This window comes from Lampris incognitus, chromosome 5 (genome assembly GCF_029633865.1).
Source record: "Lampris incognitus isolate fLamInc1 chromosome 5, fLamInc1.hap2, whole genome shotgun sequence".
NCBI classification, from domain to species: domain Eukaryota; kingdom Metazoa; phylum Chordata; class Actinopteri; order Lampriformes; family Lampridae; genus Lampris; species Lampris incognitus.
This window is the reverse complement of record NC_079215.1, coordinates 69,128,674-69,254,430: the sequence shown is the minus strand read 5'-3', so window position 1 is coordinate 69,254,430 and position 125,757 is coordinate 69,128,674. Positions and strand designations below refer to the sequence as shown.

The 125,757-nt window shown below is 44.4% G+C and overlaps 3 protein-coding genes across 3 annotated transcripts in view; 2 read left to right on the top strand and 1 right to left on the bottom strand.

Moving 5' to 3' along the window:
* The first annotated feature begins 9,941 nt into the window (after positions 1-9,941).
* capn8 (calpain 8) lies at positions 9,942-64,736 on the top strand. Its single transcript, XM_056280997.1, has 20 exons — positions 9,942-10,181; positions 14,386-14,455; positions 14,851-14,969; positions 16,867-17,000; positions 30,337-30,505; positions 30,761-30,844; positions 31,128-31,213; positions 39,431-39,505; positions 40,123-40,283; positions 43,539-43,708; positions 45,353-45,564; positions 47,597-47,633; positions 48,846-48,911; positions 49,060-49,117; positions 49,323-49,387; positions 50,651-50,719; positions 53,780-53,858; positions 53,940-54,056; positions 58,656-58,714; positions 64,571-64,736. The coding sequence occupies exons 1-20, from the start codon at positions 9,942-9,944 to the stop codon at positions 64,592-64,594; spliced, it is 2,094 nt and encodes a 697-aa protein (XP_056136972.1). The 3' UTR covers positions 64,595-64,736.
* Positions 64,737-83,060: 18,324 nt separating this feature from the next.
* On the top strand, positions 83,061-119,099 carry capn2l (calpain 2, (m/II) large subunit, like). Its single transcript, XM_056280797.1, has 21 exons — positions 83,061-83,347; positions 88,588-88,657; positions 96,384-96,505; positions 97,106-97,239; positions 104,252-104,420; positions 104,638-104,721; positions 104,820-104,905; positions 105,308-105,382; positions 105,465-105,625; positions 105,873-106,042; positions 106,521-106,532; positions 106,750-106,961; positions 108,161-108,197; positions 109,718-109,783; positions 112,029-112,086; positions 112,357-112,421; positions 112,539-112,607; positions 117,387-117,465; positions 118,464-118,580; positions 118,668-118,726; positions 118,810-119,099. Exons 1-21 carry the CDS (start codon positions 83,111-83,113, stop codon positions 118,831-118,833), a joined length of 2,106 nt encoding a protein of 701 aa, XP_056136772.1. The 5' UTR covers positions 83,061-83,110; the 3' UTR covers positions 118,834-119,099.
* Positions 119,100-119,122: 23 nt separating this feature from the next.
* Positions 119,123-125,757, bottom strand: part of aars2 (alanyl-tRNA synthetase 2, mitochondrial (putative)) — a 63,037-nt gene continuing 56,402 nt past the window's right edge. The window contains exons 19-22 of the mRNA XM_056280796.1: positions 124,607-124,717; positions 124,075-124,158; positions 122,747-122,860; positions 119,123-120,752 (exon numbers count right to left, since the gene is read on the bottom strand). Of these exons, the coding sequence (XP_056136771.1) occupies positions 120,585-120,752; positions 122,747-122,860; positions 124,075-124,158; positions 124,607-124,717 (477 nt within the window). The 3' untranslated portion in view covers positions 119,123-120,584. The remainder of the gene's footprint in view (positions 120,753-122,746; positions 122,861-124,074; positions 124,159-124,606; positions 124,718-125,757) is intronic.

Genomic DNA, 125,757 nt, shown 5'->3' with positions numbered 1-125,757 from the left:
TCTTCAGTGTCTCAGGACCACACGTCTTCAGTGTCTCAGGACCATATGTCTTCAGTGTGTCAGGACCACACGTCTTCAGTGTGTCAGGACCACACGTCTTCAGTGTCTCAGGACCACACGTCTTCAGCGTCTCAGGACCACACGTCTTCAGTGTCTCAGGACCACACGTCTTCAGTGTCTCAGGACCACACGTCTTCAGTGTCTCAGGACCACGTGTCTTCAGCGTCTCAGGACCACATGTCTTCAGCGTCTCAGGACCATGTGTCTTCAGTGTCTCAGGACCACATGTCTTCAGCGTCTCAGGACCACGTGTCTTCAGTGTCTCAGGACCACATGTCTTCAGCGTCTCAGGACCACACGTCTTCAGTGTCTCAGGACCACGTGTCTTCAGTGTCTCAGGACCACACGTCTTCAGTGTCTCAGGACCACACATCTTCAGTGTCTGAGGACCACACGTCTTCAGCGTCTCAGGACCACGTGTCTTCAGTGTCTCAGGACCACGTGTCTTCAGCGTCTCAGGACCACGTGTCTTCAGTGTCTCAGGACCACGTGTCTTCAGCGTCTCAGGACCACGTCTTCAGTGTCTCAGGACCACATGTCTTCAGTGTCTCAGGACCACATGTCTTCAGTGTCTCAGGACCACATGTCTTCAGCGTCTCAGGACCACACGTCTTCAGTGTCTCAGGACCACATGTCTTCAGTGTCTCAGGACCACATGTCTTCAGCGTCTCAGGACCACACGTCTTCAGTGTCTCAGGACCACGTGTCTTCAGCGTCTCAGGACCACGTGTCTTCAGTGTCTCAGGACCACATGTCTTCAGTGTCTCAGGACCACACGTCTTCAGTGTCTGAGGACCACACGTCTTCAGTGTCTCAGGACCACATGTCTTCAGCGTCTCAGGACCACGTGTCTTTAGTGTCTCAGGACCACACGTCTTCAGCGTCTCAGGACCACGTGTCTTCAGCGTCTCAGGACCACGTGTCTTCAGCGTCTCAGGACCACGTGTCTTCAGTGTCTCAGGACCACATGTCTTCAGTGTCTCAGGACCACATGTCTTCAGTGTCTCAGGACCACACGTCTTCAGTGTCTCAGGACCACACGTCTTCAGTGTCTCAGGACCACATGTCTTCAGCGTCTCAGGACCACGTGTCTTCAGTGTCTCAGGACCACGTGTCTTCAGTGTCTCAGGACCACACATCTTCAGTGTCTGAGGACCACACGTCTTCAGTGTCTCAGGACCACATGTCTTCAGTGTCTCAGGACCACGTGTCTTCAGTGTCTCAGGACCACATGTCTTCAGCGTCTCAGGACCACGTGTCTTCAGTGTCTCAGGACCACATGTCTTCAGTGTCTCAGGACCACACGTCTTCAGTGTCTCAGGACCACATGTCTTCAGTGTCTCAGGACCACATGTCTTCAGCGTCTCAGGACCACGTGTCTTCAGCGTCTCAAGATGAGATGTCTTCAGTGTCTCAGGACCACTTCAGTGTCAGTGGGATAGACTGACATATACTGGGATAGGAAGTAATATACTGGGATAGACTGCAATATACAATATACATTACTATACAGTAATGTAATGGGATATACTGTCATATATACTGTAATATAATGATATACTACCATATATACAGTAGTGTCATATACTGTCATATATACAGTAATGATATAGTGCCATATATACAGTAGTGTAATGGGATATACTGTCATATATACTGTAATATAATGATATACTACCATATATACAGTAATGTAATATACTGTCATATATACAGTAATGATATACTGCCATATATACAGTAATGTAATGGAGTACATACTGCAATATATACAGTAATGTAATGATATACTGTCATATACACAGTAATGTAATGATATACTGCCATATATACAGTAATGATATACTGCCATATATACAGTAATGTAATGGAGTACATACTGCCATATACAAAGTAATGTAATGATATACTACCATATATACAGTAATGTAATGGGATATACTGTCATATATACAGTAATGTAATGATATACTGCCATATATACAGTAATGTAATGGGATATACTGTCATATATACTGTAATATAATGATATACTACCATATATACAGTAATGTAATATACTGTCATATATACAGTAATGTAATGATATACTGCCATATACACAGTAATGTAATGGGATATACTGTCATATATCCAGTAATGTAATGATATACTGCCATATACACAGTAATGTAATGGGATATACTGTCATATATCCAGTAATGTAATGATATACTGTCATATATACAGTAATGTAATGACATTGTCATATATACAATAATGTAATGGGATATACTGTCATATATACAGTAATGTAAGGGGATATACTGTCATATATACAGTAATGTAATGGGATATACTGCCATATATACCTTAATGTAATAGGATATACTGTCATATATACAGTAATGTAATGGGATATACTGCCATATATACAGTAATGTAACGGGATATACTGTCATATATACAGTAATGTAATGGGATATACTACCATATATATACAGTAATGTACTGGGATATACTGTCATATATACAGTAATGTAATGATATACTGCCATATATACAGTAATGTAATGGGATATACTGTCATATATACAGTAATGTAATGGGATATACTGCCATATATACAGTAATGTAATGGGATATACTGTCATATATACAGTAATGTAATGATATACTGCCATATATACAGTAATGTAATGGGATATACTGCCATATATACAGTAATGTAATGGGATATACTCTCATATATACAGTAGTGTAATGGGATATACTGTCATATATACAGTAATGTAATGGGATATACTGTCATATATACAGTAAGGTAAGGGGATATACTGTCATATATACAGTAATGTAATAGGATATACTGCCATGTATACAGTAATGTAAGGGGATATACTGCCATATATACAGTAATGTAGGATATACTGCCATGTATACAGTAATTCAATGGGATATACTGCCATGTATACAGTAATGTAATGATATACTACCATATATACAGTAATGTAATGGGATATACTGCCATATATACAGTAATGTAATGGGATATACTGCCATGTATACAGTAATGTAATGGGATATACTGCCATGTATACAGTAATTCAATGGGATATACTGCCATGTATACAGTAATGTAATGATATACTACCATATATACAGTAATGTAATGGGATATACTGCCATATATACAGTAATGTAATGGGATATACTGCCATATATACAGTAATGATATACTGCCATATATACAGTAATGTAATGGAGTACATACTGCCATATACAAAGTAATGTAATGATATACTACCATATATACAGTAATGTAATGGGATATACTGTCATATATACAGTAATGTAATGATATACTGCCATATATACAGTAATGTAATGGGATATACTGTCATATATACTGTAATATAATGATATACTACCATATATACAGTAATGTAATATACTGTCATATATCCAGTAATGTAATGATATACTGCCATATACACAGTAATGTAATGGGATATACTGTCATATATCCAGTAATGTAATGATATACTGTCATATATACAGTAATGTAATGACATTGTCATATATACAATAATGTAATGGGATATACTGTCATATATACAGTAATGTAAGGGGATATACTGTCATATATACAGTAATGTAATGGGATATACTGCCATATATACCTTAATGTAATAGGATATACTGTCATATATACAGTAATGTAATGGGATATACTGCCATATATACAGTAATGTAACGGGATATACTGTCATATATACAGTAATGTAATGGGATATACTACCATATATATACAGTAATGTAATGGGATATACTGTCATATATACAGTAATGTAATGATATACTGCCATATATACAGTAATGTAATGGGATATACTGTCATATATACAGTAATGTAATGGGATATACTGCCATATATACAGTAATGTAATGGGATATACTGTCATATATACAGTAATGTAATGATATACTGCCATATATACAGTAATGTAATGGGATATACTGCCATATATACAGTAATGTAATGGGATATACTCTCATATATACAGTAATGTAATGGGATATACTGTCATATATACAGTAATGTAATGGGATATACTGTCATATATACAGTAAGGTAAGGGGATATACTGTCATATATACAGTAATGTAATAGGATATACTGCCATGTATACAGTAATGTAAGGGGATATACTGCCATGTATACAGTAATGTAATGGGATATACTGCCATGTATACAGTAATTCAATGGGATATACTGCCATGTATACAGTAATGTAATGATATACTACCATATATACAGTAATGTAATGGGATATACTGCCATATATACAGTAATGTAATGGGATATACTGCCATGTATACAGTAATGTAATGGGATATACTGCCATATATACAGTAATGTAATGGGATATACTACCATATATACAGTAATGTAATGGGATATACTACCATATATACAGTAATGTAAGGGGATATACTGCCATATGTGCAGTAATGTAATGGGATATACTGCCATGTATACAGTAATGTAAGGGGATATACTGCCATGTATACAGTAATGTAATGGGATATACTGCCATGTATACAGTAATTCAAGGCGATATACTACCATATATACAGTAATGTAATGGGATATACTGCCATATGTACAGTAATGTAATGGGATATACTGCCATATATACAGTAATGTAATGGGATATACTGTCATATATACAGTAATGTAATGGGATATACTACCATATATATACAGTAATGTAATGGGATACACTGTCATATATACAGTAATGTAATGATATACTGCCATATATACAGTAATGTAATGGGATATACTGTCATATATACAGTAATGTAATGGGATATACTGCCATATATACAGTAATGTAATGGGATATACTGTCATATATACAGTAATGTAATGATATACTGCCATATATACAGTAATGTAATGGGATATACTGCCATATATACAGTAATGTAATGGGATATACTCTCATATATACAGTAATGTAATGGGATATACTGTCATATATACAGTAATGTAATGGGATATACTGTCATATATACAGTAAGGTAAGGGGATATACTGTCATATATACAGTAATGTAATAGGATATACTGCCATGTATACAGTAATGTAAGGGGATATATTGCCATATATACAGTAATGTAATGGGATATACTGCCATGTATACAGTAATGTAATGGGATATACTGCCATATGTACAGTAATGTAATGGGATATACTGCCATGTATACAGTAATGTAAGGGGATATACTGCCATGTATACAGTAATTCAATGGGATATACTGCCATGTATACAGTAATGTAATGATATACTACCATATATACAGTAATGTAATGGGATATACTGCCATATATACAGTAATGTAATGGGATATACTGCCATGTATACAGTAATGTAATGGGATATACTGCCATATATACAGTAATGTAATGGGATATACTACCATATATACAGTAATGTAATGGGATATACTACCATATATACAGTAATGTAAGGGGATATACTGCCATATGTGCAGTAATGTAATGGGATATACTGCCATGTATACAGTAATGTAAGGGGATATACTGCCATGTATACAGTAATGTAATGGGATATACTGCCATGTATACAGTAATTCAATGGGATATACTACCATATATACAGTAATGTAATGGGATATACTGCCATATGTACAGTAATGTAATGGGATATACTGCCATATATACAGTAATGTAATGGGATATACTGCCATATATACAGTAATGTAATGGGATATACTGTCATATATACAGTAATGTAATGGGATATGCTACCATATATATACAGTAATGTAATGGGATATACTGTCATATATACAGTAATGTAATGATATACTGCCATATATACTGTAATGTAATAGGATATACTGTCATATATACAGTAATGTAATGGGATATACTGCCATATATACAGTAATGTAATGGGATATACTGTCATATATACAGTAATGTAATGATATACTGCCATATATACAGTAATGTAATGGGATATACTGCCATATATACAGTAATGTAATGGGATATACTCCCATATATACAGTAATGTAAGGGGATATACTGTCATATATACAGTAATGTAATGGGATATACTGTCATATATACAGTAAGGTAAGGGGATATACTGTCATATATACAGTAATGTAATAGGATATACTGCCATGTATACAGTAATGTAAGGGGATATACTGCCATATATACAGTAATGTAATTGGATATACTGCCATGTTTACAGTAATGTAATGGGATATACTGCCATATGTACAGTAATGTAATGGGATATACTGCCATGTATACAGTAATGTAAGGGGATATACTGTCATATATACAGTAATGTAATGGGATATACTGTCATATATACAGTAATGTAATGGGATATACTGCCATGTATACAGTAATGTAATGGGATATACTGCCATGTATACAGTAATTCAATGGGATATACTGCCATGTATACAGTAATGTAATGATATACTACCATATATACAGTAATGTAATGGGATATACTGCCATATATACAGTAATGTAATGGGATATACTGCCATGTATACAGTAATGTAATGGGATATACTGCCATATATACAGTAATGTAATGGGATATACTACCATATATACAGTAATGTAATGGGATATACTACCATATATACAGTAATGTAAGGGGATATACTGCCATATGTGCAGTAATGTAATGGGATATCCTGCCATGTATACAGTAATGTAAGGGGATATACTGCCATGTATACAGTAATGTAATGGGATATACTGCCATGTATACAGTAATTCAATGGGATATACTACCATATATACAGTAATGTAATGGGATATACTGCCATATGTACAGTAATGTAATGGGATATACTGCCATATATACAGTAATGTAATGGGATATACTGCCATGTATACAGTAATGTAAGGGGATATACTGCCATGTATACAGTAATGTAATGGGATATACTGCCATGTATACAGTAATTCAATGGGATATACTGCCATGTATACAGTAATGTAATGATATACTACCATATATACAGTAATGTAAGGGGATATACTGCCATATGTGCAGTAATGTAATGGGATATACTGCCATGTATACAGTAATGTAAGGGGATATACTGCCATGTATACAGTAATGTAATGGGATATACTGCCATGTATACAGTAATTCAATGGGATATACTACCATATATACAGTAATGTAATGGGATATACTGCCATATGTACAGTAATGTAATGGGATATACTGCCATATATACAGTAATGTAATGGGATATACTGCCATATATACAGTAATGTAATGGGATATACTGTCATATATACAGTAATGTAATGGGATATGCTACCATATATATACAGTAATGTAATGGGATATACTGTCATATATACAGTAATGTAATGATATACTGCCATATATACTGTAATGTAATAGGATATACTGTCATATATACAGTAATGTAATGGGATATACTGCCATATATACAGTAATGTAATGGGATATACTGTCATATATACAGTAATGTAATGATATACTGCCATATATACAGTAATGTAATGGGATATACTGCCATATATACAGTAATGTAATGGGATATACTCCCATATATACAGTAATGTAAGGGGATATACTGTCATATATACAGTAATGTAATGGGATATACTGTCATATATACAGTAAGGTAAGGGGATATACTGTCATATATACAGTAATGTAATAGGATATACTGCCATGTATACAGTAATGTAAGGGGATATACTGCCATATATACAGTAATGTAATTGGATATACTGCCATGTTTACAGTAATGTAATGGGATATACTGCCATATGTACAGTAATGTAATGGGATATACTGCCATGTATACAGTAATGTAAGGGGATATACTGTCATATATACAGTAATGTAATGGGATATACTGTCATATATACAGTAATGTAATGGGATATACTGCCATGTATACAGTAATGTAATGGGATATACTGCCATGTATACAGTAATTCAATGGGATATACTGCCATGTATACAGTAATGTAATGATATACTACCATATATACAGTAATGTAATGGGATATACTGCCATATATACAGTAATGTAATGGGATATACTGCCATGTATACAGTAATGTAATGGGATATACTGCCATATATACAGTAATGTAATGGGATATACTACCATATATACAGTAATGTAATGGGATATACTACCATATATACAGTAATGTAAGGGGATATACTGCCATATGTGCAGTAATGTAATGGGATATCCTGCCATGTATACAGTAATGTAAGGGGATATACTGCCATGTATACAGTAATGTAATGGGATATACTGCCATGTATACAGTAATTCAATGGGATATACTACCATATATACAGTAATGTAATGGGATATACTGCCATATGTACAGTAATGTAATGGGATATACTGCCATATATACAGTAATGTAATGGGATATACTGCCATGTATACAGTAATGTAAGGGGATATACTGCCATGTATACAGTAATGTAATGGGATATACTGCCATGTATACAGTAATTCAATGGGATATACTGCCATGTATACAGTAATGTAATGATATACTACCATATATACAGTAATGTAATGGGATATACTGCCATATATACAGTAATGTAATGGGATATACTGCCATGTATACAGTAATGTAATGGGATATACTGCCATATATACAGTAATGTAATGGGATATACTACCATATATACAGTAATGTAATGGGATATACTACCATATATACAGTAATGTAAGGGGATATACTGCCATATGTGCAGTAATGTAATGGGATATACTGCCATGTATACAGTAATGTAAGGGGATATACTGCCATGTATACAGTAATGTAATGGGATATACTGCCATGTATACAGTAATTCAATGGGATATACTACCATATATACAGTAATGTAATGGGATATACTGCCATATGTACAGTAATGTAATGGGATATACTGCCATATATACAGTAATGTAATGGGATATACTACCATATATACAGTAATGTAATGGGATATACTGCCATATATACAGTAATGTAATGGGATATACTGCCATATATACAGTAATGTAATGGGATATACTACCATATATACAGTAATGTAATGGGATATACTACCATATATACAGTAATGTAAGGGGATATACTGCCATATGTACAGTAATGTAATGGGATATACTGCCATGTATACAGTAATGTAAGGGGATATACTGCCATGTATACAGTAATGTAATGGGATATACTGCCATGTATACAGTAATTCAATGGGATATACTACCATATATACAGTAATGTAATGGGATATACTGCCATATGTACAGTAATGTAATGGGATATACTGCCATATAGTGTATATAAGCAAGACTTGATTGTAGTTTGGGACATGTTACTGAAATGTTTACCCTCAACTCTAAATACTGAGTTTCATCCATGCTCCTATCCCGTGGTGCTGGAGGCAGTGAACCGATGATCTGCAGTTTTGTCAGGATACCAAAAGTGTTTTCCATCTGTGACCCACAGCGCTGTATGTAGAATGACAGCGCCCCCTGCTGTCATGACAGCATCACAATACGATGAGGCTGAGGAGACTGTGCTTGTGAGGAAAAACATGAAACGAGAAGCTTACAAACACACACACACACACACACACACACACACACACACACACACACACACACACACACCTCACAGCCCGGAGAGTTCCCTGCATAACACCCCCACGCATACACCTGTGCTGCTCAGTCTGAAAGCTCCACCCACCTCTCTGCCTCCCTACATCCTGCACACCTGCCCACCTCACACTGCACCACTCATACCCTGCTCAGGCAGCATGTCGAGCGTGGCGGAGCAGCTGGCCCAGAGGAACGCCCGGCTGGACGAGGGCGTTGGCACCGCAGCCAATGCCAGTCCCTTCTTGCAGCAGGACTTCCAGCGACTGAGGACGGCGGGTCTGGACAGTGGGACCTTGTTCTGCGATGCCTCCTTCCCCGCAGACTGGAACTCACTGGGATACAACCAGCTGGGACGCTACTCCTCCAAAACCCGCGGCGTGGAGTGGAAAAGACCTGCTGTGAGTCCCTCCATCACCTGTCCTCTGTTCACCTGAGACAGACAGATAACATAGACAGTCAGTCAGACAGACAGTCAGACACCAGAATGGACTAAACCAGTCTAAGGAAACTCTTCAGGTTTACAGTGACTACATGAACAGAATAAAGTGCAGCATCTCCAGATAGAACCCTTCAGAAGAGCACAGTAAACCATGTGTTCTGGATCTGACTGTTCAGAAGAACACACTAAACCATGTGTTCTGGATCTGACTGTTCAGAAGAACACACTAAACCATGTGTTCTGGATCTGACTGTTCAGAAGAGCACAGTAAACCATGTGTTATGGATCTGATAGTTCAGCAAAACACACTAAACCATTTGTTCTGGATCTGACTGTTCAGCAGAACACACTAAACCATTTGTTCTGGATCTGACTGTTCAGAAGAGCACAGTAAACCATGCGTTCTGGATCTGATGGTTCAGCAGAACACAATAAACCATGTGCTATGGATCTGACTGTTCAGAAGAACATAGTAAACCATGTGTTCTGGATCTGACTGTTCAGAAGAACACACTAAACCATGTGTTCTGGATCTGACTGTTCAGAAGAACACACTAAACCATGTGTTCTGGATCTGACAGTTCAGCAGAACACAGTAAACCATGTGTTCTGGATCTGACTGTTCAGCAGAACACACTAAACCATTTGTTCTGGATCTGACTGTTCAGAAGAGCACAGTAAACCATGCGTTCTGGATCTGATGGTTCAGCAGAACACAATAAACCATGTGCTATGGATCTGACTGTTCAGAAGAACATAGTAAACCATGTGTTCTGGATCTGACTGTTCAGCAGAACACACTAAACCATGTGTTCTGGATCTGACTGTTCAGAAGAGCACAGTAAACCATGTGTTCTGGATCTGACGGTTCAGCAGAACACAATAAACCATGTGCTATGGATCTGACTGTTCAGAAGAGCACAGTAAACCATGTGTTCTGGATCTGACTGTTCAGCAGAACACACTAAACCATGTGTTCTGGATCTGACTGTTCAGAAGAGCACAGTAAACCATGTGTTCTGGATCTGATGGTTCAGCAGAACACAATAAACCATGTGCTATGGATCTGACTGTTCAGAAGAGCACAGTAAACCATGTGTTCTGGATCTGACTGTTCAGCAGAACACACTAAACCATGTGTTCTGGATCTGACTGTTCAGAAGAACATAGTAAACCATGTGTTCTGGATCTGACTGTTCAGCAGAACACACTAAACCATGTGTTCTGGATCTGATAGTTCAGCAGAACACAGTAAACCATGTATTGTGGATCTGACTGTTCAGAAGAACATAGTAAACCATGTGATCTGGATCTGATAGTTCAGCAGAACACACTAAACCATGTGTTCTGGATCTGACTGTTCAGAAGAGCACAGTAAACCATGCGTTCTGGATCTGATGTTTCAGCAGAACAAAGTAAACCATGTGTTCTGGATCTGATGGTTCAGCAGAACACAGTAAACCATGTGTTCTGGATCTGATGGTTCTCAAGATGTGAAACTAAATGAAAACTGAACTGAAACAGATTATAATGAATGAGATGGTTTAGTTTGGGTGACAGTATACACACTCGACTGACACCCCTAAACACACAAGTCCAGCATTCTGGAACCAGTCATATATATATATATATATATATATATATATATATATATATATATATATATAAACACACACACACACACAGGAACAGCACTTGTTTACTTATATATATATATATATATATATATATATATATATATATATATATATATATATATATATATATATATATATATATGACGTTTAGCATGACTTGTCTTACATGTCGTTGTGTGTTAAGTGTCCCAACGAGCGAAGCACCAAGTCTCAGTTCTGGTTTCTCCACATGTCCCTGGTAAAGAAACCGGATCAGGTTCTGATGAAGTTAAATGAGCCTGATCACAGCAGCTGTTCTGGGGTCTTCTAATAAACCATAATTCATGGTTTCGTGCGCGGCAGATAAAACAGAGTGTGCAGGTTCGAACTCCGGCTGGCGGACGAAAGGCCCCGAATGACGTGATCAGACAGCTGCTGGTTTTATGCCGCCTCATCTGTGCGCGTGCGCGTGCGGGGTGGGACGAGTCACAAATCTCACGGCTGGATACGTCTCCTGGTCTGGATTCGGTACGGCACGGTAGAGGCCTTGGTGAGCAGGGTTGTGTAGGTGTCCGCTTGTGTTAAGAATCAGGCACAACGTTGTGGTACAGTCGCAGGAACGGGTCCACACGCAGTGCGGGGGAAAACCCTCTAACAACATGTTGTGCCCCCGTTTCTTGTGGCGTAACACACCTGCTTTACTTCCACACTCCACGCTACCACAACGACCAAGACCGGGGTGTCATAACCGGGGTGTCATAACCGTGGTGTCATAACCGGGGTGTCCTAACCCGGGTGTCCTAACCGTGGTGTCATAACCGGGGTGTCCTAACCGGGGCGTCCTAACCGGGGTGTCCTAACCGTGGTGTCATAACCGTGGTGGAGAAGACGAGGCGCGTAGTTTGTGCGTCATCGTGCGCGCCCCGCCCCTATTTATGACGTCTGTGGGCGCGTCGTTTCCTTCACAACGGTCAGTTTTGGGGTTTTTTGTTTTACATTGTGAGTTTTCCAGCCTTGCTACGTTTGTTAGATCAGCGGCGAGCGCCTTCCGTTGGGATTTTCAGGTGTTTTGTCCAACACGTGTGGCCACAGACGCCGCTACAGGCGCTGCGTGGCTACCGCCGAGGCGCTGCGTGGCTACCGCCGAGGCGCTGCGTGGCTACCGCCGAGGCGCTGCGTGGCTACCGCCGAGGCGCTGCGTGGCTACCGCCGAGGCGCTGCGTGGCTACCGCCGAGGCGCTGCGTGGCTACCGCCGAGGCGCTGCGTGGCTACCGCCGAGGCGCTGTGCTATTCACAGGCGTTGGACAGCGGCCATTTTAAATGGTTTAAAAACGGTATTAAAGTAGTTAAAATCTTAGTTTTGGTGTCAGTTATCTTCATAACAGACACACTAACATATATAACGCATTAATATCTCAACTGGTGTTTCTCCTGACACCATATGGAGTTTCAAACCGGCCGTCATTTTGACCGCCTATGGTCGTTTTAGGTAGGAGTGAGATCCCAGTGCGTTAGGAAGGACAGTATGTTAGAGGGACCGCTCGGGTTGGACGGCTCGGAGACAAAGCAAGAGAGACAAGACGGAGATGGTGCGGACACGTGTGTGGAGGAGAGACGCTGGGGGCGTCGGGAGGAGGAGAAGAGGAGCATATGCAGGGCCACAGGTCAGCGGTTGGGTCGACAAGGGCCTCCGACGTAAAACCTTGCCGAGTCATGTGGACTGACAACACCATACCGGATCCGTCGGGGCTCCATACGGGACTGGCTGAGGCCCGGCTTAGCAACAGCTGCCACTGGTGCTGTGCCCTCACAGGGTACTGCTGAAAACTGTACAATCCGCTGTGGCGCCCCCTGGGGAACAGGCAACAAGCTGGGAGAAGACGAGGAAGAAGAAAATAAGAAGGGGAGAGGAGAAGAGGAAGGCCAAAGAGGAGGTTTATGGAGGTGGTGAGGGAGGACATGCAGGTGGCTGGTGTGACAGAGGAACACGCAGAGGACAGGAAGAGATGGAAACGATGATCCGCTGTGGCGCCCCCTAACGGGAGCAGCCGGAAGTAGTAGTGGTAGTAGTAGTAGTGGTAGTAGTAGTAGTAGTTGTAGTGGTGGTAGTAGTGGTAGTGGTAGTAGTGGTAGTAGTAGTAGTAGTACTAGTGGTAGTAGTAGTAGTGGTAGTGGTTGTAGTAGTGGTAGTAGTAGTTGTAGTGGTAGTAGTAGTAGTAGTAGTGGTAGTGGTGGTAGTAGTAGTGGTAGTAGTAGTAGTAGTTGTAGTGGTAGTAGTAGTAGTAGTAGTGGTAGTAGTAGTAGTGGTAGTAGTAGTGGTAGTAGTGGTAGTAGTAGTGGTAGTAGTGGTAGTAGTAGTGGTAGTAGTGGTAGTGGTAGTAGTGGTAGTAGTCTGTCGTTTAAATGACAAGAGTATCTACATGTGGAAGTAAAGATGGAGATTTGACTCCAAATTAAGGAAACGAGCACCACAAACTGACTCCAGTTTTGTCGAAATGAGCTGAACTGATTTCCATCCGGGTTCTCATTCTCTTTCCTCCAATCAGGAGCTCTGTTCCAACCCTCAGTTCATTGTGGGCGGAGCCAAGAGGACCGACATCTGCCAGGGTGCACTGGGTCAGTTAACACTAACATGCACACACACACACACGTATGCGTATATATATATAAACGCACACATTACTGTTACATTCTGGGGTGTTAATGCCCTGCTCAGGGGCAGCTGGGCAGCTAATGAGTTGCCTGAGTCCCACTGACATGAACACACTAAAGACACAACCATGTGCTCACAGTCACACATTTAAAACCCAATCAAATGAAAAAGCATCAATAAATAACGAATAACTATTTAAGTAAATACATGTTAGTTTTACCCTGCTGACAACGCCCTCAGTCAGTCCAGTCACAGTCCAACAAAACCCAGCAAAACAACTTTTAAATGTCTGCTGAGGGGATGTTGTATGTGGAAGCTGACTGGCTGGTATCCATGGTAACCCGAGCCTCATCTCCAGGAGACTGCTGGCTGTTGGCGGCCATCGCTTCACTGACGCTGGACAAAGACCTCCTGAACCGCGTTGTTCCTCCTGGTCAGAGCTTTCAGGACGGATACGCCGGAATATTCCACTTCCAGGCCTGTACACACACACACACACACTCGTTTCACTATCCATATGAGGACCCCTCATTGACTACATTCATTTCCTAGCCCTTAACCCTAACTTTAACCACACAAACTACATGCCTAACCCTAACCCTAACCTTACCCTAACCTTAACCCTAACCCTTACCCTAACCTTAACCCTAACCCTAACCTTAACCTTAACCCTTACCCTAACCCAGGGGTCAGGAACCTTTTTGACTGGGAGAGCCATAAAAGCCAAATATTTCTAAATATATTTCATTGAGAGCCATATAGTATTTTTAACGTATAATAAATGAAATATGTCTTACTTTTAATGCGACTTCTGGTGCTGCATGGCGTATCGAAGTGCCGCTTTATATGTGACCGTTTCATCGATGCAATGTTATCATTGTATATGAGACATACGGCAGATCCTGCTCTCTCCACAAATGCAGATTCCTCTGCGCACGCAGCCTGGAATGCACGGTAACCACCGTCTGTTTTTCTTTTCGCCCTCTTTTCCCTTACAAGGGTTGAAGCGGATAAACTAGTTGGCTATCTGATCAAATTGATTTCTTCACCTTTACAATGACCCGGACATGCTCGCGAGCCATTGGTTCCCGACCCGACCCACGGGTGACCCGTGACCCGTGAAATTTATCTTCAAAACTAATTTCTGTTTACTTTAAAATGACACAGTATTATTAAGAAATATCACAAGTATTTTAAAATCAGTTCCAAACTGATTTTTTTTTCAACTCAAAATTGTCTGGGAGCCATATGCCGTCACCGGAAGAGCCATATATGGCTCGCGAGCCATAGGTTCCCGACCGCTGCCCTAACCCTTACCCTAACCCTTACCCTAATTCTAACCTTACCCTAACCCTAACCCTTACCCTAACCCTACCCTAACCCTTACCCTAACCTTAACCCTTACCCTAATTCTAACCTTAACCCTTACCCTAACCCTACCCTAACCCTTACCCTAACCTTAACCCTTACCCTAATTCTAACCTTAACCCTAAAACCAAGTCCTAACCCTAACCCTAACTTAACCCTTACCCTAACCTTAACCCTTACCCTAACCTTACCCTAATTCTAACCCTAACCTAACCCTAACCTTACCCTAACCTTAACCCTTACCCTAACCTTAACCCTTACCCTAACCCTAACCTTACCCTAACCCTAATTCTAACCTTAACCCTAAAACCAAGTCCTAACCCTAAAATAGACCCTTTTACTTGTGAGGACCTCTAAAATGTCCACACAAGGTAGGTGGTTTCTGGTTTTTCTATCCTAATTAGGACATTTGGTCCACATTAGGATAGTTAAATATGTACGTACACACACGCACACACACGCACACACACACACACACACCCCTAGATGAAATGACATAATTACACAGAAATGTAGAGCATGTCAACAGTTCTGTGTGAATCTGGTAACATCTGCATCTTCTGTAATAAATCTCCAACACAGCACCCCCTGCTGGTTAAACTGTGCCACAAGCATTTATTTGTGAATGCTGATGAGTTGATGTAGCCCACAGATACGTCACATCACTGAGCCAGCCAACACCTCGTACTTCCTGTCTTCTATAGTGACACAACCCCACCCCGAAAACATCCTTCTCTCTCATCACGTCTCGAAAATGACAAGAGACCGAGTGTAGCACATACTGGGGGTGATGGTGGTCTCCAAAGCACAAATACACAACTTGTCTCCATTAATAAGGTGTTACTTCATCCATTTGAAAGGCTAAGATGGTAGCTTTATTATCCAGACTACTTCTAATCCAGCAGCACAGGCCAGACCACTTTTCCATTGTTACTGATGAGGTCAGCTAGGAACAGAGTCCTTGCTCAGACAGGAAGCGGACTGTGACAGCTTCCTGTCTGTGTAGCTTTGGCAGTATGGCGAGTGGGTGGACGTGGTGGTTGACGACCGGCTGCCGACCAGGGATGGGAAGCTGCTGTTCGTCCACTCGGCAGAGAGCAGCGAGTTCTGGAGCGCCCTCTTGGAGAAAGCCTACGCCAAGTAAGTCAACGGGGGGGGGGGGGGGGGGGGATGACGTGTTCTTTACTTCCGGTGGACAGAAGATCATTTAAGCACTTTTTTTTAATCAACACTTCAGATATACAAACAAATCAAACAAAGCCAGTATACTCTAACACAACAGAGTAGCTAAGAGCAGAACATCACACGTGTCAAAGACAACGAGAACAAAACAAGGAAACAGAAAAGGAAAATTAAAAAGAGATAAAATAAAATAAAATAACATAAAATAGGACAACACAATATTCCAGGGGTTAAATTACATTAAATTGTTCAAATGCAAAGAATAATTTTTGGGCATTTCTGTTTTTCATACATTTTAGAGATTTGGACAAAGTTACTAATTGGGTTGGAAAGGCTGCTAAACAGGGGTGCGTTTTGCAATATTTACATTCGTGTATGAAATATTTTGCCAAAATAATCACATTATTCAACAAGAATTCTGTATTTCTATCCTCCATAAACACTCCACATTTGACACTTACAAGTAGAAATGGCGGTAGCGCACTAATGCTCGACTTCATCCATACACACAAATTATACCACAACTTATAGTAAGTCCTGTTACAGTGGGAAAATACATGATCCGTTGATTCTATGTCTGTCTTGCAAAATCGGCAGAAATTACAGTCTACGCTAAATTTTAATCTTATAAATTCACTGGAGGGGTAAATATCATTAATTATCTTGAAGTGGACCTCTATGGCTTTGGGGGGGGGGTAGGGAATGAAATGTACTTTTTCTAATTTTATAGGCCTTCAAATGTGGGTACATGTCTAAAATATGATTCCTTCTTAAAGGGTGAGGATAGCATATCTTCAACAGAGAGTTTCTGATGAAGACATTACTGCAGGTTCTGTCGACACATGATAAGTTGTCAGTCATGAAGGGGCGAAGTGTGGGGCTGACAGAGGAGTAGATAAGACACTGTGAGACCATCATCTTGAGCTGTATAGGGATCACACCTGCTACCATGTCATAGACCTTTACAGAGCAGGATAAACTATATTCCAAACACAACTCAGTACAATTCAATAAACTGCCTCTGTCATCCATGATGTGTGTAATGCACCAAATACCCTTCTCCCACCACTCTTCCAAAAACACAGAATTCCCCTTAAACAGGACACACCTATTATTCCAAACTGGGACCTCATGGGGGGTAAAGTTGTGTTTAAACACCAGTTTCCAATATTGCAAAACTAGTTTATGAGAGGCGGATAAACGTAGCGGTATCTTGACAGTACAAAATCACAGTTCAACAGAAAAGCAATCCCTCCCAACTTGTTAAAGACTGCATTAGGAATGGCATGCCAAAACACAGCCTCTTCTATGACAAAGGCGTTCAGCCACTTCAGTTTGATCATACCATTCATCATGTCAAAACCAATGAATTATACCATTCATCATGTCAAAACCAATGAATCATACCATTCATCATGTCAAAACCAATGAATCATACCATTCATCATGTCAAAACCAATGGATCATACCATTCATCATGTCAAAACCAATGGATCATACCATTCATCATGTCAAAACCAATGACTCATACCATTCATCACGTCAAAACCAATGAATCATACCATTCATCACGTCAAAACCAATGGATCATACCATTCATCATGTCAAAACCAATGGATCATACCATTCATCATGTCAAAACCAATGGATCATACCATTCATCATGTCAAAACCAATGGATCATACCATTCATCATGTCAAAACCAATGAATCATACCATTCATCATGTCAAAACCAATGGATCATACCATTCATCATGTCAAAACCAATGACTCATACCATTCATCATGTCAAAACCAATGAATCATACCATCCATCATGTCAAAACCAATGGATCATACCATTCATCATGTCAAAACCAATGGATCATACCATTCATCATGTCAAAACCAATGAATCATACCATTCATCATGTCAAAACCAATGGATCATACCATTCATCATGTCAAAACCAATGGATCATACCATTCATCATGTCAAAACCAATGGATTATACCATTCATCATGTCAAAACCAATGGATTATACCATTCATCATGTCAAAACCAATGGATCATACCATTCATCATGTCAAAACCAATGGATCATACAATTCATCATGTCAAAACCAATGAATCATACCATTCATCACGTCAAAACCAATGGATTATACCATTCATCACGTCAAAACCAATGGATCATACCATTCATCACGTCAAAACCAATGGATCATACCATTCATCATGTCAAAACCAATGAATCATACCATTCATCATGTCAAAACCAATGAATCATACCATTCATCATGTCAAAACCAATGGATCATACCATTCATCATGTCAAAATCAATGGCATTCAACCCCCTATTTTCATACCTTTTCAACAGGTCACTTTACGTGATATAATGCCACATGTTTTTCCAAATAAAATTGAAATTAGTTTGGTTTATGGATTTAATCATCCTTGAGGAAATAGCCAATGAGTAAGCAGGATGAATAAATCTAGAGAGACTCTCCATCTTGGTGAGTAGAGTCCTCCCTAACAGAGTAATGTCCCTCTGTAACCAGCTGCTTAATATAGCTTTACACTTTGTGATATTATTCTGAACATTCATCTCTTCTCTCGATTCAAGCTTTTTACTCAAGTTAATTCCTAAATATTTAACCTCGGTTTTAACAGGGACACCAAATAAAGAGCTAGAATGATGCTCATGTATCGCCACAAGTTCACATTTGCTTATATTCAGAGTTCAACCTGATGCTTTGGTAAATTTAAGCACTTAAAGGAACAAAAAAGAGAAGGAAAAAAGACTTCTGCCTCTGCTTTTCCGTATTATCATGATGGAGCATTATCGCCACCGACTGTTACATTAACGAGTCCTTAATTTATATCCTTCCCATCAGGCCAGTATGCCTGAGAAAGGTGAAGGTATGTTTAAGCACATCATTCCCAGTGTTCCTTACCATGCGGAAATTGGTTTTATGTCCATGTGTATAATTCCTTTTTGTTCCAATGTAGTTTTCAGTATGAATAACCGACAAAGAGACAGGCAACCAGGCGAATAGAACTGCCGGGAGCCAATCAGGGAATGGGCAACAGGCAGGGGCAGGGAGAGAGACCGCAAGACCGGTGAGCCTTCAAACTAAAACAGGAAACACAGATTACTTAGCTATGACAAAATTCACAATCCTCTGTGTCCAAAAAAACAACAAACCCCCCCCCCAAAAAAACCACACACACACACACACACACACACACACACACAACTCCACAGTTCAGACACAGCTACCATGATGCTACAGCAGTCCATCACACCAAAATTACAGTGAACATTTTAAAATGTACATTGATTTTATTGTTAAATTCTTAGTGTTTGCTTTGTTGTGCGGTGGCTGTTATGTTTTCTACTTGTACTTATTCTGTATTACTGTCACTCGTCCGTGTCTTGAAAAGGAACACACAGACACTGGTAATGTGTCATTGCGTGCCTTTACTCCACCTACTTCCTCAGTTCGTACAGCGTGATGACGTAAGCATAACAGTCACATAGCGCATCAATATTCTCAGAATACTGTAGTGGTAGAGCGCCTCCTGCTGGTATTTGCTTGTAGGCTGTGTTGGAGGCAGTGGCGTAGCCAGATTATTTTTATAGGGGTGGCCAGGATGAGACCATTACTCACATTGGGGTGGCACAGAAACTGATGTCTTGTTAATGTTTTTTCCGGCGAGGATTGCCTCTAATTTATGCATGAGTACAAGCGAGCGACGTGTAAGATGGCAGACTACAGGAACCACCTGAGATTCAGCCTCAGATGCAGACGGAGCAGGATTACACCTAAAAGCCTGCAAATTAAATCCTCGTTCAAGGGCCACCGAGCTACTCCTCTTCTCTCTCATGCTGTACTTCCTGTCGGCAGAACCGTTAGCGGCACTACTGAGGGGCAATGACAGGATTAGAGGTATAGACTAGTTACCAGGAGGGCAAGAGAGTTCAGTGGCTCAGTATGCAGATGTCCCAACAGTTACAGCACGGGACAGGGAAAGTGAAGCTGAGGTGTTAGATAGTGTAGAGCTGTACGGTAGGGCATCGGGGGCTAAAGTAAACATAGATAAGTCAGAAATATAGGGGCAGGTAGAGAAGATTTAGCAATAGGATTAAAAGAGAAGAAGGATTATTTCAGGGTGTTAGGTGTGAATTTAGGGACTGAGGATGAGGAAGGGAGAGATATACAGTATGATGAGATATTGAATAAGAGTAGGAAGACTTTGGGGTTTTGGAAACTTAGGGGGTTGAATCTGCAAGGGAAGGTGGTGGTTGTGAGTGGATTAGTTATGAGTACGGTTGTGTATATAATGAATGTGTTGGATGTGCCTGAGAGAGTGATGAAGGAGGTGGAAAGAATGGTGAGTGAGTTTCTGTGGGATGGGAAGGGAGTTAGGATAGCAAGGGAGGTGATGGAAAATGAGTATGAAGATGGTGGGTTGAAGTTAATCAGTTTAGGGGTGAAAAGAAACACTTAGGGGGAAATGATGATTAGATGTTTAAGAAACAAGAGAGATGACAGATGGAAGGTGTTTTTAAGCGAGGCAGTTTATAAATGTGGAGGGTGTGGGGGGTGGCGTGTATATGCAGCTGAAGAAAGGTATGCTGAGTGGAGTGTCTGAGTTTTACAAGGAGGTGCTGGGAGCGCGGGGAGAGTTCGTGAGATGTGTGCAGTACGAATGTAAGCATGTGAAGCAGATGTGGGAACAACCAGTGTTTTCAAATCCAAACATCACATTTGAGGGGAACACAATCTACAACAGGGTGATTGGAGGGCAGGGGTTAGGACGATAAGGGATCTAGTGTACGACTATGTACCAGGGGTTAGGACGATAAGGGATCTAGTGTACGACTATGTACCAGGGGTTAGGACGATAAGGGATCTAGTGTACGACTATGTACCAGGGGTTAGGACGATAAGGGATCTAGTGTACGACTATGTACCAGGGGTTAGGACGATAAGGGATCTAGTGTACGACTATGTACCAGGGGTTAGGACGATAAGGGATCTAGTGTACGACTATGCACCAGGGGTTAGGACGATAAGGGATCTAGTGTACGACTATGTACCAGGGTTTAGGAAGATAAGGGATCTAGTGTACGACTATGCACCAGGGTTTAGGAAGATAAGGGATCTAGTGTACGACTATGTACCAGGGGTTAGGACGATAAGGGATCTAGTGTACGACTATGTACCAGGGGTTAGGACGATAAGGGATCTAGTGTACGACTATGTACCAGGGTTTAGGAAGATAAGGGATCGAGTGTACGACTATGTACCAGGGGTTAGGACGATAAGGGATCTAGTGTACGACTATGTACCAGGGTTTAGGAAGATAAGGGATCTAGTGTACGACTATGTACCAGGGGTTAGGACGATAAGGGATCTAGTGTACGACTATGTACCAGGGGTTAGGACGATAAGGGATCTAGTGTACGACTATGTACCAGGGGTTAGGACGATAAGGGATCTAGTGTACGACTATGCACCAGGGGTTAGGACGATAAGGGATCTAGTGTACGACTATGTACCAGGGTTTATGAGGGCACAGGTACTGGTAGATGAAGGGCGGGGAAGGGGTGATGGAATGTGGTTGGGGACGGCGGAGAGGATATTTCGATCAAGGGGGGGATGCTGAGAGAATGGGTGAGTATGATTGAGAAAGAGGCTGTGTTGGATGAGGAAGGGGAGATAGAAATGTATGTGGGAGAAGGAGAGAGGAGGGTGAGTGTGATGAGTGTGGCAACGAGAGTGATGTATAGATGTTTAAGAGGGGAAGAAGTGAGAAGAGCAGCTGTGGAGAAAGTGTGGGGCAGGGTTATGAATGAGATGATGTAGGGAGGGTATGGAGGAATCAGAGTGAAGTGAAACAGTGTTGAATGTGAGAATTCTGCCTTCTTATTAAGACACAACAGGGTGATCAATATGTAATAATTAGCAAGTTGATGTGGATGTGAAGACAGAATGTGATGTGTGTGGTGTGGGAGAGGAAACATGTATGCATGAGTGTGTTGAATGTTGTGAGCTGGAGGATACATGATGAAGATGAAGGAATCAATAAGTAGATGTTGGATGGGGAGTCGGCTTGTTGACAGAATGAAATGGAGAGAATTGTGGTTGTTTGGGGTGACTGGCAAAGTGAAAGGATGTAATGTTAATTTATTAAATTATGTTTTAAGCCATGCAAAGTTTGCTGTCAAGCTAAGGCGGAATATTGCCCATTATGAGAAGAGGAAAGCTGAGGTGTGGAATATTTTTAAGAGTAGAATGGAAAGAGATGTTAATATGTTGTATAGTTATGTTAGAGAAGAAGAGTTTATTAGTTATCATCCTTTTCCTGATCTATGGAAATAAGACCAGTTTCAACTCCAAATGAGCTAGAGATGTCCAAAACATCCCTAATTAAAGTAGTGTTGTCAGTGATCAGCCTACCGGGCACACAGTAAGTCTGGCCAACATGGATGACCTCCTTCATCACCTTTCTCAGTCTGTTTGCTAACACCTTAGAAAAGATCTTGTAATCAGTGCAGAGCAGGGACACTGGCCGCCAGTTCTTAATGTCCTGCAGATCCCCTTTCTTCAGCGAGAGTAATGACGGCCCTTCTGCAACTCTGAGGCAACCGCCCCTCAGTTGCACTTTTCCTCAGGACAGTCAACAAATCCCCCCCAAGCACCGGCCATAAAGACTTATAGAAGTCAACAGGTAACCCATCTATACCAGGTGCCTTGCCACCTGGTATAGATGGGTTACCTTCCAGACTTGGCAGGGCGTCGTGAAGTTCTTCAGGGGACAGTTGTGCCTCGAGCTCTGTATTGAGTGCTTCCTCAACCTTTTTTAGCCCATCATAGAATGATTCAGCCCCCAGCACATCCTGCCTGAATTCACTCTTATAGAGGTCACTGTAAAAATCTGATAACTGCACACCAGTGTTAGTACGCAGAGAGTGGATGGTTTTTCTCTGCCCATTCTTGCGCTCTAGACTAAAGAAAAAGTGAGAAGGAGCATCCATATGTGTTATGTTCAGAAAGCGTGAGTGGACCAGTGCCCCCTGTACTGTAATACCCAGCAGGCTAGCCAAAGCAGACTTTTTGGATTTGAGAGCCTCTATATGACCTCTGTCTCCTGTGGAATCTGCCAAACTCTGTAGTTCCACCATTTCATCCTCTAGATCGCTCATAGATCTGGCTATGTCTTGTTGTGGATTTTCCTTTATCCTTTTAATGGGCTCTTGCCCCAGCAACCTCTGGGGAGAATAATCATCGGACAAATATTGGAGCAAACAGAGAATCTTTAATGCATCTGCAGATGGAGAGACATAAGGCCACACAGAGGTTCGTCTGTGAGGATATGCTCTGCCTCTGAGCTGGAGATAGTGGTTTTTTATAGAACAGTCCGTCGCGTCATACCCTATGTTTCCTGCGTCAACTAAGGTGTAATCTTACAAAGGAATGAAGGAAACATCTACGTTAATCACGTTCTGTGCCTCGTGAGTGTCTGTATGTCTGTTGCACTTGTCTTTTGCTGTACCTGGCCGGTCCTGGGATGCGGCAACGGGGAGGCAAGCATGATAACAGTTGCTATGTGGCCCCATGGAAGGTACGCATGAAAACAATGGTTATGTGTGTCTGCAGTGAGTGAGAAGTTTCATACACACAGACAAGTGGAAAACTACAGAGTACATACGGAGTGCATATGGAGAACATTTTGTACTCCACAGTCTCTGGTGACATTGCGAGTGTACTGCTGCCAAAACTGCTTTATCTGCCACTTGCCAATGTCCCACCATTGCTGTAGAGAACTAAATTCAGACCGTCGGCTTCTATATCGGCCCCAGAAAAACTTAAAAGCATCTCTAAAGTTGTTATCATTTAGGAGGCCTGTGTTAAAATGCCAGAAAACACTGTGTGTTTTAACACTCCGTATGAAAACCCAGCACTGTACAAGAGAGTGGTCAGAGAAACAAACTGGAAGTACTATGTTACATTGTTTAAACACATTAAAATGATGTTTAAAACAATAAAACCGATCAAGCCATGCCATAGATAGTGCATTATCTTTTGAATGTGTCCATGTACACTACCGTTCAAAAGTTTGGGATCACCCAAACAATTTCGTGTTTTCCATGAAAAGTCACACTTATTCACCACCATATGTTGTGAAATGAATAGAAAATAGAGTCAAGACATTGACAAGGTTAGAAATAATGATTTGTATTTGAAATAAGATTTTTTTTACATCAAACTTTGCTTTCGTCAAAGAATCCTCCATTTGCAGCAATTACAGCATTGCAGACCTTTGGCATTCTAGCTGTTAATTTGTTGAGGTAATCTGGAGAAATTGCACCCCACGCTTCCAGAAGCAGCTCCCACAAGTTGGATTGGTTGGATGGGCACTTCTTTGAGCAGATTGAGTTTCTGGAGCATCACATTTGTGGGGTCAATTAAACGCTCAAAATGGCCAGAAAAAGAGAACTTTCATCTGAAACTCGACAGTCTATTCTTGTTCTTAGAAATGAAGGCTATTCCATGCGAGAAATTGCTAAGAAATTGAAGATTTCCTACACCGGTGTGTACTACTCCCTTCAGAGGACAGCACAAACAGGCTCTAACAGGTACTATTTAATGAAGATGCCAGTTGGGGACCTGTGAGGCGTCTGTTTCTCAAACTAGAGACTCTAATGTACTTATCTTCTTGCTCAGTTGTGCAACGCGGCCTCCCACTTCTTTTTCTACTCTGGTTAGAGCCTGTTTGTGCTGTCCTCTGAAGGGAGTAGTACACACCGGTGTAGGAAATCTTCAATTTCTTAGCAATTTCTCGCATGGAATAGCCTTCATTTCTAAGAACAAGAATAGACTGTCGAGTTTCAGATGAAAGTTCTCTTTTTCTGGCCATTTTGAGCGTTTAATTGACCCCACAAATGTGATGCTCCAGAAACTCAATCTGCTCAAAGAAGTGCCCATCCAACCAATCCAACTTGTGGGAGCTGCTTCTGGAAGCGTGGGGTGCAATTTCTCCAGATTACCTCAACAAATTAACAGCTAGAATGCCAATGGTCTGCAATGCTGTAATTGCTGCAAATGGAGGATTCTTTGACGAAAGCAAAGTTTGATGTAAAAAAAATCTTATTTCAAATACAAATCATTATTTCTAACCTTGTCAATGTCTTGACTCTATTTTCTATTCATTTCACAACATATGGTGGTGAATAAGTGTGACTTTTCATGGAAAACACAAAATTGTTTGGGTGATCCCAAACTTTTGAACGGTAGTGTATACTGCCTTTGGGTCCCATAAAAGCCCTCCAAATGTCTTTTAGTTCACACCAATTAACCAAGCGTGTGAGCCGATTAAGAGGTGCAGGATGTGGTTCCTGATGGTTCCTGTCCAGCTTGCAATTCTCTGTACAGTTAAAGTCCTCTCTCAGAAATAAATACTCCTCACTGTCACATTTACTAATAACATCAGATAACACATCCAAAAACCCCAATCTTTCAGGGCCAAGGGTTGGACCATAAACATTTATAAAAACTAGTTTTATGTTTTCAAAATGCGCTCTTACTTTCAGCAGCCGGCCTTTGACTACTTCCTCTACCTCAAGGGAGCATGGCCAAAAATCTCTTGAGAAAAGAATCCCGACCCCACCACTAATATTGGATTTATGACTGAGAATCAGTTTTCCAGTCCAATCCCTCTTCCATTCAGTTTCATTATCTGCTGTGCTATGTGTTTCTTGCACAAGCAAAACATCTGTTTTCTTCAGCTCAGCCAGTTTAAACACAGCAGCTCTTTTCATGTCATCTCTTGCCTAATTTTATATTACACATGAGGAGGGTGGGGCTGAACTGTGCCAGAAACAAGCTTACACTGACCAAAAGGATACAAATACCCAAACTTGTCTTAAACATCATCAAGAAGATGCAGTTTTACTTTCCGTACAAGTTTTTCTCAGTCTGAAGACTTCCTGCTCAGTAAATGTGTTCACCTCCAAATCTCCTGTGTTTTTCATAACACGTCTGACTGAGTCAACAACAAGCTGCAAGTCTGGAAAGTAGTTTTCCACCTTGACCCCCCTCAGACCCTTGGTGACCTGTAAAAACTTCCTGATTTTCAGGAAAGCATAGCTCCCTTCAGTGTCCACATGGGTACGAGGAGAGGAACCTAACTCATGGTCACTTTCTCCTGTGTCCTCCTCAGATGAAGAGGAGGGTGGCTTCTTACCTTTTGAAACCCTCTTTGCTTTTAACTTTTCCTGTCTACCCTCTGCAGGCTTCCTTTTAATAGACTTTTTTGATTTTATTTCACCATCCGACAGCATCTCGTCCTCTTCCTCAAGTACAGACTCTGCCACTTTAACAGCAGTCTGCTGTATTTGCTTCTTCCAAACACAATTCATATCTCGCTCTGCCATTTGCTATTTGCTCCCTGTCCTCCCTGTTTTCATTTTCTTGTTTATTCTGTTCATCCTCCCCTACCTGCTCATCCTAGCTTCCACCTGCTCAAGTCCTGTCACCTTCTCATCGTGAGCACCTTTTTTAACCTGCTCCACCTGCCCACCTCCCTCTCCTGCCTGCTCAGTCCATCTGTTTTCCTTGTGTTCTCCAGCCTCGGTCTCTTCCTGTTCCACCACCTGGCCTGTTTCTCCTGCCCCTCGCTCCCCGGCCTGTTTCTCCTGCCCCTCGCTCCCCGGCCTGTTTCTCCTGCCCCTCGCTCCCCGGCCTGTTTCTCCTGCCCCTCGCTCCCCGGCCTGTTTCTCCTGCCCCTCGCTCCCCGGCCTGTTTCTCCTGCCCCTCGCTCCCCAGCCTGTTTCTCCTGCCCCTCGCTCCCCGGCCTGTTTCTCCTGTCCCTCGCTCCCCGGCCTGTTTCTCCTGTCTCTCGCTCCCCGGCCTGTTTCTCCTGTCTCTCACTCCCCGGCCTGTTTCTCTTGCCCCTCGCTCCCCGGCCTGTTTCTCCTGCCCCTCGCTCCCCGGCCTGTTTCTCCTGCCCCTCGCTCCCCGGCCTGTTTCTCCTGCCCCTCGCTCCCCGGCCTGTTTCTCCTGCCGCTCCCCGGCCCGTTTCTCCTGCCCCTCGCTCCCCGGCCCGTTTCTCCTGCCCCTCGCTCCCCGGCCTGTTTCTCCTGCCCCTCGCTCCCCGGCCCGTTTCTCCTGCCCCTCGCTCCCCGGCCCGTTTCTCCTGTCCCTCGCTCCCCGGCCCGTTTCTCCTGTCCCTCGCTCCCCGGCCCGTTTCTCCTGCCCCTCGCTCCCCGGCCCGTTTCTCCTGTCCCTCGCTCCCCGGGCCGTTTCTCCTGTCCCTCGCTCCCCGGCCCGTTTCTCCTGCCCCTCGCTCCCCGGCCCGTTTCTCCTGCCCCTCGCTCCCCGGCCCGTTTCTCCTGCCCCTCGCTCCCCGGCCCGTTTCTCCTGCCCCTCGCTCCCCGGCCCGTTTCTCCTGCCCCTCGCTCCCCGGCCCGTTTCTCCTGCCCCTCGCTCCCCGGCCCGTTTCTCCTGCCCCTCGCTCCCCGGCCCGTTTCTCCTGTCCCTCGCTCCCCAGCCTGTTTCTCCTGCCCCTCGCTCCCCGGCCTCCTGTCTGCCCTGTGCTTAATGTACCGCACTGTGATTACGTGCTGGCTAGAATGGTGGGTAATGTTTGCGTGAAAGGTGGTGCCGAGGAAAACGAAGGTTTGAAGTTAAGCTGCTGAGTAAACAGAGACTCCCGGACAAACCTGAAAAGTAAATACAACCACTGATGGGAGTCACTCTGACCGGCTTAATCATCACATCCTGGTTTAGACTCTGATTAGATCTTATCAGAACAGAATCATGTTTACCTTTGCACATACCTGGAATGTGACTCTGGTTTGTGGCTATAGAACAACAACACTACAACACAACTATCTTAACATATACACACAAGGACTGACTTATACAGGTGACATAAGAGGGGATAAGGCGCAGCGGTGCAGAGAATATATCAGAGATGCTGAAATACATGTTGGCAGCTTACTGACATACACGCCTGAGGTAGATGTACAGGACAGAGTGTACCACTATATGTACCATGTACAGTACCGTATATACAACATGTACAGTACTGTATATACAACTTGTACAGTACTGTATATACAACATGTACGGTACAGTATATACAACATGTACAGAACAGTACACACGACATGTACAGTACATACAACATGTACAGTACAGTATATACAACATGTACAGTACAGTACATACGACATGTACAGTACATACATGTACAGTACAGTATATACAACATGTACAGAACAGTACATCCGACATGTACAGTACAGTACATACGACATGTACAGTACATACGACATGTACAGTACAGTACAGTACATACAACATGTACAGTACAGTATTTACAACATGTACAGAACAGTACATATGACATGTACAGTACACTGTATACAACATGTACAGTACAGTAAATAAAACGTACAGTACGGTACAACATGTACAGTACAGTATATACAACATGTACAGTACAGTACATATGACATGTACAGTACATGCAACATGTACAGTACAGTACACACAACATGTACAGTATATACATGTACAGTACAGTATTTACAACATGTACAGTACAGTATATACAACATGTACAGTACAGTAGATAAAACGTACAGTACAGTACAACATGTACAGTACAGTACATACAACATGTACAGTACATACAACATGTACAGTACAGTACAGTACAGTACATACAACATGTACAGTACAGTATATACAACATGTACAGTACAGTAAATAAAACGTACAGTACAGTACAACATGTACAGTACAGTACATACAACACGTACAGTACAGTACATACAACATGTACAGTACAGTATTTACAACATGTACAGAACAGTACATATGACATGTAAAGTACAGTATATACAACATGTACAGTACAGTAAATAAAACGTACAGTACAGTACAACATGTACAGTACAGTACATACAACACATACAGTACAGTATAAACAATATGTATCCCTGATATTTGATTTGGCAAAGCTTTTACACCGGATGGCATTCCTGACGATACCCTCCCCATTTATCCGGGCTTGGGACAGACACTAAGAATGCACTGGCTTGTGCATCCTCAGTGGCTGGGTTGATAATGAATGTTATGGTCTTGTTGTTTATTTATAGCCAAAATCGACATCATACTAAACACTAAAACCTCAGGTCTTGGTAAAGTCTTGAGTTTGGAAATAAAAGTGGAAAAGGAACGTTGTAATTTGGGAAATAGATTGACCTTCTGATGACGTTTTCCTCGCAGGGTCAATAGCTCGTATGAGGCACTGTCTGGGGGCTCCGCCATTGAGGGCTTTGAGGACTTCACTGGGGGAATCGCTGAAAGCTACAACCTGAACACAGCTCCTCCACATCTGTTTAAGATCATGAAGAAAGCTCTGAGACTTGGCTCTCTGCTGGGCTGCTCCATCGATGTGAGGACTCTTTAACCCTTCACCTCCTCACATCTTCACAGCCGGTCATGAGATTAATACAAAATGCATCCAGGGAAGGTTGACTGAACACATCCACTCACACACATCCGCTCCTGTAGTCAACCACAATCAATCTCCTACTGTTAGATAGAAGGAGAAACGTGTTGCTTCACAGCTGATTTTACTGATGATGTCATATCCTCTTGTGTCTGTATGACTGTGATAACGGCAGTGTGTGGTTTCTGTTTGGACCAGATAACCAGCACCTATGAGACCGAGGCCATAACCAATCAGAAGCTGGTGAAAGGCCACGCCTACTCCATTACCGCCACAGAGGAGGTGAAGATGAGACAGACCTCAACATGAACGCATCTGTCTAGCATGCAGCATCATTCTATCTAAAACCAGAGGACTTATTTTGTTCTGAGAATTAAGATTTTTACCATCATGTCATAGTCCTACATAAGTGAAGCAACCATCATAAACTCAAAATGAAATAATAACGGTTGTGTTGAATGCCATTTTATGCAGTTAACCAACCAGAATCAAGTAATTCCAACTTGTTTGACTTACCAGTCCGGTCCGGTCTGGTCTGATCTGGTCCGGTCCATTGTCCCTGTAGGTACATCTGTTCGGTTCTCCGGTACAGCTGCTGCGGATCCGGAACCCGTGGGGTCAGGTGGAATGGACTGGGCCATGGAGCGATGAGTAAGTCCTGAGTAGAGACTAGATAATTTCTTCAAAACGGCATGTCACATCACAGCCACCATTGCATACATTACACACATTCATTACATACATACATTAGATTACATACATTACACACACACACACACACACACACACACACACATTAAATACATACATTACACACACACACACACACACACACACACACACACACACACACGACATTACATACATGACATTATACACATTCATGACATTACATACATTACATACAGTATGTAACGATCACGGATGAGTAGACTCGCTAGCCCTTAGCTAATGGGTCGGACCCCTTAGTGACAAAAGGGTGCGACCGGACTGGACTCTGGTGAGTGAGTTTGAGTTTCCGCCACAGTCTGTCTAATGTATTTGTATGGAATAAGAATATGATCTGATACATTTCCATCAAGCTTTTTAAAAAGACTAAATTCACATTTAGATAGCAACACGGTTCCTTTGTGGTTCCAGCAGGTATAGATTCAGCCACCCAGGCATGGTAATGCCTTGCTCTATGGAGCTACACATGGAATCAAACCCTCCATCCTCCCCTCTGTAGAACACCCTGAGTCTCTTACGTGATGTACAAAGCTGAGGCAGAGCCACGTGGCAGTCAAGCTGAGTCTCACATGGCTGTCCTGACTGTTACTGCTACTATTACTACTGTTCTCACACACACACACACACACACACACACACACACTGCTTTTTAATGGACTGTTGATTTAACAACAACAGCAATAATATAACAATAATAATGATAATAATAATAATAACAATAATAACGATAACAAATTGAAACAACAACTACAAGCAAAAGCCCAAAAAGTGAAAAGGTTCGATAAGAGACAAAAGTTCTTTCACCAGAACAAAACTTAGAAAGAAAACGCAAAGAAATTCTATAGAGAACTAGGGAAAAGGTCCGTTGAAGTCAAAGAATCCCCTAAAATTGATGAAGTAGAGAACTTCTGGAAACAGAGAACATCCAAACCAACCAACAAGAATGGCCACAAATAACCCTAGAAGAAACAAAAACAGCAATACAGAAGTCCAGTACCTGGAAAGCCCCTGGTAATGACGGGATAGCGAACTTCTGGATCAGGAACTTACCATCTTTACACCAAGATCTGACAAACGCCTACAATGGATGCATCAGCAACCCAGAAACCTGCCCTGAATGGCTCACAACTGGTACCACCTACCTACTTTCCAAAACAGAAGACACCCTAAAAACTATCGTCCCATCACATGTCTCCCTACAACCTACAAGATCTTAACATCCATCATCACCGGGAGAGTTTACAAACACCTGGAAGAAAACAACCTACTTCCCATAGAACAACAAGGGTGTCGAAAAGGGAGCTATGGCTGCAAAGACCAGCTTTTAATAAACAACGCCATCACTAAGGAAGTAAAAACGAGGAAGAAAAATCTGACAACAGCCTGGATAGACTATAAGAAGGCGTTCGACTCTGTACCCCATGACTGGATACTAAAATGTCTTGACATCTCCAAAATATCACCAATCCTTATCCAGTTCCTAACAGCAAGTATGGACCAGTGGAAAACAACCCTTGTTCTAAAATACACAGACGGGACGCTACATTCAAGGCAGATCAACACCAATGGCGGCATATTTCAAGGCGACTCTCTTTCTCCTCTCCTCTTCTGCATAGCTCTTATTCCACTGTCCTCCCTCCTGAACAATACCAGCTATGGTTATACTACAGGTTCATGCACTATTATCCATCTAGTCTACACGGATGACCTGAAAACCTTTACCAAGAATGACCAAGACCAAACTGGTCTTTTGACCATCGTAAAAGGCTTCAGTGACGACATCCAAATGGAGTTCGGACTAGACAAATGTGCCAAAGCTGCATTCAAAAAAGGAAACCTTACCACCGCCGAAAACATTCAAATTGACCTAGACACCACCATCCAAGAGCTAGAAGAAGAAGGCACATACAAGTACCTGGGAGTGAACGAAGGGGACGGGATACAACATGCCAAAATGAAAGAAAAGATCAGAAAGGAGTACTACTGAAGAATATGAATGGTAACAAAATCCAACTCAATGCATCCAACCGAATGGAAGCCATCACCACCCTGACTACACCCCAGGTGGTGGAACAGGAAGAGACCGAGGCTGGAGAACACAAGGAAAACAGATGGACTGAGCAGGCAGGAGAGGGAGGTGGGCAGGTGGAGCAGGTTAAAAAAGGTGCTACACCCAACATCGTCGACTGGAAACTAGAAGAGATCAGGAAACTGGATAGAAAAACAAGAAACATACTCACCTTAGAGAGGATGCACCACCCAAAATCAGATGTGGATAGATTGTACCTCCCCAGAAACGAGGGTGGCAGGGGTCTAATCCAACTGGAAACTGCCTACAAAACAACAACAATAGGCCTAGATACTTATCCTTAACACCAAAAATGACCCCCTTCTCATGACTGTTAGAGAGCATGAAAAACAAAACAAAAAGAACTCCGTAGCTAACCAAGCCACAATGTTCAGAAGAGCGCTCGACCTCCCTGAAACACCACAACCTGAAAATGAAGCTCCACCCATCCACGCCCGAAAAGCTGAACCAAAAGCAAAGCGTCACGCCCAAGAACAAATGAAACAAAAATGGGAAGGGAAACAAATGCATGGGCAATACCCAAAAAGAGTAGGTGAGAAAGATGTAGACCAACATATGACCAACCAATGGCTCAAAACAGCTGGGCTGAAATCCCAAACAGAGGGCTTTATCATTGCTGCCCAAGACCAGGCCATCAAGACCAGTTACCACCGGAGCAAAATCCTCCACGATGGCACAGACCCAGCGTGCAGGATATGTGGTCAATTCCAGGAAACCATTGACCATATGGTGGCAGAGTGCCCTGAGCTGGCCAAAACTGAATACCTACAAAGACACAACAAGGCCGCCACATACCTGCACTGGGACATCTGCAAAGAATTCAACACCAACACAAAAGACAAACGGTACGAGCACGAGCCCCAAACAGCAACAGAAAAAGACGACATCACAATCTTATGGGACATGCCAGTACAGACAGATCGTGAGATAAAGGCCAACAGACCAGACATCACCATCAAGAACAAAAAAGAAAAAAGCTGCCTACTCATCGACATGTCCATCCCGACTGAAAGGAGCACCTCAGTAAAAGTACCTGAAAAAATGTCCAAATATAAAGACCTTGAAATCCAGACTGAACGAATGTGGGTAATGCAAACCACAACAATACCAGTAGTGATGGGAGCCCTGGGACTTGTAAAAACCACAGCAATACCAGTAGTGATGGGAGCCCTGGGACTTGTAAAAACCACAACAATACCAGTAGTGACAGGAGCCCTGGGACTTGTAAAAACCACAACAGTACCAGTAGTGATAGGAGCCCTGGGACTTGTAAAAACCACAACAAGACCAGTAGTGATGGGAGCCCTGGGACTTGTAAAAACCACAAAATACCAGTAGTGATAGGAGCCCTGGGACTTGTAAACAAAGGGATGGAGAAATACACCCGACGGATCCCGGGTAACATCAGAATACAAGAACTCCAGAAGATGGCACTACTTGGAACATCTCATATCCTAAGAAAGGCACTATCCATCAAATAGACTTCTACCTCATTCTAACCCTAGACCCAAGGAATGGACCCGCCCGCTTATTATGGTGTATTATGGCATGATGTTAAAGGACGTTTATATAATAATAATATTGTGGCAGGATGAGGAAAAACACAGGAGACGAAGGCGAGTTTGAACTTTATTCCTCAGCTCCAAAACCAAACTGAAACAGGAACAACCTTACACCGGAGAGCCCGGGAACGTAAACCACGCCCCCTGCTCACAGCCCTGCTGGGTGAGAGGCATAGCCCCTAGTGTCCGCCACACAGCGCCCCCCCCCCCAAACACTCAGAAGGGACTCCTGGAAAGAAAATCAGTTTCTCACTGGAGGCTTAAGCAGCCTGCCATAACGGCTGTGCCATCCCTCAGCCAAAACAGTAGGTGAAACACAGTCCAATGCCGGCTGAGAAGCAGAATGCTGAACCTGTGAAGACACTGCCGGGGTCCTGGAAGGAGGGCGACCCCGATGGGGAACTGGGCCGGAAACACAACTTCGTCTGCCATCCTGTGCGCCGGTTTAAGCCTATCAAGCATGACACGCTCCCTACGCCCACCCATATCCAGCACAAAACCCTTAGGACCCGTCTCAAGAACTCGAAATGGGCCATTGTATGGGGGTTGGAGTGGTGAGCGGTCAGCATCATGCCGTACAAAAACAAAACGAGCCGACATGAGCTCCGCAGGCACAAACGACCGCGGAAAACAGTGGTGAACGAGGCCTGGAACCCGAGTGCTGTCGGACAAAAAAGGATAAACGGCCGGACGGGGTCGAGGAGCGGAACTCCCAGGCAAAAATTCCCCAGGGACACGGAGCGGCTGACCAAGCACCAGCTCAGCGGGCAAAGCGTCGAGGTCCTCCTTAGGAGCCGAACACAGCCCGAGCATAACCCAAGGTAAACGATCCACCCAGTTACCATCCGAGAGCGCAGCTCAGCGCTGCCTTGAGCGACCGGTGAAAACGTTCACACAAGCCGTAAGCCTGAGGGTGGTACGCGGTAGTGCAGTGTACCTGCACACCCAAGGACCGCGCAAGTGCCGACCAGAGCTCTGACACGAACTGGGGGCCCCTGTCTGAGGTGATATCTGACGGAGTGCCGAAACGGGCGACCCAGGAGGACAGAAACGCGCGTGCAACGTCCGAGGATGTTGTGGAGGACAGAGGGACAGCCTCTGGCCACCTGGTGGTCCGATCCACCATTGTGAGCAGGTGCGCAAAACCCTGTGAAGAAGGTAGAGGGCCCACCAGGTCCACATGCACGTGGTCGAAACGTCTGGCCGGGATCGGAAACGGTTCGAGGGGCTACTTAGTGTGCTGGTGGACCTTAGCGCGCTGGCACGCCACACATGCAGCCGCCCACCCCTTGACGTCCTTGCGGAGGCCAGGCCAGACGAACTTGGAACCGACCAACTTCACCGACGCCCGAACTCCAGGGTGCGAGAGGGAGTGAATCGAATCGAAAACTCGACGGCGCCAGGCCACTGGAACAACAGGGCGGGGACGGCCGGTGGAGACATCGCAGAGGAGGGCAGGACTGCCTTCCTGCATCACAGCATACTCTAGCTTGAGGCCGGTACGCGTTGACCTAAGGGCAAGGACGTCCGGGTCGCTGGGCTGGTCGGCAGCCATAGCGGAGAAATCCACACCGATATGCACAGGACACACAAGCACACGAGACAGACAATCAGCAGCAGGGTTGGAATTCCCGGCCACATGCTGAATGTCCGTTGTGAACTCAGAGATGGCCGCCAGGTGGCGCTGCTGACGAGCAGACCACGGCTCAGTCACCTTGGACATGGCGAAAGTCAGCGGTTTATGATCCACATAAGCCGCGAAGGAGCGACCCTCCAGCAGGAAGCGGAAATGCCGGGTTGCAAGGTGCAGTGCCAGCAACTCCCGGTCAAAAACGCTGTACTTGCGCTCGCTATCTCGCAGTTTGTGGCTAAAAAATGCGAGGGGCTGCCACGGATTCGCCACGCACTGTTCAACCACAGCCCCCACGGCTATGTCAGACGCGTCAGTTGTTAAAGCTATGGACGCCGTGGGTGTGGGATGGGCGAGGAGGGCAGCGTTAGCCAGGGCGCACTTAGCTCGGTCAAAGGCCTGGACTCGTTCGGGAGTCCAGTCGACAGGGTCGTTAGCCTTCTTAAGCCGCAGGGCTTCGTAAAGTGGCTGAAGGAGGTGGGCAGCGCGAGGGAGGAGACGGTTATAGAAATTCACCATGCCCAAGAATTCCTGCAATGCCTTAACAGAGACCGGGCGGGGAAATTCCGCCACCGCTTGCACCTTAAAAGGCAACGGGACCGCGCCTTGCGGCGAAATGCGGTGACCCAAGAAGTCAATCACCGGCAGTCCAAACTGACACTTGGCCGGGTTGACTATCAGGCCGTGTTCGTCCAGACGACGGAAAACCTGTTTCAGATGCGCAAGGTGCTCTTCAGCTGACGGACTGGCCACTAATATGTCGTCGAGATAAACGAACACGAAAGCAAGGTCACACAACACCGAGTCCATCAGCCTCCGAAAGGTTTGCGCTGCCCCCTTCACGCCAAAAGGCATGCGCATGAACTCAAAAAGCCCAAACGGGGTGATCACTGCGGTCTTGGGCACGTCCTCTGCGCGCACGGGAACCTGATGATAGCCGCGCACCAGGTCCACCTTAGAGAAGATAGTGGTACCTGCCAGGCGTATGGAAAAGTCCTGTATGTGTGGGATGGGATAGCGGTCATTGGCGGTGACGTTGTTCAAGCGGCGAAAGTCGCCGCAAGGCCGCCACGACCCATCCGCCTTGGGCACCATGTGAAGCGGCGAGGCCCACGGGCTGTTGGAACGCCTCACTATACCCAGACGCTCCATGATGGCGAACTCCTCCTTAGCTGTAGCCAATTTTACTGCGTCGAGGCGCCGCGCGCGCGCCAAAACTGGCGGTCCCAGAGTGGGAATGAAATGTTCTACCCCGTGTTTAGTAACCGCGGTGGAAAAGGCAGGTGGAGTCACCGATGGAGAATCCGCCAGCAAACGCTGAAAAACATCCCCTGATGCTAAAAAGTTAGCGTGTGTTAACGGCCCGGCTCCCCGTCTCGCACGGAACAGTGGCGAAAGACACAGCATCAATTAAACGGCGGTTTGCAACATCAACCAGCAGACCATTAGCACACAGAACATCCGCGCCGATAATAGGAACAGTAATGGCGGCCACTACAAAGTCCCGCTCAAAATGGCACCCGTGGAAGCAAACAGTCACCAACCTTGTGCCAAACGTCGCAATGGACGAACCGTTAGCTGCACTCAACTGTGGGCCGCTGCCTTCGGCCGACCTGTCTGTCTTAGCAGGAGGGAGTAGGCTCTTTTGCGAGCCGGAGTCCACCAGAAACCGTCTTCCTGACATCGTTTCCTTAATGAAGAGCAGCTCACTACGTCCGCCAGCGCCCACAGCTGCTACTGAGCGCTGCCCTGGAGTTTCCCGCCGCCTCCAACGTGCACGGAGGGATGCAGCGCCTCGCTTTACCGCCCAACCGCCGGTGGAAGAAACAGAGGCCGCTCCCGCGCCGTCTCCGGGCAGTTACTCCAGCCACCACTGCCGGGTCCGCGTCCTCCGACGTCGGCTGCAGAGGCTCCGATGCCACACTCTGCACAGAGAACCGTCTGGTAGCCAGCAGGACCCGATCGGCCTCCTCAGCCAAACCTCGGCAGTCACCAGCGGCCAGACACGGGGAGTTAGCCAAAGCCGCGTGCACAGGAGACGGGAGCTGGCGCAGGAAAACGTGCGGGAAAAGGAACCCGCCTTCGTCTGAGCCTAGCAGCGACAGCATATTGTCCATGAGATCCACAGCCGTCCCGTCGCCCAAACCGGATAGGGAAAGGATTCTATCTGCCCTCTCTGCGGCAGATAGGCTGTACTTCCGGAGCAGAAAATGTTTGAGGGCGACGTATTTACAGTGTTGCGGGGGGGGGGGGCAACAGCTGCATGGCCCGGCGTGTGGACTGCTGGTCCAGTGCAGCGACGACCAAATAGTATCTGGAGTCGTCCGCGGAGATTCCACGCAGGTGGAACAGCGCCTCGACATGCTGGAACCACGAGGCCGGGTCGCTCTGCCAGAACTCTGGGAGCTTCACAGCCGCGGCGAGAACGGTCGGCTGTGAGAGTTGGGGCGGCGTGGCCGAAGTGGATTCACACTCCTCTTCTGCTCCAAACATGTTCAGTTCGGGGTCACCAATGTGGCAGGATGAGGAAAAACACAGGAGACCAAGGCGAGTCTGATGTTTATTCCTCAACTCCAAAAACCAACTGCAGCAGGAACAACCCTGCACCAGAAAGCCCGGGAACGTAAACCACGCCCCCAGCTCACAGTCCTGCTGGGTGAGAGGCATAGCCCCTAGTGGCCGCCACAATATAACAATAACAATAACATAATAGTAATAATGATGATACTATTATTATAAATATAATAATAATAACAATAATAATGATAATAATGATGATAATACTATTATTAAAATAATAGTTGAATGGAAAGGTCGGGATAAACATGTCGGTCATTCCTCTGTGTCTGTCCTCTCAGCTCAAAGGAATGGGAGAAAGTTCAGCCAGATGAGAAGATGAAACTGGACCACTCAGCTGAGGACGGAGAGTTCTGGTTGGTAGATGATGATGATGATGATGATGGGTTTGTGTGTGTGTGTGTGTGTGTGTGTGTGTGTGGAGTCTAAAAATGCTGTTTTTAATTCTAAACTAAAGAGATCAAAGGTCAGACTGCTGTTTGTTCTGTTTAAATGAGACACAATAATAATTATCATTATTAATGTTATTATTAATATTAATATTGTAACGATCACGGATGAATAGACACGTTAGCCCTTGGCTAACAGGTCGGACCCTTTAGTCGACCGGTTAATGTTGTGGCCCGCGGTGCGGGAGCCACGGGTTTGCGTCCCGGCTGTGACGGTCCGGCTGGGCTGCCCCCCGAATTCACTACAATCTTCTAACCACACTTCCACAAAACAGACATGGACATTTTCAGGACTGCAGCTCTATTGACACTTTTGTATATCAAACATAACTGGTATTAATCCTATTATGTATAATTTTACACAGCTTGTATTGACACGTGTAATGTAAGGATCATGATGATGTGGTGCAAGCTAACAGGAAGCGGTGTGGATTGTGTGTCTTGTTCAGAGGTGTAGTGTGTGATGTCAGGTGTAGGAATCAGAAGTGTGACTTATCTTTACGGATGACACGGTGCTCTCGCAGGATGTCCTACTCAGACTTTCTGGGCCACTTCTCTCGCCTGGAGATCTGCAACCTCACACCAGACACGCTCACCAGCAACACGGTGGGGAAATGGAGCTACTCCCAGTTTGAGGGTGCCTGGAGGGTGGGCTCCACCGCTGGGGGCTGCAGAAACCACCCAGGTACTGCTCTATACTGATCTGTACTGGTCTTTACTGGTCTATACTCGGCTATACTGGTCTGTCCTGATCTATGCTGGTCTTTACTGGTGTATACTGCTCTGTACTCATCTATACTTGTCTATACTGGTCTTTCCTCATCTATACTGGTCTATACTGATCTATAGTGGTCTGTGTGCTGGTCTTTACTGGTCTATACTGGTCTGTGTGCTGGTCTTTACTCATCTTGCCTGTGCGGTTCTTCACTGGCCCATACTGGTCTGTACTGTCTTTACTCATCTATACTGGTCAGTACTGGTCTATACTGGTCTGTGTGCTGGTCTTTACTCATCTATACTTGTCTGTGCTGTTCTTCACTGGTCTATACTGGTCTGTACTGGTCTTTACTAATCTATACTGGTCTTTACTGGTCTATACTGATCTGTACTGGTCTATACTGGTCTCTGCTGGTGGACTGATGTAACTTGGATAGAGAATTATTTTGACTTCTCTGAATTCTGGATTTAAAAGTAAAGCTGAATTGAGATTTGCTCTAGAACAAACTGCCTGAACAGCCAGTCAGCAAATTGGGTTACAATGCTATAAAGTCATGTAGCAGACACTTTTATCCAAACCAACATACGTCTGAGAGTTAACACAACACAAGCAAGGATCTAGTCAGGAGGCGACAATGCAAGTAAGTGCCAAAAAAACTAGGTTCAAGTCTGATAGGACATAGGTGTCAACAGGCAGTGCACAAAGGCAATACATAGGGTGCATAGAAGTGATTTTTTATATTAATACCATCAGGTGTGGAGGTGTTGGAGAAAGAGCTGGGTCTTTAGCTTTTTCTTAAAGATGAGAGGAACTCAGCGGATCAAATGGAGTTTGGTAACTCGTCCCACCACTGGGGAACCACAGAAGAATCTGGCTAGTGACTTAGGGCCCCATTGTGATGGAAGTGCCGGGCGCCTTTCATTGGCAGAGCGTAGTGAGTGGGACTGAGTGCAGACCTGAATGCGGGAGTTCAGGTATGTGGGAGCCGTTTTAGTTGCTGTTTTGTAGGCGAGCATCAAGGTTCTGAATTTGATGCGGGCAGCAACTGAGAGCCAGTGGAGGGATATGAACAGTGGAGTCAAATGTGCTGTTTTGGGTTGGTTGAGGACCAGATGCGTCGCTGCATTCTAGATCATTTGCAGAGGTTTGAAAGTGCATGCAGGGAGACCTGCCAGTAAGGAGTTGCCGGAGTCAATGCCTGATATAACAAGAGCCTGTACCAGGAGCTGTGCTGCATGCTCAGACAGGTAGGGTCTAGTTTTCCTGATGTTGTACAGGTCAAGTCGGCACGATCGAGCAATCGAGGTCATGTAGGGTGACCAGATCCCAACAAACCAAATGTGGGACAAAGAGTATGTTTGTGTGGGACATGTTACCAGTGCTCAGAGGTGTCTAAAATTTTGATATAATGTCTATCTAAATTCAAGAATAAACATTTCTATTCTGCCTCTTAGCTCGTAAATCAACTCAATGCTTTGCCTTCTGGTTGACTCAGTAGCACACAACAGACTATGCAGGCTACAGGTTAGGGCTTCAGCATGTGAAGGACTTGAGTCTATTTTTCATATCCAGTTGCAGGTCATTTTCTATGAACTTGTTTGTATCTGACAGGGTATGTTTGCAGATGATGCATCACTATCCTCATAAACGTCAAGGATCTTGCTTTTCAAACCAACTCTGGTTTTCAGTATCTGACAGTGGGAAAAGTTTTGTAATGCCACGATTAGAAGCATTTGAAGCCACTGAAAAAAAATGACGTGTGTTTTTGGACTCTGGAGTTGAACCATTGGTGTTTTTAATTCTCTCAAACACGTCTCCACAGAGGCAGGGGCAAGCACATCTGTAACTAAGGACGCTGCTTCTGTACGACCACATGACTTTTTTTTTGCAATGTGGAAGTCTGGAAGAATGAGCGGTGCCAGCATACTACCACAGTCTGCTGAGCTGTATGGCTGGGAGTGCTGTACAGCGTGGTACACGCTCATTATTTCAGCTGCTGTTTCGTCATCTGTCTGGCAACCATCTCTGGGTTTCAGTAGGAATGAGTCCATAGATCAGCACATCTCTTTTGGAGCCACATGTTTCTTGTGAGACTCACATGTCCCATGTCGCTTCACATCGTAGTCCCCTCCATGTGAAACTGAAAAATAACTCTGGCAAATTTCACAAAAAACTCTCTGGGACTCGCTTTGCCCCGGCTTCAACCAGTCACAAGTTGTTTCCCAGTCTTTGTTGCAGCTGCATTTCCTTTTCTTGGTGTTACTGTCCATCATATTCAAATCTGTAGTCGTGACTCGCAATTTACCCTGTGGGGCGTAGCCTGTGGCAGCGAAGACGGTGACAGGTTAACCTGCACTCCACCCACATGTGCCCAGGTTGACTGACATCAGACACAGCCCTGTGATGACAGCATGCCCTGCTTCCTTCACAGTTACGGGATAAAAGCCAGACTTTAGAAAAGCATCTGTCCTGCAGTGGTTTGACTTTTGAAAACTAGAGCCAATCAAAATGTGGGACATCGTCTCAATATGTGGGACGCGGGACAAGGGATAAAAATGCTGTGCAGTCCCACATAAAGCGGGACACCTGGCCACCCTAAGGCCATGTGAAACTTAAAGGTTAGTTGGTCATCAATCATGACACCCAGGTTTGGGCAGACTTTGTGGGCATGAGTTGGGTTGATCCGAGCTGGATATTGACCTGTTGTTGTAAGGATGGACTGGCTGGGCTGACAAGGAGCTCGGTCTTTGGTTGGTTGGTTGGTTGGTTGGTTGTTAGGTTAAGCTGAAGGTGGCGTTCTTTCATCCATGCAGAGAGATCAGCAAGACATGACGATATCCGTGCCGAGACTGAGGTCATCTGGCGGGACTGATAGGAAGAGCTGGGTATCGTCAGCATAGCATGATATGAGAAACCAGAACTTTGATGATTGGTCTTAAAGAGTTCTGATTCTTAACGAGTTCTGTGTAGCCATCAGTTTAACTCTGTATGGTACAACAGACTCATCTTGTCTTTTCATTAAATGACTCTTTGAAACGTTCCTGTTTTAAAATGGTTTTACAAATGTAAATGTATGTGTATGTCCACAGTGTGTAATGCTGACAGTATCAAGCTCACCAATCCTTCCATGAGTACTATCATTGAGTGATTATTTGATTTATTGGAATAATATTGATCACTATTAACATTTTTTGTGGCCTGATGTTGTCTTCCTCTCTCCAGCCACCTTCTGCTCCAACCCTCAGTTTGTCATCAGGCTGGAGGACATAGACGACGACCCTAATGACGGAGAGGATGGATGCACCTTCCTGGTGGGTCTGATGCAAAAAGACGGACGCAGGGAGAGACGATTCGGACGAGACCTCAACACCATCGGCTTCGCCATCTATCAGGTGAACTTCAGCAGAAGTTGGAAGTTAGACACACAGTAGGTTAGGATGACCCCTTAACTGGTGACCTGTGTTTTGTTTTTCTAGGTTCCTGATGAGGTGGGTGTGGTGAATGCTGGCTTGTGCGTTAGCTTATCTACCAACACTCAGATGGACTTCTTGTAATGTTTTCACTATTTGAAACTTAAAAATACAATCCTGAAGATTTACATTCCAACAAAAGTCTTTTTTGATACACTCTGTCTCTGGGGTATTTAAGAGAAGGGTTAATCCATGAACACCAGACCCTGCAGACTGCAGCAGTGTGTGATGTGGATGGGTGGTGTCTGGTAGGACTTCACCAGGAAACATGATAGGGTACATAGTGTTTCCATCTTCATCACAGCAGCCAAGATGAGGGAGAAGAAGGCAGGTAGTGTTGAGTGTGAAGAAGTGAAGGTGTACCTAACGAGCAGATATGACAGAACAAGCTGGTAGAAGACCTTTACCAACACGCAGTACTACATTAATAAGTACAACTCAGGTTCCAGCAGGTTTTAGGGTTTGTTTCTGACACCACAGCCCTGCTGACTCTCATTCATCTGGAACGGAGCTCAGACACCACTCACCTAACCACCACCTACATAGGACACACACTGGCCCAGTAAAACCAGCAGATTCAGGACTGTAACTACACGTCACCAAAACAGCACATTTGCATGTGGGGGGGGGGTTGTTTAACCTAGTGTGTTAGACATGTTCGCTTCTTGTGAAACCAGACTTCATGAAAACATCATGAAGAATCACACAGAATCAAACTAATTAATCACTTCAGCACTGAAAACTTAAGACTTCCAGGGTGGACTGTGTTGAAGCCCAATGAGAAGATTCCTATTGGCCTTCAAAACCATGATAGAGCCCCTTTTCAGAACAGGAGGCACAGTACAGCCACACTTACTGTCATTCATTTTACAGTCATCTGGAATATTTGAAGCAAAATACAAGTTGATTTGGAACTGATTTTTCCAGTTAACACAACCCAACCATGTGTAAACTTGTGCATTGTGAGAACTGTAGTGTTAAACACTTCCATGAACTTCCGGCGTAAATCAACCTGTCTCATGACAACTGACAATGTGGGTACCACACTGAAAATGTATTTGCATGATTACAGACTACAGTCAGTTGAGCTTGATAGAAAGCGTGACGTGTAACTGGTTTTGACACAACACATTAAGACACGTCAGCGTGTACTGTGTGCTTCCTGCTTTCTGAAAGGAGACATGTCTCGGCGTTTGCAGGGCTAAGTGATGACTCTGTTGGACTGTGTTGAAGTCCAGACAGAAGAGTCAGTGAAGTGTTAAATTCCTCAGTACTGAAATGGTCAGTGAGGTTTTAGTCTGTATGATTCCAGATAATGTCTGGCGACCTTTTAATGAGGTCTGGAGTCATAAGTAGGAATCTGTCTTGTAAAGGCAGAACAAGCCCTGCTAAGATGTCCACAGAAAATGTGCCATGGTGAATTCCTCAAACTGTGGTTAAATAGATACACAAGTTAACTTGACATTTTGATAACTGTTGAGGACTTAGACCGATTTGACATGTCAAATTGTTTCATCGTGAAATTATCCCACAGAAACCTTTTCATACTGCTTGCTTTGTGCTCAGTATAAAGGGGTCAATAAGGTCCATCTGGGTCCTGACGTCCTGCTGAGGCAGATGGCGGTGGCTCGTAGCAGTACCTTCATCAACCTGCGGGAGGTGTGCGACCGCTTCAAACTTCCTCCCGGGGAGTACGTCATTATCCCCTCCACATTCGAGGCGCATCGCAAAGGAAGCTTCATTCTGCGCGTCTTCTCTGAGAGGCAGGCTGCCGCCAGGTGGGGCCAGAGAGCGCTGCTGGCTCATTTCAGCGCTAACGTTCTGGTTCAGATCTCTGAGGCATGCAAGAGACAAAAACTGAACCACGAAAGTAAATCCTTTGAAAACAGTCCGGAAATGAAAGCAAGACTACTAAAAGTTGAAGTGGGATGAAAACTAAACTCAAATGATTTGATTAAACACTTGGGGATTTGTTTTAAATCAACCAATATTTCACTGAACACTGCTTCTTATTTTTCATTTTACCATTTAAAGCTGGGGTAGGCAACTTTGGAGAAACCAGTGAGAGCAAGCTAGATTTTGAAAGTATCCAACCGAAAAAATGCTAGCCCCTCCCTTCAGGCCTCCCTCCAAAGCCACGCCCCCAAAACTCATGCTCGCGCAGTGCCTGACTCCTGCTGGAGGACGAGTCAGTCCACAAGAGAGCGTCTGGGGGAGGGGCGCAGTGCATTGTTTCACCACTGACTGCGTCGACGCACCGTAACCGTATCATCTTTTCAGGCCCTTCAAATCCCTCAGTTCTCGCCATCGTTGAAAAGCCATGCCGACGTTGACCCTGATTTGACCTCTTGCTTTATCCAACCTCGTGGTTGTAGCCTTTTCTATTTCTGTCTTTCTTTTCGTGCTTTGTTCAGCAGTGCAAGCTGTTGTAGCTGTAGGTGGAACTGGACATTTTGGCTGCGCTTTCTCTGCCATTCTTGCGCGACTAGCTTTAGCCTAGCCTTGTGGAAGACTCTGGTCATGCGCAATGAGTGCACGGGTACCGTGCGCGCAGGTAGGCGGGTAGGTATGTAGACAGGCAAGTGGGCCATCCCATCATGTCATGTGGATGGCCCAGAGGAAATGACTGGATGGGCTTATTCCAGGCTTGCGACAGCCACAGATACTGGATCTGGTTCTTTTGTTGTCGCAGCATTTTGTTCAGCGATTCCTGTCGGGGTGCAAAGACAATGTAACCTACAAAAAGACTCACAGGCCGACCGCCAGGGGGTCGGTCCCCTCTACTCGAGCGGTGGGCGATGTCACCTCGTGGTGCAGTACAAGCCGGATCGAATCCCGCAGCCGGCAGAAATATGTCCGGTTACACTGGTGGCGGCAATGGGATCCGGAAGTATCCAGAAGCGTGCAGATCCTCATAAGTCTCTTCGGAGCGCGGGAATAACAAAGCGCGAGGGCGCGCTTCCGGCAGAAGGTGACTCACTGGCTGATCGCCAGGAGGTGCGCCCCCTTTAGTCGAGCGGTCAGCGACGTCACCACGTGGTGCAGTACAACCCGGATGGAATCCCGCAGCGGGCGGAAGTATGGTCGGTTACAACAATTACAACAAATATAACAAAGACGCTTCTTCAATAACGTGCCTACCCTAGCTTTAATTACTTAAATAATCATCTAAAGATACCTGCAACGATGTTATCAACAGATGACCTGTTGCATGTAATGCGGAGTAAAAGGAAAAGCAGAGTAATTAATAATCAGCTGTCAAATCTGTCATGTGGCTCAATACTTCTTGTTACTTCTGCCCATTTGGAACTGAAACACACTGTTACTGTTGACATTAGACTTCATATACTGTTTTAAACTGTATATGAAAGCATATATATATGAAAGTATATCAAAATACTTATAATAAAATAGCTTTCATATACCGTAATATGTATATTTCTTAAAATATACATATTGCATGTATAAATATTTACATATATAAATAATATATGGGAATAATATATTCCCATATATTATTTCAATGCATATTTATATATATTTAAGAATTTGTATATTATTTTAAGAATATACAAATATACAAATTCATATACTGTAATATGTATATTTCATATACATATTACAGTATATGAAAACTAGCTTAGATGACCTGCAGAGCTGATTAAAGAGAACCAGAACCAGAATAACTATGAGAATCCTTCATAAGTACCTCTGTGTGTGTACTGAATGGTACCTCTGTGTAGTGAATGGTACCTCTGTGTAGTGAATGGTACCTCTGTGTACTGAATGGTATCTCTGTGTCTGGCACAGCCCCATGGAGCAGGATGTAAGCGCTGACATACAACAGGTACGTCTGAAATAAAGGTATAACACCGTTTACTATCGTTTACTGCTATTTACATGTGGAGGAGTGCCCTTTTCAGTATGTTTGAGTTGTGTGGGTGGCTCTTTCTGATACTCCCTTCCTTTTGGAGTTTTTAAGGCAAATTCTAATCAACAGTTATCCAAATCTTGAAGACTTTTGAAGTTTCTCATTTTAATGACTGTCTGATAGGGCTGCACCAGGAAACACTATTATTATTATTATTACTAATACTATTGTTGTTGTTTGTTGTGGTCCAACTATTATTTCGGCTGCTCCCGTTAGGGGGCGCCACAGCGGATCATCCGTTTCCATCTCTTCCTGTCCTCTGCATCTTCAGCAATACACCTTCGATTTCCAGCTTCATACTCATCACTCTGCCTGACACTCTCTTCACCTCCAGCACGCTCTTGACATACTCTTCCTTCAGAATGACCCCTACCCCATTTCTCCTCCCATTCACACCATGGTAGAAGAGTTTGAACCCTCCTCCAATGCTCCTGGCCTTACTCCCCTTCCACCTGGTCTCTTGCACACACAGTATGCCCACCTTTCTTCTCTCCATCATATCAGCCAGTTCTCTCCCTTTACCAGTCATAGTGCCAACATTCAAAGTTCTGACTCTCACCTCCACACTCCTACCCTCCCTCCTCTCCTGCTGCCTCTGCACATGCCTTCCCCCTCTCCTTCTCCTTCTCCCAACAGTAGCATAGTTTCCACCGGCACCCTGCTGGCCAACAGTAGTGGTGGTGGTTATTGGTAACCCGGGCCTTGACCGATCCAGTATGGAAATCTGATTTATGATCTGTATATTTGATTTGGCAAAGATTCTACACCGGATGTCCTTCCTCACACAAGCCCCCCCATTTATCCGGGCTTGGGACCGGCACTAAGAATCATGGCTTGTGCATCCTCAGTGGCTGGGTCTGTGTCAGGAAGGATATCCGACCAAAAATTGTGCGAAGTCAGTATGAGGATTGACAAGCCCATACCGGATCGGTCTAGGCCCAAGTTAACAATGGCCGCCATTGGTGCTGTGCCCTCACAGGGTACCGATGGAAACAATAAAATCCGCTGTGGTGACCCCTGAAAAACAGGGAACAAGCCGAAAGAAGAAGAGGTGTGTTATGGTTAACGTATTTAATCCACAAGGCCTGTCTGAAAACTGAGATTAAAAAGAGACTTCTGTCTTTCCAGCCTGAGGTTGGAGAAAATGATGTCGACCCTCACTTCAAACGTCTCTTCACCCAGATCGCCGGAAATGTAACCGTTTGTCCCCATCAACTCATCCTGCACTGTGCTGCCAAACTGATTCGAGACACAAAGTCTCCGACATGTATTTCTATTTTTACCTCATGTTTTCTATTATGTTTTCTATCAAAATGTTGAGTTTTCTGTGTTATGTCGACAGGACTCGGAGATCTCGGCCTTCGAGCTCCAGCAGATTCTAAACAGAGTAGTTTCTCAGAGTAAGTCAACGCTATCTCGTCACACATTTCAAAACTGTTTGATAGTCTCCATGAAATAACAGGAATAAAACCCACGGCGACGGAGTAACCACCACTCTGTCTTCATTATTTATCACAGCACTGGTTTTATTTTCTCATTTCCATCATTTAAAATGTATTTCATAGTTGATGTTGGTGTAAATCAGTGTTTGTGTTTAATTCCAAGGAGCTGACGTGAAGACCGATGGCTTCGGCCTCCAGACTTGTCGGCACATTGTGAGCCTGCTGGACGTATCCTTTACACTACACTGACCTTTCTGTCTTCCTGTGTCCTGCAAGATCCCTTCAAAAGTAATCCAGGATTATATTTTGGCCATTTCTAAAAGAGCCTATGTCTCTGTCCAACAGCCATGTAACAGGATCGGTATCAGAGTGGTCTGTTAAGTCCTCCAGCTCTGTCTCTATAGGAAGAATGAACGGGGATTTGGTAAAACGGTTGAACGAAAACATTTTCACAAATAAATTCCGAAGGATGAAAGCTGACAAAGTCAGGTGAAATGTTCACTTGCTAGCTAACTCAAAAAAGCACCAAAAACTGAAAAACCTCAAATCAGAAGAAACTATGACTTGATTTGCTAAATTATTTATAATTATGACTTAATGTTATTATGAGGAAGACCACCAGTGATACGTTTTGTTGCAGATTTGAGTGACCTTACCTGTTCAAATGAACACTATAATGAGTAACTGACAAACTCCTTGTAGTTATGTTTCTTCTTTTCTATAATCTAGAAATACTCATTGCTAGTTCTTGCATTCACTTCGTAACAAAAGATACAGTTTCAAATCACAGAAGGTTGAATCAGTTCATCTGGACACAATGTTTACTGACAGAAACGTTTCATCATCATCGACATAAGTGACCTCTTCAGATGAAACATAGTATCTGTCAATAAACGTTGTGTCCATATGAACTGATCCAACCTTCTGTGATTTCCTCACCTGGATTATTGAGCATTCATCAAAACAGTTTGAAATGCGTGTCAATCACCTGATCAAAATGAGATGACAGTGAAATTAGAACTCGCTTTGTAACTAAGACTACAAAGAAAAGTAACTAAGAATACAAAGAAAAGTAACTAAGACTACAAAGAAATGTAACAGATTGTTACATTTTCTTTGTTGTGTTGAGGGACTTGAATCGATCGGTAACAGGCCTGATGGATCTGGTATATAATCTGATTAAAGTGATGGGGAAGTGGTGATTTAAATTAGAAACACATTCTCTTGATTCTGTGGGAAAATGTGGTCTTTAAGGCCACTTTCACTTCTTTCAGAAGCAGTACTGAGAACAACGATACGTCTTCCTGTAATCGATGCAAACTTGAGAAAAGAGTTAACGAAACGGAAATTAATCTGATGACATCGCTGGTTTTGACTAATCCAATTCTAGCAGATTAAAAGAATTGTCATGGTTTCATGGAGGTGTTCTGTAATCTGTAGTGGATTACATTCAGATTGTACCTGTGTATTGGATCCTTAACCAGAGTCCAGAGAGACGGCACAGCTAAACTGGGCCTGGTAGAGTTCCACATTCTCTGGACCAAGATCCAGAAATACCTGGTGAGTAGCTTACTTAGTTTGTTAGTAAAGTTGCTAGTAAACTCATCAGTAAAATAGTTAGATAATCTGTATGTTGGTTAATTAGCTAGTTCGTTTGTTAGTTTGAAAACTAGCTAGTAAGTCAAGTCAAGTCAGTTTTATTTGTATAGCCCAACTTCACAAATTACAAATGTGCCTCAGGGGGCTTTACAGCAACACAACATCCTGTCCTTAGACCCTCACATCAGATAAGGAACAACTCCCTAAAAACCTTTAACAGGGAGAAACAACAGGAAGAAACCTCAGGGCGAGCAACAGAGGAGGCTCTCTCTCCCAAGACGGACAACGTGCCATGATGTTGTGTTTACACAATTCACACAATACAACATTGCAAGAGGATAACACTCTCCTCACCTCCAACACATTCTTGACATACTCTTGCTTCAGAATTACCTCTACCCCATTTCTCCTCCCATTCGCACCATGGTAGAAGAGTTTGAACCCTCCTCCCATACTCCTGGCCTTACACCCCTTCCCGCTGGTCTCTTGCACACACAGCATACCTATCTTTCTTCTCGCCATCGTATCAGCCAGCTCTCTCCCTTTACCAGTCATAGTGCCAACATTCAAATTTCTGACTCTCGCCTCCACACTCCCACCCTTCCTCCTCTCTCGCTGCCTCTGGACATGCCTTACCCCTCTCCTTTGCCCAGCAGTAGCATAGTTTCCACTGGTACCCTGCTGGCCAACAGTACTGTTGGCCAGTACCGGTGGTACTCTTGCTGGTACCCTTCTGTCACAAATCACTCCTGACACTCTTCTCCACCCTGCCTGCACTCTCTTCCTCACCTCTCTTCTGCACTCCCCGTTACTTTGGACAGTTGACCCCAAGTATTTAAACTCATACACCTTCGTCACCTCCACTCCTTGCATCCTCACCATTCCACTGTCCTCCCTCTCATTCACACATATGAATTCCACCTTGCGCCTACTGACTTTCATTCCTCTTCTCTCCAGTGCATACCTCCACCTCTCCAGGCTCTCCTCAACCTGCACCCTACTCTCACTATAGATCACAATGTCATCCGCAAACATCATCGTCCATGGAGACTCCTGCCTGATCTCCTCCGTCAACCTGTCCATCACCATTGCAAACACATTTAGCACATTTACTACTACTACTTCATATAGCACATTTACTACTACTACTTCAGATAGGACTACTATAGTAGTGCTCTTTGATGCCAGTTGGTAATACTATTTGAATATATCTGCTAATTTCTGACTCATCTGTGAGGGGATTTGGATAGAAGTGTATGATAAATGTGTAAATGTAATGTGATGTTTTGACAGAAAAGAGCTGGAAGGGCCTCAGTTTGTGAAACGTCTATTTCACTATCCAAAGGAGTTGAATCAAGTGCAACTGGACTTGGTATATATCCGTGAAGACGTTTCGCCTCTCATCCAAGAGGCTTCCTCAGTTCGTGCCTTTCTGACTAGACCAAGCTAGTCTGACTGGCTGCTGATGAGACTCAGTATTTATCCTCTAGGAGTCGTTGTCAGAGCTACTGATATGCGTGGCTCTTTGTGTCCCGATGTTTACCAACGCCCGTCGCTAACAGAGCCATAGATATGCGTGGCTCTTTTGTGTACTGATGTTTGGCCGCGCCCGTCGTTATCGGAGCTGTTGATATGCGTGGCTGTCCTGTGCTCCGATGTTTGGCCGCGCATGGAGCTATTGATTTGCATTAGTTAAGTAGCGACGGTGGTTGGGGGTGTTAGTTTGGACTTCCTTGTTCAGTGGTCATGAGAGTGGTTGGAGCCGTTAGTGGCCGACTTGTTCTTGGAGGCTAGGCTTCTTGAGTCTCCTGGGTAGAGATGAAAGGACGGCATTGTAAGTGGGAGATAGGTGGTGTAGCAGACCTCCTCCTCTGTTGAGGGAGGGTTTTTCCAGTTTCACATAGATGGCTTCCTTCACCCCTCTTTCAAACCATCTATCTTCTCTGTCCAAAATGTGTACGTTGCTGTCCTGGAAGGAGTGTGTCTTCTCCTTTAGGTGTAGATAGACTGCTGAGTCTTGTCCTGAGGAGTGTGGCCTTCTGTGTTGGGCCATCCGTTTGTGTAGTGGTTGTTTGGTTTCTCCTATGTATAGGTCAGTGCAATCCTCATTACATTGTACAGCATACACCAGACTGCTTTTCCGGGTGTGTGGTACACGGTCTTTGGGATGAACCAGTCTTTGTCAGAGTGTGTTGCTGGGTTTGAAGTATACCGGGATGCGGTGTTTGTTGGAAATTCTCCTGAGTTTCTCGGAGACCCCAGAAACATATGGGATGACTGTGTTATTCCTTCTGTTCCTCTTCTCCTCGTCGCTCCTCTGGTTGGTCTTTCTGGAACGTGTTGCAGTTTTCACAAAGGTCCAACTGGGGTAGCCGCAGGTTTTTAAAGCTCCCCTCAGGTGTTTGTGTTCTTCCCGTTGGGCCTGAGTGCTGCTGGGCACATTGTCAGCTCTGTGTTGCAAAGTTCTGATGACGCTCAGTTTGTGTTCCAGAGGGTGGTGTGAGTCGAAAAGTAGATATTGGTCTGTGTGTGTAGGTTTCCTGTAAACCCCAATGTGGAGGCTCCTGTCTTCCCCAATGTGGACGTCACAGTCCAAGAAGGGCAAACTGTTGTACTTTACGTCTTCCCTTGTGAACTTAATGTTCTTGTCCACTGAGTTGATGTGTTTGGTAAACGCTTGCACCTCTTGTGTTTGGAGAGCCACACATATCAATAGCTCTGACAACGACTCCTAGAGGATAAAGTCTGAGTCTCATCACCAGCCAGTCAGACTAGCTTGGTCTAGTCAGAAAGGCACAAACTGAGGAGGCCTCTTGGATGAGAGGCGAAACGTCTTCATGGATATATACCAAGTCCAGTTGCACTTGATTCAACTCCTTTGGATAACCATGACGACCTGGATGAATGAGAACATTCACAGACACGTCTATTTCACTGCAGATTATGACTTTATTCTACCATAGCATTGTGATTATTCTATTTCACCACGTATTGTTCCTTTATTATGCTTCGTGTTTTCAGGACATCTTTAAGAGTCGGGACTTGGATGGCTCCGGTACCATCAGCAGTCACGAGGCAAGAGCAGCCCTGGCGGATGCAGGTAAATACACACGTTCCTGCTGCTCAGTAAAGCACGCCCTCTGGTGTCCGTGTCCGGACTGACCACTGTCTGCTCCGGCAGGGTTCCGGTTGGACACCGTGGTGGTGCAGGAGCTCGTGAGCCGGTACGCGGATGCCCAGTTCGCCATCGACTTTGACGGCTTTGTGGGCTGCCTGGTCCGCCTGGAGATGCTGTTCAGTGAGTTCTGTTCCATACAAATAGTCTTCTTCCAGTACAGACGATAGTTCCGTCAACTCATGTGGGGGAATGTCGCCACCTGCTGGTGTAGCTAATAACCGCACCTCACATTTGTGGATTTCTACAGATCCACGCGGTGTGGCAGGGAAAGGAAGGAAGTCACAAATGGCACATGACTCACAAACTCACAGGAAGCGACCACAAATGTGTAAAACCCGTTCCACATGTAAAAATGGATCCGCAAATGCGAAATGTTTGTGGATCACGGTACATATTTGTGGATTGTCTTCCGTGGGTTCCAAATAATAATGTCCAATAAAAACTTCCATACAGATCCAGCACAGAGGTGGGAATTAAGACTTTCGTTCTGCTTCATTCTGGTTCTTGGAGTCTGGGGATCTGAGTGAAAAATGTATTTCAAATATTTCACAGGAAATACATGCAACCTGCATTTTGTATTCTCATACAAATGAAAAACAATCCCTCCGGTCGTTAAACTTTACACAGATCAACATGTTTCACAGCATGGCCAAGCCTATCATGCCTTTACAAAACTCTGTGGCTTATGACAGCTGCTGGTTTGGTACATGCACAGTTTAGGGAAGGGAAGGCAGAATTATTCCTAGTGTGGGGCAGACGGGAGAACGCAGAGTAATGTTGACGAAACACACCCCCTTGAGGAAATCAGCAGGCTTCATGTTAATACCCACCCCCCGCTCCAAAATGTATGTACTTGCTGGTAGGAAGTGTGTATGTGTGTGTGTGTGTGTGTGTGTGTTCGCACACACCCCTGCATTCCTCAGTGTGGTATTTCTTTGTCTCAACCTGTTAGTCACCTTGTTGCCCCACTTTTCCACAACATCTACTATTGTGTTGAAACATGAACACCTCAAGCTCTTCACACGTTTCTGCTCTGACACGCCTGAGGACGCTCCTGCAAACCACAGAGCAGACCATCTCCTGCAAACAAACACTCACCAATATACACCCGTCAGCCAGAATATTAAAACCACCTGCCGAACATTGTGTCGGTCCCCCTCGTGCCTCTAAACCCGCTCTGACCCATCGAGGCATGGACTCCACAAGACCTCTGAAGGTGTCCTTTGGTATCTGGCACCAAGACGTCAGCAGCAGATCCTTTAAGTCCTGTAAGTGGCGAGGTGGGGCCTCCGTGGATCGGACTTCTTTTTCCAGCACATCCCACAGGTGCTCAGTCAGACTGAGATCTGGGGGATTCGGAGGCCAAGGCAACACCTGGAACACCTTGTCAGGTTCCTCCGACCATTCCCGGACAATGTGTGTAGTGTGGCAGGGAGCGTCATCCTGCTGGAAGAGGCCACGGCCATCAGGGAACACCGGTACCATGAAGGGGTCTACCTGGTCTGCAGTGATGTGTAGGTAGGTGGTACGTGTCAAAGTAACAGCCACATGAAGGCCAGGACCCAAGGTCTCCCTGCAGAACATTGCCCACAGCATCACACTGCCTCCGCCGGCTTCCCATAATGCATCCTGGTGCCATCTCTTCCCCGGGTAAACGACACACACATCCGGCCGTCCACATGATGTAAAAGAAAACGTGACTCATCAGACCAGACCACCTTCTTCCACTGCTCCATGGTCCAGTTCTGATACTCACGTGCCCACTGTAGGAGCCTTCAGCAGTGGACAGGGGTCATCATGGTCTCTGACCAGTCTGTGTGTTGTGACACCTGTCTGTCATACCCAGCGTCAGGTCTGTCAGCAGCGGGAGCTACAGAAGCTCTTCTGTGGGATCAGACCAGATAAGCCATGTTGTTCACTTCACCTGTCACTGCTTTTAATCTTTTAGCTGATGGGTGTATATATTTCTATTGAAAATATCCACATGAACAGTTTAAACATGACTATCTACCTCCTCATCATGTAAATACCAAGATAAACACTGATGGGTAAAACAGAATATTTCATAGTATTCACATTATGAAGAATCTCAAAGCCCTGCAACAACCCCCCCCAACCGAAAATCTATATCTTTACATAACTATAAATGTAAAAAGTAGGGTAACTACACAGACTGGGTACCAGAGAAGTAGGGTAACTACACAGACTGGGTACCAGAGAACTCTTCAACACAGACTGGACACCAGGGAACACCATGTTTACTTCATAACATCATTCATTTTCAGTGTATCCCCCAAACTCTTATCACACGTTAACAATTATCACGAGCTAACACTGTCAAGAACTAACAGTATCACCAGGTAACATTATCACCAAGTAAGCGTATCAGCAGGTAACATTATCCCCAGCTAACAGTCACCAGGTAACATTATCACCAGGTAACATTATCACCAAGTAACATTATCAGCAGGTAACATTATCCCCAGCTAACACTGTCACCAGGTAACATTATCAGCAGGTAACATTATCACCAAGGAACAGTATCACCAGGTAACATTATCACCAAGTAACAGTATCAGCAGGTAACATTATCCCCAGCTAACACTGTCACCAGGTAACATTATCAGCAGGTAACATTATCACCAAGTAACAGTATCAGTAGGTAACATTATCCCCAGCTAACACTGTCACCAGGTAACATTATCAGCAGGTAACATTATCACCAAGGAACAGTATCACCAGCTAACATTATCACCAAGTAACGGTATCAGCAGGTAACATTATCCCCAGCTAACACTGTTACAAGGTAACAGTATCACCAGCTAACATTATCACCAAGTAACAGTATCAGCAGGTAACATTATCCCCAGCTAACACTGTCACCAGGTAACAGTATCACCAGCTAACAGTATCACCAGGTAAGATTATTACCAGCTAACATTATCACCAAGTAACAGTATCAGCAGGTAACATTATTACCAGCTAACATTATCACCAAGTAACAGTATCAGCAGGTAACATTATCCCCAGCTAACACTGTCACCAGGTAACAGTATCACCAGCTAACACTGTCACCAGGTAACATTAACACCAAGTAACATTACCCCCAGCTAACCAGGTAACATTATCACCAGCCAACACTGTCACTGGGTAACATTATCACAAGCTAACACTGTCACCAGGTAACAGTATCACCAGCTAACATTATCACCAGGTAACACTATCACCAACTAACACAGTCACCAGGTAACATTATCACCAGGTAACATTAACACCAAGTAACAGTATCAGCAGGTAACATTATCACCAGCTAACACTGTGACCAGGTAACAGTATCACCAGCTAACATTGTCACCAGCTAACATTATCCCCAGCTAACACTGTCACCAGGTAACAGTATCCTCAGCTAACACTGTCACCAGGTAACAGTATCACCAGGTAATATTATAACCAGGTAACAGTATCAGCAGGTAACATTATCCCAAGCTAGAACTGTGACCAGGTAACAGCATCACCAGCTAACAGTCACCAGCTATCACTATCACCAGGTAACAGTATCACCAGCTAACATTGTCACCAGCTAACACTATCACCAGGTAACAGTATCACCAGTTAATATTATCACCAGCTAACATTGTCACCAGGTAAAATTGTCACCAGCTAACACTGTCACCAGGTAAAATGATCACAAGCTAACACTGTAACCAGGTAAAATTATCACCAGCTAACACTGTAACCAGGTAACATTATCACCAGCCAACACTGTAATGAGGTAACATTATCACCAGCTAACACTGTCAACAGGTAACATTATCACCAGCTGAGACTGTCAGCAGGTAACATTATCACCAGCCAACACTGTCACTGAGTAACAGTATCACCAGCTAACATTGTCACCAGCTAACACTATCACCAGTTAATATTATCACCCGCTAACATTGTCACCAGGTAAAATTGTCACCAGCTAACACTGTCACCAGGTAAAATGATCACAAGCTAACACTGTAACCAGGTAAAATTATCACCAGCTAACACTGTAACCAGGTAACATTATCACCAGCCAACACTGTAACCAGGTAACATTATCACCAGCTAACACTGTCAACAGGTAACATTATCACCAGTTGAGACTGTCAGCAGGTAATATTATCACCAGTTGAGACTGTCAGCAGGTAACATTATCACCAGCCAACACTGTCACTGGGTAACATTATCACAAGCTAACACTGTCACCGGGTAACATTATCACCAGCCAACACTGTAACCAGGTAACATTATCACAAGCTAACACTGTCACCGGGTAACATTATCACCAGCCAACACTGTAACCAGGTAACATTATCACCAGTTGAGACTGTCAGCAGGTAACATTATCACCAGCCAACACTGTCACTGGGTAACATTATCACAAGCTAACACTGTCACCGGGTAACATTATCACCAGCCAAAACTGTCACTGGGTAACATTATCACAAGCTAACACTGTCAACAGGTAACATTATCACCAGCCAACACTGTAACCAGGTAACATTATCACCAGTTGAGACTGTCAGCAGGTAACATTATCACCAGCCAACACTGTCACTGGGTAACATTATCACAAGCTAACACTGTCACCGGGTAACATTATCACCAGGTAACATTATCACCGGCTAACACTGTCACCGGCTAACACTGTCACCAGAATGTGTGGTTAAATTTCTCTCCTTTCCTCCACAGAGATTTTCAGAACACTGGACAGAAACAACCAAGGAAAGATCCAACTGGATTTACAACAGGTATCAAATCTTTTCTGTACTCATACCAGACCCGCCGAGGCTGCAGTACAGTACTAGTACATACTATACCCATTAGAATAGGGACATCTAGTGCTCATGGATACACTGTACTGGCACCTTTATGAGGCTTTTTGAGGTACACTGGCTTTTTCTTGTGTACCACCACGTCATAAATTCCAGGTAGTGTTTCTGACCTGCAGCTTCTCTCTGTGACTTGCTCTCTCCATCTAAAGTCTCTGTTGAGTTCTGTGACATAGTGATTCATTTCAATGAACCCTCGCAGTCGCATTTAATGGAGAACTCAAGGACATCATAACCTAAAACATTACGCAGTCCATGAGACTCACACGCTGCTGCCCTACCATCTTAGAATAAAAATGCCCTACCAACATAGAAATGTAATTTCTATTTTGTATATAATTTGTGTAAATGACCGCTAGTTCTTTCATTCATGGTGTGTCGCTGGGGTTATCAGAGCTGTGTGCCCAGGAATCTGAACAGCTAAATCAGTCTTTCACTCACCAGACTTCAGCTGCACAAAACCTCCGTGTTCAGAAAGACACGTCATGTCCGGCCACCAATCCCTCCTTGTTTGAATGAACCAAGGCCCTTGAGTTTTTTTTATGTGGTTTCACTCATCTTCTGTACATTTTTGTTTTTCTTGGATCACCCAGCAATCAGTAGACACATCGCACTGCATCCATTACAGCATTAAGCGATCGGTTCAGTACAATCAGTGAACCATTATTGCGGAACTTACTCCCTGCTCCTACTCTCTGCTCCTACTCCCTGCCCCTGCTCCTACTCTGTGCTCCTACTCCCTGCTCCTACTCTGTGCTCCTACTCCCTGCTCCTACTCTCTGCTCCTACTCCCACTCCCTGCTCCTACTCTCTGCTCCTACTCTCTGCTCCTACCCCCTGCTCCTACTCTCTGCTCCTACTACACCCGGAACAGCTTTGGAAAAGTTGCTATCACTGCTATGTTTACGCTACAACATGTTTAAGGTGGGTGTAAGTGAAGATGAGATCCAGCTCTATGAAAGACATAATGGATATACGTGTGGAAAATGCCTCTTGAACGAAAAGGTAAATAAGATCGTTCCTCACTTAAAGGAGGATGTGCACAGCCTGTCATAAGAGCTCAAGCAAAAAACCAAATTTCTTACGAGTGGCTGGGTTGGTTGGCAGTCATGTGTGAACAGTGCATAAAGGAGGGATTCGAAACACAACCCTGGTGGATGCCGGTGTTCAGGATGAGGGTGGAGGATGTGTGCTTGCCCAGTGTTACAGTGTGGGGGTGGCTGATGAAGAAGTCCAGTATCCAGTTGCATATGGAGGGAGTTAGTCCTAGTTTGTGGAGTTTGTCGACCAGCTCGTTTGGTGTGATGGTGTTTAATGCTGAGCTGTAATCAACAAAGAGCCTCCTGACGTGGGTGTCCGCGTGGCTCTCCCACAGCGGGGCACACAAAAAAGCATCGAAAAGTGATACTACAAAAATATTCAATAACTCCACTCTCATACAGTGTAGACTGAATATTTAAATTCCCCAAAATTGTGCAAAAACCATATTTTTCCCAAAATAAGTGTCGTAGTATGACTCACAGGAGACCACTGATGCGTGAAGTGATTTAGACTCCGATGTCTTGGCTGAATTCATCATCACTTACATAGCAAGCACTGGAAAACATCACAGCAGAGTTACTTGTGGGCTGATCGCGTTGTTATTCTGTGATTTGGGTGATAAACATGTTTTGGATGAAGGATCACACACTTTAGAGACTGGACCACGTCAGAACAATATCGTGGTCCTTCCTCACAAATTACCGAAACAATTAAAAATTAATTCATATTGCAGAAAATCCGCAGCATCTCTTGGTATCTTTTATAAATGGTAAAAATCCTGAACTTAGTAACTCCCAAACGTTCATTATTACGCAGGTTGGAATGCCACCGAGGACAAAAGACTTGCGCTTCCTTTTCCACTTAAAGCACCGCAGTTTCCCAGCTGCGTTTCAGACCGGATGCTGTATAAAAGCCTAGCATGAACCACAGCCAGCACAGGACATGAACCCAGCACAGGACACAAACCAGAGTCAGCACAAGACACAAACCAGAGTCAGCACAGGACACAAACCAGAGTCAGCACAGGACACGACCTAGAGTCAGCACAGGGCAAAAACCAGAGTCAGCACAGGACACAAACCAGAGTCAGCACAGGACACGAACTAGAGTCAGCACAGGACATGAACCAGAGTCAGCATAGGACACGAACCAGAGTCAGCACAGGACACGAACCAGAGTCAGCACAGGACACGAACCAGAGTCAGCATAGGACATGAACCAGAGTCAGCACAGGACACGAACCAGAGTCAGCACAGGACACGAACCAGAGTCAGCATAGGACATGAACCAGAGTCAGCACAGGACACGAACCAGAGTCAGCACAGGACACGAACCAGAGTCAGCATAGGACATGAACCAGAGTCAGCACAGGACACAAACCAGAGTCAGCATAGGACACGAACCAGAGTCAGCACAGGACACGAACCAGAGTCAGCACAGGACACGAACCAGAGTCAGCATAGGACATGAACCAGAGTCAGCACAGGACACGAACTAGAGTCAGCACAGGACACAAACCAGAGTCAGCACAGGACACAAACCAGAGTCAGCACAGGACACGAACTGTAGTCAGCACAGGGCACAAACCAGAGTCAGCACAGGACACGAACCGGTGTCAGCACAGGACACGAACCAGAGTCAGCACAGGACATGAACCAGAGTCAGCATAGGACACAAACCAGAGTCAGCACAGGGCACAAACCAGAGTCAGCACAGGACACGAACTAGAGTCAGCACAGGGCACAAACCAGAGTCAGCACAGGACACGAACCGGTGTCAGCACAGGACACGAACCAGAGTCAGCACAGGACACGAAGTAATGTCAGCACAGGACCTGAACCGGAGTCAGCACAGGACACAAACCAGAGTCATAGTCAGTACAGGACACGAACCAGAGTCAGCATAGGACACGAACCAGAGTTAGCACAGGACATGAACCAGAGCCAACACAGGACACAAACCAGAGTCAGCACAGGACACAAACCAGAGCCAACACAGGACACAAACCAGAGTCAGCACAGGACACGAACTAGAGTCAGCTAAGGACACAAACCAGAGTCAGCACAGGACACGAACTAGAGTCAGCACAGGACATGAACCAGAGTCAGCATAGGACACGAACCAGAGTCAGCACAGGACACGAACCAGAGTCAGCACAGGACACGAACCAGAGTCAGCATAGGACATGAACCAGAGTCAGCACAGGACACGAACTAGAGTCAGCACAGGACGCAAACCAGAGTCAGCACAGGACACAAACCAGAGTCAGCACAGGACACGAACTATAGTCAGCACAGGGCACAAACCAGAGTCAGCACAGGACACGAACCGGTGTCAGCACAGGACACGAACCAGAGTCAGCCCAGGACATGAACCGGAGTCAGCACAGGGCACAAACCAGAGTCAGCACAGGACACGAACTAGAGTCAGCACAGGGCACAAACCAGAGTCAGCACAGGACACGAACCGGTGTCAGCACAGGACACGAACCAGAGTCAGCACAGGACACGAAGTAATGTCAGCACAGGACCTGAACCGGAGTCAGCACAGGACACAAACCAGAGTCATAGTCAGTACAGGACACGAACCAGAGTCAGCATAGGACACGAACCAGAGTTAGCACAGGACATGAACCAGAGCCAACACAGGACACAAACCAGAGTCAGCACAGGACACAAACCAGAGCCAACACAGGACACAAACCAGAGTCAGCACAGGACACGAACTAGAGTCAGCTAAGGACACAAACCAGAGTCAGCACAGGACACGAACTAGAGTCAGCACAGGACATGAACCAGAGTCAGCATAGGACACGAACCAGAGTCAGCACAGGACACGAAGTAATGTCAGCACAGGACCTGAACCGGAGTCAGCACAGGACACAAACCAGAGTCATAGTCAGTACAGGACACGAACTAGAGTCAGCACAGGGCACAAACCAGAGTCAGCACAGGACACGAACCGGTGTCAGCACAGGACACGAACCAGAGTCAGCACAGGACACGAAGTAATGTCAGCACAGGACCTGAACCAGAGTCAGCATAGGACACGAACCAGAGTCAGCACAGGACACGAAGTAATGTCAGCACAGGACACAAACCAGAGTCATAGTCAGTACAGGACACGAACCAGAGTCAGCATAGGACACGAACCAGAGTTAGCACAGGACATGAACCAGAGCCAACACAGGACACAAACCAGAGTCAGCACAGGACACAAACCAGAGCCAACACAGGACACAAACCAGAGTCAGCACAGGACACGAACTAGAGTCAGCTAAGGACACAAACCAGAGTCAGCACAGGACACGAACTAGAGTCAGCACAGGACATGAACCAGAGTCAGCATAGGACACGAACCAGAGTCAGCACAGGACACGAAGTAATGTCAGCACAGGACCTGAACCGGAGTCAGCACAGGACACAAACCAGAGTCATAGTCAGTACAGGACACGAACTAGAGTCAGCACAGGGCACAAACCAGAGTCAGCACAGGACACGAACCGGTGTCAGCACAGGACACGAACCAGAGTCAGCACAGGACACGAAGTAATGTCAGCACAGGACCTGAACCGGAGTCAGTACAGGACACGAACCAGAGTCAGCACAGGACACGAAGTAATGTCAGCACAGGACCTGAACCAGAGCCAACACATGACACAAACCAGAGTCAGCACAGGACACAAACCAGAGCCAACACAGGACACAAACCAGAGTCAGCACAGGACACGAACTAGAGTCAGCTAAGGACACAAACCAGAGTCAGCACAGGACACGAACTAGAGTCAGCACAGGACATGAACCAGAGTCAGCATAGGACACGAACCAGAGTCAGCACAGGACACGAACCAGAGTCAGCACAGGACACGAACCAGAGTCAGCATAGGACACGAACCAGAGTCAGCACAGGACACGAACTAGAGTCAGCACAGGACGCAAACCAGAGTCAGCACAGGACACAAACCAGAGTCAGCACAGGACACGAACTATAGTCAGCACAGGGCACAAACCAGAGTCAGCACAGGACACGAACCGGTGTCAGCACAGGACACGAACCAGAGTCAGCCCAGGACATGAACCAGAGTCAGCACAGGGCACAAACCAGAGTCAGCACAGGGCACGAACTAGAGTCAGCACAGGGCACAAACCAGAGTCAGCACAGGACACGAACCGGTGTCAGCACAGGACACGAACCAGAGTCAGCACAGGACACATAGTAATGTCAGCACAGGACCTGAACCGGAGTCAGCACAGGACACAAACCAGAGTCATAGTCAGTACAGGACACGAACCAGAGTCAGCATAGGACACGAACCAGAGTTAGCACAGGACATGAACCAGAGCCAACACAGGACACAAACCAGAGTCAGCACAAGACACAAACCAGAGCCAACACAGGACACAAACCAGAGTCAGCACAGGACACGAACTAGAGTCAGCTAAGGACACGAACCAGAGTCCGCACAGGATACCAACCAGAGTCAGCACAGGACAGGAACCAGAGTCCGCACAGGATACAAACCAGAATCAGCACAGGACAGGAACCAGAGTCATAGTCAGCACAGGACACAAACCAGAGTCATAGTCAGCATAGGACATGAACCGGAGTCAGCACAGGACACGAACCAGAGTCAGCACAGAAAGGACACAAGCTTCAGTGGGCATACTGTGTCAGTACTCCACTGATTTAAAATATGTTCTTATTATTAATCTTAAATGTTTTTTTTTCTTTCAGTGGGTTTGTTTGGCGATCAACTGAAACAGCTCAGCCAACTGGACCACATCTGGATTCACCACCACAGCTGGTTCATGAGAACAACTCGCGTGTTAATACAAGTGCATCTGGTTCTACATCGTTCATGTTGCCTTGAATTAGAGTCCCCTAAAAATCCATGTTTGTGATTGAAGAATAAATCATTCATGTTTCAAATTCGTCCAGTCTGCAATTCATACAAGTCAGAGAGAGAGAGAGAGAGTGAGAGCAAGAGAGAGAGAGGGGGGGGGGGGTTGAAAACAATTATAAAAGATTAAAAAAGTCAGGTATTATATAATGTATGGATGTTCTTCATCAAGTGGTATAAAAAATGTAACTTGACTCCCCAACATACTTCCTGAGATAGATGGCTAGATAGACAGACAGACAGATAGATAGCTACATAGATAGACAGACAGACAGACAGATAGATAGATACTTCACTTCACTCCACTGAAACTGCTCTGACCAGAGTGGTAAATGATCTTCTACTGGCTATCGACTCTGACTCCACTTCTGTGCTTCTACTACTGGACCTCAGTGCAGCCTTTGACACCATTGATCGCTGTATACTTTTAGATAGATTAAATTGTAATTTTGGTGTCTCTGGCTTAGCTCTCTCTTGGCTTAAGTCCTACTTATCTGGAAGAACACATTGTGTCTGCTATAATAATATTATATCAACATTTTCTGACATTAAACATGGTTTGCCACAGGGCTCAGTACATGGCCCTCTACTTTTCTCTCTTTACATTACACCTCTTGGCCAAATTATACGCAGTTACTAGAAGAACCCCGCTACAATGTAGTGGTTTGGTTATCCACCCGTCTAAATCTCCCTCCTCTTCATCCTGCCAGCTAACCGCCTTCCCCCTGCCCCTAAACCCCCCCCAATCCAACTCCCTCCCCCCAAATGCTCAGAATCATCTGAAATGCCGAGAAAAGTGTATTACACCCCCACTCCAACTCCCTCCCCCCAAATGCTCCGAATCATCTGAAAGGGCGAGAAAAGTGGTTTTTAGCCATTTTTAGAAAATGCATATTTTGCATAATTATGCGTAATTATTTTAATTTTCTGCTATTTTTCTGGTCCTCTCTGGAACAATACCTACCACCTCCAAAAAAAAATTAGGATCATAAGTGCATTTTTGCAAAAATGCATATTTTGCATAATGCCAAAACATTTGAGTCCCAGAATTTTTTTTTATGTAGGTGAAAAAAATTAAAGACGCTCAGAACCACCTGAAATGCCGAGAAAAGTGGTTTTTAGCCATTTTTAGAAAAATGCATATTTTGCATATTTATGCATAATTTGTCTGGGATTTTCCCCATACTCTCTGGAACAATACCTACCACCTCCAAAAAGAATTAGGATCATAAATGCTTTAGTTTCCGGTCCCACTATCCACACTAACTAACACACACACACACACACACACACACATATTACGAAAAGATGTACTTAGAACGTCAAAAGTGCACGGGGAAGACATGTGACATTAAAATGGGCCCGAATTTGCCATGAAGGGGGTTAGGAACATGGAAATTTCTTGTTGAAGCATTGTTTATGCCTCCAGAACATTCTAAAATGACCAAATTAATTCCGCATATTTTTTGCATATTCCACATATTTTATGCATATTCCGCATATTATGCATTTTTAATTTTCTGCTATTTTTATAGGTGCCCCTGATCATCCCCAATAACCTCCAAAAAGAATCAAGGCCCCAAGTGCTTTAGTTTGGCCGTTTATAGACTCTCCCACAGACACACATTGTGAAAATACAGGAGTAGATGGAATAAATGTCCATTGCTATGCTGATGATACTCAGCTGTATGTGCCTATAAGGGCTGATGATCATACTCAAATCACTAACTTAGAGGCCTGCTTGGCTGCTGTGAAAAACTGGATGTCACTTAACTTTCTGCTTTCTGCAGCCAAAAATCTTGGTGTTACGTTTGATCCCAGCCTTTCCTTTGATAAGCACATTAAAGAAATCACCAAGACTGCCTTTTTTAACTTCCATAACATAGCTAAAATTCTGTCTTTTCTCTCCATGGCTGACGCAGAGTCTCTAATACATGCATTTGTTTCATCCAGACTTGATTACTGCAATGTTCTGTTCTCAGGTCTGCCACATTCTAGTACTAAAAGTCTTCAGATGGTTCAGAATGCTGCTGCTAGAATCCTAACTAAAACTAGGAAATTTGACCATATTACACCAATTCTTGCCTCCCTTCACTGGCTTCTATCCATGTTAGATCAGAATACAAGGTGCTTCTGCTGACTTATAAAATCCTAAATGGGCTTGCCCCCATCCTACCTGTCTGATCTCCTTAAACCTTACATGCCATCTCGAGCACTTCATTCTCAAAATACAGGGCTCCTGTGTGTACCCAAAGTTAAAAAGAAGTCAGCTGGTGGCAGCAGGGCCTTTTCCTATCGGGCTCCATTGTTGTGGAATAACCTGCCTGCTGCCATCAGACCATCAGAGTCTGTTGAGTCCTTTAAATCCAAACTTAAAACTCATCTTTTTGCCTTAGTTTACAATTTGTTGCCTTTAAATTGAGTGCTTCACAACCTGTACTGGATGGCGGGTTGGTTTTCTGTCTCAGTGAATTTACCAACCACTGTTCTGCCGACGACATTATAGAGTATAGATTACTGAGTATAGATTATGACTAATTGATGACTTAATTGATTATGGCTAATGACTATTGCAAACTGTTCTCTTCTCTAACATGTCTTTTCTCTCTCTATGAATGATGTCTTCTCCTTTCTCTTTTCTGTGTTTGAATGGTGTCATGTGAGTCTCTCTTGCATGCATGTGCAGTCGGTTCTCCTCCCAGGTCTCGGTGGTGATGGTTGTAAATCCCCCAAGGCACGGCGAACACCAGTCGCTTTCTTGAACAGGTTTAGTGAAGTCTCCAAATCTCCATCAACACCGTGAAAACTTGTAACACAAAACGGAACAATACAATTAGCACAATTAACATAAAGTCAGACCGCACATAACGTGGGCTACACATAACGTACATAAAGTACCTCGTTGGCTGCATGCCAGAATGAGGGAATTGTCCATGAAACTTGCAACGGTTGTCTTTGACGTCCTTATAGCTTCCGTGACAAACATTAAGCCATGATGCCCGCGAACAACGAGAAAAGACCGCGGGCCACCCGGAAGTCCACGCGTCATCCCGCCAGCAAGCAGGCGGAAGCGCGCGACCCGAACAGAAGGCGAAAACACGTCTCCCAAACAACGCGAGACCAGACCCACATGCACACATGGAAACCATCACAAACAAATCAAACCATGTGTCACCCAACAACCAACAACACACAAACCAACCATGGAATCAACCATTAATATGAAATGTAAATAACATTATATACACTGTATATCAACCAAGCATCAATGACATGTATGCACCATTATGGCTACATTTACACTCCCACCAAATTACACAAACTTAACAGTATGTGGGATTTCTCAAAAACTATGTTATTGCAGGTACCATATCATCAAAGGATATTTCTCAAAGTTAGAAAAGTAAGTTTACCGGTAAGTTTTCCTTTTCTTTTCTCAACAGGTAAACTTCTATATCATAGGTATCAGGTAAGTAAAATATATTTCTTTCAATGTGTGAAATAAATAAAACTGTTTCCTTTTCAGGGGTGAAAGGTAAGTAAGAAACTTGCTGTAGTACTCTGTACTCTAATCTGTTTCTATTAAAGTAACGGCTTTGTGTATAGGTCTTTCTAGATAAATTGTGCTGGTTGTAGCTTTCCCGTTGCTATTGAATGTGGTGTGGCTAACTAGCAGCTTCAGCTTTCTGACCCTACCATCTTGCCCTGGGTAGACTTCAGTGACTCTTGCTAGTCTCCACTCGTTGCGTGGTGTCTGTTCGTCTTGGAGAAGGACGATGTCATTGACTTTTGAGTTCCTTCTGTTTTTACACCACTTCTGTCTTGGTTGCAGGTTCAGAAGGTATTCTTTCCTCCATCTGGTCCAAAACTCGTTGGCCAAATACTGGACTCGGCGCCACCTCTTTTGTAGATAGAGATCTTGCTTGATGAATTGTCCAGGTGGGGGAAGAATGATTGTTGACTTCATAGTCAGAATGTGGTTCGGGGTTAACGGTTCAGGTCCGGATGGGTCGTTCAGGTGCTCAGCGGTAAGTGGCCGGCTGTTGATGATGGACATGACTTCATACAGGTAAGTCCGGAGAGAGGTGCTGTCGAGCCTTTGTGCAGACTGGTCCAGAATTGAAGTCAGGATGCTCCTTATAGTTCTTATCTGCCTCTCCCATATGCCGCCCATGTGACTTGCCGCTGGAGGATTTATGAGGAACTCACATCCTACAGCCTTCTGTCTCTCTTCATCCATTCCTTTCATGAATTATGCGAACTCTCTCCTTGCGCCAACGAAATTGGTTCCTTGGTCACATCTCAGTTGGCGAACGTTTCCTCTTAGGGCAATGAATGATCTGAGTGCATTGATGAATGTGTCGGTTGTCATATCGTCGATCACTTCTATGTGAATGGATCTTGAACATAGACAGGTAAGTATGACTCCATATCTTTTGAGACCTTTTCTTCCTTCCTTAACGCAGATTGGGCCGAAGCAATCCATTCCAGTATACGTGAAAGGTGGAGTTGCTTCCATACGATCTTGAGGTAAGTCGCCCATTCTTTGTTCTTCGGTGCGTCGTCTGTACATTCAGCACTTGATACATTTGTAGATGTGTGATGAAACAACACTGCTGCATCCCAGAATCCACCATCCATTTTCTCTAAGTGCGTTTGTCGTCATTCCGCGTCCTTGGTGTTGTATTTTTTCGTGGTGGTGCTTGATGAGTAAGGCTGATATGTGGCTTTTCTGTGGAAGTATTGCCGGATGCTTTATGTGCGGGTGTAGCGCAGCTTGACCTAGATGTCCCCCCACCCTGAGGATCCCGTCTTCGTCCAGCAAGGGGCTTAACTTCTGCAGCTTACTTTCTTTGGTCTTGGCAACTTCCTTCTTTAACTTGAGCCTTTTTTTTATCTCAGCTGGGAATGCTTCTTCTTGAGCCAACTTAATGATGGCAAGCTCTGCTTCTTTCCTTTCCTCAATGCTTGTACTTTCATTGGTGCGCTGCTTCAGACCTTTGTGTTTTTTGGCCATTTGCTGTAATCTTGCAACTGCCTTTACAGCTCTTGTCCAGTCCGAGAACTTCTTCAGGTGGTCTAATAAGGATCTCTGTTCCTTTGTCTCAGTGTTGCACATGAGAGCCTTGCAAAGCTCGGGATCATCTTCGTTGACTTCTCCCACCTTGCATTCTCTGTGGAGTGGACCCTTTTGCCAAAGAAACTTTGGGCCGGTGAACCAGTTTGAGGACCTAAGTTGGTCTGCAGTCAAACTTTGAGAGGCGTGATCCACGGGGTTGTTCTCAGAAGCAACATCTGGTGTCACTTGTCTCACTACTATGCGATGACTCGTTCCGATGGCATCTCCATAGTCTACACAGGGACTTCCACACCCCACGATGCGCCATCCTAGGTCCGTGCGTTGTGCGTAGGGCTAGTTTGCTTTGCCAGATATGACTTCTCTTGGTAGAAGGGCTTGTGAGCAGTTGTACCCAATGACCAGGCCTACTTCACATTCTTGTAGAGGTGCTATCTTTTTCTGAAGGTGCTCCAGGTGGGACCAGGCTTTTGCTTTTTTGTTTGTTGGTATGTGAGCTCTGTTGGCTGGAATGAACTCCCATGTATAGGCTGGTGGTAGGGAGATCTTCTTTCTGGAGTAGAAGCCACGGACTTGTAGATTGTTCACTCTTTGAGAGTTTACTGTTGTGGTTGCAGTCATCGTAGTGAGCTTGAGCTTGACTTGGTCTTTAGCGTTTCAGCTACTTCGCTTAGAATAAAGGTTGAGTCACTTTGAGAGTCCAGCAGCGCATACACAAGGACTTCCTGTTCTGGGCAGGTTGCAGATGAGAGCCAGGCAGGAAGTATTGCAGAGGTATGTGTGCCAGCCTCACCAACTATTGCTCTGTGTGAAGTAGCAGCTGTGGGCGTTTCTTCAGGAGGTGATGATTCAGGTTCCTCTTTGCTTGGGCTTTGCTTTTCCTTGGCTTGTGGTGGCTTCTTGTCACCTTTGGCTCTATCCGCGTGCAGGCAGGTAGGGTGCCGCTTGTGGCACACGTCACACTCACTTCTGCTGCTGCATTTCTTTGAGTGGTGGCCAGGCTCGAGACAACCAAAGCACAGCTTGTTTTCTTTAACAAAGGTTGTTCTCTCTTGAACTTCCTCCTTCATGAACTTTCTGCATTTGTGCAATGTGTGTCCATTGTTCTTGCAGAAGACACATGTCATGACCGCTTTTTCATCTGAACTTGCTCCAACGGTTCTATTCCATTTGCCTTTTAGGTTCTCAGCTTCGCCTTGCTTGAGTGACTGCAGAGAGGTGATGGGGTTACAGGCGATCTTTGCTTCTTTGGTTAGAAATGCGATGAACTGGCTGAAGGTGGGGAACTGGTTGTTCCGTTATTCTATTTCAGTAGACTTCCGGTTCCACCTAGCAATTAACCAGTCCAGGAGCTTGGAGAGAATCTTCCTGTTTTCAATGCAGTCATTCAAGATTTCCAGATACTTTATGTGGGCCACAACTGCAGAGAAAATCAGTGAACCTTCTGAGCTCGAGGCTATCGTTAGGTTCCATCTTGGGCCACGTGTGGAGCTTGTCTCTGTACGACTGTGCAATTGTGAATGGGTTTCCATATCTTTCGTCCAATAGCTCCCATGCAGCAACATAGGCAGACTCGGTGCCGAGTAGGAAATAGCCATCGATCGCTTTCTTTGCGTCTCCATCCACATACCTACGGAGGTAGTAGATCTTCTCCTTTTCCTTAATATTCTTCTGGTCGATCAGCGTTTCAAATGACAGTCTCCAGTCATTGTACATCAATGGATCCCCACTGAATACTGATGGCTCAGGGATTGGGATTCTGTTGGTACTCACTGCATCTGCTAGCACCTTGACGAGCTCTGCTGTACTTTCATTTGGGGAGGTGATCACAGTCTTCGGTGCAGAGAACACATACGAGGATGGAGGACTTGTGGGAGCAGGCACTTGCTTGACTGTTCTCAACTCACTATCCAGTGTGATCTCTTTCTTTACTTCTTCTGTGACCTCCTCTTGATCATACACTTCTATTCTCGCTTGTGCTGCATTTAGACTTTTCATCGTCTCCAAATGTTGTACCTTTCTTCGCTTCTCTTGCAGCGTCCTTTGGCGAGTTGCATGTTTCGCTTCCAGTTGAGCCTTGATTTTAGCTTCCTCTTCCTGTCTCTGGATTCTTAGTTTCAGCTCTCCTGCTTCTCGTTCCATTCTCCGTTTCAACTCTTCGGCTTCTTGTTCTAAACGACGCCTTATAGCAGCTGCCTCTTGCTTGGCTATGTCATTTCTAGCTTCTTCTTCCAGTCACTGTATTTCCTGTTTTTCTCTTTCTTGTTCTTGTGACACTTTCAGAACAGCTTTGCTTGCAGCGACATCAGCAGTAGCATCTTGTCGTTTTTCAGTGGACCCGTTAGTATGTAGCGAGGTCCTCTTCGAGCCAAGGGTGAAACTACTAACACTAGAATTGAACAGAGGACCTGCTTCAGGCCAATCTGGTTATTCCTCTTCAGGTGCAAGTCCGCCCAGTCATCTTGAGGCTCTGTCTACGATGAACTGGGATACTTGGATGCACAGACCGACTCTCCGACGTGCTTCGTGGTCTGGTGTTACGAGTTGCCGTAGTTCATCATAAGCACACTGGACATCTGCAGAGAGACCACGGACTTCACCGATGACGTCGTTGAGCATATCATCAGATACTGGCTCTGTCTGTGATAATATCTTCTTGGGAAATTCTCCATTTATCATACGTTAATTTGAATCTTTGTTGAAGACCCTTTATTTTTTCGTCTTGCATTCCTTTACCCTTCTCTGTCAGAGTTCTGGTTCTTTTACTTCGTCTAGTACTGTCTTTAACTTTATCAGTAAGCTCTCCTTGCTCTGACATCTTGTAAACTTGTTAATAGGTAAAGGTTAATGTAAATATAATGAATATGTCAATACAATAAATCTGTAAGCCTTTTTAAACTTACTGCTTGCTGTGTGCTTATTTATGAATTTTAGAATTGTTTCTCTAAAATAACCTTCACTTATGTAAACCCTTTAGTTCAAATGCATCAAATAATATTGTTCAATGAAACTATACTTAAACTTTAAACTTCAAAGCACACTTATTTCAAACATGCAAAAGGAATTCAGTCAGACCTTGTTATCTTGAAAATCACACCCAAATATAGGCTAGTCAATGAAAGACTTCAAAACGTGGTAAACATGGACCCCTAGCGGTTGCTTGTTGTTATTACTTTCAATCAACGCACATTTCACGCACACAACTTATAGCACCTTTCCAAACGCCCTTTTCTTAGATCACTAGCTTGTTAAGTGTCCAAGCTCTTTATGGCTTCGTTTTGCAAACAGCCCTTATGCAACCTTCTAGCCTTTAACGTGTGTGTGTGTGTGTGAAATGCGAGCTGAGCTTAGCTGTCATTTGCACCGTCATGCAGTCCCACGCGCGGTGGTGAAACCAGGGGGCCAAACAAACATCGGCGCCATCTTGACTTGCGTTGGGGAAACAGGTCGAGTTTCCACTGTGAATCCCCCGAGGCACGGCGAACACAAGTCGCTTTCTTGAACAGCTTTAATGACGTCTCCAAATCTCCATCAACACCGTGAAAACTGTATACATGAAACAATACAATTAGCACAATTAACCTAAAGTCAGACCGCACATAACGTGGGCTACACATAACGTACCTCGTTGGCTGCATGCCAGAATGGGGGACTTGTCCGTGAAACTTGCTGGTTGTCTTTGACGTCCTTATAGCTTCCGTGACAAACATTAAGCCATGATGCCCGCGAACAACGAGAAAAGACCGCGGGCCACCCGGAAGTCCACGCGTCATCCCGCCAGCAAGCAGGCGGAAGCGCGCGACCGGAAAAGACGGCGAAAACACGTCTCCCAAACAACGCGAAACCAGACCCACATGCACACATGGAAACCATCACAAACCAATCAAACCATGTGTCACCCAGCAACCAACGAACAAACAACGTACAAACCAACCAAGGAATCAACCATTAATATGAAGTGTAAATAACTATATATACACTGTACATCAACCAAGCATCATAACATGTATGCACCGTTAGGGCTACATTTACACTGGTGGTCGCCATTTGGATGCTGCCTGCCCTTCCTCTCCTCACCTAAGGTTTTATTTTTTACATGATGATGCTGGTCACGTGGCTTGGCTCCTGGACTGCTCCGTTGGCATGTGGACACTGCTCGGCATCCTGTGCATCATGTTCTTCATACATGTCATGTCCATTTCAACTCTGTTATCCTCTTTCAATGTTGTATTATGTACACTGTGGGAACACAACATCCATTGTACGCTGTCCGTCTTGGGAGAGAGATCCCTCCTCTGTTGCTCTCCCTGAGGTTTCTCCCTGAGGTTTCTCCCTGTTAAAGGGGTTTTAGGGAGGTGTTCCTCATCCGATGAGAGGGTCTAAGGACAGGATGTTGCGTTGCTGTTAAGCCCACTGAGGCACATTTGTAATTTGTGATATTGGGCTATACAAATAAAATTGATTTGATTTGATTTGATTTGATTTGATTTGATTTGATAGACAGACAGACAGACAGACAGACAGACAGACAGACAGACAGACAGAGAGAGGGTCTAAGGACAAGATGTTGCGTTGCTGTTAAGCCCACTGAGGCACATTTGTAATATTGGGCTATACAAATAAAATTTTGATTTGATTTGATTTGATAGACAGACAGACAGACAGACAGACAGACAGACAGACAGATAGACAGACAGATAGATAGATAGATAGATAGATAGATAGATAGATAGATAGATAGATAGATAGATAGATAGATAGATAGATAGACAGATAGACAGACAGACAGACAGACAGACAGACAGACAGACAGACAGACAGACAGACAGACAGACAGACAGACAGACAGACAGACAGACAGACAGACAGATAGATAGATAGATAGATAGATAGACAGACAGACAGACAGACAGACAGACAGACAGACAGACAGACAGACACTATTTATAGTGTATTTACTATTGCGTCTCTAGGATCCTACATTATTAAGTGTGGCAGGTGGTGTAGTCCACTAGGTTATTTTACATGAACTTATACTGGCTAAATGAAGAGGTGCCTCCACCTGGGATAACCCCCCTCCCCCCCACTATGTGTCGTTATCTCCCAGGAAAACTGCGTATAAACGCTTAGTGGGAAAACCAAACAAGACTCTGGAGCTGCAACATTGCATATATAAACCTACCACGAGAACAGAATATGCATTCAAGAAAAGACCAGGTCCCGCAGCAGGTGCTTTTAAATACAACCGGCTGTGTAGTATGGTCAACACATGGGTTCATAAAACACACCCAATATGATCCGGATCAACGCTGGCGAGCCTGCTGGAGCTCATGTGGATCCTCGTCAAATTAAACAACCGGTTACCTTTGTAGTCACGGCGAACAGAATACAGAACCCGGGAGCGTCCCCGGTGGAGGCGGTCACGCCTGACCGACGTCTGGGGCGTCCTCGTACAGATGGGAAGATCCAGGTCTGAGGCGTCCTCGTACAGATGGTAAGACCCAGGTCTGAGGTGTTCTCGTACAGATGGGAAGATCCAGGTCTGAGGCGTCCTCGTACAGATGGGAAGATCCAGGTCTGAGGCGTCCTCGTACAGATGGGAAGACCCAGGTCTGAGGCGTCCTCATACAGATGGGAAGATCCAGGTCTGAGGCGTCCTCGCACAGATGGGAAGATCCAGGTCTGAGGCGTCCTCATACAGATGGGGAGATCCAGGTCTGAAGCGTCCTCGTAGAGATGGGACGATCCAGTTCTAAGGCATCCTCGTACAGATGGGAAGATTCAGGTCTGAGGCGTCCTCGTACAGATGGGAAGATCCAGGTCTGAGGCGTCCTCGCACAGATGGGAAGATCCAGGTCTGAGGTGTCCTCATAGAGATGGGACGATCCAGGTCTGAGGCGTCCTCATACAGATGGGAAGATCCAGGTCTGAGGCGTCCTCGCAGAGATGGGAAGATCCAGGTCTGAGGCGTCCTCGTACAGATGGGAAGATTCAGGTCTGAGGCGTCCTCGTACAGATGGGAAGATCCAGGTCTGAGGCGTCCTCGCACAGATGGGAAGATCCAGGTCTGAGGCGTCCTCGTAGAGATGGGACGATCCAGGTCTGAGGCGTCCTCGTAGAGATGGGACGATCCAGTTGTGAGGCGTCCTCGTACAGATTGGAAAATCCAGGTCTGAGGCGTCCTCGTACAGATGGGAAGATCCAGGTCTGAGGTGTGCTTGTACAGATGGGAAGATCCAGGTCTGAGGCCTCCTCGTAGAGATGGGAAGATCCAAGTCCTCTCCTCTCGAACAGCGGTAGTGAATAGTTCTGCTACGAGCAGCCAGCAGCACTTTATCAGTGCAACATGCTTCCTTCGCGACGGAGTGGTTGGAAAGTAGTGCTGGAGTATTCACTACAGACCTGGCGCTGTGCGACCCTTTAAATCTTCAAACTGAAAACCAAACCGACGTTAGCTCAGCCTACAATACACTCTCACTCTCCGTGCAGCTGTGCTAACTGCTACATAGCAGGACTAAGCTAGTGCACTCGCCCGCATGAATACTTAGACTGCTTTTATTTGTCATTGCCTCATATGCATGTCTCATAGGGAAGGAAGTTATGTTTCACAAGGACCCCAGTGCCACATAAAAACAAATAACACACAATAAATATTAAAAACAAAAAGTGCATTAAAAACAAGAATGACTTCACAGACCTAAACATCACAAGCACACCTGACACGGACAGTGAGTAAGAAGGACAGAAAGTCATTTCATGGAAGGCCTAAGTGTTCAGGTGTTGAGAAACCTCACAGCCTGAGGAATGAAACTGCTGCATAGTCTGGGGGGGCAGCACGGATGCTCCGATACCTCCTGCCAGAGGGTAGGAGGGTGAAGTGGATGTGGGAAGGGTGGGTGGGGTCCTTCACGATGCTGAGAGCCTTCCGGGTGCACCGTGCAGCATAGATGACCTGGATGGATGAGGGAGCAGTTCCTATGAGCTTGCCAGCTGTCTTCACTATCCGCTGAAGGGATTTGTGGTCGGAGGCCCTGCAGTTCCCATGCCAGACAGAGAGACAGCTGGTCAGAATGCTCTCTATGGTGGCTCTGTAGAATGTGATGAGGATGGGTGGCGGGAGACTCGCCTTCTTCAGACGCTGCAGGAAGTGAAGATGCTGCTGGGTCTTCTTGAAGAGTGCAGTGACATGTGAGGACCAGGAGAGGTCCTCTGTGATGTGAACTCCCAGGAACTTAACACTGCTGACTCTCTCCACGTTCATATCATCGATGGTCAGAGGGGTATGGTGGCGCTGGTCTTTCTAAAGTCAATAATAACCTCCTTAGTTTTCCTATATTTAGGGGGAGGTTGTTGTTTTTGCACTTCGCCACCAGTTGATCCTTCTCCGCCCTTTTTGATGATTCATTGTTGTTGCTGATGAGACCTATCACTGTGGTATCATCAGCAAACTTTATAATGAGGTTGGAGGTGGATGATGCTGTGCAGTCGTGAGTCAGCAGGGTGAACAAGAGTGGACTGAGCACACAGCCCTGTGGAGCAGCAGTGCTCAGTGTGATGGTCCTGGAGGTGATCTTGCCAATTTGCACTGACTGTGGCTTCCCTGTGAGGAAGTCCAGCACCCAGTCGCAGAGGGTGGTGTTAAGGTCGGCTCAGCTTTTTGATCAGTTATTGTGGTATGATTGTGTTAAAAGCTGAGCTAAAGTCAGTGAACAACATCCTCACATAGCTGTTCTTTCTCTCCAGGTGGGACAGGGCTGGATGATGAGCAGCGGTTATGGCATCTTCTGTGCAGTGGTTAGCGCGGTATGCAAACTGGAGGGTGTCCAGAGTAGGGGGGAGGCTGGACTTGATGTGTTTCATGACCAGCCTCTCAAAGTACTTCATGATGATGGGAGTCAGTGCAATGGGGCAGTAGTCGTTGTGGCAGGACACAGGGGACTTCTTTGGCACTGGTATGATGGTGGTAGACTTGAAACATGTGGGGATGACTGCCTGGGACAGCGAGATGTTGAAGATGTCAGCAAGGACATCTGCCAGCTGCTCAGCACAGTCCCTGATGGCTTGGCCTGGGATTCTGTCTGGACCCTCAGCTTTGTGTGGGTTGACTCTGGAGAGAGTCTTTTCACATCAACTGTGGTCACCTGCAGAACATGGCCATCCATCAGGGATGTAGTCTTCACCATTGGCACGTTGTTCAGTCTCTCATGTCATGCGTAGAAGTCATTCAGTGCATCTGGGAAGGTGGGGGCACTGCCACATGTCTGAAGAGGAGGCTTGTAGCCAGTGAGGGCCTGGGCCCCTTTCCACAAGTGCCGTGTGTCTTTGTTATCAGTGAAGTGGCTGTTGATTCTCTGTGCATATTGTCTTTTGTCCTCCCTGATGCTATCCAAAGGAGGTGAATCAAGTGCAACTGGACTTGGTATATATCCGTGAAGACATTTCGCCTCTCATCCAAGACGCTTCCTCAGTTCGTGCCTTCCTGACTAGACCAAGCTGGTCTGACTGGCTGCTGATGACACTCAGAATTTATCCTCTATGGGTCGTTATCAGAGCTATAGATATGCGTGGCTCTTTGGGATCCGATCTTTACCAACGCCTGTCGCTCACAGAGCCATAGATATGAGTGGCTCTTTTGTGGACCGATGTTTGGCCGCACCCGTCGTTATCGGAGCTGTTGATTTGCATTTGTTTAGCAGCGACGGTGGTTGGGGGTGTTAGTTTGGACTTCATTGTTCAGTGGTCATGAGAGTGGTTGGAGCCGTTAGTGAGCGACTGTTGTTCTTGGAGGCTAGGCTTCTTGAGTCTCCTGGGTAGAGATGATGCCACACGACAGGTTGGCCCTTGCTGTCTTGAGGGCTGCCTTATCGCCGGATCTGAATACAGCATTCCGGGTCCTCAACAGTGCCCGGACTTCTGCTGTCAGCCAGGGCTTCTGGTTGGGCTGTGAAGAGATGGTTTTGGTGACTGTGACATCGTCTATACACTTATTGATGTAGGCTGTCACTGTCACTGTGTATTCCTCCAGATCAATGTGCTCACCAGAGGAGGCTGCCGCTTTGAAAATGCCCCAGTCGGTGCTCTCAAAGCAGTACTGAAGAGCTGAGATAGACCCCTCTGGCCAGACCCTGATCTGTCGCTGAACTGGTCTGGCAAGTTTAGGAAGTGGCCTGTATGTAGGAATTAGCATGACAGCGATGTGGTCTGAGTTTCCCAGGTGGGGGCGGGGGAATGCTCTGTATGCACTCTTCTTATTGGTGTAAATGAGGTCCAGTTTGTTGCTTTCCCTGGTGGCAACGTTTACATGTTGATAACGTGTAGGAAATCCAGTCCTTAGGTCTGCATGATTGAAATCCCCAGCAGCAATGAACCATCCGTCGAGTTCGCGGTTTGTTGTTTGCTAATGCCGTTGTGTAGCTCACACAGTGTCTCTGAGGCAGGGGTGGGCAAGCTTATCCAGAAAGGGCCGGTGTGGGTGAAGGTTTTTGTTCCAACCAAGCAGTTACACATCGGATCCCACTAATCAACCAGTGGAGTCTTTGCTGAGGAACTTGATCAAGAGACTGCTTGGTTGAAACAAAAACCTGCACCCACACCCTTCTGGATAAGCTTGCCCACCCCTGCAAGGCATTAGGGCGTGGGGGCAAGTACCTCGCCACAATTTCACAATTTGCACAATAAATACTGAACACAATCAATACTGAACACAGTCACTACTGAACACAGGCCCTACTGGACACAGGCACTACTGAACACAGTCACTACTGATCACAATCAATACTGAACACAGGCCCTACTGAACACAGTCACTACTGAATACAACCAATACTGAACACAAGTCACTACTGAACACAGTCACTACTGAACACAGGCCCTACTGAACACAAGTCACTACTGAACACAGTCACTACTGAACACAAGTCACTACTGAACACAGTCACTACTGAACACAGTCACTACTGATCACAATCAATACTGAACACAGGCCCTACTGAACACAGTCACTACTGAATACAACCAATACTGAACACAGTCACTACTGAACACAGTCACTACTGAACACAGGCCCTACTGAACACAGGCACTACTGAACACAGTCACTACTGAACACAGGCCCTACTGAACACAGTCACTACTGAATACAACCAATACTGAACACAAGTCACTACTGAATACAACCAATACCGAACACAGGCCCTACTGAACACAAGTCACTACTGAATACAGTCAATACTGAACACAGGTCCTACTGAACACAAGTCACTACTGAATACAACCAATACTGAACACAGGCCCTACTGAACACAGTCAATACTGAACACAAGAAATACTGAACACAGGTCCTACTGAACACAGTCAATACTGAACACAAGTCACTAATGAATACAATCAATACTGAACACAGGTCCCACTGAACACAGGCCCTACTGAACACAGTCAATACTGAACACAGTCGCTACTGAACACAATCAATACTGAACACAGGCCCTACTGAACACAGTCACTACTGAATACAACCAATACTGAACACAAGTCACTACTGAATACAACCAATACCGAACACAGGCCCTACTGAACACAAGTCACTACTGAATACAGTCAATACTGAACACAGGTCCCACTGAACACAGTCACTACTGAACACAGTCAATACTGAACACAGTCGCTACTGAACACAATCAATACTGAACACAGGCCCTACTGAACACAGTCACTACTGAATACAACCAATACTGAACACAAGTCACTACTGAATACAACCAATACTGAACGCAGGTCCTACTGAACACAAGTCACTACTGAATACAACCAATACTGAACACAAGTCACTAATGAATACAATCAATACTGAACACAGGTCCCACTGAACACAGGCCCTACTGAACACAGTCAATACTGAACACAGTCGCTACTGAACACAATCAATACTGAACACAGGCCCTACTGAACACAGTCACTACTGAATACAACCAATACTGAACACAAGTCACTACTGAATACAACCAATACCGAACACAGGCCCTACTGAACACAAGTCACTACTGAATACAGTCAATACTGAACACAGGTCCTACTGAACACAAGTCACTACTGAATACAACCAATACTGAACACAAGTCACTAATGAATACAATCAATACTGAACACAGGTCCCACTGAACACAGGCCCTACTGAACACAGTCAATACTGAACACAGTCGCTACTGAACACAATCAATACTGAACACAGGCCCTACTGAACACAGTCACTACTGAATACAACCAATACTGAACACAAGTCACTACTGAATACAACCAATACCGAACACAGGCCCTACTGAACACAAGTCACTACTGAACACAGTCGCTACTGAACACAATCAATACTGAACACAGGCCCTACTGAACACAGTCACTACTGAATACAACCAATACCGAACACAGTCACTACTGAACACAGTCAATACTGAACACAGTCGCTACTGAACACAATCAATACTGAACACAGGCCCTACTGAACACAGTCACTACTGAATACAACCAATACTGAACACAAGTCACTACTGAATACAACCAATACTGAACGCAGGTCCTACTGAACACAAGTCACTACTGAATACAACCAATACTGAACACAAGTCACTAATGAATACAATCAATACTGAACACAGGTCCCACTGAACACAGGCCCTACTGAACACAGTCAATACTGAACACAGTCGCTACTGAACACAATCAATACTGAACACAGGCCCTACTGAACACAGTCACTACTGAATACAACCAATACTGAACACAAGTCACTACTGAACACAGTCAATACTGAACACAAGTCACTGATGAATACAATCAATACTGAACACAGGTCCTACTGAACACAGGTCCCACTGAACACAGTCACTACTGAACACAGTCAATACTGAACACAGTCGCTACTGAACACAATCAATACTGAACACAGGCCCTACTGAACACAGTCACTACTGAATACAACCAATACTGAACACAAGTCACTACTGAATACAACCAATACTGAACGCAGGTCCTACTGAACACAAGTCACTACTGAATACAACCAATACTGAACACAGGCCCTACTGAACACAGTCAATACTGAACACAAGAAATACTGAACACAGGTCCTACTGAACACAGTCAATACTGAACACAAGTCACTACTGAACACAGTCACTACTGAACACAGTCACTACTGATCACAATCAATACTGAACACAGGTCCCACTGAACACAGGCCCTACTGAACACAGTCAATACTGAACACAGTCGCTACTGAACACAATCGATACTGAACACAGGCCCTACTGAACACAGTCACTACTGAATACAACCAATACTGAACACAAGTCACTACTGAATACAACCAATACCGAACACAGGCCCTACTGAACACAAGTCACTACTGAATACAGTCAATACTGAACACAGGTCCTACTGAACACAAGTCACTACTGAATACAACCAATACTGAACACAGGCCCTACTGAACACAAGCAATACTGAACACAGGTCCTACTGAACACAGTCACTACTGAACACAAGTCACTGATGAATACAATCAATACTGAACACAGGTCCTACTGAACACAGTCAATACTGAACACAGGTCCTACTGAACACAGTCAATACTGAACACAGTCAATACTGAACACAGTCAATACTGAACACAGGTCCTACTGAACACAGTCAATACTGAACACAGGTCCTACTGAACACAGTCAATACTGAACACAAGGAGTTCAGGTTCACATGCACACCCGTGGTGTGGAACACCGACAAACCAGAACATATAACTTTAATTTAGACTGCAAACCATCCACCATCCTAAAACTCACACATCAGGTCCAGAACTCTCTTTTTTGTCCCCTCCCAATTCTCGGGCCACCTCCTCAAAGCATCATGTGAAATGTAGTCTCATCATTATGTAGCTAGTGTGTAGTGTGTGGATAGGGTCTGTTTGTATGCTTCATTCCACACCAATTATTGTTTATGGGGCGACACTACAGACAGACAGACAGACAGACAGACAGACAGACAGACAGACAGACAGACAGACAGACAGACAGCTACGTAGATAGTGTTGGAGAGAAAAAGAGAAAGAAGGAAAAGGAGATACTGAGGAAAGGAGCGAGAACTGAGGAAGGAGAGAGAAAAGGGGTGGGGAGGGAGGGAGAGAGACAGCGAGAGAGAGACAGCGAGAGACAGAGAGAGAGACCCGCCCATTCTTTCTACAACAGCGGCCACACCTCCGTCGTGTCCCGGAACAGGAGCAGAGCCGGAGCAGAGCCGGAGCAGAGGCGACATGTCGGGCGTGGCGGCGGCGCTTCAGCGCAGACGGGAGCGCAGTGCGGGAGCGGGGAGCCAGGAGCAGGCGGTGAAGTATCTGGGACAGGACTATGAAAGTGTGAGGAGACACTGTCTGGAGACAGGCAGCTTGTTCCAGGACGAGACCTTCCCGGCTCTCAGCTCCTCTCTTGGATTCAACGAGCTGGGAGCAAACTCCTACAAAGTCCGGGGAGTCACCTGGAGGAGACCCACGGTGAGGAGACACCCTTCCAACCGCACGTCCTTCACTTCTACTGCTAGAAAATAACATGAAACTAGTAAAATAACAAGAAACCAGTAAAATAAAATGAAACCAGTAAAATAACACGGAACCAGTAAAATAACACGAAACCAGTAAAATAACACGGAACTAGTAAAATAACATGAAACTAGTAAAATAACATGAAACTAGTAAAATAAAACGAAACCAGTAAAATAACATGAAACCAGTAAAATAACACGAAACCAGTAAAATAACATGAAACCAGTAAAATAACACGAAACCAGTAAAATAACACGAAACTAGTAAAATAACATGAAACTAGTAAAATAACATGAAAGCAGTAAAATAACATGAAACTAGTAAAATAACACGAAACCAGTAAAATAACATGAAACTAGTAAAATAACATGAAACCAGTAAAATAACATGAAACTAGTAAAATAACACGAAACCAGTAAAATAACATGAAACCAGTAAAATAACATGAAACTAGTAAAATAACACGAAACCAGTAAAATAACATGAAACCAGTAAAATAACATGAAACTAGTAAAATAACACGAAACCAGTAAAATAACACGAAACCAGTAAAATAACACGGAACCAGTAAAATAACATGAAACCAGTAAAATAACATGAAACTAGTAAAATAACATGAAACTAGTAAAATAACACGGAACCAGTAAAATAACATGAAACCAGTAAAATAACATGAAACTAGTAAAATAACACGAAACCAGTAAAATAACACGAAACCAGTAAAATAACACGGAACCAGTAAAATAACATGAAACCAGTAAAATAACATGAAACTAGTAAAATAACATGAAACTAGTAAAATAACACGGAACCAGTAAAATAACATGAAACCAGTAAAATAACTTGAAACCAGTAAAATAACACGGAACCAGTAAAATAACACGGAACCTGTAAAATAACATGAAACCAGTAAAATAACACGGAACTAGTAAAATAACATGAAACCAGTAAAATAACATGAAACCAGTAAAATAACATGAAACCAGTAAAATAACACGGAACTAGTAAAATAACATGAAACTAGTAAAATAACATGAAACCAGTAAAATAACATGAAACTAGTAAAATAACATGAAACCAGTAAAATAACATGAAACTAGTAAAATAACATGAAACCAGTAAAATAACACGGAACCAGTAAAATAACATGAAACCAGTAAAATAACACGGAACCAGTAAAATAACATGAAACTAGTAAAATAACAGGACACCAGTAAAATAACATGAAACCAGTAAAATAACACGAAACCAGTAAAATAACACGAAACCAGTAAAATAACACGAAACCAGTAAAATAACACGAAACCAGTAAAATAACATGAAACCAGTAAAATAACATGAAACTAGTAAAATAACATGAAACTAGTAAAATAACAGGACACCAGTAAAATAACAAGAAACCAGTAAAATAACATGAAACCAGTAAAATAACATGAAACCAGTAAAATAACATGACACCAGTAAAATAACAAGAAACCAGTAAAATAACACGAAACCAGTAAAATAACATGAAACCAGTAAAATAACACGAAACCAGTAAAATAACATGAAACTAGTAAAATAACATGAAACCAGTAAAATAACATGAAACTAGTAAAATAACACGAAACTAGTAAAATAACACGAAACCAGTAAAATAACACGAAACCATTAAAATAACATGAAACCAGTCAAATAACATGAAACCAGTCAAATAACATGAAACTTACTGGTTTCGTGTTATTTTACTGGTTTAGAGTTATTTTACTGGTATTGTTGTGGTTTTTACAAGTCCCAGGGCTCCTATCACTACTTGTACTGTTGTGGTTTTTACAAGTCCAAGGGCTCCTATCACTACTGGTACTGTTGTGGTTTTTACAAGTCCCAGGGCTCCTATCACTACTGGTACTGTTGTGGTTTTTACAAGTCCCAGGGCTCCTATCACTACTGGTCTTGCTGTGGTTTTTACAAGTCCCAGGGCTCCTATCACTACTGGTACTGTTGTGGTTTTTACAAGTCCCAGGGCTCCTATCACTACTGGTACTGTTGTGGTTTTTACAAGTCCCAGGGCTCCTATCACTACTGGGCTTGTTGTGGTTTTTACAAGTCCCAGGGCTCCTATCACTACTGGTCTTGTTGTGGTTTTTACAAGTCCCAGGGCTCCTATCACTACTGGTCTTGTTGTGGTTTTTACAAGTCCCAGGGCTCCTATCACTACTGGTCTTGTTGTGGTTTTTACAAGTCCCAGGGCTCCTATCACTACTGGTCTTGTTGTGGTTTTTACAAGTCCCAGGGCTCCTATCACTACTGGTCTTGCTGTGGTTTTTACAAGTCCCAGGGCTCCTATCACTACTGGTACTGTTGTGGTTTTCATTACCCACATTTGTTCAGTCTGGATTTCAAGGTCTTTATATTTGGACAGTCTTTCAGTTACTTTTACTGAGGTGTTCCTTTCAGTCGGGATGGACATGTCGATGAGTAGGCAGCTTTTGTCTTTTGTGTTCTTGATGGTGATGTCTGGTCTGTTGGCCTTTATCTCACGGTCTGTCTATACTGGCATGTCCCATAAGATTGTGATGTGGTCTTTCTCTGTTCCTGTTTGGGGCTCGTGCTCGTACCGTTTGTCTTTTGTGTTGGTGTTGAATTCTTTGCAGATGTTCCAGTGCAGGTATGTGGCGGCCTTGTTGTGTGTTTGTAGGGATTCAGTTCTGGCCAGCTCAGGGCACCCTGCCACCATATGGTCAATGGTACCGGATGCCAACCCCGTACTTTAGAGCCTCGGGGCTTTTGTTTTTGTCAGAGCCTCTTTGGCCGCTTGTATTGCTGGCTCGCCATACTGGCGTTGCTCGGTCTGTGCCACGTGGCGGAGGGCTTGAACTTCTACGGACCCTATTATTACTATTATTATTATTATCATTATTATTATTATCACTATCATCATTATTATTATCATTATCATTGTTATTATTATCATTTATTATTATTATTATTGTTATTACTACTACTACTACTATTATTGTTATTTTTATTACTTATATTATTATTATTATTACTACTACTACTACTACTACTATTATTATTATTATTATCACTACTACTACAACTATTATTATTATTATTACTTTTATTATTATTATTACTATTATTATTAGTAGAAGTAGTAATATTACTATTATTATTATTATCACTACTACAACAACTATTATTATTATTACTTTTATTATTATTATTATTACTATTATTAGTAGTAGAAGTAGTAGTGGTAGTAGTAGTATTACTATTATTATTATTATTATCACTACTACAACAACTATTATTATTATTATTACTTTTATTATTATAATTACTACTATTATTATTAGTAGAAGTAGTAGTGGTAGTAGTAGTATTACTATTATTATTATTATCACTACTACAACAACTATTATTATTATTACTTTTATTATTATTATTATTACTATTATTAGTAGTAGAAGTAGTAGTGGTAGTAGTAGTATTACTATTATTATTATTATAATTATTATTATTATCACTATCATCATTATTATTATCATTATCATTGTTATTATTATCATTTATTATTATTATTATTGTTATTACTACTACTACTACTACTACTATTATTGTTATTTTTATTACTTATATTATTATTATTATTATTATTACTACTACTACTACTACTACTATTATTATTATTATTATCACTACTACTACAACTATTATTATTATTATTACTTTTATTATTATTATTACTATTATTATTAGTAGAAGTAGTAATATTACTATTATTATTATTATCACTACTACAACAACTATTATTATTATTACTTTTATTATTATTATTACTACTATTATTAGTAGTAGAAGTAGTAGTGGTAGTAGTAGTATTACTATTATTATTATTATCACTACTACAACAACTATTATTATTATTATTACTTTTATTATTATAATTACTACTATTATTATTAGTAGAAGTAGTAGTGGTAGTAGTAGTATTACTATTGTTATTATTATTATCACTACTACAACAACTATTATTATTATTACTGTTATTATTATTATTATTACTATTATTAGTAGTAGAAGTAGTAGTGGTAGTAGTAGTATTACTATTATTATTATTATCACTACTACAACAACTATTATTATTATTACTTTTATTATTATTATTACTATTATTAGTAGTAGAAGTAGTAGTGGTAGTAGTATTATTACTACTATTATTACTATTATTATCACTACTACAACAACTATTATTATTACTTTTATTATTATTATTATTACTATTATTATTAGTAGAAGTAGTAGTGGTAGTAGTAGTATTACTATTATTATTATTATCACTACTACAACAACTATTATTATTATTACTTTTATTATTATTATTACTACTATTATTATTAGTAGAAGTAGTAGTGGTAGCAGTAGTATTACTATTATTATTATTATTATCACTACTACAACAACTGTTATTATTATTACTTTTATCATTATTATTACTATTATTAGTAGCAGTAGTATTATTATTATTGTTATTATTGTTATTATTATTGTTGTTGTTGTTACATCATTGTTAAAACACTACGAGAGCAAGATAGCTTGCCAGTACCTCCACCAGTCCATCAGTCAGAAGCTGATCCGCCGGTCTGAAGGTCACCTGACCCGGCGGATGCGTGTGATTGATGAAGCCTGGAAACCAGTCAAGTCCAGCACGACGGCCTCTTGTTACCAGGGGAACCAGCATGTTTCTGGCTGCATGTGGGCTGGCGAGGCCGTGCAGCACGTGTTCCCCGCACCACCACACCCTCGTGCCGTGGGCTTTCCGGTTTGACCTGGTCCCCTAAACATGGAAGGTGGGTGTCTTAACCTGCTTCCCAGAGCTGCCAGGCTCAAGAGCAGCAGTCAGCGCTGGGCAGCTCCCAGTAAGCAGCAGCAGCAGCAGCAGACTGGTGGTACTGGGCAGGGACTGTGAGAGAGGGTGGGGCTGATGGAGAACCTGGCTCTCCGAACTTTGCTCAGACCAACAACATTACATAAAGATGTGTGTGACTACTACTACTACTTCCACACCACCGGTTTACTACACATCTTACAGTTTACATTGTTTACTCCGACAGCAGCACCGAATAGCACTTCCTGCAGCCAACCTGCTGACAGAGGGCCGTCACACTTCTCTCTCTCGCTTATTGGTTTCTTTCTTTGTGACATAGGAGCTGACCTCCAACCCCCAGTTCATTATTCAAGGAGCCAGGAGGACAGACATCTGCCAGGGAGCCCTGGGTAATATCTGTCTGTCTGTCTGTCTGTCTGTCACTTCTCCATCATTCACCATCCTTCTACCCCTGCGTCGTGTGTTCGACGGGTAACACCAGCGTATATACCAACCCCATATCATACCAACCCCATCCCCATATCATAACACCCTCATATATACCACCCTCATATATACCAACCCCATATATACCAACCCCATATCACACCAACCCCATCCCCATATCATAACACCCTCATATATACCACCCTCATATATACCAACCCCATATCATACCACCCTCATATATACCAACTCCATATCATACCACCCTCATATATACCAACCCCATATCATACCAACCCCATCCCCATATCATACCACCCTCATATATACCAACCCCATATCATACCAACCCCATCCCCATATATACCACCCTCATATATACCAACCCCATATCATACCAACCCCATCCCCATATCATACCACCCTCATATATACCAACTCCATATCATACCACCCTCATATATACCAACCCCATATCATACCAACCCCATCCCCATATCATACCACCCTCATATATACCAACCCCATATCATACCAACCCCATCCCCATATATACCACCCTCATATATACCAACCCCATATCATACCAACCCCATCCCCATATCATACCACCCTCATATATACCACCCTCATATATACCAACCCCATATCACACCAACCCCATCCCCATATCATACCACCCTCATATATACCACCCTCATATATACCAACCCCATATATACCAACCCCATATCACACCAACCCCATCCCCATATCATAACACCCTCATATATACCACCCTCATATATACCAACCCCATATCATACCACCCTCATATATACCAACTCCATATCATACCACCCTCATATATACCAACCCCATATCATACCAACCCCATCCCCATATCATACCACCCTCATATATACCAACCCCATATCATACCAACCCCATCCCCATATATACCACCCTCATATATACCAACCCCATATCATACCAACCCCATCCCCATATCATACCACCCTCATATATACCAACTCCATATCATACCACCCTCATATATACCAACCCCATATCATACCAACCCCATCCCCATATCATACCACCCTCATATATACCAACCCCATATCATACCAACCCCATCCCCATATATACCACCCTCATATATACCAACCCCATATCATACCAACCCCATCCCCATATCATACCACCCTCATATATACCACCCTCATATATACCAACCCCATATCATACCAACCCTATATCATACCACCCCCATATCATACCACCCTCATATATACCAACCCCATATCATACCAACCCTATATCATACCACCCCCATATCATACCACCCTCATATATACCAACCCCATATATACCAACCCCATATCACACCAACCCCATCCCCATATCATAACACCCTCATATATACCACCCTCATATATACCAACCCCATATCATACCACCCTCATATATACCAACTCCATATCATACCACCCTCATATATACCAACCCCATATCATACCACCCTCATATATACCAACTCCATATCATACCACCCTCATATATACCAACCCCATCCCCATATCATACCACCCTCATACATACCACCCTCATATATACCAACCCCATATCATACCAACCCTATATCATACCACCCCCATATCATACCACCCTCATATATACCAACCCCATATCATACCAACCCTATATCATACCACCCCCATATCATACCACCCTCATATATACCAACCCCATATATACCAACTCCATATCATAACACCACCCCATATATACCAACCCCATATCATACCACCCTCATATATACCAACCCCATATCATACCACCCCCATATCATACCAACCCCATCCCCATATCATACCACCCTCATACATACCACCCCCATATATACCACCCTCATATCATAACAACCCCATATCATACCACCCCCATCCCCATATCATACCACCTTCATATATACCACCCTCATATATACCAACCCCATATCATACCAACCCCATCCCCATATCATAACACCCTCATATATACCACCCTCATATACACCAACCCAATATCATACCACCCCCATATATACCAACCCCATATCATACCACCCTCATATATACCAACCCCATATCATACCACCCTCATATATACCAACTCCATATCATACCACCCTCATATATACCAACCCCATATCATACCACCCTCATACATAACAACCCCATATCATACCACCCTCATATATACCACCCTCATATATACCAACCCCATATCATACCACCCTCATACATACCAACCCCATATCACACCACCCTCATACATACCACCCCCATATATACCAACCCCATATCATACCACCCTCATACATACCACCCCCATATATACCAACCCCATATCACACCACCCTCATACATACCACCTCATATATACCAACCCCATATCATAACACCTCATATATACCAACCCCATATCATAACACCCCCATATATACCACCTCATATATACCAACCCCATATCATAACACCTCATATATACCAACCCCATATCATAACAACCCCCTAGCACACAACACAGCAGCGTCAGCAACAGGGATGTTTCCCACATCCCTGTTGCTGACAGAGATGTGGTGGGTTAACAGTTGATGGTTAACAGTCTGTTGGTTAACAGGTGGGTTAAAAGCTGTTGGTTAACAGGTGGGTTAAAAGATGTGGGTTAACAGTCTGCTGGTTAAGAGGTGGGTTAAAAGCTGTTGGTTAACAGGTGGGTTAAAAGCTGTGGGTTAAAAGTCTGCTGGTTAACAGGTGGGTTAAAAGCTGTTGGTTAACAGTCTGCTGGTTGACAGTTGGGTGTGTCGAATGTTCATGTGGGTGGAAACAGACGGCGTGAGTCAACACGTTCAGTCCTCAATAGAAGGATGTCAACACAACACCGCCCTGACAACAGAGGAGCTGGAATTCTGGGCGAGGCTTGGAAAAGTGGACCGAGTAGGGCCGGCGGCGGGTGAAGGGGGGGGCTGAGAGGTGGTGGTGGTGGGGGGGGGGTTGAGTCTGGGAAACAGTTAATGTCGGTGCCAGTACCTTCAGCAGTAAGGGCTGTTGCTGCTGGTGATGTTTCAGTACGGATGTAATTAATATTATTATTATTATTCAGCTGTGACAGATGCTTTCCTTTACTTTCAGGAAGTGAAAGCATTGTATGTATAACTGTAACATAGTATAACATAGTGTAACATAGTATAACATAGTGTAACATAGTATAACATAGTATAACATAGTATAACATAGTGTAACATAGTATAACATAGTGTAACACTGTAACACAGTTTAACATAGTATAACATAGTATAACATAGTGTAACATAGTGTAACATAGTATAACACTGTAACACAGTTTAACATAGTATAACATAGTATAACATAGTGTAACATAATATAACATAGTGTAACATAGTATAACATAGTATAACATAGTTTAACATAGTGTAACATAGTATAACATAGTGTAACATAGTGTAACATATCATAACACAGCTTAACATAGCATAACAGAGTGTAACCTAGTATAACACAGTGTAACATAGTATAACATATCATAACACAGCTTAACACAGCTTAACATAGTGTAACATAGTATAACAGAGTAACATAGTATAACATACTGTAACGTAGTGTAACATAGTGTAACATAGCATAACAGTGTAACATAGTATAACATATCATAACACAGCTTAACACAGCTTAACATAGTGTAACATAGTATAACAGAGTAACATAGTATAACATACTGTAACGTAGTGTAACACAGTGTAACATAGTGTAACATATCATAACACAGCTTAACATAGTGTAACATAGTATAACAGTGTAACATAGTATAACATATCATAACACAGCTTAACATAGTGTAATATAGTATAACATACTGTAACGTAGTGTAGCATATTATAACAGAGTGTAACATAACATAACATACTGTAACATAGCATAACAGTGTAACATAGTGCAACCTAGTATAACAGAGTGTAACATAGTATAACATAATATAACACACTGTAACATAGCATAACATAGCGTAACATAGTATAACAGAGTGTAACATAGTGTAACATATCATAACACAGCTTAACATAGCATAACAGAGTGTAACCTAGTATAACACAGTGTAACATAGTATAACATATCATAACACAGCTTAACACAGCTTAACATAGTGTAACATAGTATAACAGAGTAACATAGTATAACATACTGTAACGCAGTGTAACATAGTGTAACATAGCATAACAGTGTAACATAGTATAACATATCATAACACAGCTTAACACAGCTTAACATAGTGTAACATAGTATAACAGAGTAACATAGTATAACATACTGTAACGTAGTGTAACATAGTGTAACATAGCATAACAGTGTAACATAGTGTAACATATCATAACACAGCTTAACATAGTGTAACATAGTATAACAGTGTAACATAGTATAACATATCATAACACAGCTTAACATAGTATAACATACTGTAACGTAGTGTAGCATATTATAACAGAGTGTAACACAACATAACATACTGTAACATAGCATAACAGTGTAACATAGTGCAACCTAGTATAACAGAGTGTAACATAGTATAACATAATATAACACACTGTAACATAGCATAACATAGTGTAACATAGTATAACAGAGTGTAACATAGCATAACAGAGTGTAACATAGCATAACAGAGTGTAACATAGTATAACATAATATAACACACTGTAACATAGCATAACAGTGTAACATAGTGCAACCTAGTATAACAGAGTGTAACATAGTATAACATAATATAACACACTGTAACATAGCATAACATAGTATAACAGAGTGTAACATAGCATAACAGAGTGTAACATAGCATAACAGAGTGTAACATAGTATAACATAATATAACACACTGTAACATAGCATAACATAGTGTAACATAGCATAACAGAGTGTAACATAGCATAACAGAGTGTAACATAGTATAACATAATATAACACACTGTAACATAGCATAACAGAGTGTAACCTAGTATAACAGAGTGTAACATAGCATAACATGTAGAACTGTCAGGACAGGTTCAGAGTTTCATATTTTGATGTTCTCCAAGGATTATTGATACTTAAAATGAGAGTGTTACTAACATGTGGTGGGTTAAGATAGTCCTGCTGGTGACTAAGGCCTCTTCACATGCACACACGTCATCTCAGTACAGGTCACCTGACTTATATGCATGCCTGAAGTACTGATACAAGCTGCAGGCACTACAGCCAACATCTGATGTGCGCTGCTTCCTCAGTCTCATCCCAGCAATTAAACTAAGCTAGATGACGTCATACTGATCTGACGCAACATCAGCTAGCATCATTTAAATCATACTAATGTGACGCAACATCAGCTAGCATCATTTAAATCATACTAATGTGACGCAACATGAGCTAGTGTAGAGGAGCTCAAGCAGGACTCTTGACAACTTTCTCTGTCGGCTACACAACGTGCACCATTTATTCCTTCCACCATTACAACAACAACCAAAAACCCGCGCAGTGGAAGTGTGTCACTGTAAACCCGAACCGAGGAAACAGCAGCTGTAAACTATCGTTCCTACCAGCTCAATAAGGGGAATTATGTATCCCTATAACCACTACACACGCATCATTTAAATCAGACTAATGTAACGCAACATGAGCTGGCGTCATTTAAACCATACTGATCTGACGCAACATGAGCTAGCATCATTTAAGCCAGACTAAAGTAGGTGGGTGTTACCGGGTGATGCAACATGAGCTAGCATCATTTAAGCCAGACTAAAGTAGGTGGGTGTTACCGGGTGATGCAACATGAGCTAGCATCATTTAAACCAGACTAAAGTAGGTGGGTGTTACCGGGTGATGCAACATGAGCTAGCATCATTTAAACCAGACTAAAGTAGGTGGGTGTTACCGGGTGATGCAACATGAGCTAGCATCATTTAAGCCAGACTAAAGGAGGTGGGTGTTACCGGTTGATGCAACATGAGCTAGCATCATTTAAGCCAGACTAAAGTAGGTGGGTGTTACCGGGTGATGCAACATGAGCTAGCATCATTTAAACCAGACTAAAGTAGGTGGGTGTTACCGGGTGATGCAACATGAGCTAGCATCATTTAAGCCAGACTAAAGTAGGTGGGTGTTACCGGGTGATGCAACATGAGCTAGCATCATTTAAGCCAGACTAAAGGAGGTGGGTGTTACCGGTTGATGCAACATGAGCTAGCATCATTTAAGCCAGACTAAAGTAGGTGGGTGTTACCGGTTGATGCAACATGAGCTAGCATCATTTAAGCCAGACTAAAGTAGGTGGGTGTTACCGGGTGATGCAACATGAGCTAGCATCATTTAAGCCAGACTAAAGGAGGTGGGTGTTACCGGTTGATGCAACATGAGCTAGCATCATTTAAGCCAGACTAAAGGAGGTGGGTGTTACCGGTTGATGCAACATGAGCTAGCATCATTTAAGCCAGACTAAAGTAGGTGGGTGTTACCGGGTGATGCAACATGAGCTAGCATCATTTAAGCCAGACTAAAGTAGGCGGGTGTTACCGGGTGATGCAACATGAGCTAGCATCATTTAAGCTAGACCAAAGTAGGTGGGTGTTACCGGGTGATGCAACATGAGCTAGCATCATTTAAACCAGACTAAAGTAGGTGGGTGTTACCGGGTGATGCAACATGAGCTAGCATCATTTAAGCCAGACTAAAGTAGGTGGGTGTTACCGGGTGATGCAACATGAGCTAGCATCATTTAAACCAAAGTAAAGTAGGTGGGTGTTACCGGGTGATGCAACATGAGCTAGCATCATTTAAGCCAGACTAAAGTAGGTGGGTGTTACCGGTTGATGCAACATGAGCTAGCATCATTTAAACCAGACTAAAGTAGGTGGGTGTTACCGGGTGATGCAACATGAGCTAGCATCATTTAAGCCAGACTAAAGTAGGTGGGTGTTACCGGGTGATGCAACATGAGCTAGCATCATTTAAGCCAGACTAAAGTAGGTGGGTGTTACCGGGTGATGCAACATGAGCTAGCATCATTTAAACCAGACTAAAGTAGGTGGGTGTTACCGGGTGATGCAACATGAGCTAGCATCATTTAAACCAGACTAAAGTAGGTGGGTGTTACCGGGTGATGCAACATGAGCTAGCATCATTTAAGCCAGACTAAAGGAGGTGGGTGTTACCGGTTGATGCAACATGAGCTAGCATCATTTAAGCCAGACTAAAGTAGGTGGGTGTTACCGGGTGATGCAACATGAGCTAGCATCATTTAAGCCAGACTAAAGGAGGTGGGTGTTACCGGTTGATGCAACATGAGCTAGCATCATTTAAGCCAGACTAAAGGAGGTGGGTGTTACCGGTTGATGCAACATGAGCTAGCATCATTTAAGCCAGACTAAAGTAGGTGGGTGTTACCGGTTGATGCAACATGAGCTAGCATCATTTAAGCCAGACTAAAGGAGGTGGGTGTTACCGGGTGATGCAACATGAGCTAGCATCATTTAAACCAGACTAAAGTAGGTGGGTGTTACCGGGTGATGCAACATGAGCTAGCATCATTTAAGCCAGACTAAAGTAGGTGGGTGTTACCGGGTGATGCAACATGAGCTAGCATCATTTAAACCAGACTAAAGTAGGCGGGTGTTACCAGGTGACTGCTGGCTGCTGGCGGCCATCGCTTCTCTGACGCTGAATGAGGAGGTTCTGGCCCGGGTGGTTCCTCATGGACAGAGCTTTGAGGGAGGAGCGTACGCTGGAGTCTTCCACTTCCAGGTAAAACCACACACACACACACACACACACACACACACACACACACACACACACACACACACACACACACACACACACACACACACATCATCATCATCATCATCATCACACACACCATCACACACACTGTCGCACACATCACACAACAAGCTGTGTGTGTGTGTGTGTGTGTGTGTGTGTGTGTGTGTGTGTGTGTGTGTGATGGTTTGTATCTGTGTGTGTTTGATAGACAGACAGACAGAGATAGAGTTATAGATACTAGTAGATACTAAGATTGTAGTAATACTACGAGTATTCATGCTGTTACTACACTACTGCGCTACCACTGTTATGACTCGTGTTCTCTGCAAGGCTCAGGGTAAATGTCACTCATTGCTGCAGAGGTAGAATACCTGACTGTTGACCAGCTGTTGTGACTGTTGACCAGCTGTGTTCCGACTGTTGACCAGCTGTTGTCTGACTGTGTACCAGTTGTTGTGTGACTGTGTACCATCTGTTGTGTGACTGTGTACCAGCTGTTGTCTGACTGTGTACCAGTTGTTGTGTGGCTGTGTACCAGCTGTTGTGGGACTGTTGACCAGCTGTTGCTGTGTCCTGTAGTTCTGGCAGTTTGGGGAGTGGGTGGATGTGGTCATTGACGACCGTCTGCCTGTCAAAGATGGAGAGCTGATGTTCGTCCACTCAGCAGAGGGAAGAGAGTTCTGGAGCGCTCTGCTGGAGAAAGCCTATGCCAAGTAAGACAACCTGTCTGTCTACCTGTCTGCATGTCTGCAAAGCCTATGCCAAGTAAGACAACCTGTCTGTCTACCTGTCTGCCTACCTGTCTGTCTACCTGTCTGCAAAGCCTATGGCAAGTAAGAAAGGGAGTCTGAACAGATTCAAACCAGCAGGTTTGATTACCTGCAGTTTGAACTGGTTTTCCTGCTCGTCTCACCTGACAGTCTGGTTTCTAGTCAGATCAGTTTGCTGTGTTATCCGTCGGATATTCTCCTCATATTCTCATCTCTGTCACATCTCTACCACATTCTCCCAACTGGCTCCTATAAATCATCTCTGTGAAATTGAATATTCAGGTTGAACTGCCCCACCCGCAGAGCTTCTCTTCACACATTCTTCTTTTTCTCCCCACCAGGAAGACCCAGCTTCAGGTTTCAGTTTAAGCCCCGCCCTGCTTCAAATTAAGTCCACTTCCATACATTCGCATCTGGCAGCCACACAGTACATGACTACAGTCACCTACTAGTGCTGATTGTAATCATGTGCTGGTGGTGACTACAGCCATGGTGACTGTAGTCATGTACTGGTGCTGGCTGTAGTCATGGTGACTGTAGTCATGTACCTATGCTGACTGTAGTAATGTGCTGGTGCTGGCTGTAGTCGTGTACTGGTGCTGACTGTAGTCATGAACTGGTGCTGACTGTAGTCATGAACTGGTGGTGACTGTAGTCATGTGCTGGTGCTGAATGTAGTCATGGTGACTGTAGTCATATATTGGTGCTGACTGTAGTCATGTACTGGTGCTGACTGTAGTCATGGTGACTGTAGTTATATACTGGTGCCGACTGTAGTCTTGTATTCATGTGCTGGTGCTGACTGTAGTCACGGTGACTATAGTCATGTACCTGTGCTGATTGTAGTCATGTGCTGGTGCTGACTGTAGTCGTTTGCTGGTGGTGACTGTAGTCATGTGCTGGTGCTGACTGTAGTCATGTGTTGGTGGTGACTGTAGTCATGTGCTGGTGCTGACTGTAGTCATGTACTGGTGCAGACTGTAGTCATGTGTTGGGGCTGACTGTAGTCGTTGGCTGGTGGTGACTGTAGTCATGTGTTGGTGGTGACTGTAGTGCTGATTGTAGTCATGTGCTGGTGCTGGCTGTAGTCATGAACTGGTGCTGACTGTAGTCATGTGCTGGTGCTGGCTGTAGTCATGGTGACTGTAGTTATATACTGGTGCCGACTGTAGTCTTGTATTCATGTGCTGGTGCTGACTGTAGTCACGGTGACTATAGTCATGTACCTGTGCTGATTGTAGTCATGTGCTGGTGCTGACTGTAGTCGTGTACTGGTGTTGACTGTAGACATATACTGGTGCTGACTGTAGTCATGAACTGGTGGTGACAGTGGTCATGTACTGGTGCTGACTGTAGTCATGTGCTGGTGCTGAATGTAGTCATGGTGACTGTAGTCATATACTGGTGTTGACTGTAGTCTTGTAGTCATGTGCTGGTGCTGACTGTAGTCACGGTGACTGTAGTCATGTACTGGTGCTGACTGTAATCATTAACTGGTGGTGACTGTACTCATGTACTGGTGCTGACTGTAGTCATGTGCTGGTGGTGACTGTAGTCGTTTGCTGGTGGTGACTGTAGTCATGTGCTGGTGCTGACTGTAGTCATGTACTGGTGCTGACTGTAGTCGTGTGTTGGTGTTTACTGTAGTCGTTGGCTGGTGGTGACTGTAGTCATGTGTTGGTGGTGACTGTAGTCATTTGTTGGTGGTGACTGTAGTCATGTGCTGGTGCTGACTGTAGTCATGTGCTGGTGCTGACTGTAGTCGTTTGCTGGTGGTGACTGTAGTCGTGTGTTGGTGGTGACTGCAGTCATGTACTGGTGCTGACTGTAGTCATGTGTTGGTGCTGACTGTAGTCGTTGGCTGGTGGTGACTGTAGTCATGTGTTGGTGGTGACTGTAGTCATATACTGGTGCTGACTGTAGTCGTGTGCTGGTGCTGACTGTAGTCGTGTGTTGGTGGTGACTGTAGTCATATACTGGTGCTGACTGTAGTCGTGTGTTGGTGGTGACTGTAGTCATGTGTTGGTGGTGACTGTAGTCGTGTGCTGGTGCTGACTGTAGTTGTGTGTTGGTGGTGACTGTAGTCATATACTGGTGCTGACTGTAGTCGTGTGCTGGTGGTGACTGTAGTCGTGTGTTGGTGCTGACTGTAGTCGTGTGTTGGTGGTGACTGTAGTCATGTGTTGGTGGTGACTGTAGTCATATACTGGTGCTGACTGTAGTCGTGTGCTGGTGCTGACTGTAGTTGCGTGTTGGTGGTGACTGTAGTCATATACTGGTGCTGACTGTAGTCGTGTGTTGGTGGTGACTGTAGTCATGTGTTGGTGGTGACTGTAGTCGTGTGCTGGTGCTGACTGTAGTTGTGTGTTGGTGGTGACTGTAGTCATATACTGGTGCTGACTGTAGTCATATACTGGTGCTGACTGTAGTCGTGTGCTGGTGCTGACTGTAGTCGTGTGTTGGTGGTGACTGTAGTCATGTACTGGTGGTGACTGTAGTCGTGTGTTGGTGGTGACTGTAGTCGTGTGCTGGTGGTGACTGTAGTCATGTGTTGGTGGTGACTGTAGTCATGTACTGGTGCTGACTGTAGTCATATGCTGGTGCTGACTGTAGTCGTGTGCTGGTGCTGACTGTAGTCATGTGTTGGTGGTGACTGTAGTCATGTACTGGTGGTGACTGTAGTCGTGTGTTGGTGGTGACTGTAGTCGTGTGTTGGTGGTGACTGTAGTCATATACTGGTGCTGACTGTAGTTGTGTGTTGGTGCTGACTGGGAGCTTTTCTGCTCAATGTCTTGCCATTTTGTTGTATTAGCATTACCTTTCTCACCGTTTCTGTTAAACTAACTGACACCAAAACTAACATTTTAACAACTTTAATACTATTTTTCAAACAAATTAAAATGGCTGCGGTCCAACGCCTGTAAAAACTGCAACACCTCGGTGGTAGTCATGGTGCGTCTGTACCCAGACATGTTGCAATAATCACAAATCAGGTTTAGACCATTTGTCTGCGCTGGAGGGCGCTAGTGTGTTTCTAGGACAGAGCAACGAACTTCACGAAGGAAATGACGCGACCAACACACGTCATAAATACTGACATGACGCACACCGTCACGCGCAAATTACCTGCGGTCATTTTGACCGCTCATGGTCGTTTTAGGTAGATCTTATCATAACTATTTTTTGTAAAATTGATCTAAAACTCATTTTAATTTAAATATATGCAATTTTAGGAGCATTCGGGGAGCGGCAGGTCTGTATCTTTTTCACAAAGTTTTAAACTTTGAAAACCCCAAATCGTCAAAATGGCCGTCTTGGTGGTTCTACGAACCACCATTAAACGCCTCTAGTCCACTAAGACGGGCGCTGTGATCCGCGGCTCCGCGCCCAGCTCCGGCAGGGCTTCTCCGTGTGCGTCGAGCTTGTTCTGTAAACTCTCTATTGTATTTAGAAATCACGTCAGGACACAGCGCTGTCCCTCGACACAACCTCTCCGTGGCATTCTTTATTTAGACTGACACAGCATCAAAGGCAGACCCGATCAAACAACCCAGAGCCCGCAGGCATCACCAATCGATCCCAGCACAATAGAACAGCACCAAATCAAATGCAGCACTGTCGATGTGTGCATACATAACATTCCCCCCCCCCCGGCAGGATTTCAAACATGAAAGGTTGACACAAAGTCCTCTAGGTGGCCAGGGCGTAAACGTGTGCGAACAGGTCGCGGGGCGGCCTGAGGCTGGGCAGGCCGAGGTGGGGAGGGGGGGAGGCAGGGGAAGATGAGGCCCAGGAATGTCTGGGGCCCGTGTAGGAGCTGCATGAAGCCCCGGGGCGTCTCGCCATGCTGAGGGAATGGCTATGGTTGTGTCACCAGCTGTGTGTGGCGGAGCTGACACCTTCTGTAGATGACTGGAGTGCCACCGAGTGCCATCGCTGAGGAGGTAAGTGGCTGGGCCCAGCTGACGGGTGACTTGGAGAGGAGAGGACCAGTATGAAGCCATTTTATTGTCCCTGTGGGGCCTGCGGACCCTGACCCAGTCTGACACATTGATGTCTGGCACCCTGGTTCGTTTTGACTGGTCAAACCGTTGCTTCATCCGCGTCTGCTGACGAGTGACTGAGGCTCTGACCCCAGAGGGAGGTGCCTGAGGTGTGGAGGGGCGGAGCCTGTCAAGGGGCATGCACAGTTCCCGGCCTAGCATGAGAGAGGCTGGGGAGACGCCTGTGGTCGAGTGCTGTGTGGCCCGATAGTGCAGCAGAGTGTGACGGATGGCCTGCGTGAAAGAGCACCCTTGGGCCATGTGTGCTCTGAGGCCGTTCTTCAGTGACTGGTGAAAACGTTCAACGCCGCCATTGGCCTGGGGGTGGTAGTACGCAGTGCGTATATGACGGATGCCCTTGCTTTCGAGATAAGCAGTGAACTCAGCAGAGACCAGCTGAGGGCCGTTGTCAGTGGTGATGGCCTTTGGGAGGCCCCAGCGAGAGAAAAGAGAGTCCAGGAAGTCGATGATGATCTGTGAGGTCACAGTGCCGGAAGTGGTGAGTTCAGGCCATTTTGAGTGTAGATCGTAGGCGACCACCATGAAGCGTTGGTGGTGGTGGGGAACTCCATGGATCTCACCACAAATGTCCAACTGCAGGTGTTCCCAGGGCTGAGAGGGCCAGGCGAGAGGTTGCAGGGGTGGGGGAGCCTGGTGGCCGATCTTGCCACTCACAAGGCAGGCAGAACAGTCCTTTACCAGAGCCTCAATATCTCTGTCTATCCCCGGCCACCACACCAGGTCTCGGCAGCGCTGTTTCAGTTTCACAATGCCCAGGTGGCCTTCATGCGCCGTATTCAAAACACGTGCACGGAGAGCAGCTGGGACCACTGTCCAAAACCCACGTGCCACGCAGGTGTCGTTCCAGCAGGAGAGCTCCTGTCTGACTCGGGAGAACGCAGCCAGCTCCTCTGGGACCTTGTGAGGCCAGCCGTTCTGGATGTAGGTGCGGAGCTGGGAGAGGACAGGGTCCTGTTCGGAGGCTGCCCTCAGCTTCTGCAGAGAGACAGTGGCCTGGAGGGGTGTGTGTAGCATTTGGACAATGTCCTTTTCCACACAGTCAGTGTCCGTCTGTGGAGCTGGGGTGGAGACAGAGCGAGAGAGCAGGTCGGCGACAACATTGTCTCTGCCTGGGGTGAACTGCAGGCTGAAGTTGTACTGGCGGAGGCGGTCAGACCAGCGGTGCAGCCTCAGGGGTTTGTGGCCTGTCCCAGATGTGGACAGCAGCGCTGTCAGGGCCTGGTGATCTGTCCTGAGGGTGAAGGAGCGGCCATAGAGGTAGAGGTGCCACCTTTCACAAGCTCAGATACAGGCTAACGCCTCACGCTCACCCACGGAGTACCGCTGCTCGGTCAGGTTGAGGGCACGGGAGGCGAAGGCAATGGGCTTCTCCACACCGTTCTGGGTTTGAGACAGCACGGCCCCTATCGCTGTGGCTGATGCGTCACAGGTCACAAAGGTGGAGCTGGAGATGTTGAAGTGAGCCAACACTGGTGGTGAAGTCAGTTGAGTCTTGAGATCACGCACAGCGTCACTGCATGCCTTTGACCACACCCATGGCTCGTCCTTACGCAGCAGCTGGCGCAGGGAGGCTGTGGTCGCAGAGTACTGGGGAAGAAACCTCAGGTAGTAACTTGTCATACCCAGGAAGGAGGCGACCTGGGCGGCCGAGCTGGGCTCAGGGATGGCCTGAATGGCGTCCACGTTGGATTGTAGTGGAGTTACACCGCTCGCTGACAGCCGGAACCCCACGAAGTCGATGGCTGGCACAGAGAGGACACATTTCTCAGCATTGAGAGTTAGCTTGTGCTTGGACAGGGCTGCGAAGACCATGTTAAGGCGCTTGTCGTGGATTTCACTGGTGGGCCCGTGTACCACTATATCGTCCAGATAAATGGCCACGCCCAGTATGCCAGCCAGCACGGAGACCATGATTTCACAGCAGGGTTGAGGAGAGGTTGATGGGCAGCACTGTCGATGTGTGCATACATAACACTCTCGATAGCTGTTTGAGCTCGTCTTTAACCAGTGACATCTCTGACCTGAGACTGGGGGAGAGAGAGAGAGAGAGAGTCTATTTTACCGACCATATGGGATCTGAGAGAGCCCATCGTGGACCGTTCAGCTCCACACTCGGGGTGCGCATTAGCTGCAGCATCCGCTGGCAGCATCCGCTGGCAGCATCCGGTGGCTGCATCCGGTGGCAGCATGGATCAGGAGAGGGCACACACAGGCGTACTGCGGCTCACTCGGTTTTTGGTCGAGTAGATTTCACCGTAAACTTAAACTGCTCAAATTTACACGAATTTACAAGAGGTCTCCCCAGAGAGGTCTCCTCGGAGAGGTGTCCCCAGAGAGGTCTCCCCGGACGCCCAACCAAATGAAAATATGTAAAATGTTGCCAGTGTAACCTAGGAAAAGACTCACTCGCCAAACGCTAGGGGGCGGCGGCGGGTCGGCCCCTTTAGTCGAGCGGTTAGCGACGTCGCCCCGTGGTGCAGTACAAGCTGGATCGAATCCCGCAGCAGGCGGAAATGTGCTCGGTTCTGCTGGTGGGCTCCGGATGTGTCCGGGAGCGTGCAGATCCTCATGAGTCTCTTCGGAGCGCGGGAATAACGAAGCGCAAGGGCGCGCTTCCGGGACAGCGTCACTGCTGTAACGCGGTGCAGCACAACTTGGATCGAATCCCGCTGCAGTTAAATATGCCGGAGCAATAAGGAGACGTCTCTTATATCCTTGGCTTCCAACAGCGCCCCCTAAAACAGACCAGTTTAAACCCACAGCGAGGGTCGGGGTTACCCTTCACTCTATGTTTCCATGTCAGAGCCGTCACACTGGAAACCTCTTTGTCTGAGGGAGTCTCTCAGGTTGGCCATGCTGACCTGCATGTATGCGTTTGCTTGTGTGTTCAGGCTGAATGGCTGCTACGAGGCACTGTCCGGAGGCTCCACCACAGAGGGCTTTGAGGATTTCACCGGAGGGATCGCCGAGGCCCATGAGCTGAGAAGACCAAATCCACGTCTTTTCAAGATCATTCAGAAAGCCCTGAACCGGGGCTCCCTGATGGGCTGCTCTATTGATGTGAGACCTCAACAAGTCTGAAAAACCCCAGTAGAACAGTGGTTTGAGGGGAAAAAAAGCATTCACCAAAACTGGTTCCTCTGCTGGCGACAGTTAACATCCCACAATCGCTTTACATGTGGGGACATACGAGCAACTCCAAACTTGTCTTGTAACAGTACCAGAAGAGCTTCTTTTACATGTTCCGTCACATTTTTACAAAGTCAATCTCTTCCAGATCACTAGCTCAGCAGACTCGGAGGCAGTGACGTCCCAGAAGCTGGTGAAAGGCCACGCCTACTCCGTCACAGGTGCAGAGGAGGTGAGAATAGTGACTCCTTACTGGTGTGTTGAAAGAGTCCATCATTGTCGTGCATTTCAAGTTAAAGTGATTTTGTCTCCATCTGTGACTGGCTGCAGGTGGAATACCGTGGCGACATGGTGAAGCTGATCCGGATCAGAAACCCCTGGGGTCAGGTGGAGTGGACCGGCCCCTGGAGTGATAAGTAAGTAACCCCAACTAGATGGACAAACCCACCATGTAGAAGTTCAGATGACAAACCAGCACCATATGAATCCGAGTGTGTGATGTTGAGACTGTCAATGTTTTGACAAATCATCGGAGCATTTTTTCAATGTATTTTTACATGTTTTATGCATTTTATTGTGACTTTTAAAAAGCACAAAGGATTTTTAAAAGCACCAATATTTTGTAGATCACAAACAGCTGATGCGGAGGTGTCCAAATCACAACACCTAAGTATGGATGGTGAACACAGATGAATCCCATGATTTAATATGTATTGTGAATGATGGTGAATAATTGCGTGATCATTGCTGAGAAGTGAGTATAGGAAGTGATTGGTGAGGTTTTCTGGAGTTTGACTTCCTGATTGGTGTTCCCACAGTTCCATGCAGTGGCGTCAGATCAGCGATGACGACAGAGAGCGACTCAGTCATCGCTCAGAGGATGGAGAGTTCTGGTAAGATGGAAAAAATATTTTTAACCCAGCAGCCGTGTTCCAGCCAGCACCAGTAAACCGAACCTCTATGCATTTTCCGCAGGATGTCTTTCTCAGACTTCCTGCAGCATTATTCCCGCCTGGAGATCTGCAACCTGACGCCCGACGCCCTCACCGATGACTCCTTCAGCAAATGGGCGCTGTCCAAGTTTGACGGCACCTGGAGGAGAGGCTCGACTGCTGGAGGCTGCAGAAACTACCCAAGTAACCACTGATACAGGCAGGCAGGCAGACAGGCAGGCAGACAGACAGACAGACAGACAGACAGACAGACAGACAGACAGACAGACAGACAGACAGACAGGCAGGCAGGCAGGCAGGCAGGCAGGCAGACAGACAGACAGACAGACAGAGAGTAATGTAATTAATATTATTGTTTTAATGTAAAAGGTTTGGCGATGGGATGAATGCATACTTTTGGTCTTTACGAACACCGTTGATAAATTTCCAGACACCTTCTGGACCAACCCTCAGTTTGTCATCAAGCTGGATGAAGAGGATGATGACCCGGATGATGGCGAGGCGGCCTGCAGCTTCGTGGTCGGTCTGATCCAGAAGAACCGCAGACGTATGAGGAAGATGGGTGAGGACATGCACACCATTGGCTTCGCCATCTACGAGGTGATTCAGTATTCCCAAAGGGATCATGAAGATCTATTTGCTCCAATTCATTCTGATGTATAATCTAAAATGTAATGTAATAGCTCCTGACTAGTCTTTAATAGCCCCTAACTAGTGTCTAATACCTCCTAACTAGTCTCCGATGCCTCCCAGCTAGTCTCTAATAGGTCCTAACTAGTGTCCAATACTGCCTAACTAGTCTCTGATGCCTCCTAACTAGTCTCTAATAGGTCCTAACTAGTCTCTGATGCCTCCTAACTAGTCTCTAATAGGTCCTAACTAGTCTCTGATGCCCCCTAACTAGTTTCTAATAGGTCCTAACTAGTGTATAATACTGCCTAACTAGTCTCTGATGCCTAGTCTCTAATAGGTCCTTACTAGTGTCTGATGCCTCCTAACTGGTCTCTAATAGGTCCTAACTTGTGTCTAATACCTAACTAGTCTCTGATGCCTCCCATCTGTTTGCATTGTGTTCCAGGTCCCTGATGAGGTACGTGGTGAGGAATCAACGACCTGGTCACATGACTGTTAGCTGCAGCCGCTAACGAACCTGTCTGGAGAAAGAGGATTTTACTCCTAAACAGTTTTTTTTAAGTCTTGTTAGACAAAACTCAGTATTCAAAATACAGATGATGATGTGAACAAATGTCTTGACGTAGTTTTTAATGTACAGATTTGTCTTGTTGGACCCAAACTCACCTCTGCAGGTTGCTGGCCAGAGGAACATCCATTTGAACAGTAACTTCTTCCTGCGCCACGCCTCCGCTGCACGCTCCGAGACCTTCATCAACCTGAGGGAGGTGTGCAACCGCTTCTCCCTCCCCCCTGGCGAGTACCTCATCCTGCCATCCACCTTCGAGCCACATAAGAACGCAGACTTCTGTGTTCGCGTCTTCTCCGAGAAGCAAGCCGATTTTCAGTAGGTTTTCACATCCAGGTTCCAAATGTTCAGGTTAAAAGTCAGTCCACAGTAAAGAGGTAGGGATGCTGAGTGCAGGGCACCGTGGCATCACAGTGGTATGTCTGGACTGCAGGAGTCTGCCGGAACGAGAACACAGGATTTATCATCATGAGGCTGGAATAACACGTAGTACAATCAACACCTTATTGCACGTTACCTTCATTTTTATTTCATTTTATCTTGTATATATATTATTTATTATTCTTTTTAACTTTTATCTTTACTATTAACTGTTAATTTTCCCTCTTGCACCAACATACCAAGACAAATTCCTTGCACTTGGTAATACATATGACTCTGATTCTGAAAAAAGTGCAAACTACCAGCGATGCTCCATCTTCTTGCTCAATTTGAAGTTTTTGGATCATGAAACAATCAAAAAAAAAATCTTCAATTACTTCATAGTTTCCTTAATTTAGTCCAGAGTCTATTGAAATGACTTTCAGGTCAGAAGTAGTCTGAAGCACAGTCAGATCTGGAAGTAAACCAAGACCCCTCAAGCTTCAAATCTAGTTTGATGCAGTTCAGTTCATGTGGAGTTTACATTTGTCAGAATGTACACTAAGAAAGCTCATCAGCACTAAATGATGGAAGTGTAAGAGGATTCCTCTACTTGATCTATACAAGGAACAGTAGAAAACAAAATGGCCTCCATTAACGTAACAACATTGCCACAGCATGGAGACTCTCATTCTGTTTCACCTTAAATGTTCTGACAGTAGTACAGCGGCTGACCTGCTCAGGGACACATATAAGCAAACTACTGACGGAATCAAACCTGTCACTCATTTACTCATTAAAACATGTCGACTACAGCGCCACCTGGCGGCCTTTTCACAAACAATAAAAACATTAGTAGTGCTACAGCAGTAATAGTATAATTATCAGTAGTTTCAACAGCAACAGTAGCATTACTAGTAGAACTAGTATTATTTTTATTTAGTAGCAGCAGCAGTAGTTGTATCAGTATTATCAATTACTAGTAGTATTAGCGCTATTAAAGTAATTGTTACTACTAATAGTTTAGCCTCCTCAGTAGTGTTATTATGATGAAGTGGTGTTATGAATACTAGCAGTAATACTCCTCAGCTGGGGTGTAAATACTGTAAATACTGTTCCTTTATTTAATGTGACTGAACTCTTTATTCTTTGTGCAGAGAACTGGATGATCCTGTGGAGGCCAGAGTTGAAGAGGTGAGGAGAGAGAGAGAGAGAGATTATAAGAAAGCATTTGATTTTATCTGGCACGATGGTTTATATTATAAAATCATCCAAAGTGGCGTAGGGGGTAAAGTGCTTGACATAATCAAATCTATATATTTGGAAAATAACAGCGGAGTAAAACTTGGTGACAAAAGAACAGAATACTTCACTCAAGGGCGAGGGGTGAGACAGGGCTGCAGTTTGAGCCCAACCCTGTTCAATAGCTACATCAATGAGTTAGCGGTGTTACTGCAACAATCTGCAGCTCCTGGCCTCACCCTAAACAACACACAAGTTAAATTCTTGCTCTATGCAGATGACCTGGTGCTGCTGGCACCCACAGAACAGGGTCTACAGCAGCATCTGGATCTGCTAGAGAAATAGTCAGAACTGGGCCCTGGCAGTAAACTTAAGATCACTTGAATTCTGGATGCACCTTAAACCAAGTCCCCACCACACACTGCAGTTTAAAGGATTCCAAATCCAAGAGCTAAGAAAGAGCCCCCTCAGTCAGCTGGTTGTGAAACTAACTGACCCCATAACCACTAACATAGATGAGTTTCAGACCAGCACTGCTAACCAACCACAGACTAGAGTAAACCACATCATCACACAATGCAACAACTCATATGTGGAACATTGGGACATAGAAACCAAATGACAACACAAATGAGAATGTTATGGGGCCCTAAAAAGAGAAGACAAACTGACTGACTGTCTGTCCACTCTCAGAGACAGTCAGCACAGACACATCCTGACCACGTACAGGCTCACTGACCACAGTCTAGCCACTGAAACACACAACATCTTGGCTACCAAAAGAGCAACGAATATGTGGTCACTGTACGGCAGGTGAGGTGGAGACCGAGATGCACTTCCTGCTAAATTGTGAGAACTTCCAGAACATAAGAGAAACATACCAGGAGACATTTGAAAACCAGATTCCAAATGTTCTACCGCTGGATAAGAAAGAACAATGGCCACTTATTTTAGGAGAGGGTCAAAGGTCACACCTTGCAGCACAGTATGTGTCAGAATGCCATAGCCTAAGGGTCAGTGAGTGACCAAAACACTGTCAGTTACTGTCAGTTGCTGTTCAAGTGCTGTTCTATGTTTCTGCCAGATCTATGTTTTCCTTTTTCATTTGTTTTAATTTTTTATTTATTTGTTTTTGTGTTCAGTTCTCTGTTGACCTGTTTTGCTTTGGCAACATTGTAATTAATGCAGTCATGCCAATAAAGCATCACTGAATTGAATTGAGAGAGACGGAGAGAGGGGGGGGAGAGAGAGAGAGACTGGGGTTCTGGCTTAATTAAAGGCTCATGATGTGAAAGGTGAGCTTCCTTCTTCGTGACAGCAGTGTCGCAGAAGAACAAGACTCATTTCTCATTCATCCATTTTGGTCTGATGTCCAAGTTTAGGGGGTTTTTTAGAGGAGGAAGGAAAAGAGAGTCACAGATCAGCAGGAGGTGTTGAGTTATTTCAGCATGTTGACCTCCATCTTGTTTCAGATTGAACTGGATTATGACGACGTGGATGATCGCTTCAGGGGTCTGTTTGGGCAGCTGGCTGGAGAGGTGAGCCCAGGAGAACCCATCATCCCAGACGTCCATGCAGTTTTCATGCTGTACTGTGCTGGTAAAGGTCTTCTACCAGCTCTGTCGTATGTGCTGGTTAGACACAACACCTTCAGGGTGTCCGGGTAGCGTGGCGGTCTATTCTGCTGCCTACCAACACAGGGATCGTCGGTTTGAATCCCCGTGTTACCTCCAGCTTGGTCGGGCGTCCCCACAGACACAGGTGGCCGTGTCTGCAGTTGGCAAGCTGGATGTGGGTATGTGTCCTGGTTGCTGCACTAGCGCCTCCTCTGGTCAGTCGGGGTGCCTGTTCAGGGGGGAGGGGGAACTGGAGGGAATAGCGTGATCCTCCCACACACTACGTCCCCCTGGTGAAACTCCTCACAGTCAGGTGAAAGACGCGGCTGGTGACTCCACATGTATGGGAGGAGGCATGTGGTAGTCTGCAGCCCTCCCCGGATCAGCAGAGGGGGTGGAGCAGAGACCGGGACGGCTCGGAAGAGTCGGGTGACTTGCCAGGTCCAATTGGGGAGAAAAAGGGGGAAATATCCAGACAAAAAAAAAAGACACAACTTCACTTCTTCAAACTCAACACTACCTGCCTTCCTCTTCCTCACCTGGCTGCTATGATGAAGATGAAAACACTATGCATCCTGTCATGTTTCCTAGCGAAGTCCTGCCAGACACCACCCATCCACATCACATGCTCCTACAGTCTGCAGGGGGTGGTGGTCATGGATGAGATGTGGTCCTAAGTTCACGAGAGACACCGTGTCTTGCAAATGTGTTCAACCCCTTCACGGCTGTCACTGGTTCTGGTTTATAAAGCGTGTCTTCCTGATCCGAGTTGTTTCTGTGGACCTGTAGGTTCTGACAGCACGCTCCCACACCTAAACAAGTTACGCTTCCCTGATTTCTATCCACTACCACTACCACCACTACTACTATTACCACTACCACTACTACTACTACTACTACTACTAATACCACTACTACTACTGCCACTGCTACTACTACTATAACTAACACTACTACTACTGCCACTACTACTACTTTCGGCTGCTCCCGTTAGGGGGCGCCACAGCGGATCATCCGTTTCCATCTCTTCCTGTCCTCTGCATCTTCCTCTGTCACACCAGCCACCTGCATGTCCTCCCTCACCACCTCCATAAACCTCCTCTTTGGCCTTCCTCTTCTCCTCTTCCCTGGCAGCTCCATATTCAGCATCCTTCTCCCAGTATACCCAGCATCTCTCCTCCACACATGTCCACACCATCTCCATCTTGTCTCTCTTGCTTTGTCTCCAAACCGTCCAACCTGAGCTGTCCCTCTAATATATTCGTTCCTAATCCTGTCCTCCTTCATTACTCCCAATGAAAATCTTATCTTCACCTCTGCCATCTCCAGCTCCTCCTCCTGTCTTTTCATCAGTGCCTCCAAACCATACAACATAGCTGGTCTCACCACCATCTTGTAAACCTTCCCTGTGGCAGCATGGGGGCGCAGTGGTTAGCGCTGTTGCCTCCCAGCAACAAGGTGCTGTCTGTCTGTGTGGGGTCTGCATGTTCTCCCCGTGTCTGTGTGGGTTTCCTCCAGCCGCTCCGGTTTCCTCCCACCATCAGAAAGACATGCATGTTAGGGTTAATACTCCTGTCTGTGCCCCTGAGCAAGGCAATGGACAGAAGAACTGGAGTTGGTCCCCGGGTGCTGCAGGGCGACTGCTCGCTGCTGCTAGCTACACAGCTAGGATGGCTTAAAGGCAGAGTCTACATTTGATTTGTATGTGTGTACAAAATGACTAATAAAGAGTATTCTATTCTATTCTATTCTATTCCCTTTAACTCCTGCTGGTACCCTTCTGTCGCGAATCACTCCTGACCACTCTTCTCCACCCACTCCATCCTGCCTGCACTCTCTTCTTCACCTCTCTTCTGCACTCCCCGTTACTTTGGACAGTTGACCCCAAGTATTTAAACTCATCCACCTTCATCACCTCTACTCCTTGCATCCTCCACCTTGAACCCATCTGTCATTCCAACCACACCCCTCACCCCTGTCACACTGCCCTCATACATATCCTGCACCACTCCTACATACTTCTCTGCAACTCCTGACTTCCTCACACAATACCACACCTCCTCTCTCGGCACCCTGTCGTATGCTTTCTCTAAACCCACAGAGACACAGTGAGTGTAAGTGTAGTTGAAGTAATCCCTGGCTCTCGTTGCTCCGTCTTGTTCGGCAGGACAGTGAGATTTCTGCCTTTGAGCTGAAGAGGATCCTCAACAAGGTGGTGGCCAAACGTAAGATCCCTGCTCCTCCTCATTCCTCCTGCAGCTACACAACTACAACACTAAATATAGCTGCCAGTACTGCTAGAGGTACTGTAGTCTGTGTACCATGTGTATCAGTATGTACTATGGTACTATGTTAGTACTGCTAGAGGTACTGTAGTCTGTGTACCATGTGTATCAGTATGTACTGTGGTACTGTGTTAGTACTGTGTGTGTATACTGTGGTACTGTGTTGTTTTCCTACACTTGTTAAGCGAAGTTCTTGTGGTTCTGCACCAGGTTCGGGGGTTCAGACCAGCGGGTTCAGCTTGGAGACGTGTCGTAACATGGTCAACCTGCTGGATGTATCCTGCTGCTGCATGGTGCTCAGCCTGCAGGTGGCGCCAGACAAAAGTTACTTGTCAGTGACTGTGTTTGACTTAGTAATGATGTGAGAAGTAGCTCCTTAACCCGTGGTTCAGAGAGACGGCAGTGGTAAACTGGGCCTGGTGGAGTTCAAGATCCTGTGGACCAAGATCGAGAAGTACCTGGTGAGTCCCTGTCTGATCCAAGACCCACGGTGAGATGAAACCACATGTCCACCGGCTAGAAACATGAACAACACCTACACCTACACCTGTCCTTATGACAGGAAGTACAACATACTGATTATGGTAACACCACCTGTTAAGCCTGGTAGGACTGATTATGGTAACACCACCCGTTAAGCCTGGTAGGACTGATTATGTTAACACCACCCGTTAAGCCTGGTAGGACTGATTATGTTAACACCACCCGTTAAGCCTGGTAGGAGTGATTATGGTAACACCACCTGTTAAGCCTGGTAGGACTGATTATGGTAACACCACCCGTTAAGCCTGGTAGGACTGATTATGTTAACACCACCCGTTAAACCTGGTAGGAGTGATTATGGTAACACCACCCGTTAAGCCTGGTAGGAGTGATTATGGTAACACCACCCGTTAAGCCTGGTAGGACAGCAAGGCATTTTACAACATTTTAAACTTCACACGTTTCCCCAAAATGACTGCAGGTAAAGTTTGGCCTTAATGTGTCACTGTTTTATATATATGTTTATATATATATATATGTGTGTGTGTGTGTGTGTAGGTGTATATATATATATGTGTGTGTATATATCACACACACACACACACATATATATATATATATACACATATATATATACACACCTACACACACACACACACACACACACACACATATATATATATATATATATATATACACACTTACACACACACTTATATATATGTGTGTGTGTGTGGTAGATGATGTCTTTGTTGTAACGATGCTTCTTGGCAGTAAATCTTCTATCAGGCAGCTGATGGTCAGCACCTGGGGCACCAGAAGCTCAACACAAGAGTCAATAGCAGCAGCAAAACAAGCTGTTTGGCATTGGTGGAGAAGATCTGGCAGATGTTTCATGGGCACAACCCACATACTCAGCTCTGCTGCTCATCCCACATACACATGTTCCTTACACATGTGGTGGCCCCAGTTAAAAGGGAATAAACAGGCTTTCCAACGGTATCAGATTTACTGCCAAGAAGCATTATTACAACAAAGACATCATCTACCAAACACACATTTCCTTACTTTCTGTGCTAAGTATATATATATACATAATACACTAGATGTACCAACGTATTGGGACAGCTGGCCATTAAACCTACAGGAGCTTTCATGACATCCCATTCTAAATCTATCGGCATTAATATGGAGTTGGTCCCCCCTTTGCAGCTATAACAGCTTCCACTCTTCTGGGAAGGCTTTCCACAAGATTTTGGAGTGTCTGTGGGAATTTCTGCCCATTCATCCAGACGAGCATTTGTGAGGTCAGGCGCTGATGTTGGACGAGAAGACCTGGCTCACAATCTCCGTTCTAGTTCGTCCCAAAGGTGTTCGATGGGGTTGAGGTCAGGGCTCTGTGTGGGCCAGTCAAGTTCTTCCACACCAAACTCACCCAACCATGTCTTAATGGACCTTGCTTTGTGCACTGGGGCAGTCATGCTGGAACAGAAAAGGGTCCTCCCCAAACTGTTCCCACACAGTAGGAAGCATAGAATTGTCCAAAATGTCTTGGTATGCTGAAGCATTGAGATTTCCCTTCACTGGAACTAAGGGGCCTAGCCCAACCCCTGAAAAACCACCCCATACCATTACCCCTCCTCCACCAAACTGTACAGTTGGCACAATGCAGTCAGGCAGGTAATGTTCTCCTGGCATCCTCCAAACCCAGACTGGTCCATCAGACTGCCAGACAGAGAAGCGTGATTCACCACTCCACAGAACACGTTTCCACTGCTCCAGAGTCCAGCGGCAGTGTGCTTTACACCGCTCCATCCCACGCTTGGCATGGTGCTTGGTGATGTAAGGCTTGCATGCAGCTGCTCAGCCATGGAGACCCATTCCATGAAGCTCCCGGCTCACAGTTTTGGTGCTGATGTTAATGCCAGAGGAAGTTTGTAACTCTGCAGTTATTGAGTCAACAGAGCATTGGCGACTTTTACGCACTATGCGCCTCAGCACTCGTTGACCCGCTGTGTGACTTTACATGATCTGCCACTTCATGGCTGAGTTGCTGTTTTGTCCTAAACGCTTCCACTTTGCATAATACCACTTACAGTTGACCGTGGAATATCTAGCAGGGAAGACATTTCACCAACTGACTTATTGCAAAGGTGGCATCCTATGACAGTACCACGCTTGAATCCACTGAGCTCTTCAGAACGACCCGTTCTTTCACAAGTGTTTATCAATGCAGACTGCATGGCTAGCTGCTGGATTTTATACACCTGTGGCAATGGGTCTGAATGAAACACCTGAATTCATTGATTAAGAGGTGTGTGTTTGTCCATATAGTGTATATACATACAGTGGTGCTTGAAAGTTTGTGAACGCTTTAGAATTTTCTATATTTCTGCTTAAATATGACCTAAAACATCATCACATTTTCACACAAGTCCTAAAAGTAGATAAAGAGACCCCAATTAAACAAATGAGACAAAAATATTATAGTTGGTCATTTAGTTATTGAGGAAAATGATCCAATATTACATGTCTGTGAGAGGCAAAAGTAGAACCTTTGCTTCCAGTATCTGGTGTGACCCCCCCCCCCCCGGTGCAGCAATACCTGCAACTAAACGTTTCTGGTAACTGTTGATCAGTCCTGCACATCGGCTTGGAGGAATTTTAGCCCATTCCTCCGTACAGAACAGCTTCAACTCTGGGATGTTGGCGGGTTTCCTCACATGAACTGCTCGCTTCAGGTCCTTCCACAACATGCCAATTGGATTAAGGTCAGGACTTTGACTTGGCCTTTCCAAAATATCAACTTCATTCTTTTTTGACGGCTCTTTGGTAGAACGACTTGTGTGTTTCAGGTCGTTGTCTTGCTGCATGACCCACATTCTCTTTTTTTTATTTCTAGTTTTTCCCCTTATCCCACCCGATTAACCCAATGGCATATGGCCAGAACTCTTGTTGAATAACTCCCCTGGCTCACGTTTCCACAGGAAGCAGATAGGCTTAACACCAGCTTCCTTCAAACTCGTGTCGGCTGCTCTCGCTATTTTACACACTGAAGCCTCCTCGCATGGATTGCATCACCTTCAAGCCGCGAAGGAGGCATAGGGAGAATGCTTTCGGTTGCTTGGCTGCAGGCGCCCGGGTGGGCCAGAGGGATCACTGGAGAATGACGAGTCCCTGAACACTACACCGATCTACACTCACTATACCTCGGGTAAGGGTGGCCTAATGAATGCCTTACCCCGTGGACGCTCTGGCCCTGACCGGTTACGGCGAGTCTGGGATACGAACCTCCCAGCCACGAGATGAGCGGGTTGCAAGAACGGCGGTTTATTCCGCTCGGCCACCAGAGCGGCCGTAACCCACGTTCTCTTGAGATTCAGTTCACGGACAGATGTCCTGACGTTTTCCTTAAGAAGTCGCAGGTATAATTCAGAATTCATTGTTCCATCAATGATGGCAATCCGTCCTGGCCCAGATGCAGCAAAACAGGCCCAAACCATGACACTACCACCACCAGCATGTTTCACAGATGGGATAAGGTTCTTATGCTGGAAATGCAGTGTTCTCCTTTCTCCGACCATGACGCTTCTCATTTAAACCATAAAGTTCTATTTTGGCCTCATCCGTCCACAAAACCTTTTTCCAGTAGCCTTCTGGCTTGTCCACGTGATCTTTAACAAACTGCAGACGGGCAGCAATGTTCATTTTGGAGAGCAGTGGCTTTCTCCTTGCAACCCTGCCATGCACACCATTGTTGTTCAGTGTTCTCCTGATGGTGGACTCATGAACATTAACATTAGCCCATGTGAGAGAGGCCTTTAGTTGCTTAGAAGTTACCCTGGGCTCCTTTGTGACCTGGCCGACTATTACACGCCTTGCTCTTGGAGTGATCTTTGATGGTGGACCACTCCTGGGGAGGGTAACAATGGTCTTGAATTTCCTCCATTTGTACACAATCTGTCTGACTGTGGGTTGGTGGAGTCCAAACTCTTTAGAGATGGTTTTGTAACCTTTTCCAGCCCGATGAGCATCAACAACGCTTTTTCTGAGGTCCTCAGAAATCTCCTTTGTTCTTGCCATGATACACTTCCACAAACATGTGTTGTGAATATCAGACTTTGATAGATCCTGTTCTTTACATAAAACAGGGCGCCCTCTCACACCTGACTGTCATCCCATTGAGTGAAAACATCTGACTCTAATTTCACCTTCAAATGAACTGCTCATCCTACAGGTTTACATACTTTTGCCACTCACAGATATGTAATACTGGATCATTTTCCTCAATAAATAAATGACCAAGTATAATATCTTTGTCTCATTTGTTTAATTGGGTTCTCTTACCTACTTTTAGGACTTGTGTGAAAAGCTGATGATGTTTTAGGTCATATTTAAGCAGAAATATATAAAATTTTAAGGGTTCACACTTTCATGCACCACTGTATACACACACACACACTGACATATATATATATATATACATACATACACACACACATATATTTATATCCTCCACACATATATGTAGTATAAATACATATAGATGTGAATACACACATATATGTATATATAAATGTGTATATACATATGCATATATATACCTATACATATATACGTATACATATATATCATACACATATGTATTTATACACACATATATACATACAAATATGTATATATAAATATATATGTGTATATACATACACACACACACAAAGAGTTTTATTGAGTAGTGTGTGTTTTCTGTGGTGCAGAATATTTACCGTCAGAAGGACGTGGACCAGTCAGGAACGATGAGCTCCACAGAGATGAGGACGGCTTTGGAGGAGGCTGGTAAAATGTCCAATAACACTTCTTATAAAGTCTTTCAAAGCTTCCTCTGATAATATTAGAAATATCATCTCCAGTATCTGAAAGGTTCAGGAATTCCGTAGCAACATTATGGAATCTCATCCTCTGTACATGGATGGCAAAGCTGAGCTGCACAAACATTAAGTATTGAATGCACTGAAAATAATGACGTGATACACACAGACGCTAACAGTCAGGATCCTCATCTAGCATTAGCATCATTATCCTCATCTAGCATTAACATCATTATCATCATCTAGCGTTAGCATCATTATCCTCATTCAGCATTAGCATCATCATTATCCTCATCTGGCATTAACATCATTAGCCTCATCTGGCATTAACATCATTATCATCATTTAGCATTAACATCATTATCCTCATTCAGCATTAGCATCATTATCCTCATTCAGCATTAGCATCATCATTATCCTCATCTGGCATTAACATCATTAGCCTCATCTGGCATTAACATCATTATCATCATCTAGCATTAGCATCATTATCCTCATTCAGCATTAGCATCATCATTATCCTCATCTGGCATTAACATCATTATCCTCATTCAGCATTAGCATCATCACTATCCTCATTCAGCATTAGCATCATCATTATCCTCATCTGGCATTAACACCATTAGCCTCATCTGGCATTAACATCATTAGCCTCATCTAGCATTAACATCATTATCATCATCTAGCATTAGCATCATTATCCTCATTCAGCATTTGCATCATTATCTTCATCTGGCATTAGCATCATTATCTTCATTCAGCATTAGCATCATTATCCTCATTTAGCATTAGCATTCCTCTTTAATCCCAGAATAGAACACTGCCGGTTTGTTAAGCTTACACTTGAAGTAACTGAAGTTCATCCTACTGTTGTTCTGTTTTGCTCCACAACTGGACCCGAGTCTGGACTGGACAGTCAGTATTTTGCTGTTAAAAGAATGGATGGGTTTTTTGGTGTCTTTGCAGGCTTCAGTCTGAACAATGCTCTGCACCAGGTCCTGGTCGCCCGCTACAGCGAACCCAACCTCACCGTGGACTTTGATAACTTTGTGGGCTGTCTGGTGCGCCTGGAGACCATGTTCAGTGAGTCGGCTCTAAGTCTACAATGACTGCCAAATGTGTAGCACTGCTGTTTTAGAAAAATAACCTGACAAATATTTTCTGACGTAGAAACATTCAAAACGCTGGACCAAGAGGAATCTGGGTCAGTCGAACTGAACATGCTGGAGGTAGGAAAGATTTCCCAAAGGTCCGTTTGACAGAGTAAACTTTATGGTTCACGTTGACAGAAGAGTCTTTGTATGTTCTACAGTGGCTGAATGTGGCGATGCTGTAAAGACGCTTCACCATACCGCCCCCTGGCTGCTCCCCAGAGAACTACAACAATGCACCTTCAATAAATCACCGAGGTGCTTAAATGTCATGAGCAAGCTATAAAACACGAGGTGTAATAACACAGAGAGAAATATTCATGATGAGGTGAAGGGAGGGGGGTCTCTATTGGTTTTTGATTTCAGGGTCTTAAAACTGTTTTAATGCTTGAATAAAAATTTGAGAATTAATTTTCCCCAGAAGCATTTGTACTGCATTGAATAAACACAAGACGCAAATGAAATAATCAACTTTACTCCCAGTGTTTTTATTTCTTCCAAAACAAAGAAATCTGGATTCATAGTTCATCGATTAAGACTAAGTCTTCATCTGCAGACAGGCTCATCTTTCATTAACCCCACAGAATCACAGGGCACTCTCTTGGTTGTGGTTGGAATCACAGGACACTCTCCTGGTTGTGGTTGGAATCACAGGACACTCTCCTGGTTGTGGTTAGAATCACAGGACACTCTCCTGGTTGTGGTTAGAATCACAGGACACTCTCCTGGTTGTGGTTAGAATCAGAGGACACTCTCCTGGTTGCGGTTGGAATCACAGGACACTCTCCTGGATGTGGTTGGAATCACAGGATACTCTCCTGGTTGTGATCACAAGACACTCTCCTGGTTGTGGTTGGAATCACAGGATACTCTCCTGGTTGTGATCACAAGACACTCTCCTGGTTGTGGTTGGAATCACAGGACACTCTCCTAGTTGTGGTTGGAATCACAGGGCACTCTCCTGGCTGTGTTGGAATCACAAGACACTCTCCTGGTTGTGGTTGGAATCACAGGACACTCTCCTGGTTGTGGTTGGAATGAACACTTGACTCGACTGTTTTACGATCCAAAAGTGTTCAACGCACAACTCTTCTGAGATAAGTCCATTTGTGGACTGATGTCCATCCATCCATTATGCAAGCTGCTTATCCCAACCGGGGTCACGGGGATGCCGGAGCCTATCCCAGCAGTCACTGGGCGGCAGGTGGGGAGACACCCCGGACAGGCCACCAGGCCATTTGTGGACTGATGTAAAAATTATAACTGAAAACTCTGCAGACTCACTACCCGGTTACCAAGACTACCCAGTTACCAAGACTTAGCAAAGAAATAAACTCAACCTTTGAGAAAACATGTTTGGAGTAAATCATCGACCAATCAGATTACTTTTCAAAATTAATGAGCACTTCCTGTTGGTGCACATAAAAGTGCAGAATAGTGGGCTGAACACAGTGCCCCCTGCTGAACCAATAGTTAATTCATGATGGATGATAGGATTTGAAGTATGTGGCAGGTCAGGTGGGATTGACGTGGATTATGAGGATTTATGATTTTGCCTTTCTAACGTCTGCTGAAGCTGCTGTAGCAGAGCTGGACTTGATGGTGAACTCTTATTTTCAGGCACCAGTCAGTCAGACAGTGAACACATGTTGGGAATATTCAGCTCTCCATCAGTTCTGGACTAACACACAAGTAAATAATGACAGATAATTCTTCAAGTGCATATTTCAAAACAGATGCCTCACTCTACAGGGGCGAGGTCATATTAGAGGTTTGTGTCTGCAGGAGTTCCTGACACAGTACCACTGAGCCAGGCGCCACTGCTCCAGCTGAGGTGTCAGGTAGACTGGTTGTACTGGGAAACTCCCATTAGCTGACATGAAAGAGAGCCAGTATTTTCTGAGCGTTCTTCACCAGTTTTCCTTTACAGAGCTCATCATGAGTTTGTCTTGTTGCGTGCGTACTCCTCCGCCCATCTCAGTGCTTCTGTGATGTCACTGCTACTTCCTGTTCCCTTGGCCACCAGCATCGATCCCCCCGCGGCCCCACCCAGGAAGGAACACACCGCCACCGCCCAGTCATTGGCTGAGAGAGCTGTGAAGCCCTGGGGGGGGGGGGGGGGGGCACAGACATATTTCAAACTGATGAGACAGTAAAGTCAAACCCCCTTCTTTCATTAGCTTTCTGCTGTTTACTTTGTTCTACTGATCTTTCTGCTGTTTGCTTTGTTCTACTGATCTTTCTGCTCTTTACTTTGTTCTACTGATCTTTCTCCTGTTTACTTTGTTCTACTGATCTTTCTGCTGTTTACTTTGTTCTACTGATCTTTCTGCTCTTTACTTTGTTCTACTGTTCTACTGATCTTTCTGCTCTTTACTTTGTTCTACTGATCTTTCTACTCTTTACTTTGTTCTACTGTTCTACTGACCTTTCTGCTGTTTACTTTTATTCTACTGATCTTTCTGCTCTTTACTTTGTTCTACTGCTCTTTCTGCTGTTTACCTTTTTCTACTGATCTTTCTGCTGTTTACTTTGTTCTACTGATCTTTCTCCTGTTTACTTTGTTCTACTGATCTTTCTGCTCTTTACTTTGTTCTACTGCTCTTTCTGCTCTTTACTTTGTTCTACTGCTCTTTCTGCTGTTTACCTTTTTCTACTGATCTTTCTCCCGTTTACTTTGTTCTACTGACCTTTCTCCTGTTTACTTTGTTCTACTGATCTTTCTGCTGTTTACTTTGTTCTACTGATCTTTCTGCTCTTTACTTTGTTCTACTGGTCTTTCTCCTGTTTACTTTGTTCTACTGTTCTACTGGTCTTTCTGCTGTTTACTTTGTTCTACTGATCTTTCTCCTGTTTACTTTGTTCTACTGATCTTTCTCCGGTTTACTTTGTTCTACTGATCTTTCTCCTGTTTACTTTGTTCTACTGACCTTTCTCCTGTTTACTTTGTTCTACTGATCTTTCTCCTGTTTACTTTGTTCTACTGATCTTTCTCCTGTTTACTTTGTTCTACTGATCTTTCTGCTGTTTACTTTGTTCTACTGATCTTTCTCCTGTTTACTTTGTTCTACTGGTCTTTCTCCTGTTTACTTTGTACTACTGATCTTTCTCCTGTTTACTTTGTTCTACTGTTCTACTGATCTTTCTCCTGTTTACTTTGTTCTACTGATCTTTCTCCTGTTTACTTTGTTCTACTGATCTTTCTACTGTTTACTTTGTTCTACTGATCTTTCTCCTGTTAACTTTGTTCTACTGATCTTTCTGCTGTTTACTTTGTTCTACTGATCTTTCTCCTGTTTACTTTGTTCTACTGATCTTTCTCCTGTTTACTTTGTTCTACTGATCTTTCCGCTCTTTGTTCTACTGATCTTTCACCCCGTAAAACACCCTTCACCTCTGGGAAGATGCTACCCTGAACATAACAATAAATAATAAATGATAATATTAATAATAGTAATGATAATAATAAACTCCAATTATACTTTTCAAAACCAGAACACAAAGTTCTTTACAAACAAATACAGAACCAACAGTTTAAAGTGAGAAAACATGAAAGCGTGACTAAAAGTGTTACTAAAAGAACTTCATCAAACATGAGACCAGGGTAGGAGAGAAAACATGTTTTAAATAGATGATTATCACTATCAATTAGTATGCAAATTATCCACTATCAACTACTATTTCAACCCCTCCTTACTAAGAAACAAGTTTTTTTTTTGTATCCTCTGTGTTTCCTTCTGAAGGACCAACAGGCTGCTTGGCTACCTGACGGGGGCGCTCTGCCATGAGCGAGACAATGTGAGCAACTTCTGCTGTCATTCTCAGCAGTGAGATGCTGCTCCTCTTCTCTCATGACATTTCAGGCCATAACACCTCACCTAAAGAAGATGTTCAGGAGCAGCAGCAGACTCTGGGGGACTCCCTTCATGTTGTCGTTCAGCAGTGATTAAAATTACATGTTGTCGTCCAGATCACAACAACTCAGAATCTGTCCCTATGAAACTATGATCAACCTGAATGTCCTTTAACATTCATTAGCTGTTGATGTCAACTAGCTGTTAATGTCAACTAGCTGTAATAACTAACCAGCTGGTTTACCTTTGGCACCTGGCAGGCACAGAGAACTTTCCCAGAAGGCTGCTGGTGTGAAAGAAGCATCACCAAGCTAGCTGGCGCTCTATCGCTGATCTGGTTAACCGTCTTCATCACAACCTGAAGGAAATACAACAGTTCTCCATTTACAGTCTTCCATTCACAGCATCTTCCAGTGTGCTAAAATGACAGAGCTTCAGAACAGAAACCCCCCAGGAACCAAACCTCCAACCAACGGAACCGCTAAAGCCTCCTACAGACTGTGTGATGTGGACCATCTCAGATGAAAGATGACTACATGTGGTGATATCTTTAGTTGTGGCTCCAAAACGGTGCTCCTACGTGGCCCTAGATGGCACTGTGAGACAGGTTCAAAGACGGCCGTTATTACGGTCTTGTGACCAAAGATGAGCTGGGACAAAAGTCTGACAGTGTCAGAAATGTAGGACGACCATCTCACAATGTGACTGCTGCTACGACCTACATCTACTGACCAACCAATAGACATGCAGCACGACATGACGCACTGATCAACACCACGCACAATCTCTGCTGGCACTAAAAACAAACAAACACACTGTTAGCATCTGTGGCCCAAATGTCATGGACTCAACAAAACCAGCAACAAAACCAGCTGCAACGACTATTGAAAGGACTCGATTCCTGCTTGGCGTCATGTTGCTCTACCAGCTGCATAGATTGATGACACGGGCTGATGCGGCACGCACGCTGATGACGTTGTTATGGACTTGTGTCGTGGCCTGTGATTTAGTAGTGTTATCATCGTACAGTCTACACACATCATACTTGATGTCGTACCCTAGTTTATTAGATCCACATCACACAGTGTGGCTTGTAGTAAACTTACAGGGCTGCTAAAATCACACAGTCTGTAGGAGGCTTAATTCACTGTTGGTCTGGTGGGATGTGAGGACACACATGGTGTTAATGGATGGGGAAATAGTCCAGTGACCAGAACAAGTGGATTAATCCACCTCTGGACACAAAAAACATGAGGAACATTTACACAACCATAGTTTTTGGTTAGAAAGGGGACTTTTTTATTATCAACTGGTTTGTGGTCTGGTCTTTAATAGTTCTCATCATGGTGAACCTGCAGGTTTACTCCACTGATTAAAACCAGTTCCAGCATAGTATCTGTCTGACATGGTTCTGACTGACTCACACAACAAAGATTCTTTTTTGTACATTATGTGTGTTTTGTTTTCTATTTAGATTCATTTTGCTGTGGGGAAAATAAAGTCACAGTTTTTGTTATAGTCCTGGTCAACAGTTTGAATTGTAGGTAAAAATGAGCAGAAGGTGCAACCTACAGACAGAGAGTCCAAGTCCACCGAGTCCACCAGCAGCGTCTTGTCTCCGTTCTTCTCCAGCAGTGACTGAGCTTTGACTGCAGCCTGAAGACAGAAGAACTAAATCAACATCAGCCAACACAAGCCAACATCAACCAGCATTAACCAACATCAGCCAACATCAACCAAGATCAGCCAACATCAACCAACATCAACCAAGATCAGCCAACATCAACCAACACACTGACTAAAGACAACAGAGGCAACTGCACTGACTACATGAGAAGCATGGCTTCCCCGAAAATTTGATTCAAAATATGTGCCAGTGAAATATTTAACTGTGTCTATATTACTCAGCATTCATGATGCAAGTAAATCTTTTTGTAATTAAGTGGGAAAAATTGGTGAAGCATCTCACTGATGATTCAGACACTAAAAAACTAAGCCAGTTTTTCGGCCTCAGTGAAATCCAGTGTTTTACTCTTGCAGATGGAATCACATCCAGAACCAAACACCGGACAAACTAAATGGCCATCGATGACATCCAGCTCACCTCTCTGGTCTCCAGCTTGCGGATGGTGGTGTTGGAGCTGCGCTGGAGAGCTTTAAGAAGACTCTGAAGTTCTCTTCTCTGCCACTGAGGGATGGGAGTGTTGTCGACAGCCTGCAGAGGAGATGGCAGCAGGAAACCAACTCAGTTAACTGATTTTAGAGGACATAGAAGGCATCAGAGATATTTTGACTGAGGATCTGCTTTGAGCCTGACGGTATCAAACACACCAGTTTCATTCCAAATTCAGATGGACACCATTTAAAATAAAAACTTGCTTAGACCAAATGATTTCTGTGATCAAAGTGGAGTCCATTATTACAAATTTACTTTGCTAACAATGAACTTGTGGTTTACTGATACCATAATGACTTCCTTGTTTTAAATGTTCAAATCAGACGTCGCCTGAAGATCATCCTCTAAATGCTTCTGTTTCCGTTTGTGCTTCTCAAACATAGTTCAATGAATTTTAACATCTGTAGTCATGAAATCCTTCGAGAGACTGGTGTTGGCCTACCTGAAGGACATCACAGGCCCCCTGCTCGACCCCCTGCAGTTTGCCTACCGAGCAAACAGGTCAGTGGAGGATGCAGTCAACATGGGATTACACTACATCTTCCACCACCTCGACTCCCCAGGGACATACACACAGGTCCTGTTTGTGGACTTCAGCTCAGCGTTCAACATCATCATCCCAGATATCCTCCACTCCAAACTCACCCAGCTCACTGTAGCAGCCCATCTGCCAGTGGATTAAATACTTCCTGACAGGCAGGAGGCAGCTGGGAAGGCTGAGGAAAATCATATCCAGCACCCGGACAATCAGCACTGGCATCCCCCAGGGATGTGTGCTCTCCCCTCTACTCTTCACCCTCTACACAAATTACTGCCCCTCAGGAGACCCATCTGTTAAACTCCTTAAATTTGCGGATGACACAACCATCATTGGCCTTATCCAGGTTGGTGACGAGTCTGCATATAGACGGAAGGTTGATCAGCTGGCCCTCTGGTCTGGTCAACCTGGAGCTGAATATGCTCAAAACAGTGGAGATGACAGTGGACTTCAGGAGGAGCCCCCAACACTGCCCCCCCCACAACCTACTCAACAGCACGGTGTCTACAGTGAAAACCTACAGATTTCTGGGTTCCAAAGT

What these genes read in the sequence shown, in the direction of transcription:
- capn2l (XM_056280797.1), top strand. Translation starts at nt 83,111, where the DNA reads ATGTCGGGCGTGGCGGCGGCGCTTCAGCGCAGACGGGAGCGCAGTGCG. An exon ending in CCGTCACAGGTGCAGAGGAG is followed by an intron (nt 104,722 to 104,819) that starts GTGAGAATAGTG and finishes GACTGGCTGCAG; the next exon opens with GTGGAATACCGTGGCGACAT. An exon ending in TGGAGGCCAGAGTTGAAGAG is followed by an intron (nt 108,198 to 109,717) that starts GTGAGGAGAGAG and finishes ATCTTGTTTCAG; the next exon opens with ATTGAACTGGATTATGACGA.
- capn8 (XM_056280997.1), top strand. Translation starts at nt 9,942, where the DNA reads ATGTCGAGCGTGGCGGAGCAGCTGGCCCAGAGGAACGCCCGGCTGGAC. An exon ending in TGCTGGGCTGCTCCATCGAT is followed by an intron (nt 30,506 to 30,760) that starts GTGAGGACTCTT and finishes TGTTTGGACCAG; the next exon opens with ATAACCAGCACCTATGAGAC. An exon ending in GGGCTGCAGAAACCACCCAG is followed by an intron (nt 40,284 to 43,538) that starts GTACTGCTCTAT and finishes TCCTCTCTCCAG; the next exon opens with CCACCTTCTGCTCCAACCCT.